General features: G+C 46.5%; 1 protein-coding gene across 2 annotated transcripts; it reads right to left on the bottom strand.

The window, feature by feature from the left end:
- Positions 1 to 18,402: 18,402 nt before the first annotated feature.
- On the bottom strand, positions 18,403 to 78,853 carry CLK3 (CDC like kinase 3). Of its 2 annotated transcripts, XM_073579536.1 has the most exons (14): positions 78,473 to 78,848; positions 76,441 to 76,511; positions 69,387 to 69,532; positions 66,372 to 66,552; positions 57,726 to 57,819; positions 55,746 to 55,812; positions 44,888 to 45,004; positions 44,011 to 44,177; positions 41,854 to 41,948; positions 38,934 to 39,063; positions 25,486 to 25,568; positions 25,019 to 25,098; positions 22,483 to 22,573; positions 18,403 to 19,133 (listed from the first exon to the last, which is right to left on the bottom strand). In XM_073579536.1, the coding sequence occupies exons 3-14, from the start codon at positions 69,530 to 69,532 to the stop codon at positions 18,951 to 18,953; spliced, it is 1,434 nt and encodes a 477-aa protein (XP_073435637.1). In that variant the 5' UTR covers positions 76,441 to 76,511; positions 78,473 to 78,848; the 3' UTR covers positions 18,403 to 18,950. The 2 variants fall into 2 exon arrangements, with proteins under 2 accessions (XP_073435637.1, XP_073435638.1); XM_073579537.1 differs by lacking the exon at positions 44,888 to 45,004 and having other exon boundaries at positions 78,473 to 78,853.
- Between the last annotated feature and the right edge of the window lie 58,043 nt (positions 78,854 to 136,896).

The raw sequence follows: 136,896 nt of genomic DNA, 5'->3' as shown, positions 1-136,896 counted from the left end.
TTATGTGGCAGAGAAAAGTTTAAAGGAACCTAATTTATTAAAGTGAGTTTCCTTAAGGAACACTACATCTGCATTTAAGGATCTAATTTTGTTAGCCACTCTAAAGCACTGTGATCATCTTAATTGTCTGTTGCCAAGTTGTATATCAGAGAGATTTACTTGCACACGGAGATCAACTACTAGTGATTGACCACACAGTCGTGAGCAGAAAATCTGATTTATTCCAGAAAATGAAAAGTCTTAGGGCCCATACTCACATGTGACAAACTCAGATGAGTCTCGCACATCAATACCCAGCACTGCCGACGGCACTCGGGAGCGAAGCGTTCAGCTGCATAGAAATACATGCAGCTGAACGCTCCGATCTGAGTGCCTGCAGCAGTGCTGGGTATTGACTTGTGAGACTCATCAGAGTTTCTCGCATGTGAGTATAGGCCCTTATTGATTATCAATTATCATATTGATCATTGGTTTGTTGATGTCTTTTATAAACGACATCAACAAACTGGAGCAAGTTCAGAAAAGAGCGACCAGAATGGTGACCGGTCTGCAAACCCTGTCTTATGAGGAAAGGTTGCAGGATTTGGGAATGTTTAGCTTGCAAAAGAGAAGACTGAGAGGAGACTTAATAGCTGTCTACAAATATCATAAGGGCTGTCACATTGTAGAAGGATCATCTTTATTCTCATTTGCACAAGGAAAGACTAGAAGCAATGGGATGAAACTGAATGGGAGGAGACACAGATTAGATATTAGAAAAAACTTTTTGACAGTTAGTGATCAATGAGTGGAACAGGCTGCTACGAGAAGTGGGGAGTTCTACTTCAATGGAAGTCTTCAAACAGAGGCTGGACAGACATCTGTCTGGGATGATTTAGCGAATCCTGCTTTGAGCAGGGGGTTGGACCAGATGGCCCAGGAGGTCCCTTCCAACTCTACGATTTTATGATTCTAAAACCTTCTAATTTCTCCCTCCTCAGGAGGGTTTTAATCAATATTCATTATCTTTTATGATTGTGTTTTTCTCCTAAGCATTGTCATTCTTTATTAATATAAAGTGAACACACTATCATAGCAAAGTCCACATAAGTGTTCTAAAACTACTGACACGTGTGATTTGTAGAATGTAGACACATAATCAGCCTTTTTGATTCGTAATGTTCATATAAGCATCCATTTTGTATGTATGCATTCATTTTTGATATCTTCGATCAAATACATATCTTTAACAATTTCAGCTGAGGTTAAATGTCGCTTAACATTTGAATTAAGGCCTTTGACGTTGAGTGAGACACATTTAATCATGGTGGATATAAAAGGAGTAAGTGCCAATGTAGACTCGCCAAGGCTGGAGAGAGGAGGTAAAGTCTTGAGATGCATTTGGTCGCCTTTAGCATCAAAAGGTCTGAAACCGTGAAGAGGGAAGGTAAAAACATGAAGGGAGGGGAAACATACTTTTTCTGTTATTTGTCACATGTAAATGTATCAAATATGTAGAAAAACACTTCAAGGAATTGTTTAAAATTCCTAACTCCTAGGGAAATCTGAACAACAAAGTATGTCCTCAGGATTTCCATGGGCGCAATGGTGTAGCCTCTAGGCTCCCTGGAAAGAGAGAGAACCAAAACTATTATAATAAGCAACAATTAAGATGATCAGTTAAGTGCTAATGAGGAGGAAGGCCCGGCAACTAAATGGTTAATCTTATATTAATGTGGGCCAAATTATAAAGCGTTACAAAACTTCGATACGATATCCCTATACTGCCACAGTGGGAACCAAAATGCAGAGAAAATTGTGTAAAGGCCCCGTCACACTAAGCAATCTCGGTAGCGAGATCGCTGCTGAGTCACAGCTTTTGTGACATAACAGCGATCTCACCAGCGAGATCGCTGTGTGTGACAGTGATCAGCGAGCGGCCCCCCCTGCCGGTATCGCTGATCGCTGGAAGAAACCTCTGGACATTTCTTTGGTCGCTGGTCTCCCGTTGGCCAGGACGCATCGCTGTGTGTGACAGGCGGGAGACCAGCGATCAGGTGTAAAAAATAATAAAATAAAAAAAAAAATATATAGTTATTCTCACCTTCCGATGTCCCGTTCAGCCATCCTGCCTCTCTCCACGCTCCGGTCCCAGTGATCCTTTGCACGAATGACCGCAAGACTTTGTTATCCCTCGAGACAGTGACATCTCGCGGTCATTCGTGCAAAGGATCACTGGGACCGGAGCGTGGAGAGAGGCAGGATGGCTGAACGGGATGTCGGAAGGTGAGAATTATATATTTTTTATTTTGATTTCTATTTTTTACAGGGATGGCCAGCGATGCGGGCGCTCGGCATCACTCTGCTGATTGCTGGTGAAGCAGTCTGTGTGACAGCTCACCAGCGATCACATAGCAACTTACTAGCAATCCTGACACCTTGATATCGGTGTCGGGATCACTAGTAAGTCGCTTAGTGTGACGGGGCCTTAAGTCATGATGGTTCTCGTCTCATGGGTGGTGAAGTGGGTTGAGTGGAGTTTGGCCTTCTTTGGTTCTTTTGAATTGTTTGCCACAGTGGGGGGGGGAAGGTGATAGTAATTCCAGTTCCCAGTCTGAGATCTCTGGAAGCATAATGTTTAAACTTTAAAGTTTTACAGAAGGAAGGCAAGTCACTATAAACTTTCAATGATGCTGATCGCCCCTCCACCCTAGCTTTGAGAGATAAGGGGGATTATGATGTGACGCTCTTGGAGAGTGGAGAGAAGGGTGCAAAGATGTTGCTTTTTTTGCAATGTTAACCAGGAACAGCTGGAAAGATTTTGTGTTGTGCGTGCCGTGGAGACTATGGCTTCTTTAGTAGCAAAGTCATGAATGCAGCATATCTTGTCACGGGGTAACGCTGCGGATCCCTTTGGCTTTAGAGCATGGTGAGCTCTATCTAGCTTAATTTTGTTAGTGTTTGGAAGGCTTAGGATTCTATTGAAGATGGATTCACACATTTTTGGGAAGTCCTCATTTCTCTCTTGTTCGGGAAGGCCCCTTACTCGGATATTATTACTTCATCTATTATCGAGGTCTTCTAAATTTCCATTAGCAGCCTTAAGAGCTTCTGCCTGGGTGGACACTGATTCCTGGAGCAGAATCAAATATTTACATGTCCTCGGGGCTCCTTCTAATGACTCTACATGTTCCGCAATAAATTTAATATCCTGATGCAACACAGCGATCTCTAATCTGCACGTAGATCTCATCTCTGAAATGAGGGCCCCAAAATCCTTTTTAGTGGGTATTTGTTGTAAATAGGCATGTATTTCCTCAGGAAGAGAGGATCTTAAAGGAGAATTAGTAATGGAAGAAGCGGAACTAAGGTTGCTGTTCCCTGACTCTGATTACACCATATGGCCAAAATGGGATGGGGTAGCCACTAGGTCTCCTGGGGAGTCAGTTCAGTTTGCAGAGGTAGGAGTGTCTTTGTTCACGTCCTTTGATGGGAGTCCTTGTGGTTTAGGAGGCATATTGGAATCAAGAGATTTTGCTGCTATAGGGTTTCCAGTAGCTTCTGTTGAAGATAGACAGACAGATTTCTGTCATAGGGAGTTTGTCCAATGATGGGCTAAATTCCAGAGCTGAGGGAGAGAGATTTGAGGTAAGTATCACTGTCTCGGGGTCCCCCTGCTGAGAAGCTAGAGTATACCTTTGGTGGAATTTTGGTGTACCCACTTTTTCAATGATACATAGGGTTGTTTAACCTGTAGTATTTGCAGAGTAAAAAGGTGTCAAGGCTCATCTTGAGAAAAGTTTGGTAGTGCACTAGAAATGTGTGTCAGTAGAGCAATCTGTGTGGAGGGAGCACCTTGGAGTGTTTCCCACTTTGAGAACCGTCAAGTCCACTGAGGAAATTGTCTGTCTAAAGTCCCAGAATTAGTTAATGAGGTCTGCAGTGATCCAGTCTTTTTTCCCCCCTATTCGTTCTGGGGCACCTCTTATTTGTTTTTTTGTCGCCGTGTAGTAGAATTAGCATCCTACATGTCTGCTTTCTCTTGCATGCAGGTATTCCTGTGCTCTAGGGACTTTAAATGGTCTTCACCATACCCAAGTCAACTATAAAGTGTTGTCACAGTTTTTATAATCTGTTATACTTTAGAAATAAAGATGTGGTTACACAAATAGGCCACTTGATGTCAGCAGAGAGTTTGAGAAGAGCGTTTATAATAAGGAAAAGTTCTTAGGCCTTTTTAGCAATACATTTTCCACAAGACTGCAGGAGACTTCAGGCCTCAATCACCGGCATATTATTCTCTTTATTCAACCAGGTGTCACTAAGGCTCCAGAAATTAGATAATGTACATCTATTTCAGGTTTTAAGAGATGGTATTTTTTCACCATATACTTCCTTCTATATATTTTGTCTTGCAAGTGTTACTGGGAGAGTATATTCACTGCTCAAAAAATAAAGGGAACACTTAAACAACAGAATATAACTCCAAGTAAATCAAACTTCTGTGAACTCAAACTGTCCACTTAGGAAGCAACACTGATTGACATTCAATTTCACATGCTGTTGTGCAAATGGAATAGACAACAGATGGAAATAATTGGCAATTATCAAGACACCCTCAATAAAGGAGTGGTTCTGCAGGTGGAAACCACAGGCCACGTTTCAGTACCAATGCTTTCTGGCTGATGTTTTGGTCACTTTTGAATGTTGGTTGTGCTTTCACACTCGTGGTAGCATGAGACGGACTCTACAACCCACACAAGTGGCTCAGGTAGTGCAGCTCATCCAGGATGTCGCATAAGTGCGAGCTGTAGCAAGGAGGTTTGCGGTGTCTGTCAACGTAGTGTCCAGAGGCGCTACCAGGCGACAAGCCAGTACAACAGGAGATGTGGAGGGGGCCATAGGAGGGCAACAACCCAGCAGCAAGACCACTACCTCAGCCTTTGTGCAAGGAGGAACAGGAGCACTGCCAGAGCCCTGCAAAATGACCTCCAGCAGGCCACAAATGTGCATGTGTCTGCACAAACGGTTAGAAACCGACTCCATGAGGATGGTCTGAGGGCCCGATGTCCACAGATGGGGGTAGTGCTCACAGCCCAACACCGTGCAGGACGCTTGGCATTTGCCACAGAACACCAGGATTGGCAAATTCGCCACTGGTGCCCTGTGCTCTTCACAGATGAAAGTATGTGCACACTGAGCACATGACAGACGTTATAAAGTCTGGGGACGCCGTGGAGAGCGATATGCTGCCTGCAACATCCTTCAGCATGACCGGTTTGGCAGTGGGTCAGTAATGGTGCGGGGTGGCGTTTCTTTGGAGGGCCACATGGTGTTGGGCTGTGAGCAGTGTTGGTCCAAGGAGATTTTGTTGACAATGGTGGTCCGTCTTCTGGCGGCAGTGGTCGGTCTCTGGCGCCTTCCACAGAGCCCCTAGTCCCTGAGCATTTGTGGCCAGAACAAACAAGGCTGCAGCACTTTCAGGGTCCACCATGGGCGGGAAGGGTAAGGTGGGCCACAGACATCTATCCAGCACCCGGTTCTCAGTCTGTGGCACATGTGCTGTACTCATGGTGGCGACACGCACGGCACCTCGCTCTCTGCCAGTTAATGAGTACACTGCACTTCTGCTGTAGTCCCCGCTGATGACGGCAGAAATACCAGGACGCGGGTCGGCTCAGTCCCGTTGCTCAAGGGACATAGCACACCGATCTCTGCTGCGAGCTGCCTGCTCCCGTCAAGACTGACTGCTTCCTCGCAAGCTGTGGCTGCTGCCGTCTAGCCACGCCCCCTGCTTCTGAGTGCAAAGGTCTGTTCGGTCTCCAACTCCTTCCCCCAGGACAACAGGGGAGCCAGCCCCGACAGTTCCGCACCTGGCACAGGACAGGTACCCACGGCCCGATTCTCCTTCCTACACTCTTTAGCTTGCCATTCCACGGGCGAGAGTTCTTGCAGCTGATGTTGGCACTCCTGCATCTCTCGGACGATTCATTGCCAAATAAATTGGTCCTGTTTGTAACGGTTGGGTGGCACTCCAGCTATGGTTTGCTCTGTTCAGTGTAAAAAGGTTGAGTGGTAGAATGTTTGCTCCTTCCAAGTGATCTGTATCTCGTGACAAACAAGGGCGTAGCATATTTTGATGGACCACTCGAGTGGGGATGTCTTCCTCCCCTTCAGGTTGAATCTCATAAACAGGACCTTCGGATCTGGTCCGGCATTTCACTCGGTACGGGGTTTTCTCCCACTGATACACCAACTTGCCCCGAGGTCCCTTGTCTCAAACCAGTACTCTGTTTCCGGCCTTGAGAGCTGTCCCTCATAGGGGCATCGTTTCATGATGTTCAAGCTCCCGAAACTTGGTCTGTACCAATCGATGCAAAGTCTGCAAATGGTGTCAATGTTGTTGGACACCCCCATTCGTGGGTAGTCCTCCTCGGGGTCCAATTCCAGCTCCGTGATATCTCGCCCTCTTCGGCCAAACAGTAGGGTGTATGGTGTGTACCCAGTTGTGCCGTGTGGAAGTCCGTTGGCCTGAGTATGTGGCCGAATTAGTTTGAGTGTACCATAACCGGGTGGTTATTGTGTTAGGGATGGCGGAACGCACTAAATATAAAATAACGTAAAGTGCGTTCGCCGCCCGGGGTCCACCATGCAGAAGGTGTTAACACTGCTGCTAGCTAACGGCGGACGTACAATATGTCAGTATTACGCACGCGGGTTGAATGTCACCCAGGTGCGCTGAGCGATCTCTGTTTACTCATAGAGATGCCTTAAGTGAAAAACACAAAAAGGCTGAGCCTGTTAGCATCACAGGTCTCAGAAAAGTGCATGCACGGTATATGGTCACAGGAGCTGGGCCCTAGGCAGGGGGTCTGCGTCCGTCTAGACCTACCGTGAGTGCGGCGTTGCAACTGCGGACGCCAAGAGGAGCTGCAGTGCGGAGACAGACACTGCCGCTAGTCGACAATGCCCGGAAGCAGTCGCACTGTCGGACACTAGCGCTGTGGAGGATTCTGTAGTGGCTTGTAGCTTGCCACTGGCTGACGCTGACTCTATTGCTAAGTCCCTATACACACTCATAATATCAGAGGGAATCTTAATGAGTCATTCGCAGGTTCATGCATCCATCACCATTCACACAGTAGCAACTAGAGACTATACTGGCGCATGGCCGAGAGGCCATGCGAACCTTTTATAGCCAGGACCTTCCAGATCCCTGAGATGGACCAATCAGATCTGGAGAAGGACCTGGACATGTGGCTCCCGATCTCCAATGGGAGATCATCTCGTGAGCATGCTCAGTGGAGCGACAGAAGGACTTAGCCTCTGGAGCTATTTGCTGCTGAGCAGCCTGCATTGCCATAGCTGACCCAAAGGTGGCAGCAATAGCCAGCCCCACAGAGCAGGTCTGGGCAGAGTATCTGGGAAGCTGGGATTGCTGAGCAATCTCCTCTGCGGTCGAAAAACCATGGGAGACTGCAGAATGTGAGGCTCTGGATTCCTGGTGAACCGCTGCAGGAACCTGACGCCTAACAGGTTATTGTACACCCAAACTAATTCGGCCACATACTCAAGCCAACAGACTTTCCGGTCCTCAGCGTCTGAATCCGTGTCCGATTGTAAAGCTCACAGGCTCCATTTCCTTGTAGATGGTAGGGTGTTGTTCTGGATTTCTCAATCTAATATAGGTGATGCAGTTCTTCCATTACTTTTCCCTTGAAACAGGTTGCCTTGGTGTGTAAAGTTTTTACGAACTGCTGATAGTATCCAGTAAGTCTCAGAAAGGCCCGGATATCCTTCTGGGTCTTCAGAGTGGGCCAGTCCTGTACTGTGGCTATCTTCTCACAGGCAGGTCTCACCCCTTCAGCGGATACATGTCCCAGGTATTCAACCTGCTTGCGAAACAGATGACGCTTCTGAGGTTTCACTTTCAGGCCGTGCTGCTGTAGCCGACTCAACACCTGTTCCAGGCATTGCAGGTGCTCCTCAAAGGTGGCGGCATAGACGATGATGTCATCTAGATAAATGAGGGTAGCTTCAAAGTTCAGGTCCTCCAAACATCTCTTCATCAATTGCTGAAAGGTCCCTGTGCACTGGTAAGGCCGAAAGGCATCCGAGTGAACTTGAACAATCCCATAGGCAGTATGAATGCGGTCTTCGCCCAATCCTGCTCGGACATGGGCACTTGCCAGTACCCACTGGCCAGATCCAGTGAAGAAAAGTACTTCGCTTTTCCCAGAGCAGACAAGGACTCCTCAATTCTTGGTAGCAGATGCGAGTCTCGCATGGTGCAGGCATTCAGCTTCCGGTAATCCACGCAGAAATGCAGTGTCTGTCCTTTTTTCCGCACTAGAAAAGTGGGGGCAGCCCACGGGCTTTGGCTCTCTCAGATGACCCCACTCTGTAACATATGTGCCAGCGTCTCTTTTACCTCCTGGTACATTTGTGTGGGATTTGTCGATATCATTCCCAAATGAGTGCCGTGTTTCCCAATGGAATCTCATGGGTGATTGCTGTAGTGCAGCCAAAATCATCATCATGATGGGCAAAACCGTCCTTGTACCGCTCTAGTTCTGCTTCCACTTGTACCTGTTGTGGTGAGAGCTCCGTTAGTTCAGCCCAGGATTCGGCTTCCTTCCTTAAGGTGATTAGGTGGTGGTTCAGAGGACACCGGCACAGCCACTGTCCAGGGATCCCTTTGTTTCACCGTCAATTGAATGGCCTCTGGTGGTATCAACTCCTCTGGCATTTCCCTTATCTGTGCTACTTCACTTTTGGGCGGGAGTGTAAGACTGTCCTCTACTAAGTTGACACATCGTACCGGCACATTACCGTCGTGAACTGTGACTAACGTCCATGCAATGAGGAGCCCCGGAGGTAGTTGTTCCATTAAAGCAGGCTGTATCTGAACTTCCACTCCCTCAAGAGGGGTGCAGGCTTGGATGGGCAAAGTACAGTCTGACCTAGGGGAAAAATGAGGTTGGCAGCGGCTGGAACGATCACCTTCCCCTGTGTCTTTCCTTCACTCGATGTCTCTTGGGCCTGGGCCACTCGTATCAACTGCTGAAACACCTTTCTCTGGGGGGGTGAGGGCTCCATCAATTCAAGAACACATCTGCTGGCCCATTGACCAGGATGCTCCCGAGTTCTTTCAACACGTTCCTTCCTAAAGTCACAATGGGACCATTGCCTGGATCCCCGGTGGACAACAAGACTCCCTTCCGACCCACATCTTTGCCACACACTGTGATTTGCATCCAGACCACCCCTGCGACCAGGATGGGTAACTGATTATTTGCCGTCAATTTAATTACTGGGCCCCATTCAGGCCGCATCGCCTCGGGAAAATGACTTTTGAAGTCTCGGGCATAGTAGCTACTTGGGAGCCGGTATCAGCTAAACAGCAGACAGCCCGACCATCCATTTTGGCCCATACAAGAGGAATCCGAGACACTAAACTTGTGGGCCTTCCTTTTCTCCTTCATGACTGCTCCGGCTCTGGGAGGCGTTCCCCATCCACAGTGCCCGCTAGTTTAACAGACGGCAGTTGGGAGATCTCGCCCGGCGTGCGCATCCACCGGCAAAATGTCCAATGTCTCCACATGCAAAGCAGATTGGCAGTCCTCTGCGAGGTTGCCTCCTTTCCTGGTGAGTCGCGGGATTAATTCGAGCTCTGGAGGGATCCGGGGCTAGGGGAGGTTTCTTCCTTAAGTCGGACCATTAGTCTCGCATGAACTAGACTTACTTCTGGATTTCGCTCACCCAACTTGGTTCAGTTGCAAACAGAGCGGATATCTCCCCACTCTGGACCTTACCTGCAGGGGTTGTTGCTCCCTGCTCTTGCACGCACGCCTCTGACCCAACCTCCAGGAAGGACATACGTGGATTAACCCGCAAGCGCTCACGCAAAACCTGTTTAAGCAGCGCATCTCTAAAGCCTGCCACTAGCTGATCTCTCAAAACTATGTCAGGAGGCCCTACGTCATCCCGCTTAGTGATCACAGCATGGATCTCCTGCAGCGCATTCATGTATTGGGTCACTAACTCCCCCTCCCTTTGAAAATGACTAAACAAGTGCATGCGTAATTCCCCAATATCCGTAGGGTCCCAATACATCTCCTCTAGAATTTGCAACACCTTGGTAGAGGTGTTTCGCTCATGTGGGCCGGAACATGTCGGAGCACTTTGCTTCTCCGTCCAGGACCATCATGGCAATCTCTGCCTGTATTGCGGGGGTCATGGGGTGCATCCTCAATATGCCCTTGACCCTCTCAGTCCAATTCCATAGTAAAGTGTTGCTGCCTGTGAATTGCAGGAGTTTGCTCAGCATGGCTCCTAGTGGTATATTGGCCCTTGGGGTACCCATGGCCTCCTGGTCTGTCTCTTCTGAGTCTGCGGACTGTATCCTGCCGACTACGTCAAGTGAAAGCAGGTGGCGGGATGCATTGACATACAGAAGGCAGAGCATGGGTTAACAAGTTTAACAGCTTTAATTTAACGGGATGAACTCGCAGGGAGATGAAGGGTTACATGGGAGAATAGCAGTTCAATTATAAAGGATATGAAGAGTTAATAAACAAAACAGCAGCAGTTCCTTGGTGCACTTAGCGTGTCTGGGGTCCTTCAGACTGCAGGTGCTACTTGAAGGTTGATGGCGCCAACAGTGACTGGTGTGGTGTTGGTCCAAGGAGATTTTGTGGACAATGGCAGTCTTCTGGTGGCAGCGGTTGGTCTCCAGCTCTTTACGCTGAGCCTCTAGTCCATGAGCATATGTGGCCAGAACAAACAAGGCCGCAGCACTTTCAGGGTCCACCTTGGGTGGGCAGGGATATGCAGGTAAGATGGGCCACACACCCGGTTCTCCCTCTGTGGCACGTATGCTGTACTCACAGTTGCGACACGCATGGCACCTCGCTCTCTGCCGGTTACTGGGTACACTGCGCTTCTCCCTCTAGTTCCCGCTGATGACGCCGGGAATACTAGGACGTGGGCTGGCGCAGTCCCGTTGCTCAAGGGACGGAGCACACCGCTCTCTGTGCTGCGCGCTGTCTGCTCCCACCAAGACTGCTTCCGCGCGAACTGCTGCCGCTTAGCCACACCCCCTGCTTCCGTGTGCAAAGGTCTGTCTGGTCTCCTACTCCTTCCCCCGAACAACAGGGGAGACAGCCCCGACAGTTCCGGACCCGAAACAGGACAGGTACCCACAGTCCGGTTCTCCTTCTTACAGAAGAAATAGGTGTGAATCAAGTGGCCCTCATTTAAGGGTGAAGCCAGGACACGTTGTACATGCATTTCTCCTTGAAAGCCTGAGAAATATGGGTCGTTTAAGACATTGCTCAGAAGAACAGCGCACTTTGATTAAAAATGTGATTGGAGAGGGTAAAAGTGCAGACAAACACAGGCTGTTCAGCTAAGATGATTACCAATGCTTTAAAATGGAAAGCCAAACCAGAGAGACGTGGAAGAAAACGGAAGACTACTATTCGAATGGATCTAAGGCTGTGTGCACACGCTGCGGATTGTGGTGCAGATTCATCTGCGCAGATTTTGTAAAATCCGCAGGTGAAACCGCAGGTCAAAAGACCTGCGGTTTTACCTGCGGATTGCTCTGCGGTTTTGCCCTGCGGTTTTGCCCTGCGGTTTTTCATCTCCTCAATGGAGGAGATGGCAAACCGCAGCAGAATCCGCAGAAAGAATTGACATGTGAATTCTTTCTGCGGATTGAAAACCGCAGATAATCCGCGCGGAAAATTCCGCAGCGTCTGCACTGCGGTTTTTGATTCCCATAGGGAATAATGGTACTGTACACCGCAGCAAAAACTGCTGCGGGTCCGCAGCGGCCAAATCCGCTGCGGAACCGCAGCAAAATCCGCAGCGTGTGCACACAGCCTAAGAATAGCCAGAATGGCAAATGCTCAGCCAATGACCAGCTTCAGAATGACCAAAGACAGACTCAAGTTACCTGTGAGTACTATGACAGTTAGAAGACACCTGTGTGAAGCTAATCTCTTAGCAAGAAGTCCTCACAAAGTGCCACAGTTAAAAAAAAAAAAAAAAAAAAAGGCGTACTGGAGCGGATACAATTTGCCAAAGAACACTGCCCTAAAGAGAAATGGAGAAACATTTTGTAGACTGATTAAAGTAAAATTGTTCTTTTTTTTTTTTTTTTTGGTCCAAGGGCCACAGACAGTTCATCAGACGACCCCTAAACTCTGCATTCAAGCCATAGTACACTGTGAAATATGGGCATGTTTCTCTTACTATGGTGCCGCACCTATTTACTGCATACCAGGGATCATGGATCAGTTTACATATATTAAAATAATTGAAGAGCTGCTGCCTTAAGGTGAAGAGGCTACAGGTGCATCTCACAAAATTAGAATATCATCAAAAAGTTAATTTATTTCAGTTCTTCAATACAAAAAGTGAAACTCATATTATATAGAGTCATTTCAAACAGTGATCTATTTCAAGTGTTTATTTCTGTTAATGTTGATGATTATGGCTTACAGCCAGTAAAAACCCAAAAGTCATTATCTCAGTAAATTAGAATACTTTATAACACCAGCTTGAAAAAATGATTCTAAAATCAGAAATGTATGTTCAGTTAACCCCTTCACCCCCAAGGGTGGTTTGCACATTCATGACCGGGCCAATTTTTACAATTCTGACCACTGTACCTTTATGAGGTCATAACTCTGGAACGCTTCCATGGATCCCGGTGATTCTGACATTGTTTTCTCGTGACATATTGTACTTCATGATAGTGGTAAAATTTCATTCAAATAACTTGCGTTTATTTGTGAGAAAAACGGAAATTTGGCGAAAATTATACGGCACACAAAAAACTTGATAACTAACATTTCCCACATGTTTGCTTTACATCAGCACAATTGTGGAACCAAAATTTTTTTTTGTTAGGAAGTTATAAGGGTTAAAAGTTGACCAGCGATTTCTCATTTTTACAACACCATTTTATTTTTACGGACCACATCACATTTGAAGCCACTTTGAGGGGTCTATATGATAGAATATACCCAAAAGTGACACCATTCTAAAAACTGCACCCCTTAAGGTGCTCAAAACCACATTCAAGAAGTTTATTAACCCTTTAGGTGCGTCACAGGAATTTTTTTGAATATTTAAAAAAAAATGAACATCTAACTTTTTTTCACAAAAAAATAATTCAGGTTCAATTTTTTTAATTTTACCAAGGGTAACAGGAGAAATTGGACTGCAAAAGTTATTGTGCAATTTGTCCTGAGTACGCTGATACCTGATATGTGGGGGGGGAACGACTGTTGCGGCGCATGGCAGAGCTCAGAATGGAAGGAGCGCCGTTTGACTTTTTCAATGCAAAATTGGCTGGAATTCAGATCGGACGCCATGTCACGTTTGGAGATCAGCCTGTGGCACCACTGAGGTGTTATGGAAGCCCAGGTTGCTTTGATAGCAGCCTTCAGCTTGTCTGCATTGTTGGGTCTCGTATTTCTCATCTTCCTCTTGACAATACCCCATAGATTCTCTATAGGGTTAAGGTCAGCTGAGTTTGCTGGCCAATCAAGCACAGTGATACTGTTGTTTTTAAACTAGGAATGGCTGCAGCACAGGAATACATGCTGATGCTACTGTGGATAAGGCATTTGGTAATGTATAAACATTATATATAGATGTTTTTATTTTTTTGCACTAGGCACCTTACCAATACTGACAACTATTACATGCTCTGTGGCATGGTTCCTGATTGGCATTTAATGGAGTTACACAAGCATTTGGTTATAAGAAAAGGATTGTCTTATGAGATAAAGAGAGGACTAAAATGTTCCTTAATAGAATCTAGAATTGATCTAAACTCTATAATATAGCCTTGTGCAAGCAATTGATGCCATTATCTTAATGATAAAAATACATTTTAAATCATCTGCATGAATTTTTGGAAAATGAACATTATATAAAAGATATTACTTGTTGAATGCTAAGTATAGCTAAATTGTATAGAAAATTATATCCCTGCCGCTATAGCAGATCTCCCTGCTTAAGTAACATTTGGTTTAACCCCTTAACGACCAGCGGTATTTTTGGTTTTACATTTTCATTTTTCCCTCCCCTTCTTTCCAGAGCCATAACTTTTTTATTTTTCCGTTTATATGGCCATGTGAGGGCTTATTTTTTGCGGGACGAGTTGTTCTTTTAAATGACATCATTGGTTTTACCATATCGTGTACTCGAAAACGGGAAAAAAATTCCAAGTGCGGTGAAATTGCAAAAAAAAGTGCAATCCCACACTTGTTTTTTGCTTGGCTTTTTTGTTAGGTTCACTAGATGCTAAATCTGACCTACCATTATGATTCTCCAGGTCATTACGAGTTCATAGACACCAAACATGTCTATGTCCTCTTTTATCTAAGTGGTGAAAAAAAATTCCAAAGTTTGCTAAAAAAAAAAAAAATAATAAAATTTGCGCAATTTTCCCGAGACCCGTAGCGTCTCCATTTTTCATGATCTGGGGTCGGGTGAGGGCTTATTTTTTCCGTGCCGGACTGACGTTTTTAATGACACCACTTTTGTGCAGATACGTTCTTTTGATCGCCCGTTATTGCATTTTAATGCAATGTCTTGGTGACCAAAAAAACGTAATTCTGGCGTTTTGAATTTTTTTCTCGCTACACCGTTTAGCGATCGGGTTAATGCTTTTTTTTTTATTGATAGATCGGGCGATTCTGAACGCGGCGATACCTAATGTGTATGTGGGATTTTTTTTTTTTACTGTTTTATTTTGATTGGGGTGAAAGGGGGGTGATTTGAACTTTTAGGTTTTTTTAATTTTTTTTTTTATTTTTAAACTTTTTTTTTTTTTTTACTTTTGGCATGCTTCAATAGCCTCCATAGGAGGCTAGAAGCATGCTCAACCCGATTGGCTCTGCTACATATGGGCGATGAGCAGATCGCCCATATGTAGCAGATTTACTGCTGTGCTTTCAGCGCCGACCACCGGGTGGCGCTGAAAGCCTTATGCCTGGAACAACCATAGAGGTCTCATAGAGACCTCTGGTTGTCCAGGCAACGTGACGCCGACCCCCGATCACGTGACGGGGGTCGGCAATGACGTCATTTCCTGCCCGGCGGCCGGAAATTCTATTTAAATGCCCGCTGTCAGCTTTGACAGCGGCATTTAACTAGTTAATAGGCGCGGGCGGACGGCGATTCCGCTCGCGCCTATTGCGGGCACATGTCAGCTGTTCATAACAGCTGACATGTCCCGGCTTTGATGCGGGCTCAGCGCCGCAGCCCTCATCAAAGCAGGGGAAATGTCTGATGACGGACTGTGTCCGTCATTGGACATTAAGGGGTTAAGACAACCGGTTTTGTGTTATGTTTTGTCTAATTTTTTAAATAAAATATCTATTTTTAATTAAGTATGAGTGACACTCTTGTTCTATATGTCACCTAATAGTGACTCGATCTATATGACATATCAGTATACGGAGTGTAGCCTGCTCCTTTGTTAGGATAATGGGCTTGGGTATTGTGCTATTACATGTCTCTATCTGTAAAGTATCAGGACTAAGTAACATATTACACACTTGGCATGCAGTCTACTTAGTGATCTCTGGTTATTAAAATGGGGTCCCCCCCCAAAATAAAAAAAATTCCACCTATATTTAATAAGCAGCAAAATCTAGGTAGACAGCTGCGGGCTGATATTATTAGCCCAAGAGTGGGCCATGGACATAGGCCCCTTCCCAGACTAAAAACATCTGCTCTCTGCCGCACCAGAAACGGTGCATCCATAAGATGCGCCAAATCTGGCACTTATCCTCACTCTTCCCACTTGCCCTAGTGCAGTTGCAAGTAGGCTGTAAGTTGGGGGTTGATCTCACCTTTGTAGTTTGAGGTGATCATCAAGCCCAGAGGTTAGTAATGGAGAGGCATCTATAAGAAGCCACCATTACTAACCCCATAGTCATATATTGTATGTATGTATAACAAAAAAAAAAAAAAAAAAACACACCCAGAATAATGTCTTTTAATTGCAAAAATGAAACGGACTCCTTTCATGAATCTAAATTAAACCATACTCACGTCATTGCCCAGTCCACAGAAGCCACGGGCTCCTTTCCTGTCCTCCGAGAAGAGAATTCATTTGTCCCGTAACAGGTCTATTTCTGCTACATCTAGATGGCTAGCTGCATTGTTGCATGATGTGACTATACAGCCCTGCCATCCAGCAGAGACACTGATCAGCATGTGAAAGTTCTCACGCTTGTGTTGTCGTCAGAAAGGTCCTGGGAGTTCACAGCCAATGAACTCAGTTCACCTCACTGACATCAGTGCAAGTGCCGTTACAACTTTTCCCATGGACCCATAGAAGTGCTAAGCAAGCATGAAACAGCTGCAGTCTGTCAGGTTCTCTTATCTGCATAGCTCCCCTGCTACCTGCACTCTGCACTGTAATATGATTTGATGTCACGTTTCACCAAGGAATAAAATTGCACATCAAGAAGGATCTGGGTGAGTGCTCCAATTCCTTACGTTTTACCTTAAGGAATATTGTTGTTTATTTTAATTCGGTTACAGGGGACATTGTCTTCAGTGGCCTGGGGGATGACTTGAGTATGGTTTAATTTAGATTTATTAAAGGAGTCTGTGTCATTCTTTCAATTAAAGGACTTTATTCTGGGTGTGTGTTTATTTATTTACCACAGGATTAGCAATGGATAGGTACCTTATAGACGCCTCTCCATTACTAACCCGTGGGCTTGATGTCACCAGTCAATACAAAGTTGACATGAACCCCACTTGCCACCATCACAGGACAAGTGGGAAGAGCGGGGCAAAGTGCCAGAATTTGCATATCCCTTTCTGGGATGGCTGCAGGCTGCTATTTTTAGGGGAACCTCATGCTGTTATTTAAAATTATGTTGTTTTTTTTTTAAAGTGTGGGTTGCAGCCCCACCTTTCAATTTTGCCTGGCTGGTTATCAAAAATACAGGGGAACCCACAGTTTTTTTTTTTTAATTATTTATTTACAGCGCAGTCTGATAAATACTACCATCAGCCACTGCAGCTCTCGTCATTAGCGGCAGCAGGTATTGGCTGATGGGAGTAGTAGTCCCATCAGCCGACAAAAATGGCTGGAGGTAAACTTTATACCTCAGATCATAGCTGTGGGCTCACGTTGTCATTTGACAGCATGGGAACAGTTGGCTGTTTGACCGGCGGTGATGATTTTACCGCTGCTATGCACATGACAGTGCAACATACAGCCGGTGCTCAGTGGGCCGAACCTGAACAGTAACACAAACTTCCTGGTGAAGTCTGTGCCCGAACAGTAGGTGTTTGATACGGTCGCCGAACTTTACTGTTTGGGTTTGCCCAGCTCTACTCATTAAGGTTAAAATTGGCCCAGTCACTAAGGGGTTAAATGTTGCTTCAGTTAGGATTACTTCTAGGAAGTTCACGAGACTTACAACATCATCCAAACAAAGGATTGCTGCGTACCACTATAAAAGTGTTCAAAATCCAGAAACACTGATCTCTGCATTGAAAAACTGGAAGTGCGTCATCAATGAAATCAGAAATGTGTCCACCACACCCCATGGAACACAACTGGAAACTAACCAATTTCCCTGCTGCAAGAGTGTGATAATGGCACAGTGGGAGAAATCTGGCTGTGAGCTCAGGGAGGATTGAAGCCAGGGATAATCATTGCTACATTACACAAAGCGCTTGGAGATATGGTGGTGGAATCCAGAGACGAAAGGAGCAGCTCAAAGAGAAGAAAGGCAAAGGGATCAACCTGGGCTGCTCTGTGAGCAAAAAATACCTTACAAAAGGTATGTTAAAAAATTAAAAAGAGACTGTAATACAGCTGTGCAGCCAGAGTGCTGCTAAATAATTTCTACATTCCCCATACAGACTGGAAAAATACATAGGGTGTGTGCACACGTTGCGGATTCTGCTGCGGAATTTTCCGCGTGGATTTTGCAAAATCCGCAGGTAAATCCACAGGTCAAAAGACCTGCGGTTTAGCCTGCGATTTGACACCGGAGCAGGTGTAAGGGTGTGTTCACATGTTGCGGTTTTTGCTGCAGAGAAACCGCAGCTCTTGGCAGAAAATGCAGAGTGAAAAATTCCTACGGATTGCTATATTTTGTTCAGCGGAATTGGTGTAGGTTTTTGTGTGTTTCGGGAGAGAGCGATCTGCAACAAAAACCGCAACGTGTGCACACACCCTAAAACCGTTGCCACACCCTTAGGGCTGATGGTCAGGAGGGGCTATTTAACCTCCTTGAATCCACATCCTCACATCCTGATAGGGACAGGAAACACACGATCCTGTTGCGAGCAATTTGAGAAAAACATTCTTATTTTGTGATAAGCAAAACATTCATCAATTCCTTTGTTAAAAGAATGAAAATGTATCTTTTCCAGGTTTATTTACAGCAAGTAGCATAATTACAAAAATATTAAGATGGCTCCAAATACCTGTCACATTTGCAACAGTGAGATTTTCATACAAAGTAAAACCACTTTATCCATGATCAGTCTAAATATCCCCCATATATCCCTGAGTTTACAAATGTACACGTATATACAGTAGATTTACACAATATATCAAGTGTTCTGCATAGTCTTCTCTATATGCTTTTCAGCACAAGCTGTTGTTGAAGGCAAATAAAATAGATTAACAGTTATTTTTGAAAGGTTCATGGTTCACTTGGCAGTCTTCACATCTGAAATACTGAAAATAATGCTTCTAAGTGAACAAGCCTTCCCAAACAATGCAAGTTTTTAGAATATTTAGACAAATTTATTAGAATGCTTTGAGGAACATGACATAGCGCATTCTTCTTCCCACAGCCTGCTGATGAGAACATGTCTGAGAAGCACCAAGACTTTTTTTCAAATACTTGTAAACTGTAATGCTCAAAAAGGTTGGGAAATGACAAGTCAAAAGGTCATGTTCTTCATCTGCTAAGATCCCTGGATGTTCTGCTTCCTAGTTTCCTTTCTTCTGGTGTCATTCCAGCAAAGAAGGGATGTTTGAGGGCTTCATCCAGCGTAATTCTTAGCGTGGGGCTATATTCCAGCATTCGTCTGAGCAAATCAAAAAACTGTGTATGCACAAGGGAATCTTCTTTCTTGTATGTCTAACAAAAGGAATAGATGGAATGAAAATAAATGTTCTGAAATTAATAAAAGATCTACTCAAAACCAGCTTATGACATTTTCCCATATCTTTAACCCTATAGTGGCCACCAATATGTCTTTTTACTGACCTGCAATATAAGAGACTAGCATCCTACAACGGGTGACCATCCAGCAGCTGTTGGCTGTCCACTATAGCTGACAACTTTCTGCATCAGCCACATCAGTGTTGGCACCGACAGTGATCGTTTAACCCCTTAAATGCTTCTGTCAATAGTGTCTACAGCATTTAGATTGTTAACAGAGTGTGTGAGCTCCCTCTTTAACCCCATCGGCACCCTGAGATCTTGGTTGTGTGGTCTTGATGTTTGCCCTGACAGTTCACGGCCAAATAACGGTCTTAGAGTCTGCCAGTTATAGTGGCCTGTTCAGAAGTTATCAACATTTAGGTGATAAAAAAGTGGTTTTATTTTGTTAGCATTTTAGAAGCTTTAAAAATATAACAGTTTTTAAAAAAAAATGTTTAGGTTCGTAGGGACGTTGGAGGTCGTATATATTAGAAATCCCCAAAAGTGATGCCATTTTAAAAGCCGCACCCCTCAACATATTCAAAACTGCTTCCAGGTAGTTCATTAATCCTTCAGTTGCTTTTCAGGAATTAATACAAATTGACAGGAATTAAAAAGTTTATTTTATTTATTTTTTTTTTTTAAATCGTACTGATTTAAAGTAGACATGAGGGAAATGTAACTTAATATTTTTGTGTGGTATGACCATTTGAGTTAAATAAATAATCATAGTTTGAAAATTACAATTTTTAATTTTCTTTTGGGCAAATTTCTGATATTTTTATAAATAAATGTGACAAGTCAGATTTTAAAAAATTGGCCCATCACTAAGGGGTTAAGTTTCATTATATCTATTCAACTTTTCTGCATTACAATTATTCTGCCTTGATTCTTCCATCTACTTTTTTCACATTCAGATTTTTTTGTGTGTGCGCAATATTATTCATATTATTAACCCCTTACCGACATCTGACGCATTATAACACCGATGTCGGTATCCCTGCCTTTGACGTGGGCTCCGGTGTGAGCCTACATCTTTCCCGGGACATGTCAGCTGTTTTAAATGCCGCTGTCAAACGCTGAGACAGCAACATTTAAATGGTGCTTCCGGCCATCGGGCAAAAAATACACAGTGACCCACGTCACGTGATCGCGGGTCATCGGTGTGTCGGCATAACAACCATATTTGCTATTACTGCGTTCAGAATCACACGATCAAAAAAAAAAAACAGGATTAACCTGATCGCTAAACGGCATAGCGAGAATAAAAAATTAAAAACGCCAGAATTATGTTTTTTTTTTATTGCTGCGACATTGCATTAAAATGCAATAACGGGCGATCAAAAGATCGGATCTGCACCAAAATGGTATAAAAAAAATACATCAGCACGGCGCTTAAAAAATACACCCTCCCCTGAACCGAGATGAAGAAAAATGGAGACGCTACGGGTATTGGAATATGGCGCAAATTATTTATTTTATTTTTTATTAGCAAAGTTTGGAATTTTTTTTTCCACCACTTAGATAAAAGAGAACCTAGACACATGTTTGGTGTCTATGAACTCGTAATAATCTGGAGAATCATAATGGCAGGTCAGTTTTAGCATTTAGTGAACCTAGCAAAAAAGCCAAACAAAAAACAAGTGTGGGATTGCAATTTTCTTGCAATTTCACAGTACTTGGAATTTTTTTCCCATTTTCTAGTATACGACCTGGTAAAACCAATGGTGTTGTTCAAAATTACAACTCATCCCGCAAAAAAAATAAGCCCTTACATGGCCATATTGACAGAAAAATAAAGTTATGGCTCTGGGAAGAAGGGGGGCGAAAAACAAAAAAACGGAAAAAGCTCCGGGGGTTAAAAATAGTCTAAATCCCACTGTATTGGCAAACCAAAGCTGTGAAGTAGGAGTCGTGGTTTAAAATGGTACCGACTATGACCCCTAAAATATATAATAAATTGGGTACAGTAGTTCAGTGCAGGATGTGCTGTAAATGTTTCATAATTTGGGAAAGTTATGAAATGTCCTATAAATGTCTGTTCTGTTCCTGATCTAAGGATCTGGGATGCACTTTATGTATATGCTCAGTAGCAACCAGCACTGTGGGGTTGGAGTCAGGAAAATTGAGGGGTCGAAGGTTTGGCTTAGACTCCACAGCCCATTTTTAACTAGGTACTCTATAATAGAACAGCAGACTTCTCTAATCCATGCAACAGAAAAAAGTAAATCTAGTATCTATACAGTGTGAAATAGCCGAAGATTTATTTGTAGCGGGGTTGAGAAAAAGGCCGATCATAACAGGTGCAGTCAAAATTATTCAAACCATGTAAATTACATTTACTAAAATTTTTTACAACTTACTGCTGTTTGCAAGAACAATTTAAATATCTAACCATAACTAATAAGTGGTTTCTCCAAATTCAACACAAAATGCCACTTTTAATGACTACTGAGGTCTCAGAATTATTCTACCCTTTCAAAAGAAAAGTCTTTAGAACTTAGTAAAGCACTCTTTGGCTGTTATGACCTGCTGTAAACGTAATGCATAGCAAGACACCTATTTCTGGCAGCGGAAAATTTTTTAGCCCATTCCAGTTCAACAATGGACTCAAGTTCATTAACCCCTTCACGTCCTTTGACATACATGTATGTTAGTGGCATTTTGGGGTTTATATTAATTACATTTTTACTATCTTGTTATGGGAGGGCATATAAACAAAAATAATAGTTCATCCTACTCAACTCCCTGCATCTCGTTAGTTCCGGTTTCCAGCAGCTCTTCCTGTGCCGAGCGATCACGTGGCCACGCTCATTAAGGTAATGAATATTCCCTCCACGCCTATGGGAGTGGAGACATGTGCATATTCATTACCTTAATGAGCAGGGCCTTGTGATCGCTCAGCACAGGAAGAGCTGCTGGAAGCCGGAACCAACGAGATGCAGCGACGGTGCGCAGGATGTCTTCTGGAAGCCAGCGGCTGCAGGTGCACGCTGTAAGAGAAATGAATATTCATTTTCCTTTAGCAGTGGGCACAGTTACAGCCGCCGGCTCCTGCCTTTGTGACCCGCTGCTCTACCTCTCCCGCCGGCTTTCTGGGACAATTGACTCTTGTGTAAGCTGAGGGGGACGTTTTCAGCACAAAAAAAGTGCTGGAAAACTCAGATTATACATGCGTATATATGGTATATGAAGGTTTTTTTTTGTTTTTTTTTTTAAATCTTTTTGTCATCATTCTGATACCCATAGTACAGTCCTGACAAATAAGAAAGTTACTGCTTACCCTAAAAGGAAGACAATTTTTATTGACGTATCGACCATCTGCAGATGTCTCATCCCAAATTATTGATCCATTTTGGAAATATTTTTGTTTCCTTTCAAGAGAAAGAAAAAAGGAGAAGATAGTTACATTGAACATATTGTAACACATCACTACTTAGTTTGGTATCAGTAATGTTTTTGCTTCTTGACCTAACCCCTTAACGTCCAATGACAGACATAGTCTGTCACTGGATGACTCCCTGTTTGGTGCGGGTTCTAGCAATGAGCCCGCACCTTTTCTAGCACGTGACAGCTGATCTGAACAGCTGACATGTGCCTGGAACAGCCGCGGGTCAAATCCCGATTCACCCACGGCTGTTAACATGTTAAATGTCGCTGTCAAACACTGACAGTGGCATTTAACATGCACGCACAGGAAGTGCGTTATGTACCTTCTCCCATCGGTGCTCGTGTCGCCGACAGGTTGGCATGACAACCCAGTGTCAGGGGAAGACCTCTGTGGTTGTCACTGCTGAATCGCTATGAGCGCCGCCTGGTGTTAGGCGATCATAGCAAGTGAGCATATCTGCTACATAAAGCAGAGCTGCAGCCCTGCTCTATGTAGCAGAGGCAATCGGACAACTTCAGCCTCTAGTCTCCCATGGAGACTACTGAAGCAAGTAAAATAAAAAAAAAAAGTTTTTAAAGATATTAAAAAAAAATATATATAAAAGTTTAAATCACCCCCTTTTGTCCAATTCAAAATTTAAAAAAAAAAAAAAAATTATCACCGCGTTCAGAATTGCCCAATCAATATATAATAAGAATTAATCCAATCGGTAAATGACGTACCGAGGGAAAAAAAAAAAATAAGAAAAAAAGAAAAATCGAAACACCAGAATTACGTTTTTTTTTGGTCGCTGCAACACTGCAATAAAATGCAGTAACGGGCAATCAAAAGATCGCATCTGCAGCAAATTGGCATCAATAAAAACGTCAGATTGTTGCGCAAAAAAATAAGCCCTCACCCGGTCCCAAATCCAAAAGACAGGAGACGTTACGGGTCTCAGATAATGGCATCCACTACTTTTTCATTGATAAGCTAGCCTTAGACTATGTCATCAAACCCGGTACTCCCGCTGATCAGCCAATATTGGTGTTGGCAGCCAATACTCACTTGTGGAGCTGGCAGTCTTCTGATAGTGGCTGCCGCACAGTACTAAGCATACACCCTCTTATTGATTTAAGTAGGAGGCGGATGTGCAGTATCAAGCCTCGGTCACTATCAGAAGACAGAGCAGCTATCAATCGCTATCGATATCAGCTGATTGGCAAGTGGGCCGGTGTCGGACACCGGACGATCAGAAATTGATGATCTACTGGCTGCCAAGATGCTTGAGCAATAATAGACAGCAATACATGCGACAATGTCAGCGCCTCACTTATTTACTCTATATAGGTATAATGAAGTAATATGAGGATGTACTAAATAATAAATATGGCAAAAGTGTTAGCATAGTATCTACAGTTGCAAACAATATTAAAATCACCCACATTGCAAATTAGGTAACTGAGCAAAATGTACATTTTTTGCTGTTTGTAATTCACCAAATCAAGCAAGAAAAATTTAAGCAGCTTAACGGGGTTGCCCACTTCAAGGACATCCCCTTCGTAATCTAAAGTTTTGGCCCCAATAAAATAAAAGCAGCTTATACCCACCTCCCGTGCTGGTGCAGTGACAGCATTTACGGGGCTCTCATGCAGTTATGACAGGTGACCTAGGCTCCTAATCGGCGCTGGCGTCACTATCCCCGCCTTTGTAAGAATTGAACAGGAAGAGGAAGTCCGGGCTACAGCTGATCTCACTTCCTCTTCATGTTCCATTCGACAGAAAACGGGGACAGTGACGCCAGAGTTGACTGGGCACTGGCGTCACGTGTCATAACAACCGCCCTGGAGCTCCAGAGAGAACGAGTACTGGCACCACGTGAACAGCCTCAGCAAGGGAGGGGAGTATAACTTTGTGGTATGAGAAGGGGGTTTTCCAAGTGACAACTTCTTTAAAGAAGCATTTCAATGAAAATGTTATTGGCTAAACCTGTGTAAAATGTTTATGTAGTGTACTGAAAGTGCATTAATATACACCGCATTCCCCAGTTTCTAGCACCGCTCCTGATCACGTGATGGCTATTCATTCCTCAAGAATGCTGCTAGAGTCTGGCTATGCATCTCATTTGCAGCAGGTCATAACAGCTAGACGTTACTATATTAAGTACTAAAGACGCTTGCCATGAAGGGGTTGAATAATTCTGAGGCTGAAGTAGTCAGTAAAATTGGCATTTTGTGATGAATTTGGAGCAACCACTTTTTATATTAGACGTATTGAGCTACAAAAGGTGTTTTTGTTTTATTGGTTGCTTTTAGTGGAATGCTACATGAAGTCAGCAGTTTGCTGTGTCAGGGAATTTACAAACGATGTGCTATTAAACCTAATTTGCAATGGATATTTATTAATTTTTATTGCAACTGTACACTATTTAAGTTTACTTTCTACTTACTTTGTTCTGTATACCATGCGACGAGGTAATGGTCCAAGGACTTTCTCCATCATAACCAAGTGTTCTCGATTATCATGCGTCTAGTCAAAACAAACAATAAAGATGATTCAAGTTATTACATGCATACAGTTAGCTAGACAAAGATATAATTTGTAAAAGTGTGCACATACGTTAATGCAAACATGCATTTATAAATCGGACCATCTAGGGTAGCTTTGTTCATGTGAAGGATGTGGAATGTTATAACTACAGTCACCACTTCAAACACATTTAATATGCACTGGACAAATTAACTTATGCTTTCAGAAATCTATTTTATCACACTACAATAGACATGCAGCATGTACATGTATATTAATTGTAAGTTACAGAGATTGACATGTGATGATGTAAAGGTATGATTGCTCATAGAGCAAAGGATCTGTAATTTTATTATGTTTTCTAAAGACACAAGACAGATAAATTACCTGGAATAGTGTAGATCCAGTGTAAAACTCAAACAAGATGCACCCCAGGCTCCACACATCACAGGGTTGAGCCCAGCCTAGTTCTAAAGTAGAAGAAAAGCAACTTATAAAACACTACCCTAATACTGTACATGCCACAGACACCATGGACAGTTAAGGTAACATAACACAATTGGCTAAAACACCTATAGAATATAGTTAAACACATATCAATTCTATTCAGTATTCATCAATTACCTAATGGACGAATGGAAGAGTTCACTGCAGGTAAGAAATTACAGGGTAAGGCTATGCTCACAAGTTGCATTTTTGCTGCATTTTTTTTTTTATACAAAATTGTAAGCTGCGTTTTACAGTACGAGCAAACAGATTTCAGAAAGCTCATGCACGCACTCTTTTTCCTGACCGATTTGGAAAACTGTAGCATGTCACTTATTTCAGCATATTTTCAGCCATAGACAGCAATAAGTGCAAAAACCTTAAGGAAGTTTTATCGGGATTTTTTAGGGGCACTAAACGTTATCAGCTTGCACAACAGACAACAAAAACGCAGCAAAATAGGGATTTTTTGTGTACTCACCGTAAAATCCTTTTCTCCGAGCCAATCATTGGGGGACACAGACAGTGGGTGTTATGCTGTTTGCCACTAGGAGGACACTAAGTAAACACAGAAAAATGTTAACTCCTCCCCTGCAGTATACACCCTCTCGCTGGCTGGGAATTCCTCAGTTCAGTGAAAAAGCAGTAGGAGCATTAAACGAATGACAATAATCATAACTATGTCAAAACTTAATAATGCTACAGTGAGCCAATAGGCCAAAGAGGGTGGGTGCTGTGTCCCCCAATGATTGGCTTGGAGAAAAGGATTTTACATTGAGTAGACAAAAAAATCCCTATTTCTCCTACGCCTCATTGGGGGACATAGACAGTGGGACGTCTTAAAGCAGTCCCTGGGTGGGGAACATAACAATTGCTAATATCCCATGTACCAATGACTCAACACTGTGGTACTGCTGATTGCAGGATGCATCTGCCAAGAGCTGCATCCGTAGAGGCCTGAGAATGAAATTAGGCAATGTTTGTAAAGTTATGCAGGCTGGACCAAGTCGCAGCCTTGCGGACAGGCCAGAGAATGAATTTGGTAATGTTTTGTAAAGGTATGTAGGCTGGACTAAGTCGCAGCGTTGAAGACCTGTTCTGCCGACACCTGGAGCCGAATGGCCCAAGAGGCGCCCACTGAGCAGATAGAATGCGCCTTAATCCTTGCTGGGACAGGTGTGTCCCGGACACGGTAGGATTCCTGAATAGCCAAGCAAATCCACCTGGCCAGCGTGGTTTTTGAAGCGGCTAGACCCTTCCTATGCCCCTCTGGAAGTATGAACAGGACATCTGACTTGCGGGAGGGAGCCGTCCGCGAGATGTATCATCTCAGAGCCCTAACCACATCCAGGGTGTGGATGGCCTTCTCAATGCAATGGACCAGAGCCGGACAAAAGGAGGGCAAAACAATTTCCTCATAGAGATGGAAAGAAGATACGACTTTGGGCAGGAAGGACGGGGACATCCTGAGAACTGCCTTGTGCTGCTGAAAATTCATGAACTGATGACGGCAGGACAGGGCCGCCAATTCCGAAACTCGTCTGACTGACGTACTTGCCACTAGAAAGACCCTAGGTAGTGGTACGTCCTGCAACGGTTCGAAAGGAGCCTCCTGTAAGGCCCTGAGAACCAATTTAAGGTCCCATGATTCGAATGGCCCTTTATAGGGAGGCGCTACATGAGAAACTCCCTGAATGAACGTCTTCACCTGAAGTTTGGTGGCTATTTTGCATTGGAATAGCAGTGACAAGGCTGAAATTTTGGCCCTTGAGCGAGCTAAGCGCGAGGCCTGACTTTAATCCTGACTGAAGGAATTTCAATATGGCAGCAATGTAAAACACTAGAAGGGATTGACCATGATCCTTGCACCATGAAAAGGTTTTCCAGGTGCGGTGATAAATGCACATGGACACGAACTTCCTAGCACTAATCATGGTGGAAATCACATCGTGAGAAAACCCAGCCTGTGCTATAATCCAGGATTCAACTGCCACGCCGTAAAAGACAGGGCCCCGGAGTTCAGGTGGTAAATCGGACCCTGAGAGAGTAGATCCATGCGATCTGGAAGTCGCCAAGGAACGTCGGCGACTAGTTGTACTAGGTCTGCGTACTATGCCCGGCCAATCTGGCACGACTAGGATCACTGATACTTCCTCTGCTCTGATCTTCTTGAAGACCCTCGGGAGCAAGGGGAGAGGGGGAAAGATGTACGGGAGCCGGAACTGGTGCCATGGCAGAACTAGGGCATTCGCTCTGATGACGCCTGGATCGCACAACGAATCGAGGAATCTTGTTTAGCCTTGAGGCCATGAGATCCACATCCGGAGTGCCCCAACGACTGCAAATCTGCTGAAAACCTTCCGGATGAAGAGACCACTCTCCTGAGGCAAGGGCTTGGCGACTGAGAAAGTCTGCCGCCCAATTCTCTATGCCCGGGATGTGGATCGCTGAGATGGGTGAACGGTTGGTCTCGGCCCAATGGAGGATGTGACTCACTTCGTGCATGGCCATCCTTCTCCGAGTACCCCCCTGACGGTTGATATACGCTACAGCTGTGGCATTGTCAGATTGGATCCTGATGGGGAGACCTGCGAGGAGATGGTGGAAACTCAGTAGGGCTAATTTGATCGCTCGTATCTCCAAGACCTTGATGAGTAAACGTGACTCCCGAATTGACCAATGACCCTGTGCTGTGTGGTGACGAAACACCGAACCCCAGAAGACTTGTGTCGGTGGTCACCACCAACCATCGTGCTGGGAGAAAAGACCTCCCTTGATTCAGGGAGGATTTCTGTGTCCACCACTTGAGGGCTTGTCTGATCCGCAGGGACAGAAGGCACCAACGGTCCAGGGAAGACTGGTTCTTATCCCAAGTCAACAGCAAGGCTTGTTGCAAAGGGCAGAGATGGAATTGTGCGAATGGCACCACTTCCATTGCTGCCACCACCCTTCCAAGAACTCTCATGCTGAAACGAACAGAATGAAAGACCCAGGCGAGAAAGTGTATTTACTGTGACAATCACGGATTTCTCGCAGGCTGGAAGGGATGGACCCTTGATTAGCAGGTCGTCCAGATACGGCAGTACCACCACTCCCCGAGCGTGGAGAATGGCCATGACAGCCGCCATGGTATAGACCCTGGGGGTGGGGAGACCGAAGGGCAAGGCAATGAAGTAGAAGTGTTCTTCTCGAATTGCAAAACGCAGGAACTGCTGGATGATAGGGGCTCTCCCCTTTTGCATGGAAGAGACATCGGCCGGAGGAATTCCATTCGGAATCGCTGTACTTTGACAAACTGATTTAACAGCCTGAGGTCCAGTATGAACCGCATCGTTCATTCCTTCTTTGGAACCACAAAGAAAGGTTTGAATAAAAAAAACGCTAAACCATTCTGAATGACAGCAGACGAGTGCCTACTTTGTCGGTGTCGGCCAGATACCACAAGTCATTGAGTAGAGGATCTATGGGATCTGCTTCCTTAGATCCAGATGCTGTCGGCCTGGGTTTCCAAGAGCGGTTAGGTCTGTGAGAGACCTGGGAACCTCTGTCTCCACGCGGAGACCGACCTGATCCAGAAGAGAAGGTTGTGGAGGACCAGCTAGAGCTGTTGCGAAAAAAGGTCGAAAAACTAGTAGGCTGTTGATTCTGAAAACGGCCGGGCAGCCCCTTGTTGGGGAAGAAACCTACTCTTACCCCCCGAAAGTGTCAGAAATGAGCTGGTCAAGTTTCTTGTCCAAACAGGCGACCAGTTTGATACGGCAGAGAAGTTTTTAATCTCTTGGAGGTGGAATCTGCCCGCCAGTCGCATAGCCATAGGGCTCTTCTGATGGAGACTGCATTAGCGGTTGCCTTAGCAGCGCAATTAGCGGCATCTAAAGAGGCGTCTACTGCAAAGTCCCCTGCGTGAATTATCTGCTTGGAAGGCAGTAATTAAGACTTCTGCCCAAGTCATCATGCCTTAGCCACTCAAGTCGCTGCAAAAGATGGGAAAAATGCCGCTCCTGAAGCTCCAAAAACTAAACTGGCGAGGTAGCCAATTTGACGATTGGAGGGGTTTCTGACTGAAGAGCCCTCAGAAACGGATCAAATCGTTTTAGGAGCAAGGCACAATACAGGAGAATCCACCGAGGTGGACTGTAACCAATTCTTCAGCAGATATGGAGTAAAGGGGTATTCAGCCTCGATAGGCTTTTGCCCTGTGAACCGCTTATGTGGTCGGTTCCTACGTTTCAGGACAATGTCCGTAGACTCCGGATGGCTGGCAAATACCCTGCATTCACGTTTAGTCCTCTTAAGGCTACTTTCACACATCCGGTGTGTGGGGTCTGGCGGCGTGCGGCGAAAAGCCGGGCCGCCGGATCCGGCCTGCGGCGAGACAATACGGCTCCGACATTATTAAAGGAGCCGCAGGACGAGGTGGACAGAGGCAGCCAATGAGAGACAGCTGCTGAAAGGGAGGTGAGGGGAGGAGAGGATAGGAGAGGGGAGGGGAGAGGGAGGTGGAGAGAGAGAGACATGGGGGGTTAACACTTATTGTCCAGGCGAGAGAATCTCTCTCTTGCCGGGCACTTGTGGGGTTAACCACACAGAGATCTCTCTCTCTCACACAGACACTGAGTGTTAACCCCACAAGTGCCCGGCGAGAGAGATCTCTCACAAGTGTCCGGGTGACAGAGAGAGATCTCTCTCTCGCCGGGCACTTGTGGGGTTAACATTCACAGAGTCCGGGCATGCGCTGTGGAAAAAGCCGGTCCGGCGCTGACAATAAACGTTGCAGGGAACGTTTTTTGCAGATGCCGGACGGCTAATTTATGCCGTGTCCGGCAACAACCGGACACAACGCATAACCATCCGGCACGATGCGGCGACAATGAAAGCTTATGGGACAAAACCGGATCCGGTTATGAAAAATTTTGCCGCATTGTGCCGGATGACAAAAACCGGATGTGTGAAAGAGGCCTAAAGGAGATAACGTGTACTGGAGCGGGAATATTCTCCTCGTCCAACGTCAGAAACTTGTTGACTGACTGTCAGAGAATCAAGCGATTCATGGACATTTGAGGAATTCTGAGGGACTGACATGTCAGACTCGAATTCAGAGACATGTTCTCTGCGAACATTAGGAGAGGGAGAGCGAGAGACAGAACTCGCAGATGCTGAATCGCGAATGTGACTAGGGGACGCGTCATTGGTCCGCTTTCTAGAGACCTGAGGATGTCTTGAACGAGCACGGTCCCTGCAGGCGGACGGTTTCCAGCCGTCGCCAAAGCCCTCCTCGGGCGGTAAACACGCGTTCTGACTTAAAGAAGATTCCCAGAGGAGTCTATAGCCTTGGTCAGTTACTCCACAGGCCGTGACAAGGACGCGGCCCACACAGAGGAATTAAACGCAGGGAGCACCTTGCAGCGGCGGGTAAGGCGCTTTAGCACAAGCTGGGTCGCAATCCGTGCATAGCGGATTAGTCTGGGTACTGGGCAAGGCAGTCTTGCAAGAGGTACCAGCGGTAAAGAACGCAGTTCGCTTCTTATTAGCCCCCTTTTTGCTTCCTTAGACTGAGACATAGTGCCCGTGAAAGGGTTACAAGCAGAGCCTGGGCTGCAGCTGCAGGGAATGTGCAGCGAAGGGGTTAAGCTTTGCTCTGAGGCAGATGCAGCTTACCCGCGGTCCTGAAGCTGTGTCCCTGGGAGAAATATCGGTGGCCATGTAGCGTCACCAGGTGTTGTCCATCCGTGCGCGCACCCCCCCGCAGCTGTCCCAGAGCCCGAGGGGCAGAGAAGGGGTTAAAGACATGGGCCCCGAGACTAGCAGGGCGCGTCTCGTACAGAGCGAGAGGCGCCAAAGACGTGGGCGGCGCTATGTAAATTGCGGCCTAGTAGGCCGAAAAGCCGGGGACTAAATTTTTGGGCCTACCAGCGGCGAGCGACGGGTGAAGGGGAGAGCAGGGGGCCGCGACGGGGCGCCGGTATGCCGCCACTGAGACTCTGTCAGTGCTTCTCCCAGGGACAAGGACCCGACCCCATACCTCCAATCTGGTGCTCGCGCCGTCTGCGCTATCCAGGAGCCTGCAGGTTTCATCCCATCTCAGATTCTGAGGTAAAAAAAGCTCCCGGGCGATGTAGCAGAGCCGGAGAGGTTGTTACAGGGGTATTGCTCAATCGGTCCACCCTATGGGGAGGGGGACGGAGAGCTATGAGGCTGATTCAGGGCGTCCGAAAGCGACTGTCAAGTCTTCTCCGTGTGCGCTCACCCTCGTATCCGTGTGGGGTACCGGCACCGTAAAGGAACCATCGCCAGAAGAATCAGCCCCAGTCGTCGCAGGAAAGTGTACGGGTGGGTATACTCCACGTGCTTGCCTGTTGTTGGTTCGGGGGAGAGCGGGCCATAGAAAGGAACCACCGCCCCCTTCACTCAGTTAATTAAAAAATAAAAATTTACAGAAAATTCAAAAACAAAATAAAAACGGTGGGGTCTAAAGCCAAACCCAAGTGCCTCCTGCAGACACTAAGCAAGAAGTGGGGAATTCCCAGCCAGCGAGAGGGTGTATACTGCAGGGGAGGAGTTATCTTTTTTCTGTGTTCACTTCGTGTCCTCCTAGAGGCAAGCAGCATAACAACCACTGTCTGTGTCCCCCAATGAGGCGTAGGAGAAACTTGCTTTTCGTAAGCAGCTTCTTTACTGCCAAAAAAGAATGTTTTGCCTGCAGAAAAAAAAACGCAGCAAAAACGCAACGTGTGAACATAGCTTCAGAGTTATTGGATAATTTTTGGATAATCGACAATACTTTCTAAACATTGCACACACCTAACATGATGGACACCAGCAAAAATAGGGCATATGCAACAGAAAACGTGCTGGCTATTGATAAATACAACAGTTTTATTAGTAACTTTGTACAGGTTACATTATATCAAAATCCATTTAACCCCTTAGCGACAGAGCCAGTTTGCAGCTTAATGACCAGGCCAATTTTTACAATTCTGACCACTGTCCCTTTATGAGGTTATAACTCTGGAACGCTTTAATGGATCCCGCTGATTCGGAGATTGTTTTTTTGTGACATATTGTACTTCATGTTAGTGGTTAAATTTCTTCGATAAGACTTGTGTTTATTTATGAAAAAACGGAAATATGGCGAAAATTTTGAAAATTTTGCAATTTTAAAACTTTCAATTTTTATGCCCTTAAATCAGAGAGATGTGTCACAAAAATTTCTTAATAAATAACATTTCCCACATGTCTACTTTACATCAGCACAATTTTGGAAGCAAAATTTTTTTTTTTTGTTAGGAAGTTATAAGGGTTAAAAGTTGACCAGCGATTTCTCATTTTTACAACAAAATTTACAAAACCATTTTTTTTAGGGACCACATCATATTTAAAGTCATTTTGAGGGGTGTACATGACAGAAAACACCCAAAAGTGGCACCATTCTAAAAACTAGACCCCTCAAGGTGCTCAAAACCACATTCAAGAAGTTTATTAACCCTTTAAGTGCTTCACAGGGAATAAAGCAATGTGGAAGGAAAAAAATTAACATTTAACTTTTTTTTCGCAAAAAAATTACTTCAGAACCAAATTTTTTTTTATTTTCACAAGTCTTGAGAAAATCAACCACAAAATTTGTTGTACAATTTCTCCTGAATACGCCGATACCCCATATGTGGGGGTAAACCACTTTTTCAGCACACGGCAGAGCTCGCAAGGGATAGAGCGCCATTTGACTTTTTCAATGCAGAATTGGCTGGAATTAAGATCGGATGCCATGTTGCGTTCGGAGAGCCCTTAATGTGCCTAAACAGTGGAAACAAGTGACCCCATTTTGGAAACTAGACCCATTAAGGAACTTATCTAGATGTGTGGTGAGCACTTTGAACCTTCAAATGCTTCACAGAAGTTTATAATGTAGAGCCGTGAAAATAAAAAATCCATTTTTTTCACAAAAATGATCTTTTCGCCCCCAAATTTTTATTTTTACAAGGGTAACAGGAGAAATCATACCCCCACAGTTGTTGTGTGATTTGTCCTGAGTACGCCGATACCCCATATGTGGGGGGAACCACTGTTTGGGTGCATGGGAGAGCTCGGAAGGGAAGGAGTGCCATTTTGGAATGCAGACTTTGATGGAATGGTCTGCGGGCATCATGTTGCGTTTGCAGAGCCCCTGATGGGCCTAAACAGTGGAAACCCCCCACAAGTGACCCCATTTTGGAAAATAGACCCCCTAAGGAACTTATTTAGATGTGTGGTGAGCACTTTGAACCCCCAAGCGCTTCACAGAAGTTTATAAACGCAGAGCCGTGAAGATAAAGTCTTTATTTCCACAAAAGTGATTTTTTTAGACCCCAATTTTTAGACTCCCAAAGTTGGTAAATAGTGGAAACCCCTCAATTCTTGCTCCAACTCTAACCCCAACACACCCCTAACCCTAATCCAAACCCTAATCCAAACCCTAACCCTAATCCAAACCCTAACCCTAACCCTAAACCAAACCCTAATCCAAACCCAAACCCTAATCCAAACCCTAACCCTAATCCAAACCCTAATCCAAACCCAAACCCTAATCCAAACCCTAACCCTAATCCAAACCCTAATCCAAACCCTAACCCTAAACCAAACCCTAATCCAAACCCAAACCCTAATCCAAACCCTAATCCAAACCCTAATCCAAACCCTAATCCAAACCCTAATCCAAACCCAAACCCTAATCCAAACCCTAATCCAAACCCAAACCCTAATCCAAACCCTAATCCAAACCCAAACCCTAATCCAAACCCTAATCCAAACCCAAACCCTAATCCAAACCCTAATCCAAACCCAAACCCTAATCCAAACCCAAACCCTAATCCAAACCCAAACCCTAAACCAAACCCTAATCCAAACCCAAACCCTAATCCAAACCCTAACCCTAATCCAAACCCTAATCCAAACCCAAACCCTAATCCAAACCCTAACCCTAATCCAAACCCTAATCCAAACCCTAACCCTAAACCAAACCCTAATCCAAACCCTAACCCTAATCCAAACCCTAATCCAAACCCTAATCCAAACCCAAACCCTAATCCAAACCCAAACCCTAATCCAAACCCAAACCCTAATCCAAACCCAAACCCTAATCCAAACCCAAACCCTAATCCAAACCCAAACCCTAAACCAAACCCTAATCCAAACCCAAACCCTAATCCAAACCCAAACCCTAATCCAAACCCTAATCCAAACCCTAACCCTAAACCAAACCCTAATCCAAACCCAAACCCTAATCCAAACCCTAACCCTAATCCAAACCCAAACCCTAATCCAAACCCAAATCCAAACCCTAATCCAAACCCAAACCCTAATCCAAACCCAAACCCTAATCCAAACCCAAACCCTAATCCAAACCCAAACCCTAATCCAAACCCTAATCCAAACCCAAACCCTAATCCAAACCCTAATCCAAACCCAAACCCTAATCCAAACCCAAACCCTAATCCAAACCCAAACCCTAATCCAAACCCAAACCCTAATCCAAACCCTAATCCAAACCCAAACCCTAATCCAAACCCAAACCCTAATCCAAACCCAAACCCTAATCCAAACCCAAACCCTAATCCAAACCCAAACCCTAATCCAAACCCTAATCCAAACCCAAACCCTAATCCAAACCCAAACCCTAATCCAAACCCAAACCCTAATCCAAACCCTAATCCAAACCCAAACCCAAACCCAAACCCTAATCCAAACCCAAACCCTACTCCAAACCCAAACCCTAATCCAAACCCAAACCCTAATTCAAACCCAAACCCTAATCCAAACCCTAATCCAAACCCAAACCCTAATCCAAACCCAAACCCTAATCCAAACCCTAATCCAAACCCAAACCCTAATCCAAACCCTAATCCAAACCCTAATCCAAACCCTAATCCAAACCCAAACCCTAATCCAAACCCTAACCCTAAACCAAACCCTAATCCAAACCCAAACCCTAATCCAAACCCTAACCCTAATCCAAACCCTAATCCAAACCCTAACCCAAACCCTAACCCAAACCCTAATCCAAACCCTAATCCAAACCCTAATCCAAACCCTAATCCAAACCCTAATCCAAACCCTAATCCAAACCCAAACCCTAATCCAAACCCTAATCCAAACCCTAATCCAAACCCTAATCCAAACCCTAATCCAAACCCAAACCCAAACCCTAATCCAAACCCTAATCCAAACCCTAATCCAAACCCTAATCCAAACCCTAACCCTAATCCAAACCCTAATCCAAACCCTAATCCAAACCCTAATCCAAACCCTAATCCAAACCCTAATCCAAACCCTAATCCAAACCCAAACCCTAATCCAAACCCAAACCCTAATCCAAACCCTAATCCAAACCCAAACCCTAATCCAAACCCAAACCCTAATCCAAACCCTAATCCAAACCCTAATCCAAACCCTAATCCAAACCCTAATCCAAACCCTAATCCAAACCCTAATCCAAACCCTAATCCAAACCCAAACCCTAATCCAAACCCAAACCCTAATCCAAACCCAAACCCTAATCCAAACCCTACTCCAAACCCAAACCCAAACCCTAATCCAAACCCTAATCCAAACCCTAATCCAAACCCTAATCCAAACCCTAATCCAAACCCAAACCCTACTCCAAACCCAAACCCTAATCCAAACCCAAACCCTAATCCAAACCCAAACCCTAATCCAAACCCAAACCCTAATCCAAACACAAACCCTAATCCAAACCCAAACCCTAATCCAAACCCTAATCCAAACCCAAACCCTAATCCAAACCCAAACCCTAATCCAAACCCTAATCCAAACCCTAATCCAAACCCTAATCCAAACCCTAATCCAAACCCAAACCCTAATCCAAACCCAAACCCTAATCCAAACCCAAACCCTAATCCAAACCCTACTCCAAACCCAAACCCAAACCCTAATCCAAACCCTAATCCAAACCCTAATCCAAACCCTAATCCAAACCCAAACCCTACTCCAAACCCAAACCCTAATCCAAACCCAAACCCTAATCCAAACCCTAATCCAAACCCAAACCCTAATCCAAACCCAAACCCTAATCCAAACCCAAACCCTAATCCAAACCCAAACCCTAATCCAAACCCTAATCCAAACCCAAACCCTAAACCAAACCCTAATCCAAACCCAAACCCTAAACCAAACCCTAATCCAAACCCAAACCCTAATCCAAACCCTAACCCTAATCCAAACCCTAATCCAAACCCTAATCCAAACCCTAACCCTAATCCAAACCCTAATCCAAACCCTAATCCAAACCCTAATCCAAACCCAAACCCTAATCCAAACCCAAACCCTAATCCAAACCCTAATCCAAACCCAAACCCTAATCCAAACCCAAACCCTAATCCAAACCCAAACCCTAATCCAAACCCTAATCCAAACCCAAACCCTAATCCAAACCCAAACCCTAATCCAAACCCTAATCCAAACCCAAACCCTAATCCAAACCCAAACCCTAATCCAAACCCAAACCCTAATCCAAACCCAAACCCTAATCCAAACCCAAACCCTAATCCAAACCCTAATCCAAACCCAAACCCTAATCCAAACCCAAACCCTAATCCAAACCCAAACCCTAATCCAAACCCAAACCCTAATCCAAACCCTAATCCAAACCCAAACCCTAATCCAAACCCAAACCCTAATCCAAACCCAAACCCTAATCCAAACCCTAATCCAAACCCAAACCCTAATCCAAACCCAAACCCTAATCCAAACCCTAATCCAAACCCAAACCCTAATCCAAACCCAAACCCTAATCCAAACCCAAACCCTAATCCAAACCCTAATCCAAACCCAAACCCTAATCCAAACCCTAATCCAAACCCAAACCCTAATCCAAACCCAAACCCTAATCCAAACCCAAACCCTAATCCAAACCCAAACCCTAATCCAAACACAAACCCTAATCCAAACCCTAATCCAAACCCTAATCCAAACCCTAATCCAAACCCAAACCCTAATCCAAACCCTAATCCAAACCCAAACCCTAATCCAAACCCAAACCCTAATCCAAACCCAAACCCTAATCCAAACCCAAACCCTAATCCAAACCCAAACCCTAATCCAAACCCAAACCCTAATCCAAACCCTAATCCTAATTCCAACCCTAACCCTAATTCCAACCCTAACCCTAATTCCAACCCTAACCCTAATTCCAACCCGAGCCCTAGCCCAACCCTAACCCTAATTCCAACCCGAGCCCTAGCCCAACCCTAACCCTAATCCCAACCCGAGCCCTAGCCCAACCCGAGCCCTAGCCCAACCCGAGCCCTAGCCCAACCCGAGCCCTAGCCCAACCCGAGCCCTAGCCCAACCCGAGCCCTAGCCCAACCCGAGCCCGAGCCCAACCCGAGCCCGAGCCCAACCCGAGCCCGAGCCCAACCCGAGCCCGAGCCCAACCCGAGCCCGAGCCCGAGCCCAACCCGAGCCCAACCCGAGCCCGAGCCCAACCCGAGCCCGAGCCCAACCCGAGCCCGAGCCCGAGCCCGAGCCGAGCCCAACCCGAGCCCGAGCCCAGCCCAACCCGAGCCCAACCCTAACCCGAGCCCAACCCTAACGGAAAACTGAAAAAAAATATATTTTCTTTATTTCATTATGTTTGCCTATATAAGGGGGTGATAAACAGGGGGGGGGTTATGTACTATTTTTTTTATTTTGATCACTATGATCGTTTATCATAGTGATCAAAATAATGAATGGAATCTGCCAGCCGGAGCCGGCAGATTCCCGGCGGGCGCACTGCGCATGCGCCTGCCATTTTCAAGATGCTGGCGCCCATCGGAGGACGCCGGCGGGACGTGGGACCACCGGGAGGGGACGGAGGACCACAGAGAGGTACCGGGGGGAGGATCGCGGACCCCATTTCTCTCTCCTCTGATGTACGATCACATCAGAGGAAAGAGAAATTTAATGCATAATCGCGGTTTGTTTTTTTTGGCGGTCGCTGTTATAGGGTTAATAACGGCGATCGCAAACGCGGGGTCGGTAAAAACCGACCGATTCATGTTCTCTGGGGTCTCGGCTGCCAGGGGTAGCCGAGACCCCAGAGAAAATCCGACACTAGGGGGCTCTATTCACTTAAATCACAGCGCCGTGAATTAATGGCGCTGTGGTTTTAGTACCCTTAACTACCGCCGTTAAAAGGTGTATCGGCGGTCGTTAAGGGGTTAAACTAGCTCAGGAAACAAAGCTATAGAAATCCATCGCAGAGTAGTGAACAAACATGAAATCTAGACAATCATGGAATTTACTACTGTTCTGAAACATTAAGTTCTTTATCAACATAAAAGGAAAAAATAAATAAATAAAAAGATAAACCTCACCCAAAACAACCTCTGGAGGGCGATAATGGCGTGTGGCAACAACCGTGCTATGATATTCATGGTCAAAAGTAGCGCTCCCAAAATCTACAACCCGGATGCTGGAATTTTTTACACATTTTTCTTCACAGTTCTGTTAAAGAGAGAAAGAAAGATTTGATAGCGGTGTTGTTGTTTTTTTTTTATTATACACCATTTCTTTTGCATTAGGCTAGGTTTACCATACATAACTATCACACAGTTGATGCATACATTTTTTAGATTGCTATATACCGTACATATATTAAAATCAGGTTAAAAAAAAGTTTAAAAAATATGAAAAATAATTGCCTTTTTCCCTTCAAAAATAATTAAAAAAAAAAACTATATAACTTCAAAAATTTAAATAGTTTGTATTGGCGTGCCAAAATAAGTCTGATCAAAACAATAAATCATTTAATTTGCACGTTAAACAATTTAAAAAAAAAAAAAGACGACACTAGAATGGCCATTTTTTGGTTGCTACATTTTCCACAAAAATTGCAACGAAAAAATAATGTCATTTATCCCAAAATGGTATTAATAAAATCAGCAGCTCACGGTGCAAAAAAACAAGCATTCACACAGCTCCACTGTTGAGTCTTATGATTTTTACAAAATTTCAGAATTTTTTTCCACCCACCAACAATAACAAAAATGGACAAGTTTTGTGTCGCTATACTCATACTGACCTGTTGAAATCATGTTGCCATTTTTACCACACAATGAACAATGTAATCACAAAACATCAAAAAACAAACCAAAAATGTATTTTTATTTGCAATTTCCCCACAGTTGGATTTTTTTTCCCCCTTTTTTCTGTCAACTATAAGCCCTCATTCAGCCATGTCAATAACAAATAAAATAATAACAACAACAACAATAATAATAATGCTATGGGACAAAAAAATAAATAAATTTTGGGGTCCTTAAAAGGACTAAATAATGTATTATGTCTGTGGCATAACTTTTGTTTTTAAACCTCTTAAGGTCCAGGCAATGTTTCATTTTTCCTCCACTTATTCCAAGAGCCATATATATATATATATATATATATATATATATATATTTGTTTTTCCATAGACATAGCCATAGCCATCTGAATGGTTGTTTTTGGTGGGATTAGTTACCATAATATTTTGAATGACACCATTTTCATATTGGGGATGGAAAAAAAAAATGGGAAAAATTCCAAGTGAGGTGAAATGGTGAAAGAAATTTAAAAAAAAAAAAAAAAAGTCCCAGCAATTTTTGGGGTTTAATTTTTATGATGTTGTGTGGTAAAGATGACTTGGCAACTTTATCCTTGATGTTAATACAATCAAGGAAAGCAATACAAAACGTGTATAGTTATATTTTGTCCTTTTCAACTATTTTAGTGGCTTAAAAAAATTCTCAACTTTGGAAATAGAAAAAAGCTGCGTGAATTTCTATTTCTTGAGACTTATTTTTCCATCACAGGAGCTTGTTTTTAGCGTTAAGAGCACGTCAAAATAGTACTATTAGAGAATTTTTTGAACACTTAACATTTTCCATTTTTTTGATCCACAAAAATGCTGTTAAGAGTTTCACTTTTCTTTTGCGGTGATTAGTGCTCTGCATTTAAAGAGTTAATAGTAGTGATTGGATCTTGCTTGGAAGGTGGCTAATTTTTTTCCCGCCCAACCAGGGGAATTCACAATTTGATCATTCTTAAACACTTTGGAACAGGGTTCCCCAACTCCAGTCCTCAAGGCCCACCAACAGATCATGTTTTCAGGATTTCCTTTGTATTGCACAGGTGAAGCAATTATCACCTGAGCAATACTAAGGAAATCCTGAAAACATGATCTGTTGGTGGGCCTTGAGGACTGAAGTTGGGGAACCCTGCTTTGGAATACCAAATCAACGTGACCTATCAGTGTAAAACTGACATGTAATCTTTCTAGGCCTAATGGGCATATAGCAATGTGAAATGAAAAAAGAAGAAATATGCAGCACTCACCCATAAAGCTGAAAACTGTGCATCTTTATTTCACATGAATTCCATCAACAGGTATGTGGACATGCAGGACATTAGAGGAATGCTAGGGGGAGGGAGGTGCCGGATAACGGCCATTTCGCGATTACTTGCCTCTACGGTTCCAGTACAAGCGAGTAATCGCGAAACGGCCGTTATCCAGCACCTCCCTCCCCCTAGCATTCCTCTAACGTCCTGCATGTCCAAATACCTGTTGATGGAATTCATGTGAAATAAAGATGCACAGTTTTCAGCTTTATGGGTGAGTGCTGCATATTTCTTCTTTTTTCATTTGACATTGAAATATTCATGTTTTTTCATGCAAGGCACCTCTGTTTTTTGACTGAAATATATACCGCAATACTTCAGATAAATAGCTCCGTCTGTTAATGTGGTGATTTGTGTGCCCTAGTTTGCCCTTTGCTGCGAATGGGCATATAGGCACGGGTAGGCCTAGGGGCTCGTTTAGGCTCATGGCTGCCTGTACAACCAGCAGCAACCCACATTCGGATTTGGGTAAGGGTGCCAACCACCAGTCAATTAATGTCCTCTCCCAGTGATTGTATGGGCACATGAGCCTAGGTAATGTCAGTGATGTAAAATTATGCCTGTCTAGGTGAAGAAACTACCTCATCACCCTAATGAACTGTTATCAAGCTACAATAAGGCGTTCGTACGCCATCCACTACCTGCGCATTGGCAGAGTTAAACGCAAAATGAGGGATGCTGTGTTGTCTGTGGAAAGACTTTAACAGAGTGGCAAAAAGTAAGGCAAAACCACACTGCATGAAAACCCTTATACACTACAATCAAAGATCAATCCCACAGAAAAACACCAGCTCTGCTGACCTTCAGCTAATCTGAATGACTAACTTTATCCCCCGCAGGGAATTTATTTCAACTCACTTTTGCTCCATTGTAGGAAGAGGTAAAATCAGAATTCACAAAGAGAATATTCTCAGGCTTTAAATCTGTATGGGTCAGCTTGTTCTTGTGCAGGACTGAAAAATTAAAAGTTGTAAAACTAAGTATTCACAGTAAAAAATGCAAGTTAGCTATGAATTTGCATTTTAGGGTAAATTTAAGTAAATGTTAGCATCATACAATATTGAACTATACAGACAACACATAAGAGAAATAGAATAAAGAATAAGTTGAAAGGTGATAAAGAATAAGACTTTTTTTTTTTAAATACATTCCATTCCAAAAATCACAATTTCCCACTGTATGAAGAGATGCAGTTTTTACTTTAATTTTGTGATTCAGACGAAACCCCCGGCAGAAGATTTCCTATAATGAGGCACGTGGACGCCGTCTGGTGTATGGATCCAGCGGTGTCCGTCTTTTTAAGCGTGTATTAAAGTGCGGTCAACCACAGCTTTGAGCACTTCTGAAAAGAAGGACTCAGCGTAGAGCGATGGATAAAGGTGATCCCAAATATTATGTAAAATGTTCCCAATAAAAGCTTCAACTCAATCCACAAGAAAAGTAAGTCCCCACTCAGGTCCGTCATCTATTAACGGAAATATAAGGGGTTTCTACGCTAATGGTAGTACAAAAGGCTCTGGAAAAGAAAATGGCTTCACGCTCCCCAAAAAAGAAATCCAGGGAATTCTGCACTCCTAAAGCCTAATGCCCTTCTCCCTTCTGAGCCCCACAGTGTGTCTAAACCACATTGAGTGTCCACATGTTTGGCATTTCCAAAATGGGGTCACTTGAGGGGGCTCTGTATATGGAGTCCACAAACTATTCTAGGAATTTCTGTACTCCAGGAGGCAAATTGCTCTCGGTCCCTCGTATTGTACAGCAAATATGGTGCATTTCCATGTTCAGCAGAAATTGGGGGATAAGTTTTGGTGCCATTTTTACCCATTTATCAGTGTAAAAATGTCAAATCTGGGGCTAAAATAAAATTGTTGTGGTAAAAACTACCCAACTGTACAAAATAATCACTGCCCCCTTAGAAGAATTCATCTGTAAAATGGTGTGACACTTGGGTATTTTCTGTCACATAGGTCCCTCAAAGTCACTTCATGTGATGTGGGGAAGCACGGTGGCTCAGTGGTTAGCACTGGTGCCTTGCAGCACTGGGGTTCAAGTCCCACCAAAGACAACACGTGTAAGGGGTTTGTATGTTCTCCCCGTATTTGCGTGGGTTTCCTCCGGATTTTCCAGTTTTCTCCCACACTCCAAAGTCATGCTGATAGGGAATCTAGATTGTGATCCCCAATGGGGACAGTGAAAATAATGTCTGTAAAGCAGAATTAATGGTGCTGTGAGTAAAATTAAATAAATGTGGCCCCTAAAAAAAAAAAAAAAAAAAAAAAAAAAAGTTTGAAGGAACATACAAGGCACTGACAGCGTCAGTCTGTACAATGCACTACCGAGCTCAGATCAGGCTTCACTGCTCTGGATCTTGCTGAAGCTTTGTCCCTTCCGCTGACAAGCGTTGCAATATACTTTCTAATGATCAGCAGGATCAGTGCTAGTCTGCTGAATGCGGTGCCCTCAACAAACTACGTGGGCTTTTAGCTTTGAGTCAGTGAAAGGTGCTTGGTTTTAGAGGATGCCTTGAAACTGTAGGCATAAACTAGGTCCTTGCATTCTACAACCATGCTTTTTGGTCAATGATAATTACAAATACTAAATGACACTAGAGAATATGGTAGATCAGAGTAGAAAACATTACACTGTATCCTTATTGTAAGTGTAAACAAGATTGTGACAAGCAGTATACAGGATCTCATTTGTATGGTGAGCGCACAAAAAAGAAAGTTGGTGTGAATAGGGGACAATTAAGACTCTTCTATTTCACCCCAATTGCTTAAGGGTTTGGAGTAACAATAGCAATAGGTGTATTTAAACCCTTGTGATTACAGAGCTAGCATTTTGAAGGAGCTAGAAGAAGTTTAGTTTTCTTATTTTTACTTTATTAGTTTGTCAGAACATGTTTATATTGGCTATACCTGTAAATAATCACAGTTATGTTCTCATAAGAATAGTGAACAAAAGAGTTACAATTAAGTAAATCTGATCATCATCATAAATGTGTAGCCAACTTACAATTTAGCGCGTGAAACAGCTGGAAGGCCATGTGCCGAATCTGCTGCAGTGGGTATGGTAAATAATTGTTCTCCTTCTGGAAATCAAAAGTGCTTTTCCCAAGTAGCTCAAAAGCAATGCATGCATGTCCATGGTAGTCAAATGAATCCAACATCATTACACACATGCTAGGGATAGAAATACACAAGTTAGTCAGCCATGGCAAGTCATCACAGGTTTGATTAAGTCAATATAAAAAAAAAAAGTATTAATATTTTCTATTCTACACTATCTGGTCACACGACAGCCAAGAAAAGCCAACAAAATTTTAGGGATGCTAGAGGAATAGCAGGAAGTCGGACTGGGCTCAAGTCTGTGGATCCATGGGTAACATTGGACCAAACTCGGATGACATGAACAGACTGAATTGAGGAGATGAGAAAGAAAAATTAAAATGACAGTCACTCTAAATAAGCAGCAATAAATCTGGGTGGGATGGGGGTCGGGACTAAAACACAAGAATATGATGACAGCCTTTTTAACTGTCACTAATGCAGAATGTATCAATGCATGCATGGCACCTGCATCCCACTGCATAGGCTCTTTGGGTGGAATTACAAAAGTCACAGCTTTTAAGATGGCTACTGCATCTAGGCAGGGACAGAATAGATAAACGCATTGCAATGAGTATGCCATAAAGATCTTTAGTGAAAACTACCAGTATGTCTGGAAAAGGTTTAGAGGTCTTCATTTTAATACACTTTTAAAATTGCCTTAGCCACCATGCTTTTTTGGAGAAAAATAATGGCTTGAAATTATAGGTAAAATAGTTGTATTCTGCAGTCAGTCGTGTGTAGTTTTTCAAACATTTTGAAGAGATTTGTGGAAAAATTCTTACTTTTTATTTTCCTTATCTTGTTCTTGAATCTTCTTCAGAACATTAATCTCCATCTGAGCAGCCTCCCGATACTTTCTTATGTTCCGGATGATCTTTAGAGCAACTCTGGTGTTTCTTCTAAGACCAAACGAGAAAAAAAGGAGATTTTTGTGTACTCATTGTAAAATCTCTTTCTCTTAGCCTTTAATTGGGGGACACAGAACCGTGGGTGTTATGCTGCTGTCCACTAGGAGGCGACACTATGCATAATCTGAAAAAGATTAACTTTGGCTCCTCCTCTGCAGTATACACCCCTGGACGGCGTCAGCCTTCTCCAGTTTTGTGCAAAAGCATTAGGAGGAATATACCAGAAACATAACCATGCCTGTAAAAAAAGGCTACTATAAACAGGCTCAAACAACAATATGAGAACCCAACCGTAACAACGGCCCGCAAGGGCTACAGGGTGGGAGCTGTGTCCCCCAATTAAAGGCTAAGAGAAAGATTTTACGGTGAGTACACAAAAATCTCCTTTACTCTGTCGCCTTATTGTGGGACACAGAACCGTGGGACGTCCTAAAGCAGTCCCTGGGTGGGAAGCAGTGGACGAATATTGTGCTGACAGTCCCCTAGACTTGGGGTACTGCCGCCTGCAGGACCCGTCTACCCAGGCTCGCATCCGCTGAGGACTGGGTATGCACTCTGTAGTGTTTTGTAAATGTGTGCAGGCTAGTCCAAGTGGCTGCCTTACACACTTGATGTGCTGAGGCTTGATGCCGAATGGCCCAAGAGGCCCCTACCGCCCGCGTAGTGTGCGCCGTGATACCGGCCGGAAGGGGAGAATTGTTGAGGCGGTAAGCCTCTTGAATGGTGGACTTGATCCACCTAGCAAGGGTGGCTTTGGAAGCCGGTAGGCCCTTGCGAACGCCTTCTGGAAGAAGGAAAAGTGAATCAGACTTCCGGAAGGGAGCAGTCCTAGACACGTAAATACGCAATGCCCTGACAAGGTCAAGCGTATGCAGAGCCTTCTCTACCCTATGAACGGGAGCCGGGCAAAGAGACGGTAGTGATATTTCCTCATTGAGGTGGAAGCTGGACACGACCTTCGGAAGGAAGGATGGTACTGTACGGAGAACCACCTTGTCCTGATGAAAAACCAGGAAGGGTTGTCTGCAGGAAAGAGCTGAAAGTTCAGACACCCTGCGTAGCGAGGTGATTGCCACCAGGAAAACCACTTTCTGTGATAGAAAGCGGAGTGAGACCACCCTAAGGGGTTCAAAAGGAGGTGACTGTAGTGCTGTCAAGACCAGGTTGAGGTCCCACGTCTCCAACGGACGTTTGTAGGGGGGAACCAATCGGGAAACCCCTTGGAGAAAAGTCTTCACTTGCGGCTTGTTAGCAATACGCCTCTGAAAGAGCACTGAAAGCGCTGACACCTGGCTCTTCAGCGAGCCCAGGGATAGCCCGGCGTCCAGGCCTGACTGAAGGAACCCGAGGACCTTTGGAAGAGAATAGGGAAGTGGAATCTGCCCACGAGAGTTGCACCATGTGAAGAAAACCTTCCAGGTACGATAGTAAATCCTGGCTGAAGTTGGCTTTCGAGCCCTGATCATGGTTTTAACAACGTCCGGTGAAAAACCTGCTTGGGTCAAAACCCAGGTCTCAATGGCCACGCCGTCAAATTGAGAGCCCCTGAGTTCTGGTGGAAGAACGGGCCTTGTGACAGGAGGTCGGGACGTGTGGGGAGACGCCAGGGAGCGTCTGCTGTGAGTTGCACGACGTCGGCGTACCATGTACGCCTGGGCCAGTCTGGAGCGATCAGAATGGTGGGAACACCCTCTTGTTTGATCTTCCTCAGGACTCTGGAGATCAGGGGGAGGGGTGGAAAAATGTACAGAAGCTGGAACTGGGTCCAGTCCTGAACCAGGGTATCTGCTCCGAGCGATCGCGAATCGCGCGTCCTGGCCATGAAATTGGGAACCTTGGCATTGAGATGGGATGCCATCAGATCCACGTCCGGGGTCCCCCAACGATGACAGATCTGACCGAAGACTTCGGGATGGAGAGACCATTCCCCCGAGTCCATTCCTTGTCGGCTGAGATAGTCGGCTTCCCAGTTGTCCACACCCGGAATGTGGACCGCGGAGAGTACCGACCTTGCATCCTCCGCCCATTGTAGGATACGCGTTACTTCGGTCATCGCCTGGATGCTGCGGGTGCCGCCTTGATGGTTCACGTATGCCACTGCCGTGGCATTGTCCGACTGTACTCTGATATGAGAGTCTGCCAGCAAGTGATGGAAGGCTTTCAACGCCAGGAAGATGGCCCGAATTTCCAGGATGTTGATGGGCATGGTCGATTCCCTTGGTGACCACCTGCCTTGCACTCTGTGATGTAGGTGCACAGCGCCCCAACCCATAAGGCTTGCGTCGGTGGTCAAAACCTTCCATTGACCGGAGAGAAAGGATTTTCCCCTTGCAAGCGAGGTTGGCTTGAGCCACCAGTGCAGGGACCTCCTGGTGTTTGCTGATAACTGGAACTCCCTGTCGAGGGAGAACGGATTCCTGTCCCAGGACTTGAGGATGGCCAGTTGAAGGGGTCTGAGGTGAAACTGGGCAAATGGTACCGCCTGCATTGCTGCTGCCATCCTGCCAAGTACTCTCATGGCATACCGGAGAGATCTGGGGGACTTGCGGAGGAGTGTGTGAACTCCCAGACGGAGAGCCTTTGCCTTGTCCCTGGGGAGGATCACCAGACCCTTGGAGGTGTCGAATAGCATCCCCAGGAAGGTCAGAGACTGACTCGGGGTAGTCGAGGACTTCCGTAAATTGACTAACCATCCCAGGCGCGTCAGAGTGTCGATCGTGATCGAGACGTTGACCTCGCAGTCCTTGAGGGTGGGGGCCTTGATGAGAAGGTCGTCCAGGTATGGAACGACTACTATGCCTCTGGAGTGCAGAACATCCATGGTAGCTGCCATGACCTTTGTAAATGTTCTGGGGGCCGTGGCCAGACCGAACGGGAGGGCCACAAACTGGTAATGGTCTTGGTTGATTGCGAATCTGAGAAACCTCTGATGGGCGGGAGCAATCGGTATATGCAGGTATGCGTCCTGTATGTCTATGGAGGCAAGATATTCTCCTTTTTCCATAGACGCAACGATTGACCGGAGGGATTCCATGCGAAAGTGACGAACTCGAACGTACTTGTTGAGTTGCTTGAGGTCTAGTATGGGTCGGACGCTGCCTCCCTTCTTGGGCACCACGAACAGGTTGGAGTAGAACCCTCGGAAGCGCTCTTCTGCTGGGACTGGCACTATGACTCCTGCTCGCAGGAGGGAAGAAACCGCTTGACGGAAGGCCTGAGCTTTGAGCGGGGATTTTGGAGGGACAGAGGGAAAAAAACCTGTGCGGTGGGCTGGTAGTAAACTCGATTTTGTATCCTGAAGACACTATTTCCTTGACCCACTTGTCTTCTGTAATAGGCAGCCAGACCTGCTGAAAGAGTAGCAGTCGTCCGCCTACAAGTGGGGTGTCTTCCAGAGGGCATGAGTCAGGACGAGGTAAAAGTCTGAGGTTTTCCTCCTTTAGGTTTTGCCTGGCTTGCCTTTGATTGCCAGTTCCTGTCCGGCCTTTGTGCCGCACGTGTGTTGTCCCTGCGGGGGGAACGATTACGGTTTTGTGCTGGGCGTGAGACGGACCAGCCCGAAGAATTCCGAAAGGATCGGAAACGAGATTGATTACGCCTTTTAAACGTGCGTTTTGGTCTTAGTTGAGGGAGGGAAGTACTTTTGCCCCCGGTAGCATTGGATATCATTGTATCCAGCTTTTCACCGAAAAGACGGCCACTAAAGTACGGGAGATTTGTTAGGGACTTTTTTGAGGCCGCATCCGCTTTCCATTCTCTTAGCCAGAGAATACGCCGGATTGTAATGGCGTTTGATGCTATTCCCGCTATTCCTCTTGCAGAGTCCAACGCTGCAAGGACCATGTAATCTGCCACCACTGCAATTTGCACCGCCTAGTCCGCCAGCTGAGGATTTGAAGCTTGAAGGCCCTTTTGCAATAGAGCAGCCCAAGCCATGATGCCCTTGGCTGCCCAAACTGAAGCAAATGCGGGAGCCAAAGAGGCACCTGCCGCTTCAAAGATTGAACGAGCCATGCGTTCGACTTGTCTGTCTGCCGTGTCCTTGAGGGTTGAACTGTCCGGCAGCGAGAGAAGCGTTTGTGCTGCCAGCCTAGAGACTGGAGGGTCCACTTCAGGCGGATCTGTCCAATCCTTGGTGTCTTTCTGTGGAAAGGGGTATTTTGCTTCCAAATACTTGCGATTGGCGAATTTTTTCTCAGGATGCGAAAAATGCTTAGAAAGGATTTTTTGAAATTCCGGGTGATTAGGGAAGACCTTCGATGGTTTCTGAACACTTTCAAAGGAAATCGTGTGTCCTGGTGCTTCCGGGGTTGGATCTGAAATGTCCAGCACCCGAAGGATGGAAGAGACGATATCCTCAACTATCGCAGTATTGCTAGGGGGACAAGGGAGCAAAGCGTTCTCTGTTTCGTTATCTGAATTGGAGTCACATATGCCCTCTGAGTCCTGCGCATCGCTAAGGAGCTCCCTAGCGGGCGAACTAGAGCGGAGGTTTCCCGTGGTCTGGGATCGTTGTGGAGATCCGCATTGTCCTTCTCTATCAGGGGACGGCCTCGGTGACCTGAGGCCACTGTGTCTTTCCCTGGAGGGGGAAGACCTATTGCTATGTGAGGACGCAGCTGAACGCGACCTGTGGGTCCGCTTACGCCTCGAACTGTCGGAAGCGCCCTGATCATGAGACCGGACGTCCCTTTGCTGGGTAACGTTCATAGCCGAGACATGAGCCTGCAGTAATGTGGAGGTCAGGTTATCTATAGACTGTGTCATAGACTGCGACATCTGAGTCGCCCATTCCGGCGCAGTAGCGGTCGCAGAAGCGTTGGTAGGGACTTCTTGGGGTTCTGATCCTGTTTTTTGGGTACAGTCCCGGCAGTGCGGGTACGTGCTGCCGCTGGGGAGAGTGGCCTTGCAGGCTGTGCAGACTGCATAAAAGCAGTCTTGCCTGGTTCTTTTCCTTGAGCCCGACATAGTACCTAGGCTGATTAGTGGAGGCCCTACAGGGGTATCTACACAGAGGAAAGGAGGAGAGCGCTATATGGTATAGCAATTCACAGCTGAGTACCAAGGACCCAGCTGTGATCTTACCCCACCGGTGCTCCCCCTTAGGTCCAGCGCTGATAAATCCCACGTCCTGTGCCCCCCGGAGACTGCTGTGCTGCGTTCTTCCAGGTGCAGCAAGATGGCCACCGGATTCTGAGGTGGAGAGGGAAGGGGGCGGAGAGCTGGAAAAGGGCGCGCTGGGCCATGTAAAAGCACGCCCCTCCTGCCTCGATCCGCCCCTTCTATGACACTGCAGTGTCATTTTCGTCATCCGGGGGCGGGAATGGGGCGGCGACTTCGGCTAGGCCGAAGCCACGGCCTAAATTTGAGGACTCCTGCCCAGCAGGGCTCCAGGACGGCGCGGTCGTCCGCGGGGGGGGGGGGGGGGGTCGGATTTAAACCAGACCCCCCCCAGAATGAAAGGAGGGCTGGCGGTGGGGCCATATATGTGACTGGGGCCCTGTGGAGGGTCCCTTGTGGCGTCAGTGCTGCAGAGACCGGGGCGCAGGGAGCCCGGTCTCTGATAAGTGCCGTGCCTCTCTGCACCTCCCCCGGTCCCAAAAGGAGCCCACAGGTGGACTGGGGTCCCTGGTGCCTGGTACAGGCCCTACCTGCGGTGTCTCAACCTAATACCCCCAGAGGGGGATTAGGGAGGGTGCGGTCCCAAAAGGAGCCCACCGGTGGACTGGGGTCCCTGGTACAGGCCCTACCTGCGGTGTCTCAACCTAATACCCCCAGAGGGGGATTAGAGAGGGTGCTGCTGTCACCGTCAGGGAGCTTCATCGTCGCCTCGACCTCGACCCAGAGCCGGACGGAACTGAGGAAGGAGGGGGGTCTCGACCTCAAACCAGTACCCGAGGGACTGGTGAGGGAGCGACATGGGGAATAGCCACCTCGACCTCAACCGGGTACCCCTAATAGGGGACCGAGGAGGGAGCCATGCCGGGAGTCTCGCTGGAGACCCTCTTTTCTTCATCTGTAGTCCTTTGGAAAAAAATCCAGGAAAAAGACGGAGTGTAAAAAAAAAAAACTTAGGTGTGCCTCCGGCGACACTAAGCAAAAACTGGAGAAGGCTGACGCCGTCCAGGGGTGTATACTGCAGAGGAGGAGCCAAAGTTAATCTTTTTCAGATTATGCATAGTGTCGCCTCCTAGTGGACAGCAGCATAACACCCACGGTTCTGTGTCCCCCAATAAGGCGACAGAGTAAACAAGCCAGCTTAAAGTTGCTCTGTACAGAACAGTAAAGTTATGTGCCCACAATCCAGAGTTCCTGCGGGTTTGACACTGTGTATTTATTTATGCAGTGTCAAACCTGCAGCTGCCAGATGTTACAGCATGGATGGGATTTCAAGAAATCTCATGTTATACCATACGGCTGAATTTTTACATAAAATGGACCCATCTATTCCTTCCCTATGCTGGTGTTGCATCCTATCTAGAGGTTCCATATTTCACATTTTTTGGGAAAGTCCACTGATTAAACTATTCTGGGTGACAGTCCATCTCCTCACTAAGCATGTTTTCAGAGTAGAAATCCTAACAAAAACTCAGCTCTATCTATTAAATATTTTCCCTGAATCCATATCCAAGAGATCCACTAGATTGCTTTTACACACATTAACAGCAGCACACTGTTTGATTGCCTACCATTGGAGCAAACCTCTTCACCTTCCCAACTAGATCTATATTCTCGCATCAAGGATATCAGGAACTTTGAATACCGGGCAGCCCTCAACAATACTGTAGAGATTTAACCTTGTTTGGTCTCCATGGGATTCATTTTGGGCCATGGTAAATATATGATCTCTTTAAGATGGATATAATTGGTCATAATATTCCACTTCATCCCCCCCCCCCCTTTAATTTTGTCCGAGTCTGTGTGTTAGTTTGTAAAATTTTACAAACAATCTACACGAAAATGTTTAACTATTACTATTAGACATGTGTAAACCTATAAATGTTAGTGAAAAATCTAAAATGCCTAATTATTTTTTTCTTTCCTTTAAAATTTGAAAAATAGGGATTTTTGTGTACTCACCGTAAAATTCTTTTCTCCGAGCCATTCATTGGGGGACACAGACAGTGGGTGTTATGCTGCTTGCCACTAGGAGGACACTAAGTAAACCAGAAAAAGTTAACTCCTCCCCTGCAGTATACACCTGCTCCCTGGATGAGATTTCTCCAGTAGGAGCTTAAACAGTCAACAATAACCATAACTATGTCACAACCTAAGAATGCTACAATGAGCCAGTAGGCTAAACAGGGTGGGTTCTGTGTCCCCCAATGAATGGCTCGGAGAAAAGGATTTTACGGTGAGTACACAAAAATCCCTATTTCTCCTACGCCTCATTGGGGGACACAGACAGTGGGACGTCCTAAAGCAGTCCCTGGGTGGGGAGCATACATCTACTAATACCCCATGTACCACTGAGTCAACACTGACGAGAGCTGCATTCGTAGAGGCCCTAGAATGAATTTGGCAATGTTTTGTAAAAGTATGCAGACTGGACCAAGTTGCAGCCTTGCAGACCTGTTCTGCCGAGGCCTGGTGCCGAATGGCCCAAGAGGCACCCACTAAACGGGTAGAGTGCGCCTTAATCTCCGCTGGGACAGGCGCCTTCCTGATACGGTATGATTCCTGAATCGCCAAGCGAATCCACCTTGCTAGCGTTGCTTTTGAAGAGGCTAGACCCTTCCTATGCCCCTATGGAAGTATGAACAGGGCATCTGACTTGCGGAAGGGAGTCGTCAGCGAGATGTACCGTCTCAGAGCCCTAACCACATCCAGGGTATGGAGGGCCTTCTCAATGCGATGGACTGGCGCCGGACAAAAGGAAGGCAAAACGATTTCCTTGTTGAGATGGAAAGAGGAGATGACCTTGAGCAGGAAGGACGGGGAGATCCTGAAAACTGCCTTGTCCTGATGAAAATTCAGGAACAGAACGGCAGGACAAGGCTGCCAATTCCGAAACTCGTCTAATTGACGTAATTGCCACTAGACAGACCACATTCCAAGAGAGGACAGTCAGTGACACGTCCTGCAGCGGTCCGAAAGGAGCCTCCTGTAAGGCCCCGAGAACCAGGTTAAGGTCCCATGATTACAATGGCCTTCTATAAGGAGGCGCCACGTGGGAAACTCCCTGAATGAACGTCTTGACCTGAAGCTTGGTGGCAATTTTGCGTTGGAAAAGCATTGACAAGGCCGAAATTTGGCCCTTGAGCGAGCTAAGAGCGAGGCCTGACTTTAATCCGGATTGAAGGAATTCCAATATGGCCAGAATGGAAAACACCAGAGGGGGATCGACCATGATCCTTGCACCACGAAAAGAAAGTTTTCCAGGAGCGATGATAGATGCGCATGATCACAGGCTTCCTAGCACTAATCATGGTGGAAATCACGTCGTGAGAGAATTCAACCTGTGCTAAAATCCAGGATTCAATGGCCACACCGTCAAAGACAGGGCCCCGCAGTTCTGGTGGTAAATCGGGCCCTGTGAGAGTAGATCAATGCGATCCGGAAGTCGCCAGGGGACGTTGGTGACTAGTTGTATTAGTTCTGCATACCATGCTCGGCGCGGCCAATTTGGTGCGACTAGGATCACTGGTACTCCCTCCACTCTGATCTTCTTGATGACCCTCGGAAGCAAGGGAAGAGGGGGAAAGATGTACGGGAGCCGGAACCGGTGCCATGGCAGAACTAGGGCGTCCGCTCCGATGGCGCATGGATCGCGCAATCGGGCAATGAACCAAAGAACCTTGTTGTTTCGTCTTGAGACCATGAGATCCACATCCGGAGTCCCCAACGATGACAAATCTGTTGTAAGACTTCCGGATGAAGAGACCACTCTCCCGAGGCAATGCCTTGGCGACTGAGAAAATCTGCTGCCCAATTTTCTACGCCCGGGATGTGGATTGCTGAGATGGATGAATGGTTGGTCTCGGCCCAATGGAGGATGCGACTCACTTCGTGCATGGTCATCCTGCTCCGGGTACCTCCCTGGTGGTTGATATACGCTACAGCCGTGGCATTGTCAAATTGGATCCTGATGGGGTGACCTGCGAGGAGATGGTGGAAACTCCGTAGAGCTAATCTGATCGCTCGTATCTCCAAAATGTTGATGGGGAGACGCAACTCTCAGGTTGTCCAACGACCCTGTGCCGTGTGATGACGAGGTAAAAGACATGGCCCCCGAGATTAGGATTGCGCATCTCGTAAGGAAAGAGAGGTGCCAAGAGGAGGGGGCGGCGACGTTAGTGTAGGCGGCGCTATTCAAATTGCAGCCTAGTAGGCCGGAAAAGCCGGGGGCTAAATTTTTGAGCCTACCCGCGGTGGGCGGCGCTAGTGTGGGTGGCGCTATTCAAATTGCGGCCTAGCAGGCCGTTAGAGCCGGGGACTAATCTTCGGCCTACCCGAGAGCGGAGGGGGGGGGGGGGGGAGTGTGTGACCAGGACCCGACCCCATACCTCCACTCCAGTGTTCGGCAGGCCGCGCTGTCCGGGGCCATCCATGCAGGTCTTCTCATCGTCCTGGGCTGATGAAGCAGAGCAGGAGGAGTTCTTAAAGGGGTATGCTCAATCGATCCTCCCTATGGAAGGGGGATGGAGAGCTATGGGGCTGATTCAGGGCATTCGGAAGTGCTGTTCCAGTCTTCTCCATTGCACTCCACGCGCTTGCCCTCGTATCCGTGGATTACCGGGACCGTAAGGATCATCGCCATCATCGCCAGAGGAATCCGCCCCAGTCGTCGCAGGAAAGTGTACGGGGAGGTATACTCCGCGTGCTTGCCTGTTGTTGGTTCGGGGGAGAGCGGGCTGTAGAAACGAACCGTCGCCCCCTCCACTACGTTAATTAAAAAATAAAAATTTACAGAAAATTAAAAAATAAAATAAAAACAGTGGGGTCTGAAGCCAGACCCAAGTGCCTCCTATAGACACTAAGCAAGAACTGAAGAAATCTCATCCAGGGAGAGGGTGTATACTGCAGGGGAGGAGTTAACTTTTTTTCTGGTTTACTTAGTGTCCTCCTAGTGGCAAGCAGCATAACACCCACGGTTTCTGTCCCCCAATGAGGCGTAGGAGAAATTTTCAATAAGAATTACAATTTAAAAAAAAATCCCATATCCACCATGCTTCCACAGATGTCGGCAGATCACCCGCGAAGACTGACATGCGGCGTCTCTTTTCAGACCGCAGCATGTCAATTTCTCTTACGGAGACGCCAGTCTCCACAAGGGAAATTACATCAATAGAATACTGAACGAGGTAAATGCGCACGGTTCAGTGAACACATGCGGATTTACCTTTGTTCAATAGAAGGCAGCGCTTTGGACGCCACGAATATAAGCTGCGTCCAAAGCGCTGCTAGTTCTGGATCGTGGTCACCTGGCCTAATAGATCTAAGTATTTTTCTTATTATTGAGGTGGATGGAGCCTCCATTTTACATTAGTATCCCTCAGATTTTGTATTGGGGCTTTTCTGTCGGATCTCAGAAGTATGTGCCATAAGACACTGAATGAATTAAAGGTTAACACTTATAGAAATTATTCTTCTGCGGAAGACGATCTAAGTACATATTGCACAAAAGGAACCCTGTGTGATAGCACATGGAGCCATTGCAGCCTTCACTTCAGGTTCTGCACATTGGGCTCTGTCATGTAGCTGTAAGAGAGGATGTTTCATCGTGACAAACCTGTGATGGTCCAAGCACTCCACCACCCTGCCGAAAGTCCCCTCACCTAGAATTCTCACAATTTCATCTGAAAGACACAGAGAGCAGGGGGTAGATATTACAACAATGTGAAAAGTGAGAAAATAAAGCCAGGCTTTATGTAACAGTCTGACCAGTTCCTTCACTGCTGTGCAGATATCCAGAGTCCATCTATCAACTATTCCATTTCCATATATTGAACAGAAGCCAACAGACAAGTTGAACATTCATCTAAACTAATCTTAAAGTTTTGTTTTCTTACATAAATAAAAATGGGCCAATAGGGATATTGAAATCAGTCCAACTGCATATCTGCCCCACTGCTGTTTGTGCCCCCTGGCAGTTCCATGGTGTCCCTTTCCCGGGACAGACATCACGTGCAGTCAGTCAGCAGTCCCCGATTGGCTGCAGCCTTCAGATTGAAAGGAAGAGATTGCCGTTTTTCCAGCCTTAGCGGCATTGTGAAGGCTACAGACAATCAGTGACAGCTCACTGGTTACACTGGCCACGTGATGAGACCAGGAGACGAGAGAGGAATACAGGCAGCAGTGGGGTAAAATGATGGGAGTCTGGCAGGTATCAGTTTTGTTTTTTTCTTTTAATAGCTACCATGGGCCAATTTTTTTGCAAACAAAAATAGTAACTTTCATCTCTAAGGAACTAAAATGCATGCTTTTCATTATAGATCTTGGTTGGGAACACTACTATTTTTTATACCTTTACCATCAAGCCATTAACAGTTGGAGACAACTTCATATATGTAAACGGAGTTGTCTCCATCTGCTGAGGTAATGGCCGAACATATCCCTAAGCTTTTCTGTAGAAAAGTGCTATAATATTCTGATATATTACAGGGGATTATTTCAAAAATAGCCTTTTACTCTTACTGTATTTTATTCCCATTGCTCCCAAGTATGCAGATTTTTGTAAATCTACCATATGGTTGCAGAAAATTTCCTGCTAACTCAGTCGTTACCAAGGGGCATACTCCCAGAGAATCCTATAAGCCGCATCCCCTTGTTAAAATAAAAATTAGCACAAAGTAAAGGCCCACATCTCTGAATCTGTATGGTGAATTTAAATAAACCAAAAAAAGCAGAATAAACAGGGAACCAGTGGGAATAAAATAAGAGTCAAAGCTGGGCACTTTTGTCCTGGTGACAGGTCCTCTAAAAGATTAAAAGGGAGATAGAAGACCTCATGTCAGTAACAGAACAGGTTAGCTCTACAATAGTAGTTAAATGGATTGTCTCACAATTAAATATGACATTTCAACTGAAATCACGCAAAACATTAAATCATGTCGGTACACATGCCAAGTAATTCAGCCACATTGTCAAAAATAACTCATATATGGGCAGCAGAGTAATTCGCTGTTGCGTAGGCCAAGCAAAATAGATCATAAAAATAATGGTGAATTCGTACATTCAGCAGCTTTGAAGATCTGTTCTACAGACATCTTTGAGAGGCAAGCACGTGAATTTCGGCAGGCCCTATTTAGAGGAATGGGGCAGATCTAGAAATTAGTAGCTACAAATCTGATGTATGAGAGTTCACCCCTCTAGCACCTTATTCTTGCCAGTACTGGGCTCAGTAGGTGGAATGTCTGAGAAGGGAACTGTTCTGCGTGATCTACCAGAGAAATGTAATATTTAATTTATGAGAACATATTTGAAGGGCAAAAAAGATACTCAAAGTATACCTATGATAGAAAAGACCTCATGGACAGAGCACCATTCATTATCTTTCTGCTAAGGAAATAATATAGCTGCCACAGGGACTCTGCAGTTCTGCCAAGTAGTGAAAGGGATGGATGGTTATACAAAGCATTCTACCCTGATCTGACCCAGCATCTCCTTTCATGGTCATTAGCCCTGCAGTTATCTCATGGGGTAGGGAAATTCAGGGGAAAAGCTGAGGAAGAGTAAGTATGTTAAAGTTTTACGGAACAGGCTTCAGTACATCTGTCCAAGATGCGGTCTCCAATCCGGCACACCAGGTGCCCCTCCTTGTCATCTTCAATACTCTGGCTGTTCTTAGCACTTCGATGACTCTTCTGCTCGCCCAACAGTCACAAACAGGAAGGAGTTGGTTTCATTGCCGATAAAAACCGAAGGTGGTTACATTAAGACGACACGATCCACGTCCGTGTAGGTGAATGGTGTGCAGTCATATAAAAACATAGAACGATAGGGGATATTGCAAAGGGAGACGTGCAGGTTAGAGACGCCTCAGCACTGAAGCTGGACTAAATGAGCATAGAAATTCTCTAAAATGTCATTTCTCATTTTATTACTACTACATATATGTACATAGAGGAAGTTTAGGGAACGAATATTCTCGATTACACATATGTTTATAAGATAACTACAGAGGAAGTTAACTTCAAAGCTCACCATAAGCAAAAGAGTATCTTGTAACATTCACAAACAGTAAAATGTAACCATCAGCAGGCTCTTTATTCACTCAAGAGGGTTTACCCTAGATGACAAATATTTAAAGAGAACCTTTAGTAATTTTTTTCTAACCTAACCTGTCTACAAGGAACTAGGTTTTAATTGTGCAACTTCACAGAAAAAAAAGGGAAAAATTAAAAATTATTCACTTTGCCAGTGTTCTTGCATTAAAAGTTCCAAAGTTTGGTGTAAATTAGATATTTACAACAAAATTTAGCAACTTTGTGTCAGCTTCATCAATTTGCTAAAAAAAGTGGACAATTATGACCAACTACAACAGGTCAGATTTTCAATTAAGTACACAAAGAACTGGTGTAAACTATAGCCAAAATCTACATCGGTTAACAGCTTCTTTGGACAGCCCAAAGAATAAATCTGGTGCACCTCCCTTCAGTGGGCATTTGGTTTATGGCTTATCAAATGGTATGAAATGCTAGTCTTGATAAATTCCTGCACTAGTCTTTTCATATACAAAGAAAAAAAAATATCAAGTCGATTCAGGAAGACACTTCTCCACATGCCAATCCCAAGCTGCAGTGGTCAGAAGTCAAAATAACTTTTGATCACTGGAGTTCAGGAAAAAACAGATTGTCGGAGAATCAGGCAAGAGTTTCAACACATCTATTTTGTGACAACTTACCCTAAGAGCAGGTGCACACCAGCCTATTTTCTCTCATCTGAGAGATTCAGTCAGATTATGCTCAGAGAGTGATCAAATTTTCTCAGATGAGGAGGAAATTGGGAAATATAGGGACTTTTGTGTTCTCACTGTAAAATCCATTTCTCCTAGTCAATCATTGGGGGACACAGAGACAGTGGGTGTTATGCTGCTGGCCACTAGGAAGACACTAAGTAAACCAGAAAAAAAGTTAGCTCCTCCCCTGCAGTATACACGCTCTCGCTGGATGAGATTTCTCCAGTTCGGTGAAAAAAGCAGTAGGAGCATAAACAGTCAACAATAACCATAACTATGTCAAAACCTAAGAATATTACAGTGAGCCAATAGGCTAAACAGGGTGGGTGCTGTGTCCCCCAATGATTGGCTCGGAGAAAAGGATTTTACGGTGACTACACAAAAATCCCTATTTCTCCTACACCTCATTGGGGACACAGACAGTGGGACATCCTAAAGCAGTCCCTGGGTGGGGAGCATACATCTGCTAATACCCCATGTACCACTGAGTCAACACTGAGGTACTGCCGATTGCAGGCTGCGTCTGCCGAGAGCTGCATCCGCAGAGGCCTGAGAATGAATTAGGCAATGTTTGCAAAGGTATGCAGGCTGGACCAAGTCACAGCATTGCGGACAGGCCTGAGAATGAATTTGGTAATGTTATGTAAAAGTATGCAGACTGGACCAAGTCGCAGCCTTGCAGACCTGTTCTGCCAAGGCCTGGTGCCGAATGGCCCAAGAGGCGCCCACTGACCGGCTAGAGTGTGCCTTAATCCACGCTTGGACAGGCACGTTCCTGACATGGTAGAATTCCTGAATCGCCAAGCGAATCCACCTGGCTAGCGTTGCTTTTGAAGCGACTAGACCCTTCCTATGCCCCTATGGAAGTATGAACAAGGCATCTGACTTGCGGAAGGGAGCCGTCCGCGAGAAGTACCGTCTCAGAGCCCTAACCACATCCAGGGTGTGGAGGGCCTTCTCAATGCGATGGACTGGCGCCGGACAAAAGGAAGGCAAAACGATTTCCTCGATGAGATGGAAAGAGGAGACGACCTTGGTCAGGAAGGACGGGGACGTCCTGAGAACTGCCTTGTCCTGATGAAAGTTCAGGAACGGAGAACGGCAGGACAGGGCCGTCAACTCCGAAACTCGTCTAATTGACGTTATTGCCACTAGAAAGACCACCTTCCAAGAGAGGACGGTCAGTGACACGTCCTGCAGCGGTTCGAAAGGAGCCTCCTGTAAGGCCCCGAGAACCAAGTTAAGGTCACATGATTCCAATGTCCTTCTATAAGGAGGCGCCAAATGGGAAACTCACTGAATGAACGTCTTGGCCTGAAGTTTGGTGGCAATTTTGCATTGGAAAAGCACTGACAAGACCGAAATTTGGCCCTTGAGCAAGCTAAGCGCGAGGCCTGATTTTAATCCGGATTGAAGGAATTCCAATATGGCCGGAATGGAAAACACCAGAGGTGATCGACCATGATCCTTGCATCACGAAAAGAAGGTTTTCCAGGTGCGGTGATAGATGCGCATGGAAACAGGCTTCCTAGCACTAATCATGGCGGAAATCACGTCGTGAGAGAACCCTGCCTGTGCTAAAAACCAGGATTCAACGGCCATGCCGTCAAAGACAGGGCCCCGGAGTTCTGATGGTAAATTGGGCCCTGCGAGAGTAGATCCATGCGATCTGGAAGTCACCAGGGGACGTCGGCGACTAGTTGTATTAGTTCTGCATACCATGCTCGGCGCGGCCAAACTGGCGCGACTAGGATCACTGGTACACCCTCCGCTCTGATCTTCTTGATGACCCTCGGAGACAAGGCAAGGGGGGGAGATGTACGGGAGCCGGAACCGGTGCCATGGCAGAACTAGGGCGTCCGCTCCGATGGCGCATGGATCGCATGATCGGGCAATGAACCGAGGAACCTTGTTGTTTAGTTTTGAGGCCATGTGATTCACATCTTGAGTCCCCAACGATGACAAATCTGTTGTAAGACTTCCGGATGAAGAGACCACTCTCCCGAGGCAATGCCTTGGCGCCTGAGAAAATCTGCCGCCCAATTTTCTACGCCCGGGATGTGGATTGCCGAGATGGGCGAATGGTTGGTCTCGGCCCAATGGAGGATGTGACTCACTTCGTGCATGGCCATCCTGCTCCGGGTACCTCCCTGGCGGTTGATATACGCTACAGCCGTGGCGTTGTCGGATTGGATCCTGATGGGGTGACCTGCGAGGAGATGGTGGAAACTCCGTAGAGCTAATCTGATCGCTCGTATCTCCAAAATGTTGATGGGGAGACGTAACTCTCAGGTTGTCCAACGACCCTGTGCCGTGTGATGACGAAAGACCGCACCCCAGCCAAGAAGACTTGCGTTGGTGGTTACTACCAACCATCTTACTGGGAGAAAAGACCTCCCTTGATTCAGGGAGGACCTCAGTGTCCACCACCTGAGGGCTTGCCTGACCCGCAGGGACAGAAGGAGCCGACGGTCCAGGGAGAACGGGTTCTTGTCCCAAACTAACAGCAAGGCATGTAAGGGACAGAGGTGGAACTGTGCAAATGGAACTGCTTCCATCGCAGCCACCATCTTTCCGAGAACTCTCATGCTGAAACGAATGGAGTGAGAAACCGGTCGGGAAAGAGTCTGCGCTGCCTGTTGTAAGGCTTGGGTCTTTTCTGGAGGGAGAATGACCAACCAGCGGGAAGTGTCCAAGATCATTCCTATAAAAGGAAATCTGCTGAGCCGGTTTTGGGAAAGACTTTTCGAAGTTTATCTTCCACCCCAGGCAAGAAAGTGTATTTACTGTTATATCCACGGATTCCTCGCAGGCTGGAAGGGACGGACCCTTGATGAGCAGGTCATCCAGATACGTTAACACCACCACTCCCCGAGAGTGAAGAATGGCCATGACAGCCGCCATGACCTTGGTAACGACCCTGGGGGCGGTGGCGATTCCGAAGGGCAAGGCAACAAACTGAAAGTGTTCCTCATGAATTGCAAAACGCAGGAACTGCTGGTGGGATGAGCAGATCGGAATGTGATGGTAAGCGTCCTTGATGTCGATGGATGCTAGGAACTCTTTTTCCATGGAAGCGACAACTGATCGGAGAGATTCCAATCGGAATCGCCGTACCTTGAGAAACTGATTTAACAGTCTGAGATCCAGAATGGGTCACATCGTCCCGTCCTTTTTGGAACCACAAAAAGGTTTGAATAAAATCTCCTGAACCTTTCGTGATGAGGGACCGGAATGATGACTCCGTCCCTTAGCAGAGCCTGAACAGCCTGAAGAAAGGCTCTAGTCTTTTTTGGGGGGGGAGAAGAAAATTCTATCTTGTGTCCGGAGGACACCAGCTCCCTGACCCACTTGTCGTGGACGATTACGAGCCAGGTGTGGCTGAAGGAACGTAGGCAACTGCCAACTTTGTCGGTGTCCGCCGGATACAGCAACAAGTCATTGGGTAGAGCTATGAGATCTGGCTCCCCTAGATCCAGAAGCCCTAGGCCTGAGTCTCCAAGAGCGGTTAGGTCTGTATGAGACCTGGGAGCCTCTGTCTCCGCTCGGAGACCGACCTGATCCGGAAGAGAAGGTAGAGGAGGACAAACCGGAATTGTTGCGAAAAGGTCGAAAACGCGTCGGCTGTTGGTTGCGAAACGGCCAAACAGCCCCTTTTGTTGAGGAAGGAATTTACTTTTTCCCCAGTAGTATCAGAAATGAGCTGGTCCAGTTTCTCTCAAAAAAGACGACCTCTTTGAAAGGGGAGAGAAGTCAACGATCTTTTAGATGTGGCATCCGCCCGCCAGCCGCGGAGCCATAGGGCTCTTCTAATGGAAATCGCATTAGCGGCAGTTTGAGCAGCGCAATTGGCGGCATCAAAAGAAGCGTCTACTACAAAGTCCGCTGAGTGAATTATCTGCCTGGCAACAGTGGTTGCCTCAGGCGGAAGATTGGTGCCCTGTAAGGAAGTAATCAAGACTTCTGCCCAAGCGGCCATTGCCTTAGTGACCCAAATTGCCGCGAAAGATGGAAAAAGAACTGCTCCTGAAGCTTCAAAAAACTGAACGGGCAAGGTAGTCAATTTGACGATCGGAGGGGTTTCTGACTGAGGAGCCCTCAGAAACAGATAGGAGAGTTTTAGAAGCAAGACGCGATACAGGAGGGTCAACTGGAGGGGACTGTAACCAATCCTTCATTAGGTCTGGATCAAAACGGTATTTAGCCTCAGTAGACTTTTGCCCTGTGAACCGTTTATGTGGCTGATCCCTATGTTTCTGGACAATTTCTTTAAACACCGGATGGCTGGTAAATAACCTGCACACACGCTTGGTTTTCTTAAATGAGATAGTGTGTGCTGGAGCGGGAATATTTTCCTCATCCAACTTCAGAATCCTGTTGAATGATTCTATAAGAGAATCAAGCGACTCTGACGTGTCAGATTCGAATTCAGAGTCGTGCTCGCTGTGAACCTCAGGAGAGGGAGAGCGAGAGACAGGAGTCGCCGATGCTGAGGCGCCAACGGGACGCGTCATGGGTCCGCTTTCTAGAGACCTGACCATCCCTTGAACGAGTACGGCCCCTTCTGGTGGACGGTTCCCGGCAGACCCCAGAGCCCTCCACGGGAGGTAAAGACACTTTCTGACTTAAAGAGTCCTCCCGGAGGGAGAAAATAGCCTGGGTCAGAGACTCTACCGACCGTGACAGGGACGCAGCCCACTCAGGGGTACTAAACGCAGGAGGCCAGTCAGCAGCGGCGACGAGGGTGTTGGAGCGCAGGCCGGGTCGCAGTCCGTGCATAATGGATTAGTCTGTGCACTGGGTAAGGCAGACTTGCAAGTGGTACACACGGTAAAAAACGCAGTGTGCTTCTTAGCAGCCCGTTTAGCCTCCTAAGATTGAGACATAGCGCTCCTGAAAGGGTTAACGGCAGAGTCTGTCTGCAGCTGCAGGGATTGTGCCGGGAAGGAAGCTTTAATCTGAGGGTAGATGCAGCTTACCCACGGTCCTGTGCTGTGTCCCCCGGGAGGAAAGCAGTGGCCCTGTGGTGTCACCCGGTATCTGGCTGTCCAGAGCAGGCTGAGGTAAAAGACATGGCACGCGAGATTAGAATTGCACGTCTCGTAAGGAATGAGAGGCGCCAAGAGGAGGGGGCGGCGATGTTAGCGCGGGGGCCGCTATTTAAATTGCGGCCTAGTAGGCCGGAAAAGCCGGGGACTAAATTTCTGGCCTCCCCGCGGTAAGTGCCGGGCGGGGGGCCCGCGACCGGGCGCCAGTGTACCGCCGCTGACGCTAAGTCAGCGCTTCTCCCGGGGACAAGGAACAGACCCCATACCTCCACTCCTGTGCTCAGGCAGCTGTCCGAGGTCTTCCAGCTGCAGGTGCCTCATCCTCCGGGCGATGTAGCAGAGCTGGAGGAGGTCTTAAGGGGTATCGCTCAATCGATCCACCCCGTGGCAGGGGGATGGGAGAGCTCTGGGGCTGATTCGGGGCATCCGAGAAGCGCTGCACAAGTCCTCTCCATGCACTCCTGTGCTTCGTCCTGTTGCGCTTGCCCTCGTATCCGTGGAGTACCGACCATAAGGGAACCATCGTCAGAGGAATCACCCCCATTTGTCACAGGAAAGTGTACGGGGAGGTATACTCCGCGTGCTTGCCTGTTGTTGGTTCGGGGGAGAGCGGGCCGTAGAAAGGAACCGTCGCCCCCTTCACTCCGTTAATTAAAAAATACAAATTTACAGAAAATTCAAAAAGAAAATAAAAACGGTGGGCTCTGAAACCAGACCCAAGTGCCTCCTGCAGACACTAAGCAAGAACTGGAGAAATCTCAGCCAGCGAGAGGGTGTATACTGCAGGGGAGGAGCTAACTTTTTTTCTGGTTTGCTTAGTGTCCTCCTAGTGGCCAGCAGCATAACACCCACTGTCTGTGTCCCCCAATGAGGCGTAAGAGAAAAAATAATTTCTCAATCTTCTCCATTCTGCCAGGCCATGAAAATCAGACTACATTTAGATGTGAGCTGAGTGCAGTCTGATTTTTTCCAGACATGGGCATGCTACATTTGTTTCCTTGGAACAGCTCAGTTAGAGGGTAAAATATATACATGTCCAATAGACCGTATTTTTCGGCTGTGGCTAACTACTGTTCCCGCTGCTAAAAAGAAATGAATATTCACTGCATTCCAAGCTCATTTCTCTTTCATTGCATTTTGGTATGCTTGGCCTTCAACCCTGGTCCTGGTATGCATTGCCCCATCCTTATAATTGGCACCCCCATTGTGAATATTCATTTCTCTTCAGTAGCGGCACACGTTACCACCGGCAGCAGCAGGAAGATGGTGGCTGACACTGCACGCTATTGAAGAGCAATGAATACTCACTGCTCTGTGTGCATAGTCCAGTTGAGTACTCCATCAGCTGTGCTCTGTTTGTGAGCAGCGCTTGACGTCCCTGCCATGCGCAGCTTACAAGCATAAAGCAGTTCCTGGCACCGGAGCAGGATGCTGCAAGGGAGCGTCAGGTAGATAAGTGTAATTTTTTTTGTAATGTTTCCTGATGGGGCCAATTATAAGGATGGGGCCAATTATAAGGATGGGGCCATGCATAACAGGACTGGGATAGGGGCCCTGCATACCAGGATAATGATGGGGACCATGCATACTACGACGTGATGGGGGCACTGAACACCAGGATAAGGATGGGGGCCACACATACTACAGCGAGATGGGGGCACTGCATACCAGGATAGGGATGAGGCCATGCATACTAGAATGAGATGGGGTAGCCTGCATACCAGGATAGGGATGGGGCCATGCATACTAGGACGAGAAGGGGGAACCTGCATACAAGGATAAGGATGGGGCCATGCATACTAGTATAGGGATGACGGCGACCATTCCAGCCAGGATAGAGATGAGGGATCCATGCATACCAGGGTCAGCATGAGGGGGCCATGCATACCAGGGTAGGGGATATTAAGTACAGAATTGACCACATTTTTTTTGCTTCAATTTTTCTTTCCTAATTTCCTTGTCTAAAACCTAGGTGCGTCTTGTGGTCCGGTGAGTATTATAACCAGAAAAATACGGTAATTAGATATATATATATATATATATATATATATATATATATATATATATATATATCATATGCAGATTTGTAAAGTGTTATCTTTTCACAGGAAGACCATTCATTTGTTTTGTTACATCAGTTTATTTACATCAATGTGTCACTAGAATTAAAAAAAAAAAAATCAAGGGTAGTTTTATGAATGTTACAATATACTTCAAGAGAATATTCAACTTTAGGTTTTAGTGCTGTTTTTCTATAGTAAAAAAAAAAAAATCAAGTGACAAATTTGCTAACATTATACAGCTGGTAATAAAGAAAAAAAGCCACCGCATGCTATAAATTGCTTACATAATAGTGAATGCTACGATACAGCCAGATTGGAGGTCACTCACCCACGTACTCTATACTCACCGAAGAAAAGCTGCCAGATCTAGACCGATGTCTGCGGGAGGTGCGATGAAGATGATACCTTCTAGATCTAGATTTCTCTACAATAGATGATTTTGTAGAATAACTCTCACTATGGAATGAAATGCTTTGAGTGCCGCGGTCATTTCTCGACCATGCCTTAAGCGATTTCTCCCAGTAAGCCCTAAATGAATAATAAAATGATCACATGACAAAAGATGTACATTAACAGCTGAACTTTGCCATATTGGTCAAACGCCTTCAACTTTGGAAAATATTTTACCTAAATAAAGCTGTTTTCATTGCAATTTTACCACTGAGAGATCACATTACAGCAAAATCCCCATATTTATGCTTGGGTTTTCAGGGCAATATGACATTGATAGTTGGAGTAAAATTCTGATTGTATGTCCAATTTTTCATGTCAAAGTGAAACATAATATAAATTCATAGAAAAATCAAAGCATCAGCCTTGAAGTCTTTATACCACCTCCAAGGTACAAAATGGTAAATATATTATATACCGTATTTTTAGGACTATAAGACGCACCGGACCATAAGACACACCCCAAATTTTCAGAAGGGAAATAGGGAAAAAAAATAATGTGTCAAGTGGGGGTCCGTCTTACAGTCCGAATTCAGCTTACCCGGGGGGGAGGGGCGATCTCTGGTGGTCCGGCGATATGACTCATCCCAAGCAGGTGCGGCAGCCTCCGGGAAATTTCATCCCAGGCTGGTTCGGCGGTGGTGCTCGGGGCTCTACCGGCATCTTGTGAAAGCCTGAAGGCCCCGCATACCCATTGCTGCGATGCCGTGGCCTCCGGGAAATTTCATCCCAGGCTGGTGCGGCAGGTTCGGTGGTGGTGCTCTGTGATGCGTGTGGCTCTGCCGGTATCTTGTGAAAGCCCGGAGGCCCCGCAATCGGAGCATGCGCCACCCCCGGCGGCCATTTTCCCGGAGGCCACCGCATTGCAGCAATGGATGTACGGGGCCTCCAGGCTTTCACAAAATGCAGGCGGAGCCCCTCGCACGAGCCTGGGAAGTGATTGTGATCACCCGGCAGCGTCTGACTGGGACCACCACAGAATCGCCCGACTCCTGCTGCCACCACAGTATTTTTAAGTATATTCCGACTATAAGGAGCACCCCCATTTTGCTCGAAAATTTTGGGTGAAAAAAGTGCGTCTTATAGTCTGAAAAATGCGGATATAGAGAGATATATATATATATATATATATATATATATATATATATATATATATATACACACACATATATACACAAAAAATTGTTTTTGCATCGTTCTATTCTGAGAGCTATAACTTACCGTGTATACTCGAGTATAAGCCGAGGCACCTAATTTTGCCACGGAAAACTGGGTAAGCTTACTGACTCTAGTATAAGCCGGATATGCATTGTCCCCTCACCCCTGTCCTGCTCTGTGTGGCTCTCCCCCCTCCCAGTATGCATGGCTCGGCTCCCCCGTCTCATCCTTCTATGTATGGCTCAGCTCCCTGTCCTCACCTGTCCTCCTACATGCTCCTCCCCCTGTCCTCCTCCATCATACTCACCTTCCTCGTGCCATCGCTGAACGTCCCTGCAGCTTCTGTGTTGAGCGGTCACATGGTACCGCTCATTAAGGTAATGAATATGCCTCCACGTATGGGAGTGGAGTTGCTTCCATATTCATTATCTTAATGAGCGGCACCATGTGATCGCTCAAGACAGAAGCTGCCGGCCCCAGGACAACGGAGGATGCAGGGACATTCAGCGATGGCACGAGGAGGGTGAGTATGATGTCCCAGCCACTGGCTCCTGCCGCCGCTCCCCCTTCCCAGCTGGCTTTCTGCACAATGACTCGAGTATAAGCCGAGGGGTGCATTTTCAGCACAAAAAATGTGCTTAAAATCTCGGCTTATACACGAGTACAGTTTTTTAATGCTCATGGCTTCTTTTTTGTGGGACAAGATCAAGATGACGTTATCAGCTATATCATTTTTATGTACATTCGACTTTTTGATGGTGTTTTATTATATACTAGATGGTGGTCCGATTCTAACGCATCGGGTATTCTAGAATATGTATGTGAGTGAGGGTTAAAGGAATCTGTCACCCCATTTTTGCCCCATAAGCTGGGGCCACCGCCATCAGGGGCTTATCTACAGCATTCTGTAATGCTGTAGATAAGCCCCTGATGAAACCTGAAAGATAAAAAAAAACACGTTAGATTATACTCACCGGGTTGCGGAGTCAGGTGCGGTGGGTGTCGCGGTCCGGCACCTCCCATCTTCATACGATGATGTCTTCCTTCTTGCTTCTCCCTCGGCTCCTGCGCATGCGTACTTTATCTGCCCTATTGAGGGCAGAGTAAAGTACTGCAGTGCGCAGGCGCCGGGAAAGGTCAGAGAGGTCTGGCGCCTGCACACTGCAGTACTCTGCCCTCAACAGGGCAGATAAAGTACGCGTGCGCAGGAGCCGAGGGAGAGGCAAGGAGGAGGACATCATCGTATGAAGATGGAAGGCGCCGGACGGGACGGCGACACCCATTGGACCAGACGGAACGCTGGGGTGAGTATAAGCTAACTTTTTTTTCTTATCTTTCAGGTTTCATCGGGGGCTTATCTACAGCATTACAGAATGCTGTAGATAAGCCCCTGATGGCGGTGGCCCCAGCTTATGGGGCAAAAATGGGGTGACAGACTCCCTTTAAATTCTATGCCAATATCGCTGATTGCAGCAAATTCGTGCGGCAGGAGATGAACCGCGGCAACAGTCGGGAGATCAGCGGCTAGGGCACGACCAATCAGCGACGTGGGATTTCCGTTACAAACAGAGAGAGACAGACAGAATTAGACTATTATATAGTAGATGAAAATAATTAAAAACGACAATTATGGAGTTGCTATTTTTTTTCATTGACACTCAAAAATTGGAAAACAAAGCAATAAAAAAAATTATGTATCCATATTTTTCAACAACTGTCTAAAATTTTTGCATCGTAATGTACATCTGGCATACCTCCTAGAGCGAGATCTTGCTGGCGATTTCCAGTACGGAGAAAGTCTGCGTCGTCCATGTCCCTCACGTTCCAAACTTCTACTAAGTCGCCGTCTTTTCCTCACCCTGGAGTCTTGACGCGACCAGTGTCTCTTCCTCCGATGCATCTATCAGTTTATTAAACAGATACAGTATATTATCATACTACGACTGTCCATCCATTGTGTCCTGACTGCTTGCCAATAATTTTTCATGGTGGCCATGGACAGACTGAGAAGGCTCTCTGTCATAGAAAGAGACTATGCTCTACAACATCTATATGCCTTAATACACATATGGAAAGGGGTGGCCTTTGTAAGACATCTCTTAGTCCAGTTCTTGGCTCTAAATACAGTTCAAAAAGACAAACAAAATATAATCAGAAAGCAGTGGCTGTATATGTACCCCCTGAGTGACAGCAGGAAAAGCATTAGAGCCGGCTGTCCGTGTGCAGTTACAGCCACCACTCTCTATATACTGAACGGTGACTGAAACCGCTCCGGCACCAGCCCTATGACTGGACGCCAAACACTGCCAGGTGGAATAAAGTTAATTATCTCCCCCTGTATAAGTACAACATAGGTCGCCTCCCCCTGTTTGAAGCAGGCTCCAGCGATAAGCCCGCAAATTTTCAGGCACATGTCAGCGATCCACCCACTGTTAACATATTAAATGCCGCTGTCCACCTCTGACAGCAGCATTTAACATGATCGCGCTGGCAGGGCTGTGGAGTCGGAGTCGTGGAGTCGGTGCTCATTTTGGTGGAGTCAGAGTTGGTATAAAATGGACCGACTCCTAAAATATATAATAAATTGGGTACAGTAGTTCAATGCAGAATGAGCTGAATATTTTTTCATAGGAGTTTGGGAAAGTTATGAAATGTCCTATAAATGACTGTTCTATTCCTGATCTAAGGCTACATTCACACACAGCGTTTTTCCTGCGTTTTTTGAGGATACGTTTTTCAGTTGCAAAAGCAGATCAGCTTTTTAAAAAAACTGCATCACCTGAAAGGTTTTTGAGCTCATAGATAATGTTTTAAATAGAGCAGATTTCTAATCTGCTTTTGCTATCTATATATCCATTTATCCATATCTGTCTATCCATATCATATCTGTACCAAAAAGAATGAAAGCCGGATAGCACACAGACTAAGGCTGAGTTCACACGTGGCGTTTTTTTCGCGTTTCCGCGGCGGTTTTAACCGCGCGATTTTGCCGCGAAAACGCGAAAAATAAGCATCCCATGCATTCCTATGGGATTCCGCAATGCTGTGCTAATGCTGCGGTTTTTACCGCGGCGGAATCGCTTCGCGGTAAAAACCGCAGCATGCTCATTAATTTGCGGAATCGCGGCGATCCCGCACCCATAGGAATGCATTGTTCCGCTTATTTCCCGCATGTGGCTGTGCACACCATGCGGAAAGTAAGCAGAACAATTGCGGATGGTACCCATGGTCCGGAGGAGAGGAGACTGTCCTCCGGGCTTTGGGTACCATATCCCTGTAAAAAATAGAATTTAAAATAAAAAATATTGTTATTCTCACCCTCCGGCGTCCCGCGCAGTCTTCCCACTTCTCCTCACGCTCTCGTTCCCAGTAGTCCTTTGCGAAAATGCTCGCGATGACGTCCCGTCTCGCGGTCATCGCGAATTACCGCGACACGTCGCGATCCCGCGAGAACTGACGTCATCGCGGGCATTTTCGCAAAGGATTACTGGGAACGGATGCGCGGGACGTCGGAGGGTGAGAATAACACCATTTTTTATTTTTTTTTTTTACATTCTATCTTTTACTACTGATGCTGCATAGGCGGCCTCAGTAGTAAAAAGTTGGTCACACTCGTCAAACACTATGTTTGACGAGTGTGACCAACCTGTCAATCAGTTCTCCAAGCGATGCTCCAGATCGCTTGGAAAACGCTAGCATTTTGCAAGCTAAATACGCTTGCAAAATGCTAGTTTTTCCGCGGGAAAATCGCGGGAATTTAAAATGCGATTTTCCCGCGGACTGGAATTCCGGAATTCTCGCGGTAATTTCCGCGAGAGTTCCGGTACGTGTGCACTTAGCCTAACACTCCTTTTTTTTAGCACCAGTCAGGTACACCTCATAGCTGCCCAAAAGGACGCCCAGGACAGGCATTGCTCGTCTTCAGTAACATCAACATCAACTGATAGTTGGAATAAATAGACTGCATTCATCACCACATCTTCTTAAGGTGCAGGCTTTATTTTCAAGTGTAGGGGTGTGAAGTATGAGGTTCTGCAGCAGCTGAGGTGTGCAGTATGAAATTCTGCGGAACAGTATGAGATTCTGCCCCCCCCCCCAGGTTTGATCCTGGCTACGCCCATAGTGTGAATGTAGCCTGAGGATCTAGGCTTTATCTTAGCCGAGATAAGTCATAGTGTGTGTGTGTGTGTGTGTGTGTGTGTGTGTGTGTGTGTGTGTGTGTGTGTGTGTGTATATATACACACACACACACACACAGTACAGACCAAAAGTTTGGACACACCTTCTCAATCAGAGCGTTTTCTTTATTTTCATGACTATGAAAATTGTAGACTCACTCTGAAGGCATCAAAACTATGAATTAACACATGTGGAATTATATAATTAACAAAAAAGTGTGAAACAACTGAGAATACTGTATGTCTTATATTCTAGGTTCTTCAAAGTAGCCACCTTTTGCTTTGATTTCTGCTTTGCACACTCTTGGCATTCTCTTGATGAGCTTCAAGAGGTAGTCACCGGAAATGGTTTTCACTTCACAGGTGTGCCCTGTCAGGTTTAATAAGTGGGATTTCTTGCCTTATAAATGAGGTTGGGACCATCAGTTGTGTTGTGCAGAAGTCTGGTGGATACACAGGTGATAGTCCTACTGAATAGACTGTTAGAATTTGTATTATGGCAAGAAAAAAGCAGCTGAGTAAAGAAAAACGAGTGGCCATCATTACTTTAAGAAATGAAGGTTAGTCAGTCCGAAAAATTGGGAAAAAACTTTGAAAGTGTCCCCAAGTGCATTGGCAAAAACCATCAAGCGCTACAAAGAAACTGGCTCACATGAGGACCGCCCCAGGAAAGGAAGACCAAGAGTCACCTCTGCTGCGGAGGATAAGTTCATCCTAGTCACCAGCCTCAGAAATCGCAGGTTAACAGCAGCTCAGAATAGAGACCAGGTCAATGCCACACAGAGTTCTAGCAGCAGACATCTCTACAACAACTGTTAAGAGGAGACTTTGTGCAGCAGGCCTTCATTGTAAAATAGCTGCTAAGAAACCACTGCTAAGGACAGGCCACAAGCAGAAGAGACTTGTTTGGGCTAGAGAACACAAGGAATGGACATTAGACCAGTGGAAATCTGTGCTTTGGTCTGATGAGTCCAAATTTGAGATCTTTGGTTCCAACCACCATGTCTTTGTGCAACGCAGAAAAGGTGAACGGATGGACTCTACATGCCTGGTTCCCACCGTGAAGCATGGAGGAGGAGGTGTGATGGTGTGGGGGTGCTTTGCTGGTGACACTGTTGGGGATTTATTCAAAATTGAAGGCATACTGAACCAGCATGGCTACCACAGCATCTTGCAGCGGCATGCTATTCCATCCGGTTTGGGTTTAGTTGGACCATCATTTATTTTTCAACAGGACAATGGCCTCAAACACACCTCCAGGCTGTGTAAGGGCTATTTGACCAAGAAGGAGAGTGATGGGGTGCTACGCCAGATGACCTGGCCTCCACAGTCACCAGACCTGAACCCAATCGAAATGGTTTCGGGTGAGCTGGACCGCAGAGTGAAGGCAAAAGGGCCAACAAGTGCTAAGCATCTCTGGGAACTCCTTCAAGACTGTTGGAAGACCATTTCTGGTGACTACCACTTGAAGCTCATCAAGAGAATGCCAAGAGTGTGCAAAGCAGTAATCAAAGCAAAAGGTGGCTACTTTGAAGAATCTAGAATATAAGACATCTTTCAGTTGTTTCACACTTTAATTATATAATTCCACATGTGTTAATTCATTGTTTTGATGCCTTCAGAATGAATATACAATTTTCTTAGTCATGAAAATAAAGAAAACTCTTTGAATGAGAAGGTGTGTCCAAACTTTGGTCTGTACCGTATACAAGTACATGTGTACAGTGTATTACATATTTACAATTTATTACAGTTTTTTGTGTTCTAAAGTTGTATTCCAATAAATAGATATAATGTTCTAAATATCTTGATTATTGGATCATAGAAATGATTAAATGTCTGATATTCACATTGTACTACAATAAATTTTTCACTTAAATATAAGCAATATATGTGGGAGTCGGAGTCGTAGTTGGAAATTGAGGAGTCGGAGTTGCAGGTTTGGCTTACCGACTCCACAGCCCTGCGCGCTGGAAACGCGCCATTAGCTCTGCCAATCGTGACAACTGGGGTCTGTAGGAGACTCCTGTGGTTGTCATTGTCGAATAGCTAAGTGCCGCCCTGCGGACGATGCTCATAGCAGATGAGCATTTGAGGTACTGTGAGGTAGCGCTGTCATTCAAGGTTGGGGGACACTCGCTTGGCAGCGAATAAGTCACATCCAGCACGGGTTTTCATAAAGCAGTATAATGCGGTTTATTTCAGCTTCATAAACAGTCACAGCAACAGAAAACAGCATACAGTCAGCATTGCGTCCATTACAGAGTTCAGCTCTATTATCCTTGCATCACACAAATTATGCACTGTTCAATGCGCAGGCTTTCTAGCCACCAAGTTATCTTACCCACGTCAGGGTTGCCTCGTGCTGTTTCACCATGCTGCACGTTTATTCCCTCCAGGGAACTAACAGGCACACATCGCCATTACACACAGCGTCCACATGTGCTGTCAGGCAGGAAGCCCTATGTCAGCAGGACCTTCCTCTCTGGACCAATCGGGTCCCTGCATTCATCCACATGTGACCAGACCTCAGGTACCTTATATGGTCCATAACCACACCCACAGGTGATCACATGGCTATGACCTCACCCAAGGTCCTATTGCAGACAACCACACCCAGGCTTCCCTGACACATTGTAACAGAACGTACTAGTCAGCAGTACCTCTGCTGATCATTATGATCTTTCAGTATCCTACACCTATCAGGGCAATGGAAATGTTTATATGGCTGTCCTGGGACACCCACACAGTGCCCCCTAGCGGACACAGTGGTCACTGTACCACAGTACATATAGCAGGGCTCAAGCCCTGCTTTGAATGGAACAGGAGATTGGATGATCACAGCTTGTAGTATGCCATGGAGTCTATTGAAGCCAGTAAGAAAGTTTTTTTTTTTTTTTTTTTTAAAGTTCAAATCACACCCCTACCTTTTGCCCATTCAAAATAACACAATTAACTCGATCTATCTATATATAAAAATAATTAATCTGATCAGTAAACGATGTAACGAGAATAAAAAATAAATCGCCAGAATACCTTTTCTTTGGTTGCTGCAACATTGAATAAAAAGGTTATCAAACATTGCGTTTACCCCAAAACGGTATTAATAAAAACGTCAGCTCGTCACACTAAATGGAGATGCTGCGGGTCTTGGAAAATGGCACCATTTTTTTTTTTTTTTTTTACATACTTTGGATTTTTTTTTACCACTTACATAAAAAAGAACTTATACATGTTTGGTATCTACAAGCTTGTAATGACCTGCAGAATCATAATGGCAGGTCAGTTTTAGTATTTAGTGAGAATGGTAAAAAAAAACGAAAAAAAAAAAAACACCCAATCGTGGAATTAGACTTTTTTTGCAATTTCGCCGCACTTGGATTTTTTTCCCCCATTTTCCAGTACACTATATGGTAAAACCAATGGTACTGTTCAAAAGTACAACTCGTCCCACAAAAATAAGCCTTAATATGCCCATATTGATGGAAAATAAAGATATGGCTCTGAGAAGAAGGGGAGCAAAAAACGAAGACTCAAAAATGGAAAAACCCAAGGTGAAGGGATTGTCCTGTCTTGTAGTGAAAGTTAACAGTCATTCGACATAACTGAAGACTTCTGAATCCTTAGTGTGTACACCATACGCTGTCAGTATTGATGCTGAAACAGGGTGGTCATGTGAATGAAAGTATGCAATTTGCATACATGTGATCATATGCCAACTAGAAGTGCTTGGTCAAGCTAAATACAAATTAAGTGAGCGAGGTCGGGCACGTCTAGTTGGAAAGTGGCCGGAAATGTTGAGATTGCATGCTTGCGTCTCAGCAGCAACACTGTAGACTCCTAACAGCATACAGTGAACACGTTGTAAGGATTCATAAGTCTGCAGTCTACTTGCGATGCCGTCCTCCTGCTTGCATTGTCGCTCCCCGGCATTGCGCCCCTGCACAGGCGTACTTATCTGCCCTGCTGAGGGCAGAGAAAAGCTCTGCAGTGCGCAGTCGCCGGGAAAGGTCAGAGAGACCCAGCTCCTGCGCACTGCAGGACTTTGCTCTGCCCTCAACAGGGGAAGTAAGTATGCCTGCGCAGGAGCGCGATGCCAGGAAGCCATGATGCATGCAGGAGGGCGGCGTCGCAAGAAGATGGGACTCAGGCGCCGGACCCGGACCTACAACACTCATCGGACCGGACAGCCCCAGGGGTGAGTATGATAAAACTTACTTTTCTTATATTTCAGGTCGGACCGGGGGCTTATCTACAGCATTATAGAATGCTGTAGATAAGCCCTGAAAGGCAGTGTCCGCAACTTATAGCGGCCAAAAAAGGAGACAATTTCCCTTTAACATTCAATGAATTAGAAAACAGGAAAAAAAATCCAAGTGAAGTAAAGTCGAGAAGAAAATGCAATTCTTTCATGTTTATATGGCATTCATTCTGTGGTTTAAAAAAAAAAAAAAGACTCAGACATGATTCTACAGATCTGGACAACTATGGCAATATCAAGCTTGCTTATATTTTATTATATTTAATGGTGTTTTTTTTTTTACAAACTTTAGAAAAAGTGTACATTATCCTCATTAAAGAGTGCATACTTCAAATATTATACATGTAATTAAATGAATAAAACACTCACTTTAGCTTGTTTCAGAAAGGAAAAGTCATGCTTCGTAAGCTTTTGTAATCACATGGGAAGTGTTCTGAGGACTGAAAAAGAATATGAATTGTTTTATGTATTAGTATATATTAAATGAACGGTTCCTGCCATAGTAAATCTAACACACTGTGGTAGAGGGTTTATGTGCCCGTATATGGAGGCCACAATAACAGCTGCAGCATAAATCAAAGTAGCCCGTTATAGCACAGAAACATGCCATCTTGTTTTCTATAGTCATAGCTCTTACGACTATATAGTGTATGAACAAGCCATATTCTTGAGGATTCATTTGCAGGTAAATATATGATAGCGCTATACTGTTATGAATGTAGTAAAACATTTATATGCGCTTTCTACATATAACAAAAAAATTACAAATTAAGTAACCAAACAAAAGTAATAACCTGAATAATTCATTTAACACCGCCACCACACATTGATGCCCCGTCCACACAGTCCCAACTACACTGCCCCGCTCGGTCTGGCTCCCCCCACCACACCGCCGCCGCCACCACACTCGGCGTGACTCCCCCAACCACGCCGCCCGCACGCCACCGCCGCCACGCTGGGCCTGGCGCCCCAACCACCTCGCCCGCACCCCACCGCCGCCACGCTGGGCCTGGCGCCCCAACCACCTCGCCCGCACCCCACCGCCGCCACGCTGGGCCTGGCGCCCCAACCACCTCGCCCGCACCCCACCGCCGCCACGCTGGGCCTGGCGCCCCAACCACCTCGCCCGCACCCCACCGCCGCCACGCTGGGCCTGGCGCCCCAACCACCTCGCCCGCACCCCACCGCCGCCACGCTGGGCCTGGCGCCCCAACCACCTCGCCCGCACCCCACCGCCGCCACGCTGGGCCTGGCGCCCCAACCACCTCGCCCGCACCCCACCGCCGCCACGCTGGGCCTGGCGCCCCAACCACCTCGCCCGCACCCCACCGCCGCCACGCTGGGCCTGGCGCCCCAACCACCTCGCCCGCACCCCACCGCCGCCACGCTGGGCCTGGCGCCCCAACCACCTCGCCCGCACCCCACCGCCGCCACGCTGGGCCTGGCGCCCCAACCACCTCGCCCGCACCCCACCGCCGCCACGCTGGGCCTGGCGCCCCAACCACCTCGCCCGCACCCCACCGCCGCCACGCTGGGCCTGGCGCCCCAACCACCTCGCCCGCACCCCACCGCCGCCACGCTGGGCCTGGCGCCCCAACCACCTCGCCCGCACCCCACCGCCGCCACGCTGGACCTGGCGCCCCAACCACGTCGCCCGTTCCCCACCGCTGCCACGCTGGACCTGGTGCCCCAACCACGTCGCCCGCACCCCACCGCTGCCACGCTGGGCCTGGCGCCCCATCCACGTCGCCCGCACCCCACCGCTGCCACGCTGGGCCTGGTGCCCCAACTACGTCGCCCACACCCCACGCTGGTCCTGGCGCCCCAACTACGTCGCCCACACCCCACGCTGGTCCTGGCGCCCCAACCACATCGCCCGCACCCCACCGCCGCAACGCTGGGCCTGGCTCCCCAACCACGTCGCCCGCACCCCACCGCCGCAACGCTGGGCCTGGCGCCCCAACCACGTCGCCCGCACCCCACCGCCGCCACACTCAGCGCCCCAAGCCCATCACCCATATCCCACTGCCGCCACGCTCGGCCTGGCGCCCCAACCACGTCGCCAGCACCCCACCGCCGCCACACTCAGCGCCCCAAGCCCATCGCCCGCATCCCACTGCCGCCACACTCAGCGCCCCAAGCCCATCGCCCGCATCCCACCGCCGCCACACTCAGCGCCCCAAGCCCATCGCCCGCATCCCACTGCCGCCACACTCAGCGCCCCAAGACCATCGCCCGCATCCCACTGCCGCCACGCTCGGCCTGGCGCCCCAACCACGTCGCCCGCACCCCACCACCACCACATAGGCCATGGCAGCTCTTCTGGGCGATACCACCACCAGGAGAATCCTGTGCGTCCTTTACCACCTCACAGGCCCCCGCGCTTCATGGTACAGCTCACCTGCAGCAGCTTCAGTCACAGACCAGCACTGGCATTATCCCAGCAGCCCCGGGTATACACGGGCACAGAGCCCCGGAACACAGCTCTAATCAAGACTTCTCACAAATCGGCACTTCCCCGTTTCCTCAGTCACACTGCACCGGAAACCGAAAGCAGGATGTGTGCGCGAAATCACAGGAACCAGTCTCCGGGCTCAGGGGAAACATCCGTCACCAGCTGTGTAATGGCCGCTACCTAGTTCACCCCGAACACACCGATGCCCGAACGGGGATTCCGTGACGTCAGAATGACTAGCCCCGCCCAGTTCCTGACCGCTTCCTTAGCCTTTGGTCTGGCTCGCGAGCTAATTGGTGCATAGTTAGCACGTGATGCTGACAATGCTGCCACGTGATATGTGTGTTTTTGGCCAAGTAGTGAGCCGTTCACATGGCGGGAAGTGGCTGAGTCAGTACATGGAGCAATGGGCGGAGTCATGTGGAGGAGGAGCTGGCATCATTCAAACCTCACTCACGCACTCAGAAACGTACAAATGTAGAGATGAGAGAAGCGGCGGTCGGCCGGCGTCTTATTGTTAGTGTACACTGGGTACCGGGCACAGGCACTGCCGGCCTCACCTGACCTCACCAACCGGACAACGTTCTGAAAACAAACTACAAATGTTGTTTGGTGCAAAACTGAGTTGCTTAAAACATTTCTGATTTCTCCAAAATGGTGGAAGCTGAGGCCTAGCAAAGCCCTCCTGACCGACGACTCCGCACTGCCACTATTGGAATGGCGTACACCCCGCCAGAAAGGCTCAGTGCTCCCTGACCGACATATATCTGGTGGAGGCGCCTCTTTCACACTTCAGTTTTTTGTGTCAGTTAAAATCCCCCAAAAAGGCGGAAAAGCAGATCCGTTCCTAACTGATGTGAACGGATGCAACAGGATCTGTTTTTTGACGGATCCGCAGAATGAAGAATTTTAAAGGAACCGCTGGCAGAGAGAGAGAGATTGATTTTTTTCGTCTGCCAGAAAGGATTTCAGGGTTAATTTTCTCCCTGCCTTCCTTTCTCCGGGCATGCGCATTTTAAAATGCGGATCCTACAACAAAAAAACGTTGCAGGGTCCGTCCAGGCGTGCTGGTGGACGCAAAAAATTTGGCGGATCCGCAAAAAAACGGATCCAACGGATGGCCATCAGTCAAGATCTGCCAGTAATGCAACTCAATGGGGAAAAAAACGGATCCGCCCCAAAAAATGGCGGATCCGTTTTTCTGATCTCTCCAAAATGGTGGAAGCTGAGGCCTAGCAAAGCCCTCCCGATCAACGACTCCGCACTGCCATTATTGGAATGGCGTACACCCCGCCAGAAAGGCTCAGTGCTCCCTGACCGACATATATCTGGTGGAGGCGCCTCTTTCACACTTCAGTTTTTTGTGTCAGTTAAAATCCCCCAAAAAGGCGGAAAAGCAGATCCGTTCCTAACTGATGTGAACGGATGCAACAGGATCTGTTTTTTGACGGATCCGCAGAATGAAGAATTTTAAAGGAACCGCTGGCAGAGAGAGAGAGATTGATTTTTTTCGTCTGCCAGAAAGGATTTCAGGGTTAATTTTCTCCCTGCCTTCCTTTCTCCGGGCATGCGCATTTTAAAATGCGGATCCTACAACAAAAAAAGTTGCAGGGTCCGTCCAGGCGTGCTGGTGGACGCAAAAAATTTGGCGGATCCGCAAAAAAACGGATCCAACGGATGGCCATCAGTCAAGATCTGCCAGTAATGCAACTCAATGGGGAAAAAAACGGATCCGCCCCAAAAAATGGCGGATCCGTTTTTCTGATCTCTCCAAAATGGTGGAAGCTGAGGCCTAGCAAAGCCCTCCCGATCAACGACTCCGCACTGCCATTATTGGAATGGCGTACACCCCGCCAGAAAGGCTCAGTGCTCCCTGACGGACATACATCTGGTGGAGGCGCCTCTTAACCTAATTTCCATTTATGCAACTTCATTTTTTTGCTCCCCTTCCTCCCAGAGCCATAGCTTCTTATTTTTCTGTCAGTATACGCATATGAGGGCTTGTTTGTTGCGGGATGAGTTGTACTTTTGAATGTCATTGTTGATTTTACCATACAAGGAAAAAAGCGACATGGGGAGAAATTGTGGAAAAAATTCTGATGTTTTTTGTAATTTGTTTTTATGGTATATATTTTATTATTATTCATTTTTATAGTGTCATTTTATTCCATGGCACTTTACATGTGAAAAAGGGGCATACATAGACAGGTACAATAAATGAGTAATACAAGGCACACACAAGTACAGAAGGAGAGGACCCTGCCTGCGAGGGCTCATAGTCTACAGGGGATGGGCGAGGATACACTAGGAGAGGGTAGAGATGGACGCGTGTCGGTTAAGTAGGCTGAGAATCACTGCAGGTGGTAGACGTTTTGGAAGCGGTGGGTCTTCAGGTTCCGTTTGAAGGTTTCCATGATAGGTGAGAGTCTGATGTGTTGGGGTAGAGATTTCTTGAGTATGGGGGATGCGCGGTAGAAATCTTGTATGCGGTTGTGGGAAGAAGAGAGGAGTAGAGATGGAGATCTTGAGAGGATCGAAGGTTGCGTGTAGGTAAGTACTGGGAGACCATGTCACAGATGTATGGAGGAGACAGGCTGTGGTTGACGTTGTATGTCATAGGGTTTTGAACTGGAGCTCCTAGACAATAGGAAGCCAGTGAAGGGCTTGGCATTTTATGGTAAAAATGATCTTGCAATATGATTCTGCTCATGCTGATGTGTTATGGCAATAAACAAGATGGCCGTTTTTTCTATTTTTGTGGTGAAAGAAAAAAAAAAACAAGTTTGCAAAAGAATGTTTGTGGCTGTGTCATCATTTTCCAAGGCCTGTATCATTTTTATTTCTCCCGTCAGTGGAGCTGCGTTTTAATTTATCTTAAAACAGGTTTGGCCTGTGTGAAATTTTCACACATTGGTCGTCGGGGGCGCAGGCAATTTCAGAAAAAGCAAGCTGGTCAAATGTAAATGTATTTCATGACATGATGAACACAGACAGGTATTTATATATGTAGATTGGTAATACAATAAATTGGTTTGGTAAGTATAGGCCAAAAAAATGTCTTCGGTTGAAATGCCACCTGCAGGTCATGGTGTCTTTCTGTAGGTTTATGAAAATTAATATTTAAACTGTATTCACTATCCCCAAACCCCTGCACCCTTGAACCAAATAACTATCTCCCCCTCTCTTACCCCCCACCTCGCTTTATCTGCAGACACTCCTTAACCTCAGACGTCTTCTACTAATATACAATACGAGAGAGACGATCACTTTCCTTCACCCACCTACTTTCCCTTTCTCTGCTTCTCACTGCTAGTGACATATCCCCCAATCCTGCCCCCCCCCGCCTCATACATGCCACTAGTCCTCACCCCTATCTTTTTCACACTAAGCAATCCCTCACACTTAAAACCTGTGCCACTGACCACCCTCCTGCACCCTCTTTCTGGAGCACTTTGGAATGCTCGCTCCATCTGCAACAAGCTCCACGTGCTTCACAACCTCTTTACCTCCCGCAACCTTTCCTTCCTGGCCCTCAATGAGACCTGGCTGACATGGCCTCCCCGGCCGCGCTGAGTTATGGCGGCCTCCACTTTACCCACACTCCTCGCCCTGGCAACAGACATGGTGGAGGAGTGGGTTTCCTTTCAAAAACTGCTCCTTCAACCCTATCCAACCCCCACCCTCCCTTATCCTCCCTTCTTTCAAGGTTCACTCTGTCCATATTTACTCTCCCTCTAATCTCCAAATGGCTGTCATCTACCAACCACCAGGCTCAGCCACTGCCTTCATCGACCAATTCTCCACCTGGCTCCTCCACTTTCTCTCTTCTGACATCCCCACCATCATCATGGGGGACTTCAACATCCCCATTGACACCCACCAGCCAGCAGCCTCCAAACTCCTGTCACTTACCTCATCCTTTGGACTTACTCAGTGGTCCTCCACAGCCACCCACACAGATGGACATACAGTAGACCTCATCTTCACCCGCCTCTGTTCCCTATCTAATCTCACAACCTCTCCCCCCTATCTCACCACCATCTACTCACCTTCTCACCCTTGTCCTTCTCACCTGCCCCCCCATGTCCAGCCACTAGCACATTCTCGCAGAAACCTCGCACTCCTAGACATTCACAGACTCTCTTCTAACTCTGTCCTCCATATCTTCACTCCACAACATGGACAGTGCCACCGCTTTCTACAACACCACCCTCACATCAGCCATAGACTCAGTCTCTCCTCTCATGCGTGGCAAAGTGCGACAAACCAATAGGCATCCCTGGCACAACAACCTCACCAAAAAACTTCAACAAGCATCCAGGGTCGCGGAGTGGCGTTGGAAGAAAACACACCTGTTTTGCTTTGTTTTTCTGGATTTCTGCCTTTCCCTGCTGGGGTGTGCTGAATTCCTTTAGCACTGTCTTCTGAAAATACCTGAGTGCTGATTTAGTTTTTGAAGCCTAGCTGCTTCAGGGCCTTTTTCATATCAGCTTGTTGGCTTATGTCTTTGATAGGGTTTTGGCAGATTGCAGACAGCAGCCTTCCTGTCCTTTCCTATCTAGGTAGTTTTGGGCCCCGTCTTTGCTCAGTCTATCTTTCTGTCTGTGTTAGTGTTTTCATCTTGCTTCACCGTCATTATATGTTGGGGGCTGCCTATTGCTTTGGGGTCTGCTCTGGGGCAGTTTAGATTTCCCCTTTCTTTAGGCCTATTTAATTCTCCGGCCATGATCGAGGGGTCTAGGGCATCGTAGGAACCCCCCACGGCTACTGCTAGTTGTGTTGATAGGTTCAGGGGTCTGCAATCTGATAGTTGCCAACTTCTCTGGTTTTCTGGACTTAGCTTGTATTTCTGCTTTTGCCTCCTACGGTGACTCATTCATAACAAACCTCCCTCTCCAGCATCACTGAAGAAGAGTTTACCCATCTCCTTTCCAAATCACACCTCACCACCTGTGCACTTGATCCCATCCCTTCCCACCTGCTCTCCAACCTCACTAACATGATCATTCCAGCCCTAATCCATCTCTTCAACCTATCCCTAACTTCTGGTACCTTCCCCTCTGCCTTCAAACATGCCACCATAACACCCATCCTCGAAAAATCAAACCTTGACCCAACTGCTATGCCCAGCTATCGCCCCATATCACTGCTCCCGTTTGCTTCCAAATTCCTTGAACAGCATGTCCATGTTCAACTTTCCTCCCACCTCTCATCTAACTCCCTCCTCGACATCCTGCAATCTGGCTTCCGCCCCCACCACTCCACTGAAACTGTTCTGACCAAAATTACTAATGACTTACAGCCAAAAGCTAACAGACAGTTCTCCATCCTCCTCCTTGACCTGTCCTCTGCCTTTGACACAGTTGACCACTGCCTACTGCTACAGATTCTTTCTTCCCTTGGCATGAAAGACCTTGCCCTGTCCTGGATTTACTCATACCTTTCTGACCGCACATTCAGCGTTTCCCACTCCCATACTACCTCCTCATCCCACCCCCTCTCTGTTGGATTCCCCCAAGGCTCTGTCCTGGGACCCCTACTTTTTTCCATCTATACTCTTGGCCTAGGACAACTCATAAAGTCCCATGGCTTCCAGTACCACCTGTATGCAGATGACACTCAGATCTACCTCTCTGGCCCAGATGTCACCTCTCTGCTGTCCAGAATCCCGGAGTGTCTATCAGCCATATCCTCCTTTTTCACCTCTCGCTTCCTAAAACTCAATGTAGACAAAACTGAACTTATTATCTTTCCTCCATCTCACGTATCTTCCCTACCCGATCTATCTATTATGGTAAACGGCATCACGCTCTCTCCCGCACCTGAAATCCGCTGCCTTTGAGTAACTCTCGACTCTGCCCTGTCCTTCAAACCACACGTCCAAACTCTTGCCACCTCCTGTCGCTTCCAACTCAAAAATATTTCCAGAATCCATCCCTTCCTCAGCCCTCAATCTATTAAAAACTCTTGTACATGCCCTCATCATCTCCCACCTTGACTACTGCAACACTCTCCTCTGTGGCCTCCCTGCTGACTCTCTTGCACCACTCCAGTCTGTCCAATTCTGCTGCCCGACTAATCCACCTCTCTCCTTGCTACTCCCGTCTCTCCCCTCTGCAAATCCCTCCATTGGCTCCCAATTCCCCAACGAATCCAGTTGAAACTACTAACACTGACCTACAAAGCCATCCACAACCTTTCCCCTCCCTATATCTCTGAACTAATCTCCCAATATCTTCTCTCACGTAATCTTCAATCCTCCCATGACCTCCTACTCTCCTCCATACTTATTCGTTCCTCACACAACCGCCTACAAGATTTCTCCTGAATATCCACTATCCTCTGGAATTCCATGCCTCAACACGTCCGATTATCCACCACCCTCGGATCCTTCAAACGGAACCTGAAAACCCATCTTTTTAGGAAAGCTTACAGCCTGCAATAACCATTCTGCCGCCTCATCACCATCTGAGCTGCTGCACCCCCGACCTTCTGTCTCTTCCCCACTATCCCGTAGAATGTAAGTCCACAAGGACAGGGTCCTCTCCCCTCTGCACCAGTCCGTCATTGTAAATTTGTTTACTGTTAACGATATCTATAACTTTGTATGTAACCCCCCTTCTCATGTACAGCACCATGGAATTAATGGCGCTATATAAATAATATTTAGTGATAAAATCGTGAATGTGTGGTTTGTCTCTTTTCTTGCTGAAGGGGGAAAGTTTACCTTTCAAATGGTGTATGATTTGTGTGTGTGGGGGGGGAAAAGTAATCAGCGAAAAAGCAGTGCATGTTTACGAATGTGTTTGCATATGTGACTCACCATTTTTGTGTATGGGGGGAAGTAAACAGCGAAAAAGCAGTGCATGTAAACAAATGTGTTTGCATATGTGACTCACCTGCAGTGAAGTGTGCATTCCTCCAATGTGCCTGAAATAGGCTGGGCATGTTAGGTGTCGGGTTCCTGCAGCTGCACAGCGGGAATCCAGAGCCTTGCATTCAGTGGTCTCCCATTCTCCATCGACCGCAGAGGAGCCTGCTCAGCAGCCCCGCCATGCCCGACTCTGCCCAGACCAGCTCTGTGGGCCTGGCTGTTGTTGCCACCTCTGGGCCAGTAATAGCAACGCAGGCTGCTCAGCAGCAAGCCACTCCAGAAGCTAAGTCCTTCCGTCGCTCCACTGAGCATGCTCACGAGACGATCTCCCATTGGAGATCGGGAGTCACATGCCCAGGTCCTTCTCCAGATCTGATTGGTACATCTCAGGGATCTGGAAGCTTCCGGAAGGTCCCAGCTATAAAAGCTTTGCATGGTGCTAGTATAGACTCTAGTTACTACCTGTGTGAATGATGACGAATGCATGGACTTGCAAATGACTCATTAAGATTCCCCTCCCTCTGATATTACGTTTGTGGATAGGGAACTAGTGATAGAGTCAGCAACAGTCCATGCCAAACTACAGGCCACAGTGCATATCATCCATGTACTAGCGTCCGACAGTGTGCCTGCTACCGGGCATTGTCGTACAGTGGCAGTGTCTGTCGCCGCGCTGCAGTCAGCAGTACTTATTGGCATATGCGGTTGCGATGCTGCACGCACGGTAGGTCTAGAGGAACGCTGACCCTGTGTCTTGGGCCCGAGTCCTGTGACCATATACCGTGCGTGCATTCCGCTGGGTCCTGTGACGTCAACAGGCTCGGTCTTTGTATTTAACGCCTCGGCGTCTGTGAAGTAACAGAGACCGCCCAGCGCACACCGGGTGACGTTCAACCCGCTTGCGTTATACCGCCATATTGTGCGTCTGCCATTACGTAGCAGCAGTGTAACACCTCTGCATGGTGGACCCCGGGCGGCGAACGCACTTACTATTATTTAGTGCGTTCCGCCGTCCCTAACAGGGCAAGCTGGAAAGACCCCAAGTCAAATGTTTGGATTTGTTTGTGATATCTGTAAGTAGCTTTGTGGTAGTGTGCTTCCGAGTAATGTGCTGCCACCTGCAGGTCATTTGACCTTTCAAATGGTGTATCATTTGTTTGTGTGGGTGGAGTATGAACGGAGCAAGTGTGCAATTCAATAGGCAGTGCGCGTTTACAAATGTGTTTGCATATGTGACTCACCTGCAGTGAAGTGTGCAATCCTCCAATGTTCCTGAAATATGCTGGGCAAGCAGTTCGGCAAGCTGGAAAACCCCCAAGGCAAATGTTTGTATTTGTTTGTGATGTCTAAGCGGCTTTGCGGTAGTGTGCTTTGGGGTACTGTGGTGCCACTTGCAAGTCATTTTTCCTTACTGCAGGTTTATGAAAATTAATGTTTAAACTGTATTTTGTGATCAAGTCGTGGATGTGTGGTTTGTTTGGATATTTTCTTGCGGAAGGGGGCAAGTTTACCTTTCAAATGGTGTATCATTTGTGTGTGTGGGTGCAGTATGAACGGAGATACAAAGTAATCACCGAAAAACAGTGTTTAGAAATAACAGAATAGACCTTAATATTAATTTTTATTTAACGTTTTAATTTATACCAATTTGGGATAGATGTGACATTTTGACCGCTTGTTACATCGTTTTTTGTGGTATTGCATTGACAAAATAATAATTTTGGCGTGTTTGAATTATTTTTTGTTTACAGGGTTTACCGATCAAGTTAGTTATTTTGATAGATTGGACTTTTCTGAACGCGGCAATACCACATGTATTTTTTATTTTTAATATGTAAAAAAAAAAATTTTTTTTTTTTTACTTTCCACTGTACTTGTTAGTCCCCTCATGGGACTTGAAGCTGCTATCGTCTGATCGCTTGTGCTAAATGCAGCATTACATGATAGCAGCATGATAGTTATTAGAACATAACTTTTAATCTAGATATTATTAAAATTAGTAAACACACGATCAGCCAGTCACCAATAAGGAGGGGTCTGAGCAACCCCTGTAATTAGTATTAGTCATGTTGGTGTGTGTGTGTAGGGGATTGAAGTAAGACGTCCCATTTTAATGTCACCTCCCCTTTAAGAAGTGCTAATGTACTGTATATATGTAATTATTCTTGGTACTGCTACACTCATAGTGTTTTACCATTGTTTGCTTTATTGATACTGCCACATCATATATGTGTTACCATGCTGTAAGATTGTAATATATTGTGTTGTATAAGTTCTGCATATTTATGTATAGATTAGGGTAAGTTAGTGCATCCCTTGGGGTAATCAGAGGAGGGCACTATTAGTATAGAGTTCCTAGATATGGGCAAGTGTAGTTCTGTTGTGGGCCACTAGATGGGGGCATGCTAGTGGGCCTTGTAGTTACGTCTTGTAGGAAGTTCATAGTGGGTTAAATATAGGAGGATCTGTATTGGTTAAGTAAGTGTAAGAGATAGGTACTAGGCAGAAGGGCGAGGACTCCCAAAGTGTCCACAAGGGCTCTAGGCCCAGGACGACATAGTAGCTACGAAACGTTCTGTTGGAATAAAAGTACACAGGCACAGTAAGACGGGTGCTGGTTGAGACCCAAGCACCCCGGGCATTACGGTGTTCCACGGCAGCAAGCAAAAGAGAGAATTATGTGGTCCAAGGGTCGTGCAGGGCGTAGAATATTCACAATGTGGCAGATCTTAAATAGGGCTGAAGCTTGTAAGTCCCGGGTGAAACGGATGAACGGGATCCCCTATGTCTTGAGGTCCTACAGAAGTGAAGCTGCGGTACCGCCTAAGGCGCTACTACCCTGTAATGTGCGTGAGGACAAAGAAAGCAGGAAAGGGAAAGTGCAGGAGGAATGCTGTGTGGACTGTAATGTCACTGATGTGCCTGGGACCGTTGATGAGAAAAGTAAAATTGTTTGGCATCTGAACCAGTATCTGTGTCTGTTATTTCCACCCTATGCACCGAAACTAAGTGTACAGGAGTTGGGCAACACCGCTGTGGAATCCCTGACGGTGAACTGGAACCCCAAACAGGTACGCCGGTTGAAGCTGACAATTTTCCTGTGAGAAGAGGCCAGGACACCAAGGCCCTGGTGTCCTCGGCCACGACTACCATCCTGGCCCCTTCTTACATTTGCAACTGTATGTTGCCAGGTTCCCCGTCCATGGTATATTCTAAAGTTGTTCCTGTGTCCTGTTAGTCCAATATAGTTTGCCTGTATTTCTGTCATTGCTTCGGCGCTATCTACACACGTGGTCAAAATTGTTGGTACCCCTCTTTTAATGACAGAAAAACCCACAATGGAGAAATAAATAACTTGAATCTGACAAAAATAATAATAAATCAAAAATCTACGTAAATGATCAAATGAAAGTCCAACATTGCTTTTCAACCATGCTTCCACAAAATTAAAAAAAATAAATAAAACTCATGAAATAGGCCTGGACAGAAATGATGGTACCCTTAACTTAATATTTTGTTGCACAACATTTTGAGGCAATCACTTCAAATGATTCCTGTAACCGTCAATGAGACTTCTGCACCTCTCTACAGGTATTTTGGCCCACTCCAGAAGAGCAAACTGCTCCAGTTGTCTCGTGTTTGAAGGTTGCCTATTCCAGACGGCATGTTTTCAGCTCTTTCCAAAGATGCTCTATAGGATTTAGGTCAGGGCTTATAGAAGGCCACTTCAGAATAGTCCAGTGTTTTCCTCTTAGCCATTCTTGGGTGTTTTTAGCTGTGTGTTTTGGGTCTTTAGCCTGTTGCAAGACCCATGACCTGCAACTGAGACCAAGCTTTCTGACACTGGGCAGCACATTTCTCTCTAAAATCCCTTGATAGTCTTGATATTTCATTGTACGCTGCACAAATTCTAGACACCCTGCGCCAGATGCAGCAAAGTAGCCCCAGAACATAACAGAGCCTCCTCCATGTTTCACATTAGGGACAGTGTTCTTTTCTTGATATGCTTCATTTTTCCATCTGTGAACATAGAGCTCGTGCCTTGCCAAAAAGTTCCATTTCCAGTTTACTAATCCTGACAGCACCATGGTGAATGTTTTTCCCAGCAATATGCGCTCCTGAAGGATGATGATGGAACTTGATATTTAGATTCAAGGATGATTTTTATTTTTAATTCAAAATAGAATACAACCGGTTTCGACTGCTAAGAGTCTTCCTCAGGTATAATGTAAAGAATATAAACGGATCTGTCTGAACACATTTTATAGCAGATCTCCCTGCATATGGTTTTGGGTGGGGGCTGAAAGGTCTGTTTTTCAGACACACCCAGATACTCAGATATGCAGGATTTTGCACTCTGACGAATCGAACAAAACTCATATACCAAATAAATGTTACACAAAAAGTTTCACACAAAAGATTTTCACATAAAAAACAATTAAAAAGTATATATATAAAAATATTCCCAAAAAATTTTTCACACTAAAAATTTTTACACTAAAAATGTGAAAAAATTTTTGTGTGAAACTTTTTGTGTAACATTTATTTGGTATATGAGTTTTGTTCAATTCCTCAGAGTGCAAAATCCTGCATATCTGAGTATCTGGGTGTGTCTGAAAAACAGACCTTTCAGCCCCCACCCAAAACCATATGAAGGGAGATCTGCTATAAAATGTGTTCAGACAGATCCGTTTATATTCTTGACCTTATACCTGAGGAAGACTCTTAGCAGTCGAAACCGGTTGTATTCTATTTTGAATTAAAAATAAAAATCATCCTTAAATCTAAATATCAAGTTCCATCATCATCCTTCAGGAGCGCATATTGCTGGGAAAAACATTCACCAAGTGTTATAACCTATGAAAGCACTGTCCAGTGCTCTCACTAGTTCCCAGATCTTTGCAGCAAACTGCAAAGATCTGGGAACTAGTGAGAGCACTGGACAGTGCTTTCATAGGTTATAACACTTGGTGAATGTTTTTCCCAGCAATATGCGCTCTTGAAGGATGATGATGGAACTTGATATTTAGATTCAAGGATGATTTTTTAATTTTTGCTTCATTTCTGCAGACTGGCCGGGGTCGCGGCCGGTGTGCGCTCCAGCGTGCATTCCACAGTGACGTCATCTTTGCAGGCCGCGCAGAGAACTTACGGTTTATGGCCAGGGGGATGCGTTCCACAATGGAATTCAGGAAGAGGATCCGACGAAGACCTATGCCTGGGGGCTGGTGTTGTATAAATAGGGTCCCTGTGTATGTGTGTGGGCTGCCCTACTGTAAGCTGGGACTGCATACCATTAATTCTAACATGGAGGATCCCATTAAAAAAGACAGTGGCTTGGAGCAAAGCCAGTGGCATGTGAGTAAGCTTACAAAAGCAAACGACCACCTTTAGCCCTTACCCTACACTTAGGCTGGTTTCACACTTGCGTTGGGCAGAGCTGCGGAGGGCTGCATACTTCCTCTGATAAGCCCCACCCACTGCTGCACCTCTTCCATTCAGCTCTGCCTACGTCGGCATGCGTCCTGCATACCTATATTTAACATTGGGTACACAGGCCATGCGAATGTATGCGGATGCCTCCGCATGCGTCATTTTGACGATGCGCCGACGGCAACAAAATGCAACATGTTGCGTTCGGCGCAGCGTCAAAATGACACATGCGGAGGCATCCGCATACATTTGCATGGTCTGCATACCCAATGTTAAAGATAGGTACGCAGGACGCATGCCGATGTAGGCGGAGCTGAATGGAAGAGGTGAGTCAGTGGGAGGGGCTTAACGGAGGAAGTACGCAGCCCTCTGCAGCTCTGCCCAACGCAAGCGTGAAACTGATCTCGGTTCCTATATAAGGTCTCTGATGGAAGACTCCATAAGGTAGGACTAAGGTCTTCATGACGGATGTGTCTTCCTTGAGAGCTGCTTCTGCAGAGCCCAGCGCAAACCCTGGCCCAGTGAATACACTTGGAAAAGGGTTTATCGCCTTTGGATCAGGACCCATTTTTATAGGACCCGCCTTCCCACGTTCAGGGAGACAAGGATCCTGCACCAAAAACGAATTAAAAGACTACAAGCTGCAAATGCACCATCTGTAGTAAAAAACTCCCCTCCAATTGCAAAAAAATTCTGTGCTAGCGATGCACAGAAAAAATTGTCCGGATGGACGAAGTAAGAGGGTTGGTGCGACAGAAGATTCAGTCATCCCTGGCTACCTTCTCCAAGTCATTCACAGGGGGCCCTCAGTCTCAGAAGACTGAAGAAGAAAATATGCCACTGAAGATATCTCAGACTCAGAACCTGAGTCATCGGTTTCTGGGGATTGGAGGGAAGAGGGTGAACTGACCCCAAATCAGACAGAAGATGATAGGAAATTGTTATTTTCCTCAGAAAATATGAACTACTTTCGGCAGTCAGGAACACGATGGGAGTTGAGGAGGAGAAACCATCCAGCTCAGTCCAGGATGATCTATTTGGCGGCCTGATATCTAGGAAGAAAATGGTTTTTCCTATCCATGATAATGTCTAGAATCTAATCCTGGAGGAATAGGAGTTCCCGGAAAGGAAGTTGAGTATCCCAGGCGAGATGAAAGATTGGTTTCCCCTGGATGAAGAGACCGCAAAGTGTTGGACTGAGGTCCCTAAAGTAGATATCCAGGTAGCTAGGATAGCCAAAAAAACTACACTAGGACCCTCTTGACAGCATAATGGATAGTTTACTGAGGAAATCCTGGGAAGCTTCAGCGGCCTCCTTAAAAACAAACATCTCATCCGCCTGCGTAACACGAACCCTGTACCTCTGGTTTCAACAGTTAGAGGACCGTATCAGAAGTGGGACTCCGAGTGAAGATCTTATATCCTCTTTACTGCTTCTTCAGAATGTAGCAGGCTTGTTAGCGGCCTCCTCGGCAGAGTCGGTCCATATTGCAGCAAGAACATCAGTACTTTCCAACACTACCCAAAGGGCTCTATGGCTGAAAATGTGCAGTGGGGACATTCTATCAAAATTCAAACTATACTCTATTCCCTTCAAGGGCGATTACGTATTGGGCCCGACACTGGACGAATTACTATAGAAGGTAACCAACAAGAAAAATCTTCCAGAACCAAAACTGACCAAGAAGAAGCCCTTTCGCCCACCCCAGGCTCAGACCCCTCAATACAGGGAGAAAGGGAAAACGGGGCAATGGAGTTACCCAAAAGGTGGGAAAGGCAGAAATATTTTTCACAGCTCTCATTCAGAGACAGAAAATGACGCCAAGCAGGTAGGGGGCAGGATTGCAAACTACTTCCCAAGCTGGCAGGGGATAACATCGGATCGGAGAATCCTAGACTCAGTCAGAAGGGGTGTAAAAATAGAATTTTCCTCCTTCCCCCCTCAAAGTCTGGAAGTAACACATCTCCCTTCAGCAAAACTTCAAAAAAATTCTGCATTCAGAACTCCAACAGATGCTATCGTCAGCAGTAATTTCACCAGTTCCAGAGGCAGAGCAGGGTCAGGGCCACTACTCCCGACTGCTCCTAGTAAAAAAGCCAAGTGGGAAATACCAGGTCATCATCAACCTAAAGAAGCTGAACCAGCATATCCGGTACCAACGCTTCAAGATGGAGTCAATAAAGACCACAATACCATTGATTGGGAAAAATCAATCCATCCGTCCGATCAGCGGTATCTGAGGATTGCAGTTACTCTAGACGAAGAAGTGCACCATTTCCAGTTCAAGGTTCTGCCCTTTGGCATATCATCGGCACCTGAACATTTACAAAAATAATTGCTGAAGTAGTAGAATTCTTCAGGAAACAGGACATATGTGTCGTTCCTTACCTGGACGACCTTCTGGTCATGGCTCCCTGCAGCACCACTCTAAGAGAGCATCAGTTCTGCATACGCTAGCATCCTTAAGCTGGATTGTAAATTGGGAAAAATCGGACCTGAATCCCTCAACCAGGAAGGTCTTTCTAGGAATCCTCCTAGATTCCCAGAGCCAAATATCGTTTCTTCTGCCCACCAAGCAGGTAGGCATAAGATCAAAAGTTTGGATGCTAAAAAATCAGAAAAGGGTGACCATAAGATTTGCTATGTCAACGTTGGGGTCAATGAGTTCTTGCATCCGGGCGGTCCCCTGGGCCCAGCCCCACTCAAGAATACTTCAAAGGTTTATTCTGCCCCGCTGGAACAGAGACCCAGAGACCCTCAATACGAGAATCTCTCTACCTCAACATGTAAAGTTATCCCTAAACTGATGGTTCAACCAGGGAAACCTAGCAAAAGGGATACCCTGGATACAATATCCTATGACATCAATTACAACAGACACCAGGAAGCGCGGTTGGGGAGCAATATCTTCTCAAGGAATCTTTCAGGGAGTCTGGCCCAAAAAGTTGGAAAATCAGTCTTCCAATTACAGAGAATTGAGAGCAGAAGAAGAAGCTCTAAGGGCGGCAAAGCCATTAATCAAGGGAACCCATGTCCGAGTTTACTCCGACAACATGACCACCATAGTCCATCTACGTATCAGGGCAGCACAAAATACAGGAGTCTGCAACACATCTCAGCAACAATATTTGGTTGGGCAAAATGCCATCTCCAGTCCTTATCGGCTCTCCACCTGAAATGATCCGACAACGTCGAAGCAGACTTGTTGAGCAGGACAGACATATACCCAGGAGAATGGAGCCTCAATATGAGGATATTCAAGACCATAAACAAAAAATGGGGTCCCCGGAGGTAGACCTAACTGCAAATCGAGAGAATGCCAAAGCAAAATAATACTTCTCCATAGGTCCAAACGAAAGACATTCAAGGGTGGATGATTTTGCTCACCCGTGGGACTTTGGTCTAGCATACACGTTTCCACCAATTCCTTTAATACCAATGACTCTGCAAAAGGTTAGGACAGACAGGGTCAAAACTATCCTGATTGCCCCTCTCTGGCCAAAAAGGAGCTGGTTCGGAGCACTAAGGGTAATGAACTTAGAGGGTCCTCTGATCCTACCTCTGGACTACGACCTACTACAGCAAGGTCCCATCTTTCACCCGGCTCCCCACAGCTTAAGCTTGGCAGCCAGGCTTCTGAAACCACAATCCTGTAAGCCAGAGGCATCTCAGATGTGGTGATATCCACCTTATAAAGGAGTAGGAAGCCGATCACAAACGCTATATATTCCAAAATATGGAAAACCTTCTCGGCATGTTTTGGATCCACTCCCATTGATCCCTTCCACCCAGATTTAGCAAAGATCTTAGACTTCCTACAGTATGGCTTATCCAAAGGACTAAGACCAAGTACCTTGGTCCAGGTATCAGCCCTGAGTTCCTACTTCGACCAGAATCTAGCAGACCATCGATGGTTAAGGAGATTCATATCAGCAGCCTCCAGCATCCATCCAAACAAATCCAGTATGGTTCCAGCTTGGGACTTGAATGTAGTACTAAAAGGTCTAGTGATCCCTCCATTTGAGCCTATGGACCAGATCCAGATAGATAAACTATCCTGGAAAACAGTACTTCTCATAGCCATTACTATGGCAAGAAGGGTGGGCAAGATTCAGGTGCTATCCATCAGAGAGCCTTATCTAAGAATCCTGGACAATAGATTAATATTCCATCTAGATACGTCTTTTGTGCCAAAAGTGTCTTCTGATTTCCACAGGTCCCAGGAAATAATACTGCCCTCCTGTGACAAAGATGAGAGGGAAGCAGGATTCCATACCCTGGACGTCTGGTGAGCGGTCCTTTTCTATTTGGAAGAAACAAAGCTTTGGAGGAAATATCAGAATCTTTTTGTTCAGTATGGCGGACCAAACAAAGGGAAAAAGGCGTCCAAATTCTCTTTAGCTAACTGGATTAAGAAAGCAATCATGGATGCTTACAAAAATCAGGATTTACCTCCTCCTGAATCCTTGAAGGCCCACTCCACTAGAGCTGTCTCCATCTCCTTGGCAGAAAAGGCAAATGCGTCCATCAAGCAGATTTGCAGAGCTGCTACCTGGTCCTCAGTCCTTACCTTCACTAAGGGTCCCGTTACATTTAGCGATGCACCAGCGATCCCGACAACGATACGACCTGGTCAGGATCGCTGGTGCATTGCTAAATGGTCGCTAGTGAGCTGCCAAACAGGCAGATCTCACCAGTGACGCAGCAGCGATAAGCGATCCGTCGCTGGTCGCTCTTACCTGTCACACGGCAGCGATGATGACTTCCGCCTGCGTCCATGCGTCGCTAGTCGGCACCAGCGGGACGTCAACGAGGAAAAAATGGCCCAGGACATTTGAGCACGATCAGCGATATCCAGCGGGGGGGGGGGATGTCGCAGGTACGTGTCACACAAAGCGAGATCGCTAGCGATATAAGATAAGACAAGATAAGATAATCCTTTAATCGTCCCACCATGGGGAAATTCAGAGCATTACAGCAGCAAGGCAGGAACAAGATATAACCGGACTATCACAACTTTGGATCTATCACTGTTTGGGTCGTTCTCCGTTTTGGACAGTGCTAGTTATACAGTCTAACTGCAGCAGGAAGGAAGGACTTTCGATAGCGCTCCCTCTCACATTTAGGATGAAGTAGCCGGTCACTGACAGTACTGCACATCTTTGTCACGGTCTCATGCATGGGATGGGAATCATTCTGCACCATGTAGCTCACCTTGGCCAGTATCCTCCTGTCGCCTACTTCCTGAACTGGATCAAGGGGGCATCCCAAAACAGAGCTGGCCCTTCTAATCAGTTTGTCCAGCCTATTCCTATCCCTGGTTGATATGCCACTACCCCAGCACGCCACACCACAGAAGATGACTGATGCCACAACAGAGTTGAAGAAAGATGCAAGAGTGCCCCCCTAACTCCGAAGGCTCTCAGCCTTCTGAGCAGATAAAGCCTACTTTGGCCCTTCCTGTACACTGCATCCAAGTGATGGGCCCAGTCAAGCTTATTATTGAGGATCACACCAAGGTACTTATAGGTGTCCACTATTTCAATGTCATTTCCCTGAATGTTCACCACTACTGGTGGATTTTTTCCCTTGCGAAAGTCCACCACCAATTCCTTGGTCTTCCCGGAATTAATCCTAAGGTGGTTCCTCTGACACCACTCCACAAAAGCTTGGTTAGTATCTCTGTACTCTCTTTCATCTCCTCCTGTGAAGAGGCCTACTATTGCAGAGTCATCAGAATACTTCTGCAAGTAGCAGCTAGATGAGTTGCACTTAAAATCCAACATCGGTGACGCTTTAGCAATATTGCTAGAGATCTCGCTATGTGTAAAAGGCCCTTAAGCATTATAGATTAGATCTAATGTCAGTACGAGATCTAGCCTTTGGCAGGAAAGCCCTGCAAGCTGTTGTCCCTCCATAACCATTATTCTTTGGTATACCTCCTGTGCACTGTCGTGGAGGGGATTAGAGAAAATAAAATTACACTTACCGGTAATTGGGTTTCTAAGACCCTCCACGACAGCTCCGGTAATTTCCCCCCTAACAATTATGTTCATATTTGATTTGTGTAAATAAATAATAAATAAAGCATTCACTCTATGTGGTCCTTGGAAAACACTGGGGACAAGGGGAAGGGGAGGGCTATTTAACCTCTTGCTTCCTATCCATAATTAGGATGGGGAGGCAACCTCCTGTGTGCTGTCTTGGAGGGTCTTAGAAACCCAATTACCAGTAAGTGTAACTCTATTTTTGGTTCAAACGCAGGCAGGAAATGACACCATGAAAGTAGGGGGACGGCTAGGTCGGTTCCTAGGGGGCTGGCAAGAGAGTTCTCAAAACCCATGGATCTTGCAGATAGACTCTCAGGGCTACAAATTAGAGTTCTCCCATTTACCCCCAGAGAGGTTCGTAATAACGAACTCTTGTCTTCACTCAGCCGCCTCCCCCATGTGGACAGACATTCAGAATTTACTGAAGATCGAGGCAATAGTGCCGGTTCCCAAGCAAGAAAAAGACAGGGGTCATTATTCCAGCCTCTTCTCAATAAAGAAACCTTCAGGAGAGAGCAGGACAATAATAAACATCAGGCCCCTAAACAGATGGATAAGGTACGAAAAATACAAGATGGAATCCATCAAGTCTACAGTTCCTCTTATAGACAGAGATATGGTAATGTGTACCATACTGTAGATTTAAAAAACGCATACTATCATGTGCCGGTCCACGCGTCTTACCAGAGATTCCTAAGATTTGCCCTGAGGGCCCAAGGGAGGGTCCATCACTACCAGTTCCGGTGTCTTCCCTTTGGCCTAGCCTCAGCACCCAGGGTATTCACCAAGTTAATGGCAGAAGTAGTCGCATACCTAATGAAATATGATGCCATCGTGGTGCCTTAGGCTACCTTCAGACTAGCGTACTGAGGCGCACGGCCGCCGCTAAGCTCCGCCCCCGGCTGCGCCTCCTCCAGTCAGCTCCTCCTATGATCGCATGGCGCTGCATGCAATCAGCTGTGATGCTCAGGAGCAGGCAACATCCGAGAGTGGACCCTCTGGATCTCGGATCTGGAGCCCATGGGCCGAGCGCGCCAGGTGATAACCGACCCCTATACAGGGATCGTTAGGGGCAGGACCGCAGGGGTCAGAACCGCAACAGCCGGCACCAAGAGGGACAGCTCGAAGGACAAGTAAGGCTAGAAGCGGGATAAGGATGCCGGACAGAGTCGAGGGTACCTGAGCAGGGGGTACTGGAGGAGGAAGGAACCAGGTAGCAAACACTCTTGAGGGCAGCAGGAGAAAGGCACAGACGGAGAGGGAAGACAGAGGTGGAAGCACCAGGAGCAGATATAGCAATGAACGGGCAGAGAACAAGAGACCCAGGAAAGGGAAGGAGACTGGCAAGGGGGCACGCACACCAAACGATAGGCAGGGGGAACACTGAGTGGAAAGCACGGACAGGATGGGGCGGAACCGGCAGGGAGGGCGGCAACAGAACAGGGACAGAGATGAAGCAAACAGGAACCAAGGAAACCACAAGACAAGAGAACTATAGTAAACTATTGGGACTAGAACAGTGCAGGGATACCACACAATCACCTGGCGTCTTCCCCATAGGGAGGACGCCTGAAATACCTCATTGCCAGGAAGTGGTCACGAAGCCCGGCCCCTCAGCGACGCCCATCGCCAAGTAAAGAGAGCGGTCAGGCGCGCACCCGCGGCCTAAGGGTGGCGCACGGGACCGCAGCAGAGCGGGAGCGAGGACAAGAGAGCGCGCAAGAGGAGGAGCGCAGGTAAGAAGAGGCTGCGGCGGGTGCAACAGAGTGCGTTTTTGTGTGCTATGCACAAGCGCCGGCAAAATCATACCAACGCACGGCCAGCGTACCCAACACTAAATATAGGGTACGCTGATCACATGCAGCGTCATGAGACCATAGGAGGAGCTGACCGGAGGAGGCGTGGCCAGGGGCAGAGCTTAGCGGTGGCCCTGCGCTGTGCCTCAGTACGCTAGTCTGAAAGTAGCCCTATCTAGACGACTTTCTGATAATGGCCAGTTCCGAGGAACAGCTCAGGGACCATTATTGCCAGTTCTCAATCTCCATGCTTCAGTAACTGGGATGGGTCATGAATTGGGAAAAATCAGATCTTGTCCCAGAGCCCAGAAAGAAATTTCTAGGGGTCCTGCTAGACTCCCAACTGAGAATATCTTTCTTGCTAGAAGAGAAATAACATGACATGATGGAAAGAATTCTCCAGTTTTCAAAAAGCCGCTGCTCCATCAGGGAAGCAATGAGAATTTTGGGACTAATGACGTCTTGTATTCCTTGTGTAAGGTGGAGTCAGTTCCACTCCCAGGAACTTCAGGGTGCGGTCCTATCCACCTGGGACAAGAATCAACAGTCGCTAGACGTTGGTGATAATGAAAATAACTTAGCACTCAACTTCTAGTATTCATGAGATTGGAGAAGAATTTTATTTAGGCAGTCTGCAAAAACGTTTCGGCCAACAACCTGGCCTTCGTCAGTCCGACTGCTTAAGATAATTAGGTAAGGCGGTTGTGTAGTAAAGGATGTGTCAATTCCTTTTGTGAGGACTGTGATGGTGAGCCACCCAGCTCACTATTATGGTGAGGTTCTATGTAATAGTCTCATATAAAGAAATATCCAATTCACTGTTTAGGTAAAAAAAATCTTTACTTATAATGGAGTTGCCTGTATGATATGCCCATGGAAAGCCAAAATCCTGTTATATGCAAGAGTGTAGAAAGTAGTACAGCTGGCTTGTTATAGCGATGAGCACTCTAGACAGGAAGATAAGGTGAGTATATGGAACTAAGTATTTGAATGGATACTGGCAGGGGAGGCTTTTACTTGCTCACTTCTTTTACATGGGTCTGTCAATACAGCAGGTCCTATTTAGGCGCTGGTGTGTAGGGATCCAGACGTGGTTTCCACCACTAGTCACGTTGCTGTATTTTTGCAGACTGCCTAAATAAAATTCTTCTCCAATCTCATGAATACTAGAAGTTGAGTGCCAAATTATTTTCATTATCACTTCTTGGTTTGGGTAACCTACTTGTGCACCCTGCAGCAGTTCCACGCTATACTTCGCTAGACGTTGGTGGACCGTTGGTGGACCATTCCGGAAAACCTACAGAGAGGAGTTCCATGGATTCTTTCGCCGTGCGTTGTGGTCACCACCAACGCTAGGCTGGGGAGGTCATGTGGAAAGCAGATATTTCCAAGGATAATGGAGTCCGGAGTTAGGATCCAGGTCCTCGAATTTCAGGGAGCTGTACGCCGTGTTTAAAATACTTCTCCAGGTCCAGTCGGTGGTCAAAAGCAGACACGTAAAAGTCCTGTCTGACAATACGACGGCAGTAGCATTCCTACATCATCAAGCGGGGCAAAAAGACCCTGCGCTGCAGCAGCTAGCCAAGAGGATCTTCAGATGGGCAGAGGCGGCAGTACTATCCATCTCCGCGGTACATCGGGAGAGATCCAGAAACCAGGTAGCAGATTTTATCAGCAGACAGAAGATATCTTCCACAGAGGGGGAACTGAACAAGGAAGTGTTCAGTATGCTGTGCCAATGCTAGAGGGTGCCACAAGTTGATCTGTTCGCTACCAGGGAGACTCAAAGGTCAGAAGATGCTTCTCCCTAAATCCCCTAGACGGTTCAGCAGGGGTCGACGCACTGTCTCAGCCATGGGAGAAGGGTCTGCTGTATGCATTTCCACCCCTTCCTCTAGTCCAGAAGGTTCTCAGGAAAGTGCAGGAGGAAGGAGCAAAAGTTGTCCTGGTGGTGCCCTTCTGGCCGTAGAGAAGTTGGTTCCCTCTGCTGAGGAAGATGGCAGAGGAAGAATCCATCCTCCTTCCAAGAAGAAAGGATCTCCTCCACCAGGGCCCGATTCTCCACCACGACCCATACAGTCTTCAGCTCTCAGCATGGATCCTGAGAAGCAAGTCTTGAAGTCAAAAGGGTTGTCTGATGAAGTAATTTCTACCCTTCAAACAAGTATGAAGCCGGTGACTTCCGCCATCTACAACAAGATTTGGAAGCAGTTCTGCAGCTATTGTGGACAGACATCAATAGACACTTCCCTCCCGGACATTCCCAGGATCCTAGACTTCCTACAGTCAGGTTTCAAGAAAGGCCTTAGACCAAGTACTCTGAGGGTGCAGATTTCGGCCCTTAGTGTATTTTTTTACTCTCCCCTATCTTCCCACCCCTGGGTAGCTAGGTTTTCTAGGGCTATACAGAGACTGAAGTCTACTGTAAGAAACTCAGTCCCACCATGGGATATAAACTTAGTAGTAAATACCCTGTGTAAACACCCATAAAAACCAGCAGACAACATGGACATTAGTAGACTCTCTTTCAAGACGGCCTTTCTAGTAGCGATCACATCAGCAAAAAGATTAGGGGAACTACAGGCCCTATCTATTCAGGACCCATACTTGCAGGTGTTCGAGGATCGACTAGTCTTGAGGCTCGACCCAGCGTTTCTCCCTAGAGTTGTGTCAACTCCCAACGTGAATCAGGAGGTTGTTCTTCCCTTTCTGTCAGCACCCTAGAAAACCGAAGGAAGGACACTTTCATTGCCTAGATGTTAGAGAAACGGTTTTCAAATACCTTCAGGCTACTGAAAACTGGAGGCAGGACACAAATTTGTTTTTGCAATATGGGGGTTCAAATAAGGGTAAAAGGGCAGCCAAATCGACAATAGCCAGATGGATTAGATCCACGATCGCTCTAGCTTACGAATTTCAGGGAAGGTACGCTTAGAGCACATTCTACTAGAGCTGTAGCTACTTCATGGGCAGAGAAAGGGGGAGCTTCTGCGGACCAGATTTGCAGAGCCGCAACTTGGTCTAGTTTAAATACCTTCACAAAACATTATAAACTATATGCAGTCTCAGGGCAACTAGCCTCCGGTAGAAAGGTTCTTCATTCAGTAGGCCAGCCCTAAGATTATCATACCTTGGTATTCTCCATGGTGCTGTCAGGATTGGTGAACTGGAAAATGGTAATTAGACCTACCAGTAATTGTGTTTCCAGGTACCCATCCTGACAGCACTATGGAGGACATCCTTCTTATCCTCATTGGCACAGGAAACAACGAGAGGTTAATAGGACCCTCCCATCTCCACCCTTTAATGTCTTTTCAAAGTACCACATCTGGATGGATGCAACAGAAAATTTTATTAGACATTCTTTATACAAACAGTACTTTATACAAACAGTAACTTTGGCTCATACAACGACGAATAGTGCAATTTAACACTGATGTTCCTTGAGCTTGAATATGTTTAGAAGTTTTTCTGGCTCTTTTGTTACCATTCGTATTATCAATCTCTTTGATTTGTCATCAATTTTCCTCCTGCGGCCACGTCCAGGGAGGTTGGCTACAGTCCCATGGAGTTTAGATTTCTGAGTAATATTTGCAACTGTAGTCACAGGAACATCAAGCTGCTTGATGATGGTCTTATAACTTTTACCTTTAATATGTTTGTCTATAATTTTCTTTCTAAACTCCTGAGACAACTCTCCTCCGCTTCCTCTGGTCCATGTTGAGTGTGATACACACCATATCACCAAACAGCACAGTGAGTATCTGCAGTCCTCTATACAGGCCCACTCACTGATTCCAAGATTGTAGACACCTGTGATGCTAATTAGTGGCACACCTTGATTTAACATGTCCTGTTGTGAGTTCATTTTCCCCTTCACTACTGAGGCCCGAGGAACTCCCTCTTCTGGTGAAGAAAGGTAGTGAGCCTGATTGTCAAACACCTGGGGCTGAGGATGATGACTGGCTGAGTGGAGTTAATGACTGGATATAAGGCTGCCGACGCCCTTCTGGCCTGCGGGTGATTTCTCTGTGGACTTCTAGGAAACCAGTCTGATTCCTGCTCATCTAAAGCTAAGATTTCTGCTTTGCCTTTTTGCATTAGTGTTTTGTTTTCCTTGCTTTTCTGGATTCTGCCATTCCCTGCTGGGGTTAGCTGAATCTCCTTTTGCCTGTTGCTCTGTCTTCAGAATATTCCTGAGTACTGACATAGCCTTTTTTGAAGCCTAGCGTCTTCAGGGCCTTTTTTACTGTCAGTTTGTTGGCTCTTATTTTCATAGGGTTTTTCACGGATTGCAGACAGCAGCCTTCCTGTCCTTTCCTATCTAAGCTAGCGTGGGCCCCATCTTTGCTCAGTCTATGTCATGTCGGACGCTGTTCACACCACAGCGTCCGGCAGGCAGAGGTAGTTCCACCTCCAGCCACTATAGCCTCAGTGGCGCCGGCTTGATCTTCAGGCTCTCGGGGGTTAATCCTGCTGGAGACCAGGTTGGAAGGTTAGTCACGCCCACGGTCTTTAAATAGTCTTACTGGCATATGGGCGTCGCCGATTATAGCTTGTGTTTCATACCAAGTGGTTCCGGTCTGGAGTGGAGGTGTTCAAGAGAGAGAGATTCATATCTGGTGTCGTATGATCCGTCGTTATCCTTTCTCCTTCCCATATTTGTGTTTAGTTGTGCCCTGTTCACATTACTGTTTATTCCTGTGTGTGTGTGTGTGGCGCAGTGCAGTTTAAGTTCTCCCTGTCTGTCATTATATGTGTGGGAGCTTTGGTGGTGTGACTCCTCACTGGGTGGAGGGTGGAGGGTTAAGTGCAGGGCTGAGCAGGAGATAAGGAAAGGTCGGAGGCTCAGGCATTTGCACCTTCAGCAAAAACCCTGGGTTGAGGGTCAGACAGGGTTTCCCCTAGTAAAAGGGACACCACAGGGGCCCCGTATATTTCAGCCTTAGTTGAACTAAGCCCCCGTGACATTATAATCGGCCCACATTTTTTCAGGAGTCCATGGATCCATTAGATTCCATAACCCGCCAGTTGGCGGCGCTGTCCATACAGGTCTCCGAGTTGAAAGGGGCAGTTCAGCAGCAGGGCCTGGTAGTAGCAAAGGTGCAAACGGCATCTGCAGGTATCGGTGCAGAGCCGAAGTTTCCGCTGCCAGAACGATTTTCAGGCGATCGCAGCAAATTTGTCGTATTTCGGGAGGCCTGCAAATTATACTTCCGCATGCGGCCAATATCCTCAGGTAATGAGGCCCAGCGAGTAGGGCTGGTGTTGTCATTACTGAGTGGTGACCCCCAAGCATGGGCATTTTCCTTACCAGCTGACTCTGCTACATTTCATTCGGTCGATAATGTTTTTTCTGCCCTCGGGCTCATTTACGATGACCCTGACCGACTGGCTCTAGCGGAATCTAAAATCCGCGCCCTCCGCCAGGGGGAGCACTTGGCAGAAGACTATTGTTCGGAATTTCGCCGCTGGGCTGTAGACACACAGTGGAATGACCCAGCACTGCGGAGCCAGTTTATTCATGGGGTATCAGGGAGGGTGAAACAAGCCCTCCTGATGTATGAGACTCCGGCATCATTGGAGTCTGCCATGAGTTTGGTGATACGTATTGATCGCCGTTTTCGTCAGGGGGCACAGGAGACGCTACCTCTGGGGGAAAACAGAGGTGCAGGTGTGGTTGAAGTAGATGAGTCCCCTGAACTTATGCAGATTGCTGGCGTGGCACAGGTTCAGCCTCACGCTCCGGGATTCCGGAAGCCCGGAGCATGTTTCTACTGTGGTAAAGGAGGTCATTATGTTAACGTTTGCCCGGTACTACCTAAGAGGGTCACACCGGCGGAAAACTGTTAAGCTCAGAGGGTATGGAGGAGACCCAACTGAGCGTATGCATATCCTCCATGATGGTATCTCAATGTATGCTCCCTGCTAAGGTTATTATTGCCGGCAGAGAGCTACCTATATCAGTATTTGTGGATAGCGGTTCCGCCACCAATCTCATAGATGAGGAGTTTGCACACACCGCCGGGTTTAAGATCGAAAAACTTCCTCACCCCATACAGGTGGTGACCATTAATGCTGTTCCCCTCCCTCAAGGGGAGATTACTGAGTTTGTGGCAGAGGTGAAACTCCACATTGGGGTCCTACATTCTGAGTCGGTTACATGTAGGGTCCTCCGTAATCTCCCAGCTCAAATGGTCCTGGGTTTTCCATGGCTGTCCAGGCACAACCCGGTAATTGATTGGAAAACTCAGGACATAGTACAATGGAGTGGTTTCTGCCAAGACAATTGCTTGGCCACATGTGTGTCCGCCGTGACGCCCAGCCTGCCGGAGGCTTTGCAGGATTTCGCGGATGTTTTCTCTGAGAAGGGTTGCTCAGAACTGCCTCCACATAGAGCCTATGACTGTGCGATTAGGTTAAAACCCGGGGCCAAATTACCTAAGGCCAGGATGTTTAATATTTCTGGTCCTGAGAGACAGGCTCTGAAAGACTACATCGCGGAGAGTCTGAGCAAAGGTCACATCCGGCCTTCGTCCTCGCCTGTAGCCGCGGGGTTTTTCTTCATTAAGAAGAAAGATGGGGGGGTTACGCCCGTGTCTGGATTTCCGAGAGTTAAACCAGATTACTATCCGTGATCCCTACCCAATGCCGTTGATCCCGGATTTGTTCAACCAGGTAAAACCAAATGGTTTTCCAAGCTGGACCTCAGGGGGGCGTATAACCTCATAAGGGTCCGTCAGGGGGATGAGTGGAAGACGGCGTTTAACTCTCCTGAGGGTCATTTTGAGAGTCTGGTTATGCCGTTTGGGTTGACCACCGCGCCTGCCGTTTTCCAACATTTTATTAATGATGTATTTGCTCATGTCCTGGGGAGATTTGTGATTGTATACCTGGATGATATCCTCATTTATTCTAGCGATCGGGACACTCATTTGGAGCATGTTAGGCAGGTGTTACAGTTGCTCCAGGAGAACCAGCTCTATGCTAAGCTGGAAAAATGTTTATTTTTTGTCCAGGAGTTGCCCTTTTTGGGATATATTGTGTCCGCAGCCGGTTTTAAAATGGACACCGCTAAGGTGCAAGCGGTGCTGCAATGGGAGAGGCCGGAGAGTCTGAAAGCACTCCAGCGGTTCCTTGGGTTTGCGAATTATTATAGGAAATTTATAAAACACTTTTCGACTGTCGCCAAACCGCTCACGGACATGACAAAAAAGGGTGCCGATCTGGCGAACTGGCCTGAGGTGGCTATACGTGCATTTGAGCGTCTGAAGAATAGTTTTGCTTCAGCCCCCATTCTGGTGCAACCAGACGTGACTAAACCTTTTGTGGTAGAGGTTGATGCGTCGGAGGTGGGAGTGGGGGCAGTACTGTCTCAAGGCTCGTCCTTGAGCGAGATGCATCCATGCGCCTACTTCTCCAAGAAGCTGTCGCCGGCCGAACGGAATTATGATATCGGCAACAGGGAGTTGTTGGCCATCAAACTGGCTTTTGAGGAATGGCGACACTTCTTGGAGGGGGCGGCTCACCAGGTCACAGTTATCACTGACCATAAGAATCTGCTCTACCTGGAGTCGGCCAAGCGTCTGTCTCCTAGGCAGGCTCGCTGGGCATTGTTTTTTACTCGTTTCAATTTTCTTGTGACGTACCGTCCCGGGGCTAAAAACACCAAGGCGGATGCTTTGTCTAGGTGTTTTCCGGGGGGAGAACCTCGGGAAGAGCCGGTACCCATCCTCCAGAAAGGGGTAGTGGTCTCGGCTCTCACGACTGAGGTAGAGGCGGAGATTGCCGAGGCCCAAGAGGAGGTACCACCAGGTCTTCCCGCCAACAAATCATTTGTACCCCTGCATCTTCGGCTTAAGGTGTTGAAGGAACACCACGATTCGGTACTGGCTGGTCACCCAGGGGTGAAGGGCACCTTAGAGCTGGTATCGCGTCGTTTCTGGTGGCCCAAAATCCGGCAGGACGTGGTCACGTACGTGGCAGCTTGCATCACGTGCGCTAGGGCTAAGTCACCCCGAACCCGTCCTGCTGGCACGCTACAGCCTCTGGGGGTACCCAATAGGCCATGGACAGAAATCTCCATGGATTTTATCACTGACTTGCCAGCCTCGGCAGGGAACACGGTCATCCTGGTGGTGGTTGACCGTTTTTCAAAGATGGCGCATTTTGTGGCGTTGTCTTCTTTGCCCAATGCTAAGACGTTGGCTCAGGTATTTGTGAAGGAGGTGGTCAGACTCCACGGAGTACCGTCTGACATAGTATCTGATAGGGGTACGCAATTTGTGGCGAGGTTTTGGAAAGCTTTTTGCTCAAGGTTGGGGATCAAGTTGTCACATTCATCGGCGTTTCATCCACAGTCTAATGGACAAACTGAGCGCATGAACCAAAATCTTGAACAGTATTTACGATGCTTTGTGTCCGACAACCAGGAGGAGTGGTCTACTTTCCTTCCTCTGGCCGAATTCGCGTTAAATAATCACCGCCAAGAGTCATCAGGAGAGTCTCCATTCTTTTGTGTGTACGGTCAACATCCTCAGTTTTGTACCTTACGTCAGGGTGACTCCGGGGGTGTCCCAGAGGAGGATCAGCTAGGAGCCCAATTGTCATCAGTCTGGAGGCGGGTGAAACAGCGTTTGTTGAGCATGAGTGCCAGGTACAAACGGGTGGCTGACAGTAGACGCGTGCCAGGTCCGGACCTGTGTGTGGGTGAATGGGTGTGGTTAGCTACGAAGAACATAAAACTTAAAATCCCATCTTTAAAACTGGGTCCAAGGTTTATTGGGCCTTTTAGGATTTCTGCCATCATTAACCCAGTGGCTTATCGGTTGGAACTTCCTGCGGTGTACAGAATACATAACGTTTTTCACAGGGCTTTATTGAAAAAGGTGGTAGGCTTGGTGGACACGACGCCGATGCCACCTCCAGTCATGGTGGATGGCGATTTAGAGTTCGAGGTCGCCAAGGTAGTGGACTCTCGAGTAGTACGCCGTACTCTTCAGTATTTGGTGCACTGGCGGGGGTATGGTCCGGAGGAGAGGTCTTGGGTTCCAGCCTCAGACATACATGCGGATCGGCTGGTCAGTTCTTTTCACCGTCGTCATCCGGACAAGCCGGGTCCTATGAGTCTTGAGGGCCCTGGGGTCCCTCGTAGAAGACGGGGTACTGTCATGTCGGACGCTGTTCACACCACAGCGTCCGGCATGCAGAGGTAGTTCCACCTCCAGCCACTATAGCCTCAGTGGCGCCGGCTTGATCTTCAGGCTCTCGGGGGTTAATCCTGCTGGAGACCAGGTTGGAAGGTTAGTCACGCCCACGGTCTTTAAATAGTCTTACTGGCATATGGGCGTCGCCGATTATAGCTTGTGTTTCATACCAAGTGGTTCCGGTCTGGAGTGGAGGTGTTCAAGAGAGAGAGATTCATATCTGGTGTCGTATGATCCGTCGTTATCCTTTCTCCTTCCCATATTTGTGTTTAGTTGTGCCCTGTTCACATTACTGTTTATTCCTGTGTGTGTGTGTGTGTGGCGCAGTGCAGTTTAAGTTCTCCCTGTCTGTCATTATATGTGTGGGAGCTTTGGTGGTGTGACTCCTCACTGGGTGGAGGGTGGAGGGTTAAGTGCAGGGCTGAGCAGGAGATAAGGAAAGGTCGGAGGCTCAGGCATTTGCACCTTCAGCAAAAACCCTGGGTTGAGGGTCAGACAGGGTTTCCCCTAGTAAAAGGGACACCACAGGGGCCCCGGGTATTTCAGCCTTAGTTGAACTAAGCCCCCGTGACAGTCTATCTTTCTGTCTGTGTTTTGTTCTTTCTTCTTGCTTCACCGTCATTATATGTGGGGGCTGCCTTTTATTTTGGGGTCTGCTCTGGGGCAGTTTAGATTTCCCTTTCTGTCTTTAGGCTATGTAGTCCTCCGGCTGTGATCGAGGGGCCTAGGGCATCGTAGGAGCCCCCCACGGCTACTGCTAGTTGTGTTGATAGGTTCAGGGGTCTGCAATCCGATAGCTGCCAACTTCTCTGGTTTTCTGGACTTAGCTAGCATTACTATTTTTGCCTCCTACGGTGACTCAATCATAACAGAATCACCCGCCATACCGCAGATTCTAGGGTACTCAATAGCAGGAAAGAATTGTATAAAAAAAAAAAAAAAAGTGTGTATATTTTTTCCTCTATACCTCTGAGGCTGTAGGGGGAATTTCTTTTTTTCTCTCAATGGAGATAAAGCAATTGTCTGATCGTGTGGAGCAGCTCGCTGCGGAAGTGCGGGGAATTTCCGCCTACCTTGCTCATTCACATGCTGCTGAACCAAAGATTCCTACACCTGATGTATTTTTTGGGGATCGGTCTAAATTTTTGAATTTCAAAAATAATTGTAAATTATTTTTTGCCTTGAAGCCTAACTCGTCAGGGAGCTCCGCGCAGCAGGTTAAAATTGTCATCTCTTTGCTGCGTGGCGATCCCCAGGATTGGGCGTTTTCTTTGAAACCAGATGATCCTATTCTGACTAATGTGAACGCATTTTTTCAGGCCTTGGGGTTGTTGTATGACGAACCTAATGCCATTGATCAGGCTGAAAAGACCCTGCTGGCATTGAACCAGGGTCGTGATTCTGCAGAGTTGTACTGTCAAAAGTTCCGAAAGTGGGCGGTACTTACTACCTGGAATGATAGTGCCTTGGCTGCTCTCTTTCGGAAGGGGTTGTCAGAAGCCGTAAAAGATACTATGGTGGGATTTCCTGTTCCCTCTGGTCTTGACGATTCTATGTCTTTAGCCATTCAGGTTGATCGGCGTTTACGCGAACGCAGAGCTGCACGAGAGGTGTTGCCACCTGTTGAACAGATGTCTGAACCTATGCAATGTGATAGAGTTTTTTCCAGAGAGCAGCGTCAGGAGTTCAGAAGGCATAATAAGTTGTGTTTTTTCTGTGGAGATGCCTCGCATATTATTTCTGTCTGTCCTAAACGCGAGAAACGCTTTGCACACACGTTTTCTGTTGGTGGTGTTCAACCTAAGTTTCTTCTGGCTATTACTCTGATCTGCTCCCTGTCCACATTTTCCGCCAAGGCTTTTGTGGATTCGGGAGCAGCTCTAAACCTAATGGACTTGGATTTTGCTAAACGTTGTGGATTTCCGATGACACCTCTGCAGACGCCTATCCCTTTGAGGGGGACTGATGCTACTCCTTTGGCTAAAAATAAACCTCAGTTTTGGACCCAGGTGGTAATGCGGGTCGCCCCAGACCATCAAGAAAATTGCAGGTTTTTGGTGTTACATAATCTGCATGATGCTATTGTTCTGGGGTTTCCCTGGTTACAAATTCATAATCCAGTTTTGGATTGGAAATCTGTGTCTGTGGTGAGTTGGGGTTGTCGGTGTGCCTTTAGTGAGGCTCTGGTGTTTTCCACCTCTCCTCAGTCGTATGATGTTCCTGATTATTTGGCGGACTTTTATGATGTATTTAGTGAGAATGAGTCTGCGTCTCTGCCTCCTCATAGGAGTTATGACTGTGCTATTGAACTGAGCAAGGGGTGTAAATTTTCCAAGGGTCGGCTCTTCAATTTATCTGTACCCGAGCACGAGGCTATGCGATCCTATATTAAGGAGGCGTTGGTGAAGGGTCATATTAGACCATCCTCGTCACCCTTAGGTGCTGTTTTTTTTTCGTGGCTAAAAAGGATGGTTCATTAAGGCCTTGTATTGACTATCGTGCCCTCAACAAAATTACTGTTAAATATCAGTATCCGTTACCCCTGATTTCTGATCTATTCTCCAGAATTAAAGGTGCTTGCTGGTTTACCAAGCTTGACCTCAGGGGGGCGTATAATCTTATTCGCATTAAGCATGGGGATGAATGGAAGACGGCGTTTAATACTCCGGAGGGACATTTTGAGTACCTGGTGATGCCTTTTGGGCTCACTAATGCCCCTTCTGTCTTCAAGTGCTTCATGAACGATATTTTCCGAGATTTTGTCGATAAATTTTTGATTATCTATCTGGATGATATTTTGATCTTCTCCAAGGATTGGGATTCTCATGTGGAACATATTCGGACTGTGTTCCGGATCTTGAGGGAGAATTCCCTGTATGTCAAAGGATCTAAATGCCTTTTTGGAGTACAGAGGATTTCTTTTTTGGGATTTATTTTGTCCCCGTCAACTATTGAAATGGACCCGGCCAAGGTACAGGCCATTTACGATTGGGTTCAGCCCACTTCTTTGAAGGCCCTCCAGAAGTTTTTGGGTTTTGCTAATTTTTATCGGAAATTTGTAGCAAAATTTTCTAGTATTGCCAAGCCATTGACTGATTTGACTAAGAAGGGTGCTGATGTGTTAAATTGGTCTCCGGAGGCTGTTTCTTCCTTTCAGGAGCTGAAGCGAAGATTCACCTCCGCCCCGGTTTTGCGGCAACCTGATGTCTCACTTCCGTTCCAGGTAGAGGTGGATGCTTCTGAGATTGGTGCAGGAGCTGTTTTGTCCCAAAAGGATCCTGTAACATCTAAAATGAATCCCTGTGCTTTCTTTTCCCGAAAGTTCTCTCCATCTGAACGTAACTATGATGTGGGGAATTGGGAACTGTTAGCCATGAAATGGGCATTTGAGGAGTGGAGAAATTGGTTGGAGGGAGCTAAGCATCAAGTCGTGGTCCTCACTGACCACAAGAATTTGATTTACCTAGAGTCGGCTAAGCGCTTGAACCCTAGACAGGCTAGGTGGGCCTTGTTTTTTACACGTTTTGATTTTGTGGTTTCTTTTCTTCCTGGAACTAAGAATGTCAAGGCTGACGCCCTCTCTAGGAGCTTCTTTGCTGATTCTCCTGTGGTGACCAAGCCTGCTACCATCTTAGGCGAAGGGGTAGTTCTTTCTGCCATCTCGCCCGATTTGAGACGTGCTCTGGAAGAGTTCCAGGAGGACAAACCTGAGCGTTGTCCCAGTAGAAAGTTGTATGTTCCTGACCAGTGGAAGAAGAGAGTGATGTCTGAAGTTCATTGCTCTGCTTTGGCTGGTCATCCAGGTATTTTTGGTACTAGAGATCTGGTGAGTCGGTCATTTTGGTGGCCCTCCTTGTCTCGTGATGTCAGGAATTTTGTGCAGTCCTGTGGGACGTGCTCCCGGTCTAAATCGTGTTCTCGCTCTAGTGGGTTGTTGATGCCTTTGCCTGTCCCCAAGAGGCCATGGACCCATATTTCAATGGATTTCATCTCTGATATGCCTGTCTCTCAAAGGATGACTGTTATTTGGGTGATTTGTGATAGGTTCTCTAAGATGGTTCATCTTGTACCACTCCCTAAGTTGCCGTCTTCCTCTGAATTGGTGCCCCTGTTTTTACAACAGGTGGTTCGCTTGCACAGGATTCCTGAGAACATTGTATCTGACAGAGGAGTCCAGTTTGGAGAACTTTCTGTTCCAAGCTGGGAATTCAGTTGTCCTTCTCCTCTGCTTTTCACCCTCAGACCAATGGGCAGACAGAGAGAAACAAACCAAACCTTGGAGTCATATTTGAGATGTTTTATTTCTGCTGATCAGGATGATTGGGTTTCATTTTTGCCCTTGGCCGAATTTGCTTTAAATAATAGAGCTAGTTCTGCCACTTTGATGTCTCCTTTTTTTTGCAACTTTGGGTTTCATCCTCGAATTTCTTCAGGGAAGGTGGAGCCCTCTGCCTGCCCAGGGGTTGACACTGTGGTGGAGAGAATGCACCAGATCTGGGACCAAGTGGTGGATAAGTTATCTCTCTCCCAGGAAAAGGCCCAGCGGTTTTCCAACCGACATAGGACCATTGGTCCCCAATTTAAGGTTGGTGATATGGTGTGGTTATCATCAAAAAATATTGCTATGAACGTGGCTTCTCCTAAGTTTAAGCCTAGATTTATTGGACCTTACAAGATTTTGGAGATTATTAATCCGGTCTCTTTTCGTTTGGCTCTTCCTGTCACATTTAAAATCCATAATGTGTTCCATAAATCTTTGTTGAAGAGGTTTGTTGAACCTGTTGTTCCGGGGGTTGCACCTCCAGACCCTGTATTGGTTGAAGGTAACATGGAATATGAGGTAGAGAAAGTACTGGATTCCCGTCTGGCTAGACGGAGACTCCAGTATTTGGTTAAGTGGAAGGGTTATGGTCAGGAGGATAATTCCTGGGTCTCTGCCTCTGATATTCATGCCAAAAGATTGGTGCATGCCTTTCATCGGGCTCACCCTGATCGCCCTGGTGGCGTGGTTGAGGGTTCGGTGACCCCTCCTCAAGGGGGAGGTACTGTTGTGAGTTCATTTTCCCCTTCACTACTGAGGCCCGAGGAACTCCCTCTTCTGGTGAAGAAAGGTAGTGAGCCTGATTGTCAAACACCTGGGGCTGATGATGATGACTGGCTGAGTGGAGTTAATGACTGGATATAAGGCTGCCGACGCCCTTCTGGCCTGCGGGTGATTTCTCTGTGGACTTCTAGGAAACCAGTCTGATTCCTGCTCATCTAAAGCTAAGATTTCTGCTTTGCCTTTTTGCATTAGTGTTTTGTTTTCCTTGCTTTTCTGGATTCTGCCATTCCCTGCTGGGGTTAGCTGAATCTCCTTTTGCCTGTTGCTCTGTCTTCAGAATATTCCTGAGTACTGACATAGCCTTTTTTGAAGCCTAGCGTCTTCAGGGCCTTTTTTACTGTCAGTTTGTTGGCTCTTATTTTCATAGGGTTTTTCACGGATTGCAGACAGCAGCCTTCCTGTCCTTTCCTATCTAAGCTAGCGTGGGCCCCATCTTTGCTCAGTCTATCTTTCTGTCTGTGTTTTGTTCTTTCTTCTTGCATCACCGTCATTATATGTGGGGGCTGCCTTTTACTTTGGGGTCTGCTCTGGGGCAGTTTAGATTTCCCTTTCTGTCTTTAGGCTATGTAGTCCTCCGGCTGTGATCGAGGGGCCTAGGGCATCGTAGGAGCCCCCCACGGCTACTGCTAGTTGTGTTGATAGGTTCAGGGGTCTGCAATCCGATAGCTGCCAACTTCTCTGGTTTTCTGGACTTAGCTAGTATTACTATTTTTGCCTCCTACGGTGACTCAATCATAACAATGTCCCTTTTGTCACATTACTTTCAGGGGTACCATCATTTCTGCCCAGGCCTATTTCATGAGTTTTATTTATATTTTTCTAATTCTGTGGAAGCATGGTTGAAAAGCAATGTCTGACTTTCATTTGATCATTTTCATAGATTTTTATTTATTATTACATTTGTCAGATTCAAGCCATTTCTGTCACCATTGTGGGTTTTTCTGTCATTAAAAGAGGGGTACCAACAATTTTGACCTCGTGTGTGTACCTGAACGCTGTGTCTGTTGGTCCTGGCCCTAGTGCGGCCAGCTCCAGAACTGTTTCTGATATCTACGAGTCTGAACAAGAACCTATCTCCTACTTCAACGTTGTCTGTACAGTACGTCAGTCTCCGGTTTCGGTTAGTCCGTGACCTCGGTGACGTCTCCCCGTGTCAGAAAGCCCGACCACTGGGATCGGCAACTGTAGTACTGGTGCCTGCCTAGGAGTCAGAGGCATAGCTGGGGGTTTAGCTCAGGGGGGCAAAACATCTGAGTGGGTCCCTAACAGGAGGACATATCATTGGTGCAACCTGCGCGGTCACACATGCGCGCAAGAGGTAAAAGGGTCCATTTCTACCTCCAAAAAAGGTGCAATTTTGCATTTTTAGGAGCTCTTGGGCTGCAAAGGGATCATATATTGTTCTTGCACAGGGGCCCATTCTGTCTGTGTCCACCTGTGGCCCCTATCCAGGTAAACATGATTATAACTATGGTGGTATAGGGGAACTTCAGGAGATGACCGCACTGTTATTGAAAATAAAAGTCTATACAAAGACCAGCACCGATACTACCGCCTTATGGTGACATATAGTAGTAGATACCAGTCCTGCAGGACATATAGAGATTATTGCGCAGTTATACTGTAGATGGTGACTAACAGATGACGCTCTTTCTGGTGGAGTCATTCACTTTTCCCGTCTTTTCCATCTGGCCCAGACCGACATGTCGACTTCTCTATCCAGGACTCATCTGCAGAGATTACACGTCTGTCTTCTCACATTTCCAGCACCGTTCACATATAGAATCATGAAATCCTAGAATGTTGGAGTTGGAAGAGACCTCCAGAGTCATTGTGTCCAACCCCTTGCTCAATGCAGGAGTCACTAAATCATCACAGACAGATGTCTGTTCAGCCTTTGTGTGAACAATTCCATTGGAGGAGAACTCACCACCTCTCGTGGCAGCCTTTTCCACTCATTGATCACAATCACTGTCAAAAAGTTTTTTCTAATATCTAATGTGTATCTTCTCTCTTTCAGTTTCATCTCATTGCTTCTTGTGTTTCCATGTGCAAATGTATTCCCAACCTGCACAATCTCTTCATCCTGCCGATACGCCAATACTGAGCCGCTGCTGCCATATGTGTCCATATTACTGCACCTGCTGTGTGGTACAAAAACAGAGCTCCTCTTACTGCCCCACATAGTAATGCCACCACTGTGCCCCTTACATCGTAATAATGACTCCTTCGTGCTCTCTACATGGTAAAATTGCCCCCTAGAAAATAATTTCCTGTGCATGTGGCCTCCAGATTTTGTCCCTAGAAAATAATAATACTCCATGTGCAATTTTGATTGTCATAATACTCTGAGTGCCCCTATAACAATAATGTTTAAGTGCCCACTTAACATTTAATAATGCCCCCTTTGTTTCCCATGTATATTTACTCTATATACAGTATGCTGGGCCCAGGGCCGGGCCGATTTTAGGCAAAGTGGGGCCCTAGGCAAAGTTTAAAATGGGGCCCCAAATGCTAACATATTGCACATCACACATTAGCATTTTGATTGTATTTACATGCGCTGAGTTCAGGCCTCTAAATGATCGACAAAATTGAAGAAGTCATTCAATACTTGTTTCCCAGCCTCTTTCCACCATCTGAGAAAGAATGATGGGGACAGAACGATCACTAATGGATCACTAAGGATGTGTGCACACATTGCGGTTTTTGCTGTGGATCCACAGCGGATTTGGTCCTGCGGATCCGCAGCGGATTTGATCCTGTGGATCCGCAGCGGATTTGGTTCTACGGATCCGCAGCAGTTTCCATGCGGTTTACAGTACCATGTAATCCTATGGAAAACCAAATCCACCGTGCACATGCTGCGGAAAATTCCGGGCAGATTTGCTGCGGTTTATTTTCCGCAGCATGTTACTTCTTTTTTGCGGAACCGCAGCTGCAGTGTACGTTCCGGGACATACAAATCAATCAATCTCTCTCATCCGCACTGCCAAACCTCACTAAAACCTGCATCAAATCCGCTGTACACATGCTAGCAATCCGCATGAAAAATGCATGTGTTTTACCCTGCGGTTTCTGCCAAGAGATATGGATTCTCTGCAGAATAAGCCGCAGACTAATCCGCAACGTGTGCACGCACCCTAACAGATCACCATACAGTATCATGTTATCAGCAGCATCTACAGTTTACACCCCATAGTCCTCCATATAATATAATCTGCCCCATAGTCCTCCATATAGTATAATACACTCCTCAGTCCTCCATTTAGTATAATACACTCCTTATAGCCCTCCATATATTAAAATACACTGCTCAGTCCTCCATATAGTATAATACACTCCCCATAGTCCTCCATATAGTATAATACACTCCTCAGTCCTCCATATAGTATAATACACTCCTCATAGCCCTCCATATATTAAAATATACTGCTCAGTCCTCTATATAGTATAATACACTCCTCATAGTTCTCCATATAGTATAATGCACCGCCATAGTCACCCATGTAGTACAATTCACTTCCCATAGCATAATGCACCCCATAGTTCTTCATATAATGTATTCCCCATAGTCCTCGATACAGTATAATGCAGTCCACATATAGTATAATGCAGCCACCCAATAGAGCATAATGCAGCCACCCCAGAGTATAATGCAGCCCTGCCATACAATATAATGTAACCCCCATAGAATATAATGCAGCCCCCCTCTTATAGTATAATGCAGCCACCCCTTAGAGAATAATGCAGTTACCCCAGAGTATAATGCAGCCACTCCACAGAATATAATGTAACACCCCATAGAATATAATGCAGCCTCACCCCCCATATAGTATAATGCAGCCCCTCCATAGAATATATGGCAACCCCCTCCTAGGATATAATGCAGCCCCTTATATAGTATAATGTAACCCCTCCATAGAATACAATGTAGCCCTCCTCATATAGTATAATGCAGCCCCCATCGAATATAATATAATACAGCCCCCCATAGGTTATACAGCCTAACTGCAGCAGGAAGGAAGGACTTTTGATAGCGCTCCCTCTCACATTTAGGATGAAGTAGCTGGTCACTGACAGTACTGCACATCTTTGTCACGGTCTCATGCATGGGATGGGAATCATTCTGCACCATGTAGCTCACCTTGGCCAGTATCCCCGTCGCCTACTTCCTGAACTGGGTCAAGGGGGCATCCCAGGACAGAGCTGGCCCTTCTAATCAGTTTGTCCAGCCTATTCCTGTCCCTGGTTGATATGCCACTACCCCAGCACGCCACACCAAAGAAGATGACTGATGCCACAACAGAGTTGTGGCATCAGTTGAAGAAGGATGCAAGGAGTGCCCCTCTAACTCCGAAGACTCTCAGCCTTCTGAGCAGATAAAGCCTGCTTTGGCCCTTCCTGTACACTGCATCCAAGTGATGGGCCCAGTCAAGCTTATTATTGAGGATCACACCAAGGTACTTATAGGTGTCGACTATCTCAATGTCCTTTCCCTGAATGTTCACCACTACTGGTGGATTTTTGCCCTTGTGAAAGTCCACCACCAATTCCTTGGTCTTCCCGGAATTAATCCTAAGGTGGTTCCTCTGACACCACTCCACAAAAGTTTGGTTAGTATCTCTGTACTCTCTTTTATCTCCTCCTGTGATGAGGCCTACTATTGCAGAATCATCAGAATACTTCTGCAAGTAGCAGCTAGATGAGTTGCACCTAAAATCCGCAGTGTACAGTGTGAAGAGAAAAGGGGCAAGAACTGTACCTTGAGGTGCCCCTTTATTGCAGATCACTGTGTCTGACACACTGTCCCGAACCTATACAAACTGAGGTCGGTTCGTGAGGTAGTTAAGGATCCAGGAGGAGAGTTGGAGGTCCACACCAACAAGGCCCAGCTTGTCTCTCAGTAGACCTGGCTGTATGGTGTTAAAAGCACTAGAGAAATCGAAGAACATTATTCTCAGTGTTCCCAGGTTTCTCCAGGTGAGAGAGAGTCCTATCTAGAAGGTGGATAATGGCATCATCCACACCAATGCCCGGCCTGTAGGCAAACTGGAGAGGGTCCATATCCGAGCTCACTAGAGGACGGAGACGTGTGAGAATCAATCTCTCTAATACCTTCATCAGGTGTGATGTCAATGCTACAGGTCTATAGTCATTATGGTCTTTCGGATAAGGTTATATAACACAACCGCATAGTATATAGCCCAGGACCACATGGTATATAGCCCAGGACCACATGGTATACAGCCCAGCCCACCATGGTATACAGCCCAGCCCACCATGGTATACAGCACAGCATGGTATATAGCCCACCATGGTATAATACAGCCCACCATGGTATACAGGCTGTATTCCATGCTGGGCTGTATAATACAGCCCAGCATGGTATACAGCCCACCATGGTATAATACAGCCCAGCATGGTATATAGCCACCCCAGAATGGTATAATACAGCCCAGCATGGTATAATACAGCCCGGCATGGTATATAGCACCCCAAAATGGAATAATACAGCCCAGTATGGTATATAGCCCCCCAGCATGGTATAATACAGCCCAGTATGGTATATAGCCCCCCAGCATGGTATAATACAGCCCAGCATGGTATATAGCCCCCCAAGAATGATGTAATACAGGCTAGCATGGTATAATACAGCCCAGCATGGTATATAGCACCCCAGAATGGAATAATACAGCCCAGTATGGTATATAGCCCCCCAGCATGGTATAATACAGCCCAGCATGGTATATAGCCCCCCAAGAATGATGTAATACAGGCTAGCATGGTATAATACAGCCCAGCATGGTATATAGCCCCCCCAGAATGGAATAATACAGCCCAGCAAGGTATAATACAGCCCAGCATGGTATATAGCCCCCCCAGAATGGTATAATACAGCCCAGCATGGTATATAGCCCCCCCAGAATGGTATAATACAGCCCAGCACGGTATAATACAGCCCAGCATGGTATATACCCCCCCAGAATGGAATAATACAGCCCAGCATGGTATAATACAGCCTAGCATGGTATATAGCCCCCCAGAATGGTATAATACAGCCCAGCATGGTATAATACAGCCCAGCATGGTATATAGCCCCCCAGAATGGTATAATACAGCCCAGCATGGTATAATACAGCCCAGCATGGTATATAGCCCTCCCAGAGTGGTATAATACAGCCCAGCATGGTATAATACAGCCCAGCATGGTATATAGCCCCCCAGAATGGTATAATACAGCCCAGCATGGTATAATACAGCCCAGCATGGTATATAGCCCCCCAGAATGGTATAATACAGCCCAGCATGGTATAATACAGCCCAGCATGGTATATAGCCCCCCCAGAATGGTATAATACAGCCCAGCACGGTATAATACAGCCCAGCATGATATATATCCCTCCCAGAGTGGCATAATACAGCCCAGCATGGTATAATACAGCCCAGCATGGTATATAGTCCCCGCAGAATGGTATAATACAGCCCAGCATGGTATAATACAGCCCGGCATGGTATATAGCCCTCCCAGAGTGGTATAATACAGCCCAGCATGGTATATAGCCCCCCAGAATGGCATAATACAGCCCAGCATGGTATAATACAGCCCAGCATGGTATTTAGCCCCCCAGAATGGTATAATACAGCCCAGGATGGTATAATACAGCCCAGCATGGTATATAGCACCCCCCCAGAATGGTATAATACAGCCCAGCATGGTATACTACAGCCCAGCATGGTATTTTGCCCCCCCAGAATGGTATAATACAGCACAGCATGGTATAATACAGCCCAGCATGGTATATAGCCCCCCAGAATGGTATAATACGGCCCAGCAAGGTATAATACAGCCCAGCATGGTATATAGCCCCCCCAGAATGGTATAATACAGCCAGCCCAGCACAGTATAATACAGCCCAGCATGGTATATAGCCCCCCAGAATGGTGTAATACAGCCCAGTATGGTATATAGCCCCCCCAGAATGGTATAATACAACCCAGCATGGTATATGGCCCCCCAGATTGTTTTAATACAGCGAGCCCAGCATGGTATAATGCAGCCCAGCATGGTATATAGCCCCCCCCAGAATGGTATAATACAGCACAGCACGGTATAATAAAGCCCAGCATGGTATATAGCCCCCCCAGATTGGTGTAATACAGCCCAGCATGGTAGCCCCCTAGAATGGTATGATACAGCCCAGCATGGTATATAGTCCCCCAAGCATGGTATGATACAGCCCAGCATGGTATATATCTCCCCCAGTGTGGCCCCACAGTCCAGTACTCACAATGATTTAAAAAAAAAAAAAAAAAAAATTCTCACCTTTTTCTCGTGCCTGCGCTGCTGGCTGCTCCTGTCTCCTCCTGCTCTGTCTGGCACACAGTGAGAGCGCGATTACGTCATCGCTCCCCCGCTTTGTCATAGGCAGAGCGGGGAATGATGGAAGAGGGAGTGTCAGCTGACGCTCTCTCCTCCATCACTGCCTCTTTCAGTGCGGCGGCAGCGGGAGTCGGCGCTGGGGGCATGCGGGCCCCCCTGCCTTACAGGGGCCCCATAGCGGCTGTGTGATGTGCCGCTGGCTGGGGGCCCCTGGAGGAGCGGGGGCCCTAGGCAGCTGCCTGGTCTGCCTGGCCATAACGCCGGCCCTGGCTGGGCCCACAGCTACCCTATACACAGTATAATGAGCCCACAACTTCCCTATACACAGCATGGTAGGCCCACAGCTCCCTTATATACAGTATGAAGGGCCCGCAGCACCCGTACATACAGTATGATGGGCCTGCAGCTCCCACACATACAGTATGATGTCCCCCAGAGTTCCCCTATACATATAAGGATGTCCCCACTGCTCCTCATATACACATTATAATAGTTAATAGCATTCTGACACCATGCGGCATCTGCACTGAGAGTCCCTCTGCAGGGAGGAAATTAATTTTATTCCTCCTGGCAGCCTTGCTCTTCCAGTCATAAGGGTTTCGCTGGCATGGTTTCAGTCACCGCTCTGTGTATAGAGAGTGGCGGCTGTAACCTCACCCCGGCACTGACTGACAGCTGCCTCAGCACCTTTTGCCACCCGGTAGTTACTCTACTGGTGCCCCTATAAATAATAATGCTTCTTAAGTGCCCACTTAATATTTAACTGAGTCCCACTATGTTCAGTAGTAGTTGCCCCAGTATCGCTGATGTGAGAAGGGGGTCGTGTGATGACTCTTTCGGCTTCTCCCAATTATCTTCTATTGCGTGAAGTCAAACTAATCTAGTCGAAACATGCAAATAGCAAACATGGTCACATGACCGCCTGATTGCACCAGTGGTCTTAGGGTCTCATGATGGACTACTCAGCGATTGACTACTTGCTAGAGATGGGGTGCACCTTACAAAGACTGGAAAACATGTATTTGGAAGTTGCCTTGCTACACTCATCAGGAGAGCTTTAAACTAGAACAATGTGGGAAGGGAAGCAAAAGGCCAGAAAAAGCCATATATCTGACAAATGCTATGGAGAACTCTGCTATTAGAAGTGGAAAAGAAGAACAAAGACAAAAGAATCTAAATAATAAAAATATTGGAGAAAGAGAAACCAATCACAAACTAAAATGTGTCTATACTAATGCACAAAGCATGGGCAACAAACAAGGAGAACTGGAACTACTAACACAGGGAAAGAATCACTGAAACTTGGTGGGACAATACACATGATTGGAATACAAGACTAGAAGGATACAACTTATTTGCTAGAAACAGACTTGATAAACGAGGAGGAGGTGTCGCATTGTATGTTAGAAACGCGTATATCTGCACAGAGATTGAAGCTTCAGAGACTGGGAGTTCTGTGAAAACTGTTTGGGTAATAATACAAGGACAAAACAATGGAAAGGACACCATTGTAGGCATTTACTACAGGCCACCTGTGCAAGCTGAAGATATGGATGAACTCTTTATGCATCAAATGGCCAAGTTCTCCAAAAAATATGACATAGTTGTCATAGGAGATTTCAACTATCCTGACATTTGTTAGGAATCTCTCTCAGGCAAAACTAACAGGTCAAGGAAATTCTTATCCTCTCTTGCTGACAACTTTATCTTCCAAAAGGTAGGGGAGAAAAAAAGGGGAACTGCTACCTTTGATCTAATCCTTATAAACAGGGAGGAAATGGTTGAGGAGGTAAAAGTGGCTGGGACCCTAGGAGGTAGCGACCATGCTATTTTAGAATTTTGGATAACTAGAGGAGGAAGACCTGTGAAGACTCAAACGTCAAGGTTAGATTTCAGAAAAGCAGATTTTAAGGGATTCAGAAAGAAAATTGGAGGGATCCAATGGCTGGATATCCTTAAGGACAAAAATGAATCATAGAATCGTAGAGTTGGAAAGGACCTCCTGGGCCATCTGGTCCAACCCCCTGCTGAAAGCAGGATTCGCTAAATCATCCCAGACAGGTGTCTATCTAGCCTCTGTGTGAAGACTTCTATTGAAGGAGAACTCACCACCTCTCGTCTGTTCCACTCATTGATCACTCTAACTGTCAAAAATTTTTTTCTAATTTCTAAACTGTGTCTCCTCCCATTCAGTTTCATCCCATTGCTTCTAGTCTTTCCTTGTGCAAATGAGAATAAAGATGATCCTTCTACAATGTGACAGCCCTTGAGATATTTGTAGACAGCTATTAAGTCTCCTCTCAGTCTTCTCTTTTGCAAGCTAAACATTCCCAAATCCTGCAACCTTTCCTCAGAAGACAGGGTTTGCAGACCGGTCACCATTCTGGTCGCTCTTTTCTGAACTTGCTCCAGTTTGTTGATGTCTTTTTTAAAATGTAGCGCCCAAAATTGGACACAGTATTCCAGATGAGGTCTGACCAAAGAGGAGTAGAGGGCAATAATGACTTCACGTGATCTAGACTGTATGCTTCTGTTAATACATTCTAGAATTGCATTTGCCTTTTTTGCTGCTGCATCACACTGTCGACTCATATTCAGTCTGTGATCTATTAGTATACCCAAGTCTTTTTCACATGTGCTGTTGCTGTTGCTTAGCGCTTTTTTCATTTTTATTGCACAGATGTAGTATTTTGCATTTTTCCCTGTTAAAAACCATTCTGTTAGTTGCTTCCCACTGCTCCAGTTTATTTATATCTTTTTGAGTCCTCTCTCTCTCTTCTCTAGTATTAGCTATGTTAGGGCTGGCGGAACGCACCAAATAATAAAGATGGTAATAAGGTGCGTTCGCAGCCCGGGGTCCACCGTGCAGGGGTGGTAACCTGCTGCTCAGTAATGGCGGATGCTATATGGCGGTATACTATAAGAACACACGCGGGTTAAAGCCACGCGGTGTGTACAGGGGCGGACTCTGTTGCTTCACAGAGCCGCACTACCACTGAACATAAACGCCGGAGCCTGTTTGTGCTCACAGAGCTCGGCTAAAAGAGCGCACAGTGTACGGCCACAGAACTCTACCCCAAGGACACGGGGTTAGAGTCCTTCTAGGCCCACTGAACGCGCGGCGTCGCTGTCGCGAGCGCCGCTATAGACGCTGGCTATGGAGCACGTGCACTGAGGCGTGCCGAGTCCCTGGTGAGGCCTGATGCCTGACTCAACCTCAGACCTACCTACGCCTAAGCTTGGGTGCTAGCAGGCTAGGCTGCACATCACATGCGTACCAAGGGTAGGGGTTTCTTAATGAGTCATTCACCAGAGACATTCATACGTGCATACATCACTCACTCCACATAGTCTGTAAATACAGTCTATCCTAGCGCATGGGCAAGCGGCCATGCGAACCTTTTATAGCCACGGGCATCCGGGACCTTCCTGGCTTCTCGGATGGGCCAATCCGAACACGAGTAGGACCTGAGCACGTGACCCTCGATCTCCAATGGGAGATCACTCCATGGGCATGCTCAGTGGTCCAACATGAGGACTTAGTCCCTGGAGAATCTCGCTGCTGAGCAGCATGCATTGTCATAGCTGTGCCATTGGTGGCAGCATCAAGCAAACCCACGGAGTTGGCCTGGGCAGAGCGCCGGGGCTGACGAATCTGCTGAGCAGGCTCCACTGTGGCTGAAGAAGAATGGGAGACCGCTGGGTGCAAGGCTCTGGATTCCTGCTGTGCAGTGGCAGGAACCCGATGCCTAACAAGCTATCCCTCCTAGCTTTGTGTCATCAGCAAATTTAATCAGTTTACCCTCAATTCCTTCATATAAATCGTTGATAAAGATGTTGAACAGGACAGAGCCCTGTGGTACCCCACTTGAGCCATTCTTCCAACTGGATGTGCAGCCATTTACGACCAGTCTTGGGTCCGATCAGTAAGCCAGTTAAGAATCCACCTAACAGTTGCCTTGTCCATTCCATACTTGGTCATTTTTTCAATAAAGATTGTGTGAGATACTTTGTCAAATGCTTTGCTGAAGTCAAGATATACTATATCTACAGCATTTCCCTGATCCACCCAATCAGTGATTCTGTCATAGAAGGAAATTAAGATAGTCTGACATGACTTATTAGTTACAAACCCATGCTGACTCTGTTTAATCACTTCATTCTTATCCAGGTACTTACAATACATGTTGTTTAATAATTTGTTCAAAGATCTTTCCTGGTATAGAAGTCAGACTCACCGGCCTATAGTTGCCTGGGTCCACCTTCTTCCCCTTTTTGAAGATAGGAACAACATTTGCTCTTCTCCAGTCTTCTGGGACTTCTCCCGTTCTCCAAGAATTTTCAAAGATTATGGAGAGGGGTTCAAAAGTTTCTTCTGCTATCTCCTTCAGTACTCTGGGGTGTAATTCATCTGGACCTGGAGACTTGAATTCATTTAGGTTAGTTAAGTGTTTCCTCACTATCTTTCTGTTTATAGATATCCTGGATTCTTCTATTCCCTTAATAGGACAGTGAAGAACAGTTTATGTTACATTTCCTTTCTGAGAGAAAACAGATGCAAAATAGGAATTTAAAAGTTCGGCCTTCTGAACATCCTGCCTTACTATTTCATCATTTTCATCCTGTAAAAATCCTATAGTATTTTTGACTTTTCTTTTACTTTTGACATATCCCCCAAAATCCTTTATTATTGCTTTTGACATCTCTTGCAAGCCTCAATTCATTGTCAGCTTTAGTAATCTGAATTATTGAACAACATGTATGTAAGTACCTGGATAAGAATGAAGTGATTAAACAGAGTCAGCATGGGTTTGTAACTAATAAGTTATGTCAGACTAACTTAATTTCCTTCTATGACAGAATCACTGATAGGGTGGATCAGGGAAATGCTGTAGATATAGTATATCTTGACTTCAGCAAAGCATTTGAAAAAGTATAGCACACAATCCTTATTGAAACAATGGCTATGTATGGAATGGACAAGGCAACTGTTAGGTGGATTCATAACTGGCTTAGTGATCAGACCCAAAGAGTGGTCTTAAATGGCTGCACATCCAGTTGGAAGAATGTCTCAAGTGGGGTACCACAGGGCTCTGTCCTGGGCCCAGTATTGTTCAACATCTTTATCAACGATTTAGATGACGGAATTGAGGGTAAACTGATTAAATTTGCTGATGACACAAAGCTAGGAGGGATAGCTAATACTAGAGAAGAGAGAGAGAGGATTCAAATAGATATAAATAAACTGGAGCAGTGGGCAGCAACTCACAGAATGGTTTTTAACAGGGAAAAATGCAAAGTACTATATCTGGGCAATAAAAATGAAAAAAAGCATATACAGAATGGGAGGAATAAGGGCTAAGCAACAGCACATGTGAAAAAGACTTGGGTATACTAATAGATCACAGACTGAATATGAGTCAAAAGTGTGATGCAGCAGCAAAAAAGGCAAATGTAATTCTAGGATGTATTAACAGAAGCATACAGTCTAGATCACTTGAAGTCATTATTGCCCTCTACTCCTCTTTGGTCAGACCTCATCTGGAATACTGTGTCCAGTTTTGGGCGCCACATTTTAAAAAAAGACATAAAAAAACAGGAGCAAGTTCAGAAAAGAGCGACCAGAATGGTGACCGGTCTGCAAACCCTGTCTTATGAGGAAAGTTTGCAGGATTTTGGATTGTTTAACTTGCAGAAGATAAGACTGAGAGAAGACTTAATAGCTGTCTACAAATATCTCAAGGGCTGTCACATCGTAGAAGGATCATCTTTATTCTCATTTGCATAAGGAAAGACTAGAAGCAATGGGATGAAACTGAAAGGGAGGAGACACAGAATCGATATTAGAAAAAACTTTTTGACAGTTAGAGTGATCAATGAGTGGAACAGGCTGCCATGGGAGGTGGTGAGTTCTCCTTCAATAGAAGTCTTCAAACAGAGGCTGGACAGACATCTGTCTGGGATGATTTAGAGAATCCTGCTTTCAGCAGGGGCTTGGACCACATGGCCCAGGAGGTCCCTTCCAACTCTACGATTCTATGATTCTCTGATTTTGCGGTCTGTAGTCTAGGAGTGACTGCAGACAATTATCCCAAGCCTTTAATAACTTTATAATAATCATATACCAACCATAGAAGAAAAGCAGGACAAAGGCACAGCTGTATGACCTCGGGTTAATGAAGCTGCACACACATCAGGGAATACGGGTGCCACTTCCAAGGAAAAAAAAATTGTGTATCCATAGAGAAGAAAGCGGATAGGCACAATCCGTCCCGTGCAAAAAAAAAATCCTTTATTGTGGCATCATGTTACCAACAGCAGGCAGATAAAACGATGGAGCAAATACAGACGACGATTGTTTCACGCTTACATTGCACTTCAACAGCACGGGACAGATTGTTCCTATTCGCTTTCTTCTCTATGGATACGCAAACTTTATAATAATAACTAGCTGATGAGCCCGGCGTTGCCTAGGCATAGTAACTAACTGTGGTTAGTTATAGCAAATTATAATGATTATCCTCCATCCCATAGTCCAGTGCCCATATACCCATCATACATATCCTCCATCCCATAGTCCCGTGCCCATATACCCATCATACATATCCTCCATCCCATAGTTCCGTGCCTATATTCCCATCATACATAGCCGCCATCCCATAGTCCAGTGCCCAAATACCCATCATACATATCCGCCATCTCATAGTCCCGTGCCCATATACCCATCATACATATCCGCCATCCCATAGTCCAGGGCCCATATACCCATCACACATCCTCCATCCCATAGTTCCGTGCCCATATACCCATTGTGACATCATCTTCGCCATGACAACCTATTATGACATCATCGCCACCATGGCAACCGTTATGACATAACCGTCACCATTACAACCCATTATGACATAACCGTCACCATTACAACCATTATGACATCATAATGTGGGGCGGCGCTTGATACACACACACATACACACATAGTATTATATCATGCTCATGTCAGGAGCGGTACTGGCCAGTCCGAGGATTGCGGTGCGATCCTTGCATGAGTTATAAGGCCATCTGTCTGTGCCCTTGTCATACTAATGCTGAAATATTAATCTATTATTAAAGTATTAGCGAGCTCACAAGTAAAAATGCCCCCTACCTCCCCCTGTCCTCCTCCCACACTCCAACAGCCCATCCTCTCACATGCACCCCTCAGTGCTCTGTCCCCCTGACCCCACAATACCCCCATCTTACATTCACCTTCCTTGCCCTTTTCCCTCTGCCTCACAATACCCCCATCCTCTCTCATTCACCCCCAGTGACCTGTCCCACCTCACTCACAATACCCCCATTCTCACACATTCACCCTCGTGCCCTGTCCCCCCTCACTTACAATGCAAGAAGTTTGTTTGTCCTCCCCGTGTTTGCGTAGGTTTCCCCGGGCACTCCGGTTTCCCCCCACATTCCAAAGACATACTGATAGGGAATTTAGATTGTGATCCCCATCGGGGACAGTGATGATAATGTGTACAAACTGTAAAGCGCTGCGGAATATGTTAGCGCTATATAAAAATCAAGATGATTATTATTATTATTACCCCGATCCTCACACATTCACCCCCAGTGCCCTATCCCCCCTCACTCACAATACCCCCATCCTCACATTCACCCCTGTGCCCGGTCCCCCCTGCCTCACAATACCCCCATCCTCTCACATTCACCCCTAGTGCCCTGTCCCCTCTGCCTCACAATACCTCATCCTCTCACATTCACCCCCAGTGCCCTGTCCCCCTGCCTCACAATACCCCAATCCTCTTACATTCACCCCCAGTGCCCTGTCCCCCCTCCCCCACATCAGTCCTCATAATACCCCATTGCTCACATTCACCCCCCCAGTGCCATGTTGCCCCTCCCCCACTTCAGCCCCCACAGTACCCCACCCTCTCACATTAACCCCCCCAGTGCCCTAGCCCCCACAATATCCCCATTCTCTCACATTCACCCCCAGTGCCCTGTACCCCCTCCCCCACAATAACCCTATCCTCACATTCATCTCCAAGTGCCCTGTCCCGCCCTCCACCACAATTCCCCCATCCTCTCACATTAACCCCCAAGTGCTCTGTCTCCCATGCCTCACAATATCACATCCTCTCACATTCACCCCCAGTGCCCTGTCCCCCCTGCCTCACAATACCAACATCCTCTCACATTCACCCCCAGTGCCCTGTCCCCCTCCCCCACTTCAGTCCTCACAATACCCCATCCTCTCACATTCACCCCCAGTGCCCTGTTGCCCCTCACCACTTCAGCCTCCACAATACCCCTATTCTCTCACATTAACCCCCCAGTGCCCTAGCCCCACAATATCCTCATCCTCTCACATTCACCCCCAGTGCCCTGTACCTTCTCCCCCACAATACCCCCATCCTCTCACATTCACCCTAGTGCCCTGTACCTTCTCCCCCACAATACCCCCATCCTCTCACATTCACCCTCAAGTGCCATGTCCCACCCTCAACCACAATACCCCCATCCTCTCACATTCATCCCAAAGTGCTCTGTCTCCCGTGCCTCACAATACCCCCATCCTCTCGCATTCACCCCAGTGTCCTGTCCCCCTCCCCCACTTCAGTTCTCACAATACCCCCATCCTCTCACATTCACCCCCAGTGCCCTGTTGCCCCTCCCCCACTACAGCCTCCACAATCCCAGATCCTCTCACATTACCCCCCAGTGCCCTAGCCCCCACAATACCCCCATCCTCTCACATTCACCCCAGTGCCCTGTACCCTCTCCTCCACAATACCCCCTCTCTCTCACATTCACCCCTAGTGCTCTGTCCCCCCTGCCTCACAATACCCACATCCCCTCACATTCACCCCCAAGTGCCATGTCCCACCCTCCACCACAATACCCCCATCCTCTCACATTCACGCCCAGTGCTCTGTCCCCTCTGCCTCACAATAATCCCATCCTCTCACATTCATCCCACAGTAACCATGACATGCCTAAGCTGAATGAATTTAATAAATTCCATCCTCACTTAGGCTAAGTTCACATTAGCGTTTGAGTCCGCAGCGTGGTGCTGTAGACTTCTTTCCATAATGCTCCGCCTACTTCCGCATGGCTCTGCCTACTTCCGCATGCGTCCTGCATACCTTTCTTTAGCATTGGGTATGCAGGGACACACATTGTATGCGGATGTGTCCGCATGCGGCGTTTTGACGTGCCCACCGAACGCAAGAAAATGCAACATGTTGCATTCGGCGGGTGCGTCAAAGCGCCACACACGGACACATCCGCATACAACGCATTTCCCTGCGTACCCAATGTTAAAGATAAAAAGAAAAAGCAACACCAAAATAGTAGAGGTGTGAACTGTTTAATAGCCTAGTGGCGTGGCAACGTTTCGGATATGGCAATCCTTTCTCAAGCCAATGTTAAAGATAGGTACGCAGGACACATGCGGAAGTAGGCAGAGCCATGCTGAAGTAGGTGGAGCGTTAAGGAAAGAAGTCTGCAGCACCACTCTTTGGACTCAAACACTAATGTGAGACCGGCCTTACCAATGAAGTTTTCAGGCAGTGACTGAGGCAGGACCAGGAAGTGTCCAGTTTAATGCACACAGAGGACAGGACCCAGCGAGCCTAAGACAATCAGAGCCTGCACGGCAGAAACTGGAGCTGCTGCCGGCCAGGAAGCAGCTCCTCCAGCGAGACAGCAGCACTGTACACTGCACGGACTGAGGCTCTGCAACCTGCCACTGTGCCATCTGTTAGACAAGGGAGCTGGCATTGTGCTGCTCTCTCCCTAACACCTCAGATACGGCCAAATGAGAAAAGTGGCCATGTCTCCCAGTGAGCCCCTGCATGTGACTGGGCCCGGAGCAATGGCCCCCTCTGCCCCCCCAGTAGCTACGCTACTGCTAGGAGTGGTACCTGTCGGCTACCTGCTGCCCAGTCTATCCCCACAATCAGGAGCTCCAGTGAACACCAGGTAGCCGCTTAGCTACACCCCTTCCTAGGCAGATCAGGCCGGGTGTGACAAGTATGACATATAAATGGAATGTCTTCACCCATAGAAGTTATACTGTTATACTGAAAAAGAACAAAACAAAAGCTGCTGGCTATATACAGTACGTGATCTGGTGTTCGATATTAATTGTTAATGTGTGATTAGTGAGGACATGGTGCAGAAGTGGAATTTTTCCAAGAGTGGTTGTTGGGACTGTGGAAGGTTTGAGGGGTGGAGGTGGGGTAGAGCCTGGGCGTTGTCTCAATAGTGCTCCAAAAATGTTCCTGTATGGGGCCTTAAATTCCTAGTAGCAGCCCTATAGTTATGTATAAATGTAAGGGGGTGGCTGTTATGAATGGGTCACCGAGGAGAAAAAAAACAAAACAAGCTAAGCCACGGAAAACCAGAGAAGTTGGTAACTATGCAGATTGCAGATCCCTGATCTTACTACACAACTAGCAGTAGCCGTGGAGCGTGCCTACAATGTTCCTAGACACCTCGTCACGGCCGGAGAACTACATAAGCCTAAAGCAGGAAAAGGGAAAACTAACTGCCCCAGAGCAGACCCCAAAGGAATAGACAGCCCCCACACATGTATTGACAGTGAAACAAGATGAAGGCACAAACACAGGCAGGAAAATAGGCTGAGCAAATGATGGGGCCCAAACTAACTCGACAGGAAAGGAAAGGCAAGTCACTGTCTGCAACCTGCAAAAAACCCTACAAAAATAATGTCCAACACTTCTGATAGCAAAATTAACCTTGAAGTCACTAGACTTCTCCCAGTATATCAGCACTCTGGAATATTCTGAGACAAAGCAAAAAGAGACCGAACTAGTAAGGGACAAAAAGCCAATTGGCAAAATACTGATAAATAAGAGTGGAAATTCAGCTCAGCCCCCAGCCGGGGCTGGCAGGCCACACAAAAAACTGAATAGACCAACAAAATCAAGTGTGAACATTAGCAGAAAAACTTAGCTTTAGATGACTGGAACAGAGCTGACAAGTCAGAAGGAATCACCAGCAACTGAATACGGCGTCGGCTGTCTTAAATCCAATCTGAGAATCCCGAGATCCAATCATCATCCCCATCCTAAGGTGGCAGATCTCCACCGATCAAACCAGCCACACCACCTCCCGACACCACCAGAGGGAGTTCAGAAGGGGAACCAGAGAATGAACTCACAACAGTACCCCCCCTTGAGGAGGGGTCACCGAACCCTCATCCACGCCACCAGGCCGATCAGGATGGGCCCGGTGAAAAGTACGAACCAATCTATTGGCATGAATATTGGAGGCAGAGACCCAAGAATTATCCTCCTGACCATAACCCTTCCATTTGACCAAATACTGGAGTCTCCGTCTAACCAAACGAGAATCCAATATTTTCTATACCTCATATTCCACATTGCCTTCGACCAACACAGGGTCAGGAGGTGCCGCCATAGGAACCACTGGCTCAACAAACCTCTTCAACAGAGATTTGTGAAATACGTTATGGATCTTGAACGTAACTGGAAGAGCCAATCGAAACGAAACAGGATTAAGAATTTCCAAAATCTTATAAGGACCAATAAATCTTGGCTTAAATTTAGGTGATGCAACCTTCATAGGAATATTCTTAGATGACAACCAAACCATATCACCCACTTTAAACTGGGAACCAATGGTCCTATGCCGGTTGGAAAATCGCTGGGCCTTTTCCTGAGAGAGTGACAACTTATCCACCACTTGGTCCCATATCTGCTGCATTCTCTCAACCACAGTGTCCACACCTGGGCAGGACGAAGATTCCACTTGCCCTGAAGAGAATCGAGCATGAAACCCAAAATTACAGAAAAAGAGTGACATCAAAGTGGCAGAACTAGCTCTATTGTTCAGTGCGAATTCGGCCAAGGGCAAAAATGAGACCCAATCATCCTGATCAGCAGATATAAAACATCTCAAATAAGACTGCAAGGTCTGGTTTGTTCGCTCAGTCTGTCCATTGGTCTGGGGATGAAACGCGGAGGAGAAGGATAACTGAATTCCCAGATTGGAACAAAAGGCTTTCCAGAATCTGGAAACAAACTGGACTCCTCTGTCGGACACAATGTTCTCAGGAATCCCATGTAACCAAACCACCTGTTGTAAAAACAAGGGCACCAACTCAGCGGAAGATGGCAACTTTGGGAGTGGTACAAGATGGACCATCTTTGAAAATCTATCACAAATCACCCAGATAACAGTCATTCTCTGAGAGACAGGAAGATCAGAAATAACATCCATTGAGATATGGGTCCATGGCCTCTTGGGCACCGGCAAGGGCATCAGCAACCGACTAGAACGAGAACAGGGTTTAGACCGAGAACAAGTCTCACAGGACTGTACAAAATCACGTCACGAGGTACCAAAAATACCTGGATGACCAGCCAATACGGAGCAATGAATTTCAGACATCACTCTCTTTCTCCACTGGTCAGGAACATACAATTTTCCCATAGGGCAACGCTCAGGTTTATCCTCCTGAAATTCCTCCAAGGCGCGTCTCAAATTGGGCGAAATGGCAGAAAGAACTACCCCCTCACCTAGGATAGTAGTAGGCTCAGTCACACTAAGAGAATCGTCAAAGAAACTCCTAGAAAGGGAGTCTGCCTTAACATTCTTAGTGCCCGGAAGAAAAGAGACCACAAAATTAAAACGCTTGAAAAACAAGGCCCATCTAGCCTGTCTAGAATTCAAGCGTTTGGCCGACTCCAGATAAATGAAATTCTTGTGATCGGTGAGCACCACAACTTGATATATCTAGCTCCCTCCAACCAATGTCTCCACTCCTCAAATGCCCACTTCATGGCCAACAATTCCCGATTCCCCACGTCATAGTTGCGTTCAGATGGGGAGAACTTTCGAGAAAAGAAGGCACAGGGATTCATCTTAGAAGTCACAGGGTCTTTTTGGGACAAAACAGCTCCTGCACCAATCTCAGAAGCATCTACCTCCACCTGAAATGGAAGTGAGACATCAGGTTGCCGTAAAACTGGAGCTGAAGTAAATCTCTGCTTAAGCTCCTGAAATGCTGAGATAGCCTCAGGAGACCAATTCAGCACATCAGCGCCCTTCTTGGTCAGATCAGTCAGTGGTTTCACAAAACCAGAAAAATTACCTAGAAATTTACGATAGAAATTAGCAAAACCCAAAAACTTCTGGAGGGCCTTCAAAGAAGTAGGCTGAACCCAATCATAAATGGCCTGTACCTTGGCCGGGTCCATTTCAATAGTCGATGGAGATAAGATAAATCCCAAAAATGAAATCCTCTGTACACCAAAGAGGCATTTCGATCCCTTAACAAACAGGGAATTCTCCCTCAAAATCCGGAACACAGTCCGGACGTGTTCCACATGAGAATCCCAATCACTAGAAAAGATCAAAATATCATCCAGATACATGATCAAAAACTTATCCACAAAGTCACAGAAAATATCGTTCATAAAGGACTGGAAGACAGAAGGGGCATTAGTGAGCCCAAAAGGCATCACCAGGTACTCAAAATGTCCCTCCGGAGTATTAAACGCCGTCTTCCATTCATCCCCGTGCTTGATGCGAATAAGATTATACGCCCCCCTGAGGTCAAGCTTAGTAAACAAGCACTCTTAACTCTGGAGAATAAATCAGACATCAGAGGTAACGGGTACTGATATTTAACCGTCATCTTGTTAAGGGAACGATAATCAATACACGGTCTTAATGAACCATCTTTCTTGGCCACAAAAAAAAACCCAGCACCTAAAGGTGACGAGGATGGTCTAATATGACCCTTCTCCAATGACTCCTTAATATAGGATCGCATAGCTTCATGTTCGGGTACTGATAAGTTGAAAAGCCGACCCTTGGGAAATTTACACCCAGGCATCAACTCAATTGCACAGTCATAACTCCTATGAGGAGGCAAAGACACAGACTTGCTCTCATTAAATACATCAGAAAAATCGGCTAGATAATCAGGAATATCATGAGACTGAGGAGAGGTGGAGAAAACAGGTCATCCCTAAGAACACACTGACAACCCCAACTCACCACAGACCCAGATTTCCAATCCAAAACTGGATTATGAGTCTGCAACCAAGGAAAACCCAGAACAATAGTATCATGCAAATTATGCAGCACCAAAAATTTACAATTTTCTTGGTGGTCTGGGGCAACCCGCATCGTCACCTGGGTCCAAAACTGAGGTTTATTCTCCGCCAAAGGAGTAGCATCAATACCCCTCAAAGGAATAGGCGTCCGCAGAGGCGTCATGGAAAAACCACAACGTTTAGCAAAGTCCAAATCCATCAGATTCAATGCTGCTCCTGAATCCACAAAAGCCTTCATGGAAAATGTGGATAAGGAGCAGATCAGAGTAATTGCCAAAAGAAACTTAGGTTGTATACTGTCCACAGCAAATGTGTGTGCAAAACGTTTCTCTCGTTTTGGACAGACAGAAATAGTATGAGAGACGTCTCCACAGAAAAAACACAGCTTATTACGCCTTCTAAACTCCTGACATTGCGCCCTAGACAAAACTCTATCACATTGCATAGGTTCAGACATTTGTCCAAAAGGTGGCAGCGCCTCTCATGTAGTTTTGCATTCACGTAAACGCCGATCAATTTGAATGGCTAATGACATAGAATCGTCAAGACCAGAGGGAACAGGAAATCCCACCATAGTATCTTTTACGGTTTCTGACAAACCCTTCCGAAAGAGAGCTGCCAAGGCACTATCATTCCATGTAGTAAGGACCGCCCACTTTCGGAATTTTTGACAGTATAACTCTGCAAAATCCTGACCCTGGTTCAATGCCAACAGGGCTTTCTCAGCTTGATCAATAGCATTAGGTTCATCATACAACAACCCCAAGCCTTGAAAAAATGCATCCACATTAGTCAGAATAGGATTTTCAGGTGTCAGAGAAAAAGCCCAATCCTGGGGATCGCCGCGCAGCAAAGAGATGACAATTTTAACCTGCTGCGCAGAGCTCCCCGATGAATTAGGATTCAAGGCAAGAAATAATTTACAATTATTCTTAAAATTCAAAAATTTAGACCAATCCCCAAAAAACACATCAGGAGTAGGGATCTTTGGTTCAGCAGCATGTGAATGAGCGAGATAGGCGGAAATTCCCTGCACTTCAGCAGTGATCTGCTCCACACGATCATACAATTGCTTAATCTCCATTAAGGGAAAAATAAAAAATCCTCCTATGGCCCCAGAGAGAAAGAGGAAAAAATATACATTATAAAAAAAAATTCTGACACTTTTTTTTTCTTTTACAATTCTTTCCTGCTTTTGAGTACCCTAGAATCTGCGGTATGGCTGGTGATTCTGTTATGAATGGGTCACCGAGGAGAAAAAAAACAAAACAAGCTAAGCCACAGAAAACCAGAGAAGTTGGTAACTATGCAGATTGCAGATCCCTGATCTTACCACACAACTAGCAGTAGCCGTTGAGCATGCTTACGATGTTCCTAGACGCCTCGTCACAGCTGGAGAACTACGTAAGCCTAAAGCAAGAAAAGGGAAAACTAACTGCCCCAGAGCAGACCCCAAACGAACAGACAGCCCGCACACATGTATTGACGGTGAAACAAGATGAAGGCACAAACACAGGCAGGAAAATAGGCTGAGCAAATGATGGGGCCCAAACTAACTCGACAGGAAAGGAAAGGCAAGTCACTGTCTGCAACCTGCAAAAAACCCTACAAAAATAATGTCCAACACTTCTGATAGCAAAATTAACCCTGAAGTCACTAGACTTCTCCCACTATATCAGCACTCTGGAATATTCTGAGACAAAGCAAAAAAAGACCGAACTAGTAAGGGACAAAAATCCAATTGGCAAAATACTGATAAATAAGAGTGGAAATTCAGCTCAGCCCCCAGTCGGGGCTGGCAGGCCACACAAAAAACTGAATTGACCAACAAAATCAAATGTGAACATTAGCAGAAAAACTTAGCTTTAGATGACTGGATCAGAGCTGAAAACCAAGAGCTGACAAGCCAGAAGGAATCACCAGCAACTGAATAGGGCGTCATCTGTCTTAAATCCAATCTGAGAATCCCGAGATCCAATCATCATCCCCATCCTCAGGTGGCAGATCTCCACCGATCAAACCAGCCGCACCACCTCCCGACACCACCAGAGGGAGTTCAGAAGGGGAACCAGAGAATGAACTCACAACAGGTGGCGTTGCTATGGACCGTAGAGACAAGCTGCCACTTTAAGAGACAGCACCCCCTTGGTTAGAGCAGTAGGACATTCTGTGCTTCCCTGCTGTAAAGACTGTTTTGGTCTCTTCTGCCAGCACTGCAGAGGGGAGGGGCTGCTTTTCTGTGTATGAGAGAGACGAGATTTCTGCAGGGGGATGTGCCTGAGTTGTCAAAGAAAGACTTTGTAAACTCTTCTATGGAAAACAAGGTGGCTTTCCTATGTTGCCGTGAGGAGCCACGAAGAAAAGACAAGAAAGGAATCCAGAGGAGGGAATCCACCGTTTCTAGGAGC

This window comes from Dendrobates tinctorius, unplaced genomic scaffold (assembly GCF_039654945.1).
Source record: "Dendrobates tinctorius isolate UK_male_01 unplaced genomic scaffold, ASM3965494v1 ptg000062l, whole genome shotgun sequence".
Classification (NCBI taxonomy): domain Eukaryota; kingdom Metazoa; phylum Chordata; class Amphibia; order Anura; family Dendrobatidae; genus Dendrobates; species Dendrobates tinctorius.
Note: the sequence above shows the minus strand (reverse complement) of the source record. Positions and strands in the feature narration are given on the sequence as shown.

Coding starts and splice junctions, on each gene's coding strand:
- CLK3 (XM_073579536.1), bottom strand. CDS start 69,532: ATGCATCGGAGGAAGAGACACTGGTCGCGTCAAGACTCCAGGGTGAGG. Junction 45,005..55,745: donor GAGTGCTTGGACCATCACAG/GTTTGTCACGAT, acceptor GTTTGGTCTTAG/AAGAAACACCAGAGTTGCTC. Junction 39,064..41,853: donor CTTCCTACAATGGAGCAAAA/GTGAGTTGAAAT, acceptor TCTCTTTAACAG/AACTGTGAAGAAAAATGTGT.